Here is a 119204-nt window from a genome sequence, read left to right as displayed (position 1 = left end):
CCATCCAGGAACAGTTTGGTGACGAACAATGCCTTTTCCAGCATGATGGAGCACCTTGCCATAAGGCAAAAGTGATAACTAAGTGGCTCGGGGAACAAATTGATATTTTGGGTACATGGCCAGGAAACTCCCCAGACCTTAATCCCATTGAGAACTTGTGGTCAATCCTCAAGAAGTGGGTTGACAAACAAAAACACCCAAATTCTGACAAACTCCAAGCATTGATTATGCAAGAATGGGCTGCCATCAGTCAGGATGTGGCCCAGAAGTTAATTGACAGCATGCCAGGGCGGATTGCAGAGGTCTTGAAAAAAAGGGTCAACACTGCCAATATTGACTCTTTGCATCAACTTCATGTAATTGCCAATAAAAGCCTTTGACACTTATGAAATGCTTGTAATTATACTTCAGTATTCCATAGTAACATCTGACAAAAATATCTAAAGACACTGAAGCAGCAAACTTTGTGGAAATGAATATTTGTGTCATTCTCAAAACCTTTGGCCTATGACTGTACACTACATGACTTTCAAAATCCTAACATGGCTGAGCCTCTCATATTAAACGAGGGTCTTTTCTGTCATTTTTTTGTCTTGCCAATGAAGTGGTGCACACACTAAACGAAATGTCACAGACGGGTGTCACAAACTACAATATTCTTCACTTGGTTGTGAGGATTGTCGATACCACGGTGTCTTGCAAAAAACAATGACGCCATTAGATTTAACATAGATACAATAAGCTGTGGCTCAAAGCAGCAGTCGTGAAAAAATTACCCAATGTTCATACTTGAGTAAAAGTAAAGATATCTTAAAAGAAAATGACTCAAGTTAAAGCAAAAGTCAACAGGTAAAATACAACTTGAGTAAAAGTCTACAAGTATTTGTTTTTAAATGTACTTAAGTATAAAAATTTAAAGTATAAATAATTAAAAATGTCTTATATTTAGCAAACCAAACAACACGATTTTCTTGTTATTTATTTTTATTTACGAATAGCCAGGGTCGCAGTTGAACACTCAGACAGTACAAACGAAGCATTTGTGTTTAGTAAGTCTGCCAAATCAGAGGGATGACCAGGGATGTTCTCTTGATAAGTGCCCGAAAATAGACAATTGTCCTGTCCTGCTAAGCATTCAAAATTTACTTTCGGCTGTCAGGGAAAATATAAGGAGTAAAAAGTACATTATTTTCTTTAGGAATGTAGTGGAGTAAAAGTAAATGTAGTCAAAATATAAATAGTAAAGTACAGATACTCCAAAAACGATTTAGTACTAAAGTATTTTTACTTTAGTACTTTACACCACTGCAAAGCTGCCTCATAAACGTTTTCAGTCAGACATTCACACTTGCCATACAGAGTTTAAATGTCTAGCTAACATTTAGAATTCAGTTGAATACAATTGAATAGGAAACCGCTGTGAAATATATAACAAAAATATGGTCATTTCTGAATGTTTGAAACTGATGTACAAACCCAAAACTAAAAGACGCAAAAACGAAACGTAATAGTAAGAATAGAAATAGCGCACATAGAAACGTTTAAGAAGCGGTAGATCTGTTCTATGTGAATTTGGTCTGTTCGCCCAAAAAGTTACATATTGCCACTTTAAAGATAAGTACAGGTACTTAATAGTAATATTCATCGATCCTGCTCTAGAGTTTACACATTCTGGATGACGCGAAACAATGTCATCATCTCACTGGCTTCTTCTCTGGCGCGCTCTCCTTTGCTATGCGTGATCATTGTTGTCAAAACTAGTCATTGCACATCTTACACTACAAGAACATTGCAGATTTTGTGCCGATAAAATAAAACATGTTTGAAAATATCGGGACGTCTGGGACTGCTCAAAGACGAGATCGGTAGCCCTCAGATTGCATCTCTGACCAGCTAACCTTAATTAAACGAGCGCCAGTGACAGCCACGCGCACCGAGAAGGCAACAACATTGGGATTTTGGCTGCTCTCAAAAACTTGTCTGGGACAGCTAAATTGCGGCCAAAATCGTGTAGTGTACACCTGGTTTAAGAGTCTATTGACGCACCTATGCGTCATTCTTGTAGCATCATAAAATAATCCCCATAAACATCTGTCAATTTAAATTAGAGATATCTGCGGTGGAAGGTGGTTGAGCTACAGCGGTGTTTGTCAGACCACGAGACATCCCGAAAATTGGTATTCTCAAGAAAACTTCTGTAGCAACCGAACAAACTATAACCACCATATGGAAAGATAAGACTCACGATAGTGTTTTGCTCTATGTCTGAGGTCTGTACCGCCAATGTGCCGACCTGTTTGTAGCGTCCGAACCGTTTGGGCTACAAACTAATGCGCCACAGGACTCTTCTGTTTGAAGGTCACCTGGTACAGGTTTAGAAACTTTTATGAAATTATGGGGGTAGTTTTGTGCCCCCCCCCCCCCAAAAAAAGGGGTTAAATATATGTCAGAAAAAATACAATATTTTCTTGGCTTTCTATCTAGGAGATACAGGAAATACACATTTACATTTACAATTGAGTCATTTAGCCTGTTGGGGCTACAGGTTAGCAATGAACCCCGAGCTGGGATTGCTAACAAGGCTGGAAATTCAAAACATCAAAAATCTAATAATTTCAATTTCTCAAACAATCAACTATTTTACACAATTTAAATGATAAACATCGCCTTAATCTAACCACATTGTTCGATTTTCAAAGAGGCTTTACGGCAAAAGCATAAAGTTAGATTATGTTAGGACAGTACATAGCCACAAAAGTACAAACATCCATTTTCAATTCAAGGTCAGGCATCACCAAAAGCAGAAACCAGCTTGAATTAAGCACTAACTTTTGTCAATCTCCATCAGATGACACTCCTAGGATGTTATACAATACATGCATTTTTTGTTCCATCAAGTTCATATTTATATCCAAAAACAGCATTTTACAGTAGCGTGAAATTCAGATTTTTTTCTTCTCTGAAATGCTTCCGGTGAACATAACAAAATTACTATTCGAAAACATTGGTAAATTATAATATTGTCATTCAAAGAATAATATATTATCATCTCGTAATTGCTACCGAATGGCCAGATCTCAAAATAACTTTACTGGGAAATCACATTTTGCAATAAACGGGGTGCTATGCTAAGAACAACAGGCTATGCTATACAGTTAGCATCATCTAAAATCGATAATAACATTGTAAATATCCCCTTACCTTTGATTATCTCCATCAGAAGGCAGGCATCCCAGGTCCGGAAGGCATCCCAGGTCCGGAACAAATGTGGTTTCTTTTGACAAAGTTCATAATTTATGTCCAAATAACACCAAGTACTTAGCGTTCATTATGCTCAAACAAAACGTGGTGGGGACTGTAAAATCACGCCGAAAAGCTAAAAAAAAACGAGTAAATAATCTATTTATGTTCGTTCAAACATGTCAAATGTTGTTTAGCATTAATCTTTTGGTCCATTTTTAACGTTAAACATCAGTAATATTTTCACACAACCTATCCTTATGTCTAGATAAACAATGAAGACAAAACTCACGTTTCTCAGATTTATGCGCAGGCGCAAAAAAATGAAGTGATGACATGTCAACTTCCTTGGATTCTAATTTGCTCTCTGTTTATCATAGACGCTTCAAACAACTTTATAAAGATCGTTGACATCTAGTGGAAGCCGTAGGTGTTGCGAAATGAATCCTTTCTCACTATGGTATCTATAAAACAATGACACTAAATAGTACAGTCACAAAATTCAATTTTTTTTTCGATCTATTTTTCACAGGTTTTTGCCTGCAATATGAGTTTTGTTATACTTACAGACACCATTCAAACTGTTTTAGAAAATTCAGAGTGTTTTCTATCCGAATGTGTTAATAATATGCATATCCTAGCTTCTGAGTTGGTGTAGGAGGCAGTTAAAAATGGGCACATATTTTTTTCAAAATGTCTCAATACTGCCCCCGAGCCCCAACAGGTCATTTAGCAGACGCTCTTATCCAGAGCGACTTACAAATTGGTGCATTCACCTTATAATATCCAGTGGAACAACCACTTTACAATAGTGCATCTAAATCTTTTAAGGGGGGGGGGGGGTTAGAAGGATTACTTTATCCTATCCTAGGTATTCCTTAAAGAGGTGGGGTTTCAGGTGTCTCCGGAAGGTGGTGATTGACTCCGCTGTCCTGGCGTCGTGAGGGAGCTTGTTCCACCATTGGGGTGCCAGAGCAGCGAACAGTTTTGACTGGGCTGAACGGGAACTGTGCTTCCTCAGAGGTAGGGAGGCGAGCAGGCCAGAGGTGGATGAACGCAGTGCCCTTGTTTGAGTGTAGGGCCTGATCAGAGCCTGAAGGTACGGAGGTGCCGTTCCCCTCACAGCTCCGTAGGCAAGCACCATGGTCTTGTAGCGGATGCGAGCTTCGACTGGAGGCCAGTGGAGAGAGCGGAGGAGCGGGGTGACGTGAGAGAACTTGGGAAGGTTGAACACCAGACGGGCTGCGGCGTTCTGGATGAGTTGTAGGGGTTTAATGGCACAAGCAGGGAGCCCAGCCAACAACGAGTTGCAGTAATCCAGACGGGAGATGACAAGTGCCTGGATTAGGACCTGCGCCGCTTCCTGTGTGAGGCAGGGTCGTACTCTGCGAATGTTGTAGAGCATGAACCTACAGGATCGGGTCACCGCCTTGATGTTAGTGGAGAACGACAGGGTGTTGTCCAGGGTCACGCCGAGGCTCTTAGCACTCTGGGAGGAGGACACAAGGGAGTTGTCAACCGTGATGGCGAGATCATGGAACGGGCAGTCCTTCCCCGGGAGGAAGAGCAGCTCCGTCTTGCCGAGGTTCAGCTTGAGGTGGTGATCCGTCATCCACACTGATATGTCTGCCAGACATGCAGAGATGCGATTCGCCACCTGGTTGTCAGAAGGGGGAAAGGAGAAGATTAATTGTGTATCATCTGCATAGCAATGATATGAGAGACCATGTGAGGATATGACAGAGCCAAGTGACTTGGTGTATAGCGAGAATAGGAGTGGGCCTAGAACAGAGCCCTGGGGGACACCAGTGGTGAGAGCACGTGGTGCGGAGACAGATTCTCGCCACGCCACCTGGTAGGAGCGACCTGTCAGGTAGGACGCAATCCAAGCGTGGGCCGCGCCGGAGATGCCCAGCTCGGAGAGGGTGGAGAGGAGGATCTGATGGTTCACGGTATCAAAGGCAGCAGATAGGTGTAGAAGGATGAGAGCAGAGGAGAGAGAGTTAGCTTTAGCAGTGCGGAGAGCCTCCGTGACACAGAGAAGAGCAGTCTCAGTTGAATGCCCAGTCTTGAAACCTGACTGATTAGGATCAAAACCTGTCTGTTTTACCATTTATGAATATGCTATTGAATGCGTTTCTATGGGCTATAGTAGTAAAGGGCAAATTCAATAATGTATAAAACATTTTCTTTCTTCATACCTACAGGGGTCCTAAAACGCAAAATCAAATAGCTAAACTATCCATGTTCCATATGTTAGCTTGTATAGTTTTTTTACTGTACCTGTCTGTTTGGCCATTTATGAATGTATTATTGAATGCGATTATTTGGGCTATAGTAGTAACGGGCAAATTCAATATTTTATAAAACATTTTTTTTTTTCGTTATACCTACAGGGGTCCTAAAATTCAAAAATCAAATAGCTTAATGTTTTTTTACTGTAAAGTGTGTTGTGATTTAAAATGCGCTTGAAATATAGCTAGATTTGATACAATGCAGCAGCATCTTGTTCTAATGGCAGACAGGCAGAGAGACGTGACTTGCAGGACTCATCATTAGCTCATCTCCAGGGAGATCATGGCCCTGAAAGCCATCAGACCGAGAGGATAAAAGGGTGAGAAGAATGTAGTCTGGGCCCAAATCAGTGCGTAAAAACCATGAAATAAAAGCTCATACTATTCCTGTGAGCCACATTAGCATCCGATTCCAGAGGGAAGAGGCACCACAGGATGTTTAGGACTGATGGGGGTTCCAGATCTCAGCACTCAGCACTCAATCAATGACTTACTTACCATGGCTGGGGCAACGATAAACAGGACAGATACATACGATTGAGAGGGTTTCAGAGAAGAAAAAAACGATGATTTCGCTTCGGAAAATGTCCAACGAAAATAGAAACTGTCAGTTGTGTCATTTACAAAAAAGATTTATTGACAAAAATATTAAAACAAGAAAAAACCTTGACAATAGTACTATATATTTTTTGTTATCAATGAGATTTCCTATACAAAGGCAAAACACACCATATCTACAATTTTGGCTGGAGACTAGTAAAGACTGGAAAGCTGATTGACGCAATTGGCAACTCATTTACGTTTACAGTACATGGGTGGTCAAGAAATGTCGTTATATGTTGTTTTTACAGCTACTGTATAGAAAATCATAGAGGAATAAAGATGCATGATCATAATTTCTTGTCACATCAAAGATAGATTGTCTCAAAGTTAGCAATATGCACATCCTGTCCATTCAGACCATGCTGCATTTGAATACCGCAAGCAGTTAACATCCCACCATGAGTGACATGTGGGTCATGTTTGTTAGGTACCAAATGGAAGAAAACATACTGAAACAGGGAGTACCTGAATTTGTCCCCCCCCCCAAAAATGCTTGTTTCCAGTTTTCTGTTGCAAAACCTTTTGCTATGGTGTGCCCTATCGAATACAACCCTGGTAACTGACTGATCTGAAATGGCACCGGAGGGGAAGGCTGCCGTTTTATGGGCACCTGACCAAAATCAATTTAGCCTCAAATAAATAATGAAACATGTTCAATTTGGTTTAAATAATGCAAAAACAAAGTGATGGAGAAGAAAGTAAAAGTGCAATATGTGCCATGTAAGAAAGCTAACGTTTAAGTTCCTGGCTCAGAACATGAGAACATATGAAAGCTGGTGGTTCCTTTTAACATGAGTCTTCAATATTCCCAAGTAAGAAGTTATAGGTTGTAGTTATTATAGGAATTATAGGACTATTTCTCTCTATACGATTTGTATTTCATATACCTTTGACTATTGGATGTTCTTATAGGCACTTTAGTATTGCCAGTGTAACAGTATAGCTTCCGTCCATCTCCTCGCTCCTACCTGGGCTCGAACCAGGAACACATCGACAACAGCCACCCTCGAAGCAGCGTTACCCATGCAGAGCAAGGGGAACAACTACTCCAAGTCTGAGAGCGAGTGACGTTTAAACGCTATTAGCGTGCACCCCGCTAACTAGCTAGCCATTTCACATCGGTTACACCAGCCAAATCTCAGGAGTTGATAGGCTTGCAGTCATAAACAGCACAATGCTTGAAGCATTGCGAAGAGCTGCTGGCAAAATGCACGAAAGTGCTGTTTGAATGAATGCTTACGAGCCTGCTGGTGCCTACCACCGCTCAGTCAGACTGCTCTATCAAATATCAAATCATAGACTCAATTATAATATAATAAACACACAGAAATACGAGCCTTAGGTCAGTAATATGGTCGAATCTGGAAACTATCATCTCGAAAACAAACCGTTTATTCTTTCAGTGAAATACGGAACCGTTCTGTATGTTATCTAACGGGTGGCATCCCTAAGTCTAAATATTCCTGTTACATGGCACAACCTTCAATGTTATGTCATAATTACGTAAAATTTTGGCAAATTAGTTCGCAACGAGCAAGGCGACCCAAACTGTTGCAAATACCCTGACTCTGCGTGCAATGAACGCAAGAGAAGTGACACAATTTCACCTGGTTAATATTGCCTGCTAACCTGGATTTCTTTTAGCTAAATATGCAGGTTTAAAAATATATACTTATGTGTATTTATTTTAAGAAAGGCATTGATGTTTATGGTTAGGTACAGTCGTGCAACGATTGTGCTTTCTTCGCAAATGCGCTTTTGTTAAATCATCCCCCGTTTGGCGAAGTTGGCTGTCCTTGTTAGGAAGAAACAGTCTTCACACAGTTCGCAACGAGCCAGGCGGCCGAAACTGCTGCATATACCCTGACTGTTGCAAGAGGTGAGACATTTTCCCTAGTTAAAAGAAATTCATGTTAGCAGGCAATATTAACTAAATATGCCGGTTTAAAAATATATACTTGTGTATTGATTTTAAGAAAGACATTGATGTTTATGGTTAGGTACACGTTGGAGCAACGACAGTCCTTTTTCGCAAATGCACACCGCATTGATTATATGCAACGCAGGACAGGCTAGATAAACTAGTAATATCATCAACCATGTGTAGATAACTAGTAATTATGATTGATTGATTGTTTTTTATAAGGTAAGTTTAATGCTAGCTAGCAACTTACCATGGCTTCTTACTGCATTCGCATAACAGGCATGCTCCTCGTGGAGTGCAATGTAAAGCAGGTGGTTAGAGCGTTGGACTAGTTAACCGTAAGGTTGCAAGATTGAATCCCCGAGCTGACAAGATAAAAATCTGTCGTTCTGCCCCTGAACAAGGCAGTTAACCCACCGTTCCTAGGCCGTCATTGAAAATAAGAATGTGTTCTTAACTGACTTGCCTAGTTAAATAAAGGTGTACATTATTTATTTTTTTTATGAAAAAAATATTTGGCAAATCGGTGTCCGAAAATACAGATTACCGATTGTTGTAAAAACTTGAAATCGGCCCTAATTAATCGGCTATTCCGATTAATCGGTCAACCTCTAGTGCGTACTGCCCAGTACATCACTGGGGCCAAGCTTCCTGCCATCCAGGACCTATATACTAGGCGGTGTCAGAGGAAAGCAAAAAAATGTGTCAAAGACTCCAGTCACCCAAGTCACAGACTGTTCTCTCTGCTACCGCACGGCAAGCAGTACCGGAGTGCCAAGTCTAGGTCCAATAGGCTCCTTAACAGCTTCTACCCCCAAGCCATAAGACTGCTGAACAATTAATCAAATGGCCACCTGGACTATTTACATTGACAACCCCCCCATAATTTTTTACACTGCTGCTATTTGCTGTTTGTCTATGCATAGTTACTTTACCCCTACCTACATGTACAAATTACCTCGACTAACCTGTACCCCCGCACATTGACTCAGTACCGGTACCCCCTGATTATAGCTTCGTTGTAGTGTGCAGCAATGTTCCAGCACACTTTGATCTGCTCTGAGAAGCTCTGTGGATGGAGAAGAGTAGACTTTACAAAACCTAATAACACAATGTTTCATAACCTTTCAATTTAACATATTATGGTGGGTGGTACATTGTTTAAACACAGCTAGGAACATAATATGGGTTGGTAGCGAGCACACCTTAGTGGGGAAGGTAAGTTTGAAGTCTCCTGCACAGGTGCAGTAGAGAGGCATGTTGGCCTCCTTCACCCCTTTACACACGTCTGCAATGACACACAAGGCATGTTTTAGACTTCACACCAAGACATTGGGTTCTATTTTCGGCTGCCGTTAAGGCGGCACTATTGTCAAACGCACGTTAGTTTGCAATTTCGTCATGTAAAAACGGGCACTTTCCAGCCCTAATGCCAGATTCGGCAATTTACCTGTCTTATATCAGCTCGCTTGCACCCACCAAAAGCTGCTTATGGTATGAATTTTGATAGCAGAAACACAGCCTATCCAGCCGTGATGCACTCTGCCCAAATGCGCATGGAACAAGAGTTGCCTAATGTGCTTTTGGTGACTGTATACTTCGTATTTAGAAACATAATGTTTTTTTCAATTTCATTTTATTAGATTAAAAACCAAGCATAGCCTCCCTTCCACTCAATTAAGGCCTTTTTGTCTTCCCAATGCAATCGTTAAGTAGTCAAGATTTTGGCTCATGAGACTGCTCTGAAAATAATCTTAATCACCAAATATTTTTAAAATATCAAGTTTGAGAGGAGTAGAACAGTGAGCTAACATTCCTTTTTATCTATGCATTGTAGGCAGGCCCACATTATTTGAGCCATACAGGTCCCGTTTTGGATGTGCGTAAAACCCCCTCCATGATGTAGGCTACGTGTCCATGCCCATCATGCAACGAGAGATGAGAACCTTCAGTGAATACTGGTGAACCGCATATTTAGAAGTTATCTGTAACCTGTAAAAATAGCTTATTTTCCAGTTTCACATGTTCAAAACCCAAGCCCTCCCCTAGGCCTACCATAAGGCTGGTTCAACAGCAATGCGTGTCTTTTATCCAGGCAATTTTATGGCATCATTACATTTTACATGTATTTATTGTTGTTTAATTATATTACAACTAAACTTATTAGAATTATTTACCTCAGTAGCGACCCGTCATTCAAGGCATGCTATTTTGGCATTCATTCGTGTCACATATCAGTTTGAAAACAATGTAAATGTCACGGCTATCAGTGTAGCAGGAAGGGTCAGAGTCAAGGGCAGGAGGTCCAAAAACACAGATGTGTATTAATACTGTTTGGAAAAAATAGGCCGCCGCAATACTGGGTGCGCCTAAACACCCGACAGGAGCACAGCTCCAAAACAATAAAGAGAACAGAGCGCAGCCCGGCAATAATGATTGACAGCTCCACAGAACGCTGAACTAACAGGCAGCGTCAAAATACGAACAGCCCTTCGAAATGACACAAAACAATCCCGCACGAATACCTGAACAAAAAGGACAAACTAAATACCCCCCCCGCACTAATTACAAACAAGGAACAGGTGCAGACCTAGACAGACAAAACCAAACATCACAGAAAAATCGATCGGTGGCAGCTAGTAGGCCGGCGACGACGACCGCCGAGTGCCGCCCGACCGGGGAGGGGCGCCACCCTCTGTGGATACTTTGACAGTACCCCCCCGACGCGCGGCTCCAGCAGCGCGCCGACGCCGGCCTCGGGGACGACCCGGAGGGCTAGGCGCCGGTCGATCCGGACGGAGGCGGTGGAATTCCTGCAGCAGGGCTGGATCTAGAATGTCCCCCACCGGGACCCAGCACCTCTCCTCCGGGCCGTACCCCTCCCAGTCCACGAGGTACTGCAGGCCCCCTACCCGACGTCGGGAGTCCAGGATGGCCCGGACTGTGTACGCCGGGGCCCCCCCGATGTCCAGGGGGGGCGGAGGGACCTCCCGCACCTCAGCGTCCTGCAGCGGACCAGCTACCACCGGCCTGAGGAGAGACACATGAAACGAGGGGTTAATACGGTAACATGAAGGAAGTTGTAACCTATAACACACCTCGTTTATTCTCCTCAGGACTTTGAACGGCCCCACAAATCGTGGACCCAGCTTCCGGCAGGGCAGGCAGATGGGCAGGTTCCGGGTCGAGAGCCAGACTCTGTCCCCCGGTTTAAACACGGGGGCCTCACTGCGGCGGCGGTCAGCGCTCTCCTTGTGCCGTCCTCCCGCCCGCTTCAGACACTCCTGGACAGCACTCCAGGTCTCCTTCGAGCGCTGTACCCATTCCTCCACCGCAGGAGCCTCCGTCTGGCTCTGATGCCATGGCACCAGGACCGGCTGATACCCTAACACAACCTGGAAAGGTGACAGGTTAGTAGAGGAGTGGCGCAGAGAGTTCTGGGCCATCTCGGCCCATAGCACGAACCTCGCCCACTCCCCTGGCCGGTCCTGACAATATGACCGCAGAAACCTGCCCACATCCTGGTTAATGCGTTCTACCTGCCCATTACTCTCGGGGTGAAAACCCGAAGTCAGGCTGACCGAGACCCCCAGCCTCTCCATAAACGACTTCCACACCCTGGACGTGAACTGGTGACCCCGATCAGATACGATATCCTCGGGCACCCCGTAGTGCCGGAAGACATGTGTAAATAGGGCCTCCGCGGTCTGTAGGGCCGTAGGAAGACCGGGCAAAGGGAGCAGACGGCAGGACTTCGAGAACCGATCCACAACGACCAGTATCGTGATGTTCGCCTGAGACGGCGGGAGATCCGTGAGGTAATCTACTAAGAGGTGAGACCAAGGTCGCTGTGGAACGGGGAGGGGCTGAAGTTTCCCTCGAGGCAGGTGTCTAGGAGCCTTACACTGGGCGCACACCGAACAGGAAGAGACATAGTGTCTAACATCCTTAACCAAGGTGGGCCACCAGTACTTTCCTTTCAGGCCCCGCACTGTCCGTTCCACCCCAGGATGACCCGAGGAGGGTAGAGTGTGGGACCATCGGATCAGGCGATCGCGAACACCAAGCAGAACGTACTTCAGACCCGCGGGACATTGAGGTGGAGTGGGTTCTGACTGACCCGCCCGCTCGATGTCCGCATCCACCTCCCATACCACCGGTGCCACCAGACAGGAGGCGGGGAGTATGGGAGTAGGATCAATGGTCCGCTCCTTGGTGTCATAGAGACGCGACAGTGCGTCGGCCTTCCGGTTCCGGGAACCTGGAATGTATGAGAGGGTAAACTGAAACCTCGTAAAGAACATGGCCCACCTGGCCTGACGAGGGTTAAGTCTCCTCGCTGCCCGGATGTACTCCAGGTTACGGTGGTTGGTCCAGATGAGAAAAGGGTGCCGTGCCCCCTCAAGCCAATGTCTCCACACCGTCAAAGCCTTGACCACGGCTAACAACTCCCTGTCCCCCACATCATAGTTGCGCTCCGCCGGGCTCAGCTTCTTAGAAAAGAATGCGCAGGGGCGAAGCTTTCGAGGAGCGCCCGAACGCTGCGACAGCACTGCTCCTACCCCAGCCTCGGACGCGTCCACCTCCATTATGAATGGCAAAGAGGGGTCCGGATGCGCCAGCACCTGAGCGTCGGTAAACAGAGCCTTCAGACGACGGAAGGCTCTGTCCGCCTCTGCCGACCACCGCAGCCACACCGGACCCACCTTCATCAGTGAGGTAATGGGAGCCGCCACCTGGCCAAAACCTCTAAACCTCCGGTAATAATTAGCAAACCCCAAGAACCGCTGCACCTCCTTCACCGTGGTTGGGGGTCGGCCAATTACGCACAGCCGTAACGCGGTCACATTCCATCACCACCCCAGTGGTGGAAATGCGATATCCCAGAAAAGAGACGGCTCGTTTGGAGAACTCACATTTCTCAGCCTTGACGTATAGGTTATGCTCCAGCAGCCGCCCAAGCACTTTACGCACCAGAGCCACATGCGCGGCGTGTGTGGCGGAGTAGATCAAGATGTCATCGATGTACACCACCACACCCTGGCCAAGCATGTCTCTGAGAATCTCGTTCACAAATGATTGGAAGACAGCGGGAGCATTTTTTACCACGACCAGTGGCACTGTGACCTCCCCCACTTGGCCGGACCCTAGCGGTTGACTGTCTAGGGCGTGCAAGGGGAAGGGGTGGTCCAACTGAACCAGGGGAATCCCTAACTTCTTGGCTACCCCACGGTCCATAAAACTCCCAGCTGCGCCTGAATCGACTAGTGCCTTATACTGGAAGTGAGGGGAAAACTCTTGAAAACAAACTGAGGTGTACATGTGGTCAACAGGGGGCTCTGGGTGTGACGGGTGCTGACTCACCTGAGGGGTCGACATAGTCCTCTGTCTGCCATCCAAACTCCCGGTTGGACCTCTCCAGCACCGGTCCACAGTGTGCCCTCTACGTCCACAGTGGGTGCAGGAGAGGCCCCCCCCCCTCCTCGAAGCAGCCCCTCCTATCTCCATGGGCAGTGGAACAGGAAGGCTGGGAGGTGGAACGAGCAGACCCCGACTGGAACGTCCCCGGGCAGCCAGCAGGTTGTCCAGCCTGATGGACATGTCTATAAGCTGGTCTAGGGTGGTGGTGTTATCCCGACAAGCCAGCTCCCGGCGGACGTCGTCCCGGAGACTACATCGGTAGTGATCAATTAGGGCCCGCTCATTCCACCCCGATCCTGTGGCGAGAGTCCGGAATTCCAATGCGAAGTCTTGAGCGCTCCTCGTCTCCTGTCTCAGGTGAAATAAGCGCTCAGGTGAAATAAGCGGCGGGCGAACTCCGGGTAGTCACCCCTAGTCGGGTCTGGGCCATCCCAGACTGCGTTGGCTCATTCCAGGGCTCTACCCAGGAGACACGAGACGAAGTGCCCATCCAAGAAGGCTCAAGGTCTTTGGCCACAGATAAAATGACGTCAAATCACGTTATATCTACAGTAGCTTTGATTGAACTGATGTCAACATCATACTTTCAAAATCTTAGCTAGCAGTCATCATCATTATGAATCAAGTCAACAATCCACTGGCAAATCCTCTTTAATCCTTGTCATACGAAGATAAATTATAGATCAAACGTATCGGTGCTCATAGACCATTGGACATAAACATTACACAACAACTTGGAAATCACAAATTCAACAATGAGTGGTTTGGAAGGAATCAGTGGCTAACTGCAAGCATTGCAAAGCAATCATTAGCCTGTTATTCAGTGGAGTGGCTGTGTGGTCCCAAGTCTAAGATTAAGGGACTCTTTTCCTAGTGGTCCAAAGTCTAAGATTAAGGGTCTCTTTTCCGGTTTTAAAATTATAAACATTGGCCATGCTGTCAATGAAGCATGATTTGCACCTCGCTCAAAACAACTGTTAACTCGGAACTGCAAAATCTGACTTTAGTGAGTTCAAGACAACTGGGAACTCGGGAAAAACAAGCTACGTATGGGAAAATACGTTTTGAACTTTCATCCAACTCGGAATTGTAAATCGGGAACTCTGGCCTCTTTCTAGAGCTACGACCTGAAGATCACTGACGTCATCATGATTCAACTTTTTTTTCTTTTCTCGAGTTCTCAGTTGTCTTGAAAGCCCCGTAAATCCAGAGAATGCCAGACTTTGATGAAAAAGTTTGATGACTAAATTTGCCCACAAAGGACCGCCGCGGCACACTCCTGTTTCAAGTGAGCACAGTACAGAGTCCAAAAATGTCTTGTATGCTGCTGCATAAATGATGTAATATGCGTGGGAGATATGTATACTGTAGCTAAGAAAGTAATACTAAGTTTATGTTGTGTAATAAGCTGTTAGTAGCCCATGTGCCTCATCCTAACAATTTTGTCTATTTTCACCTCTTAATTTTGCTTACTATTCTGAATTGGTGGTGCAGATGTAGCCTATAACCTATTTTTGAGAAATGTCATCATGGAATATTGTAAGAGCTTTCACTGTTTGTTTATATGCCCCCTTTATTTATCCTACGGTTCTGACTTGGTGTACAGGGAGAACACTAAGAATGGCTTCTGTTCTGAATTCTGTCACTGTACATTTCAAAAGTGCTGAACAAATAGTTATTGACTACGTCCGTCCTAGCTCGGTCATTAATGTCTTAATCGAAATTACGGATTGCCTCTTATCCGCTTGTCGTCCTGTTATGCCATAGTTTGTACATCTCAATTGTCAGTAGAAACCACATTTGTTTAAGCAAGTCAGCCATATCAGCTATGTTTTTTTTAAAGGCTTTAAATGAGGCTGAACGAACTGTTTCGCTGCCAGACAAGGCTCCGCTGATTGCCAGGTTTAGCAGTGGTATAGTGCAGTGTTGTGTTGTGGCTTTGCTGGCATGCATCCCAAGTTTTTCTTTTTTGGTCCCACCAAGATGTACATGGTAAATTCGCCACCGATTCACCTTCCTGTTACTATGGTGACAACGTCCGTGGCGTGCTTGCAATGCAACTTCTGGAGATGTGTGAACGCTATCTGATCTGTAAGATGGTTCCGATTATGTTCATAAAACATAAGCCTATTTGGAAGCAATATAACAGTAAGTGGACATTCTCCCTTTCTATTTATATTGGATCTTTGTCCAGCTACTGTGAAAAGTTTGGATGTGCTTAAAACCATCCATAGTCTGTGTTTTAATATTATATGCCCACGGGGAGAAATTATGGTGCCTGTAAGTGTGACATAGTGTAACGTTCGACGTCGGGTGATGAGGAAGCGGACCAAAACGCAGCTGGGAGCGAACACATGTTTATTCTTTACACTGAAATAAACACGTACACAAAACCAAGAAAATGCCGATACGTTAACTGCTCAAAAACAAAGAGACAACACCCCACAAACAGCGTGGGGGAAAGAGGAACTTAAATGTGATCCCAATCAGAGACAACTAGCGACAGCTGTCTCTGATTGGGAATCGACAGAACCCAACATAGAAATAACCCACATAGAGCTAACACAAGGCTGTAACGCAAACATAGAAAGCAAACCAAGGAAAAATACCCAACATGACACACCCTGACCCAAAATACCCGAGTTCACCTGGTCAGGGCGTGACAGTACCCCCCCCCCCAACGGTGCGTACTCCCGGCGCACCAAACTTAAGTCTATTAGGGGGGGGAACCCGGGTGGGCGCCTCACCCTCGGTGGAGGCTCTGGCCCCGGGCGTGTTCTTTCCCCCGCCTCCACCTTAGCCCTACCCCTCTGGCCTGGACTGGACCACTGTGGAGCGGCATGCTCAGGCTCCGGAGCGGAGCCGTCGACCGGAACAGGATTGGGCACCGGTGGACCGGACACGGGCCGTGCCGGACTGGGAACACGCACCACTGGCTTGGTGCGGGCAGCAGGAACGGGCCGGGCCGGACTGGGAACACGCACCACTAACTTGGTGCGGGGAGCAGGGACGGGCCGGACAGGACTGTGGACACGCACCGTGGGCTTGGTGCGGGGAGCAGGGACGGGCCGGACAGGATTGTGGACACGCACCGTGGGCTTGGTGCGGGGAACAGGAACGGGCCGGACAGGACTGGGGACACGCACCACTGACCTGGTGCGGGGAGCAGGGACGGGCCGGACAGGACTGTGGACACGCACCGTGGGCTTGGTGCGGGGAGCAGGGACGGGCCGGACAGGACTGTGGACACGCAAAGTGGGCTTGGTGCGGGGAACAGGGACGGGCCGGGCAGGACTGTGGACACGCACCGTGGGCTTGGTGCGGGGAACAGGAACGGGCCGGACAGGACTGTGGACACGCACCGTGGGCTTGGTGCGGGGAACAGGGATGGGCCGGACAGGACTGGGGACACGCACCACTGACCTGGTGCAGGGAGCAGGGACGGGCCGGGCCGGACTGGGGACACGCACCACTGACTTGGTGCGGGGAGCAGGGACGGGCCAGACAGGACTGTGAACACGCACTGGTGAACTGAAGCGTGGAGCCGGTTTAGCCACTCGTCCTGGCTGGATGCCCATCCTAGCACGGCATGTGCTGGGCATGTCCACCGGACGCACCGGGCTGTGCGGGCGCACTGGCGACACAGCGCGCAACTCTGCATCCCATGGCTCCTCCTCCAGATCTTCCCTCAGCAGGTCCTCAATCAACCGCCTCATCTCCGTCTCCTCCTCCGCCGTCATCCCCCACAAGAGCAGTGGTCTGGGCTCTTCCTCTGCCCTTCCGGACCACCCCATTAGCCCCCCCAAAAAAAATTATTGGGGGTGTCTTCCGGGCCTCCTCGACCGCCGCCTGCGACTCCGTCCACCGGCTGGCATTACCTCCTCGACCTGGGAATCCTTCCGCCAGGGTCCTTTCCCCGACATGATCTCCTCCCAGGTCCAGAACTCCTTCCCCTCGCGAGCCCATCTCTCGCGCTCCTTATCCTCCCGCTGCTTGGTCCTGGTTTGGTGGGGTGTTCTGTAACGTTCGACGTCGGGTGATGAGGAAGCGGACCAAAACGCAGCTGGGAGCGAACACATGTTTATTCTTAACACTGAAATAAACACGTACACAAAACCAAGAAAATGCCGATACGTTAACTGCTCAAAAACAAAGAGACAACACCCCACAAACAGCGTGGGGGAAAAAGGAACTTAAATGTGATCACAATCAGAGACAACTAGCGACAGCTGTCTCTGATTGGGAATCGACAGAACCCAACATAGAAATAACCCACATAGAGCTAACACAAGGCTGTAACGCAAACATAGAAAGCAAACCAAGGAGAAATACCCAACATGACACACCCTGACCTAAAATACCCGAGTTCACCTGGTCAGGGCGTGACACATAGCCTTTTTAAAACAAGTTGTATCTTTTTGTTCAGAATTTGATTAGAATAATTTGTTCAATTTCTAGGCATTATCAATAATTAATTTAATATTGCTTATTGACAATGTTTGGCATGTCCATGCTCAGCCATAAATAAATTTACAGTGGACCTAGCCCCTATATCAGTGTGAATGCTATTGAAGCCATGCAATTACTGAGAACAATGGGTACTGCAAATGGGTTCATGTTAACGTATTTAGCAAAGATAGGTCTACATTTTGTTATTTCATTTCAGTAAGCCATTTAACAAACTATAATGGATTAACATTGGAATTGGAGTTGATTCCAAGGCAATACATAAAAGAGCTTAAATACACAACCTGAAGCAACCACATATTTCGCTATGGAGCACATTCTGATTGGTCAGTAAGGGGCCAAGCCTCGACACATCCACAAATTGTTTATTCATCAAAACCCAGCCCTTTCTCGCCAACGCCAGAATGGGTGCCAGTAATTGCGATAGTGAAAATATTTCTGACACACCCCTGAACCTATAACTCTAGCGCCTGCGCTTAGATTTACCATTGCGTTAGATTTGTTCAAATAGAGCCCATGGTCAGAGACCACAATATCCTGAGAACTGGTGTCACTGAGTAGCTACCAATTCAAAATAGCCTGCTGCAAGATGGCATTGGTTCAAGTGAACCTTGGTCGTGACTCGTGTTCAATTGGCGCCAAACAGAAAAAACTACCGTAATTTCCGGACTATAAGCCGCAACTTTTTTCCCACGCTTTGAACCTCGCGGCTTAAACAATGACGTGGCAAATATATGGATTTTTTCCGCTTTAACATTTAAAAAAAAAAAAAAACACATTCTGTGACGTGCTCAGTTTTTTGGCGGCATGAAGCTTTCATTAGACCAATGAAATTGCCGAACGGGTTAAGGTCAAACAACTTTTTTGTTTACTGTTTAGATTAAATCGAGCGCTCTCAAACTTCCCATCATTCTGATTACGGTAGTCATTTTGTCACCCTCATCATGGCAAAGACACGGAGAAATGCATATGATGCAGCTTTCAAGTTGAAGGCGATTGATCTGGCTGTTGGAAAAGGAAATAGAGCTGCTGCACGGGAGCTTGGTCTTAATGAGTCAATGATAAGACGTTGGAAACAGCAGCGTGAGGAATTGACTCAGTGCAAAAAGACAACTAAAGCTTACTGCTAATTTTGTATTTTTTGTTACAAGCCGTGTTTCGTTAAAGCCTATTTATTTTTGTTACAAGCCGTGTTTCGTTAAAGCCTATTTATTTTTGTTACAAGCCGTGTTTCATTAAAGCCTGTGTAAAGTTAATTTGTTTCAATGTACCGGTAGGCACCAGCGGCTTATAGACATGTGCGGCTTATTTATGTTCAAAATAATATATATTTTTTAATTCAGTGGGTGCGGCTTATATTCAGGTGCGCTCAATAGTCCGGAAATTACGGTAACTGAAAAAGGGAGGAAACACAGAACAGATTTTTTAAACATTGTATATGCAGGAGCACACCCTCGCACATGAGCCCACACCCGCACTCAGACACACACCACAGGAGGTTGGTGGCACATTAACTGGGTAGATCGGGCTCGTGGTAATGACTGGAATGGTATCAAATACATCAAACAAAACACATGGTCTCCAGGTCCATTTGTGCAGTTCCAACCATTATTATGAGCTGTTCTCCCCTCAGCAGCCTCCTGTGACACACACACACACACACACACACACACACACACACACACACACACACACACACACACACACACACACACACACACACCACACACACACACACACACACACACACACACACACACACACACACACAGCTGCTCGAGACGTAATGATGGGTGGATGCAAAATGAGCAGAGCTTGAAGGAAACTATACTTGAAAGTATATAAGTAGAAATGTGAGCTGTAGCGCTTCACTCACCTGTGCCACTGAGGGATCCTTGCAAAGGTCAACATCGCAGCAGGTTGTAGTGGTGGCAGATGACCTCGGGCAGGATGTAGGAGTTTCAGGGGTCCCGGAGCTGGCATCCTCCGAAAACTCACCCACGTCCACCAGGCTCAGCAGGTCCCTCTTTAGCTTATTCACCATGTTGGCGTCCAGGGAGAACACCTATAAGGGAGGGTTGTGCTCATTAGGTATGAAACAGAAGAAAACAGAACTGAAATGCTAAATTTCATTTTTTGTTACGGAACACTTTGAAACAGTGTGCACTAATGTATATGACCCTGGGGTGTATTGACTAGGCACATAACGGAAGCAAACGGGCCGGGACTACCTGAACTTGTCCAATAACAAACACTAATTTTCATTGCAAAACTTTGACATTACGGTGCGACCCGTGTTCCCAGTCACTGACCTGGCAGACGTATTTGATGAACTCCAGGGCTGGGTTTCTGAGTGGCAGGTGGGAGCCGGGCAGTAGAGCTCTGCTACCCGACACCGACTGGCCCCGACATTATACATCAAGTTAGGGCTGGCTAGGACCTGTTTTTTTAGGCTACGGGCAGGGCTCAGGTATCACTAAATTTATCACCAATATTTTGAAGCTGAGCCATTTGCTCTTAGTCTTGTTAACACCAGCCTCAGTGAGTCATAGCTGTGTAGTCATGTGGGTCACGCGTCAGCCATGCTAATTTGCTCATGCTCTGCTGTGCAGTACAGTCCTATCTGACTAACATCATAACATGGTGTCAGAAGTGCTTCAACCCCATCAAAAGAAAGAGACAGCGAGCTGCCTGGGTGAAGGGAGTCAGACTGACAGAGAATAGCAGCTAATGGATTTACTAACAGAGGAAGTTATTTTTGATTTCGGGCAGACCCGGGCTTTAAATTTGGCAGAAGCAATCAGGCCTGGGTAGGGTAGGGCCTGAATGTCGCAGGCATGGGTTGGGCTTAAAATGCATGCCCGTGCAGGGCTCTACCGGGCAGGACGGGGAACATCTCTGAGGGCTGGGTCACACTCCGGGTGCCTGTCACCAGTAGCGTAAAGTACTTAAGTAAAAATACTTTAAAGTACTTCTTAAGTAGTTTTTTTGGGTATCTGTAATTTACTTTACTATTATATTTTTGGCAACTTTTAATATTACTTCACTCTATTCCTAATGAAAATAATGTACTTTTTACTCCATACATTTTCCCTGACACCCAAAAGTACTCGTTATATTTTGAATGCTTAGCAGGACAGAAAATGGTCCAATTCACACACTTATCAAGAGAACAACCCTGGTCATCCCCACTGCCTCTGATTTAACGGACTCACTAAACACAAATGCTTCATTTGTAAATGATGTCCAAGTGTTGATGTGCCCCTGGCTATCCGTAAATGGAAAAGAAAAAAAAAAACATGAAAATTGTGCCGTCTGGTTTGTGTAATATAAGGAATTTGAAATTATTCATGCTTTTAGTAAATCCTTTTAGTCTTTTACTCAAGTTGAATTTTACTGGGTGACTTTCTCTTTTACTTGAGTCATTTTAAATTAAAGGTATCTTTACTTTTACTCAAGTATGACAATTAGGTACTTTTTCCACCAGTACCAGGGACCTTCTTCTGGATCTTCTGGGTGATGCTGAAGAAGTTCTGGGTCAGGATACTGGACACATACTCCTGGGAGAAGGAGATCATACCTGTGGGGGTCAGAGGAGTGTCATGGAATTATTGTAATCAAAAGGAGAGACTTTTACATTTCTTCAAAACAAGTAAACGTTATTATTTAATTACTGCAGTAATGGAGTTTGTCAACGAGCCCCCCGTAGGGGATTCACAGAGTTCAAGTAACAGACATCTCAACATCAACTGTTCAGAGGAGACTGTGTGAATCAGGCTTTCATGGTCGAATTGCTGCAAAGAAACGACTACTAAAGGACACCAATAAGAAGAAGAGACTTGCTTGGGCCAAGAAACATGAGCAATGGACATTTGACCAGTGGAAATCTATGTACTTTGTTCTGATGAGACCAAAGTTGAGATTTCTGGTTCCAACCGCAGTGTCTTTGTGAGGTGCAAAGCTGTCATCAAGGCAAAGAAAGGGTGGCTACTTTGAAGAATCTAAAATTGTAAATATATTTAGATTTGTTTAACACTATTTTGGTTACTACATGATTCCATATGTGTTATTTCATAGTTTTAATGTCAATACAATGTAGAAAATAGTAAAAATAAAGAAAAACCCTTGAATGAGTAGGTGTGTCCAAACTTTTGACTGGTACTGTACCTTGTGGCTTTGTGGTACCGCTCTCTCATTACTTACCGGGAAGAGCGCTGGAGTCTCCTGCTGCTTGCTGGGAAGCCTGCCCTGCCCCCCCACCTCTTAATGGGTGTGGTTCCTGGGGCGTTATGTCTTTTCTTCTCTTTAGGCTGAGAGGAAACAGAGGAGACATGATAAAAGGATGGATGGATTTGTGCAGGAAATCAGGGAGCTGTGCCCACGCACCCCCACCAAATTCATTATGGAACAAACAATGTACACATGATATGATAACAGACGGTCATGAGGAAGTATTTCTGACAGGAGGCAGTCTGGGCCAGACACTGCATGATGTTCCAGCTGCTCTCCATCAGCTCCTCCACCTCATCCATGTCTCCAGCGCCATCCTCCTCCTCATCGTCAGCTTCCTCCTCGTCCTCACTCCTCTCCTCCTCCTCTACACCCCCATTTCCCTTCTTCTGGGCTGTCCCGTTCTGAATGTCAATGAAGGTGGTGTCATTTTTACCCCAGGCCTTTTCATTGGTTATGATGTTTAAAAGCAGGTCCAGTGGAACTAGAATGTACCTCTCCATACAGGACACTGGAGGGCAGCTTTCCCTCCACTCTTCCATAATTTGCCAGATGCATCCACATAAGGATCTCCCAGCAGTGGGAGAAGGAGGTGGAATGGAAGATTTCCCAGGAGTGAATACTGCAAGGAAGATGATTGAGGATTGTTTTGGTCAGATAAAGTAAAAAATAAATAATTAAAACAAAACCTTGTCTACTAATTTATGGTCAGTGCTTGTTCCCTTTACCCTATGTGTTTTAGCTCTAACCCTTATTTATTCATTCAAGCATCCATTAACTTGACAGGGCTTGCCATCACTCAGCCACCATGCATCACTGATTTATAAGCAATATTTGTTTTTTAGTCAAAAATATTGTTTTCTTGTGTTCAGTAATTGGCTTTGATATTTCCATAGCCAGCATATGGATATGTTATAAAACAGCAACGTTCTAGAGGGATAGTAGTACATGGGGCGGGTAGCAACGTAACCGATGGCGTCCTCTATCCTTCTCTTCTTGGTGCACAGCAGGATGCGGTTAAAGTTCCCCTACACCGCGGTGAAGGTAGGTAGGTCGTCCAACTGAACTGACCAAACCAGACAGAGACAACAGAGAGAGAGAGAAGAAAGAGGAGAGAGAGAGAGAGAGAGAGAGACTGACAGACAGAGACTGCGAGAGATATTTGATTTTATTAGGATCTCTTTTAGTCCTCATTTGGACTAATCTTCCAAGAGTCCTTAAACATTAAAATACGATCATATTTTCAGATATAACACACTGTTACAGACATAATACACTGACATATTGACCAGATAAATACACTAACAGCCTGAAAATATAGATTGGTTCCTTCATCTACCATAGTCCTGCACAACCTTCCAATGTATTATATTTAAAAGGTTCTAAAGTTCTGTTTGAATGCATATATCGAAAGGTTTCTGGTTTGCTTAGATAAATTACTCAATGTCTTTATTGCTCTGAAGCTAAATGTTATTTTGCCTATTTTCTATTCTGTCTGGATAACACATGGATGGTGAACAATCCATTCCTAGTATTGGCTGAATATCTGGTCTCTTACCAACTGAATATTGTTGTGAATGGAGTTTGACTGTTTTAAATGGTGTACACTGTGAAATAAAATAAGCATGTTTTTTTCAATTATCTTTTTGATTGATGACCAACCAAGAGCACTGTGCATGACTACAACATAACCATATATCCACCTTAAAACAATCCTTGCTACTTTGTTCTGTGCAATCTGCTGCCTCCTAATTTCACTTGCTGAGACAGCGAGAGCGACAATGACGGAGGGAGATAGAAAGACAGCAAGAGAGAAACAGAGGTAGCGAGAACGACAAAGACAGAGAGCGAGAGAGACAGAAGAGAGTAGACAGCCTGGTCAACAGAGTAGCAGAGACGGCCTCTGAGTGGTTCCCCAACTCCCACATCACCACCGTCGTCAGAGAACCCTGTAGGATTGAGTTAGATTAAACAGCTCCTCCAATACATCTGCACTAAACAAACCACACACACACACACACACTGTACTAAAAGTTTACTTGTTCAATGAAACAGAAAGAATGTTGGCTGTTATCCTGTTTATCTCAATCTTAACAACTTAGTAGTTACTGCATTTCTGACTGTTATTCTGTATTTTTGCAATGTGAAATCACTATGTTAGCATGTGGAACATTCAGGGCCTAAACTCAAACTTAGGACTGAAGAGTTCAGCACTGGAGTTCAACAAAAATCTTAAAGATGTTGACGTCATCATTCTGCAGGAGACATGGTGTAAGGCTGACATCGTCACTCATTGTCCCACAGGTTACAGAGAGGTAATTGTGCCATCACAGAAACACAGCTCTGTCAATAGAGGCAGAGACTCTGGAGGATTGATCATTTGGTACAAATCTGAACTACAAAAATCGGTAAATTATCACATTTGGTTAAAACTGAAAAAATAACTTGCACTGACAGAAAAAGGTGTGTCCTTCGAACAATATACAACGAGAGAGAGAGAGAGAGAGAGAGAGAGAGAGACCGTTCAAATTGACAAACGCAGAACAACGCCAAATTCATGAGAAGTTGAATGGATTAGAAAAAGCTATAAAGGACAATCAAAATCCATTGGACTCCCCAATTACTGACCAGGAGCTCTATAAGAAACTTCAGGCCCTCAAATTTAAAAAAGCATGTGGACCTGATGGCATCCTAAATGAGATGCTCAAACTCACTAGTGCAAAATTTCAATTGGCTATATTAAAACTGTTTAATTTGATCCTGAGTGTAGGTTATTTCCCTGACATCTGGAATCAAGGACTCATAACCCCAATCTTTAAGAACAGAGACAATTTGACCCTAACAATTACAGAGGCATGTGTGTGAACAGTAACCTGGGGAAGGTTTTCTGTAAATGTAAGAGTTTTAAACTTCCTTAATAATGTCTTGAGTAAAAGCCAAATTGGATTTATACCGAAACGTCGCACGACTGATCATATTTACACCCTACACACCCTGATAGATAAACATGTCCACCAAAATAATACCAAAATATACGTTTGCTTTATCAACTTCCAAAAAGCATTTCAAATCAAAGTTTATTTGTCACGTGCGCTGAATACAACAGGTATTCCGGTACCTTACAGTGAAATGCTTACTTACAGGCTCTAACCAATAGTGCAAAAAAGGTATTAGGTGAACAATAGGTAGGTAAAGAAATAAAAACAATAGTAAAAAGACAGTGAAAAACAGTAGCGAGGCTATAAAAGTAGCGAAGCTACATACAGACACCGGTTAGTCAGGCTGATTGAGGTAGTATGTACATGTGTATATATGGTTAAAGTGACTATGCATATATGATGAATAGAGAGTAGCAGTAGCGTAAAGAGGGGTTGGCGGGTGGCGGGACACAATTCAGATAGCCCGGTTAGCCAATGTGCGGGAGTACTGGTTGGTTGGGCCAATTGAGGTAGTATGTACATGAATGTATAGTTAAAGTGACTGTGCATATATGATAAGCAGAGAGTAGCAGCAGCGTAAAAGAGGGGTTGGGGGGGGTGGGGGTGGCACATAATGCGAATAGTCCGGGTAGCCATTTGATTACCTGTTCAGGAGTCTTATGGCTTGGGGGTAAAAACTGTTGAGAAGCCTTTTTGTCCTAGACTTGGCACTCCGGTACCGGTATTTGATTCTATTTGGCACACAGGACTGTTCTACAAAGTTATTGAAAGTGGTGTAGGGGGTAAAACATATGACATAATTAAATCAATGTATACTGGCAATATGTGCAGCATTAAAATTGGCAAGAAAAGCACAGAATTCTTTAACCAGGGGCGGGGCCCTTCGCCAGGGTTGCAATCTGAGCCCTGTACTCTTCAATATTTACATCAACGAATTGGCCACTATTCTAGAAAAATCCTCAGCCCCTGGTGTTAGTCTCTACAATTCTGAGGTTAAATGCCTCCTCTTCGCAGATGAGCTATGCCTGCTGTCACCCACAGCACATGGCCTACAGCAGAGCCTAGACCTGCTAGAGCAGTACTGCCAAACCTGGGCCCTGGCAGTAAACCCCAAAAATACTAAAATAATGATTTTCAAGAGAATATCCAGATCGCAGGGAATTAGACCAAAGTTCTAAATTGGTACAAATTATATAGAGTACTGCACACAGTACAATTACTTTGGTTTAAAAATAAGCTCAACTGGACACCTTAATGATGCAGTGAATGAGCTGAGACAGAAAGCACGCAGGGCATTCTATACCATTAAAAAACGAATTCAAATTGAATTATCTATTAAAATTTGGGTCATTGAACCAATTGCACTTTATGGCAGCGAGGTGTGAGGTCCACTTGCAAAACAAGAATTAACCAAATGGGACAAACACGCTATTGAATCCCAGCATGCAGAGTTCTGTAAGATTCTCCTACATGTCCAGAGGAAAACTACAAACAATGCATGCAGGGCAGAATTAGGCCAATATCCACTAATAATAATAATTCAAAAAAAGAGCAATTAAGTTTTAGAAACATTGAAAATACAGTGACCCCCTCTCATATCATTACCAAGCACTGCAATGCTAAGAGCTGAGCAAAGAAAAGAGTCCCCTCATCCAGCTGGTCCTGGGGCTGAGTTCACAAACCTGTTCTACTAACACACTGAAGCCTCAGGACCAAAACATCCAAACAATCAGAATAAAACAAATTACAACACAGTCAAAACAAAACTACAATGCTTATTGGGAAACACAAGCACAAAGCAAAATGCAGTGCTATCTGGTTTAAATCGACAATACACCGTGGCTAACTACTTGACCATGGTTACTGATCAAAACCTTAGAAAAACCTTGACAAAGTACAGGCTCAGTGAGCACAGCCTTGCCATTGAGAAGGGTAGACACAGGAAAACCTGGCTCCCTGTAGAGGAAAGGCTGTGCAACCACTGCACCACAGCAGAACCTGAGACAGAGCTGCATTTCCTGACAAAACGTAAAAAATATAAAACAATTAGAGAGTATCATTTCCCCAAATGTGAAACCCTTAATCAAGGTTTCAAAGACCTCTCTGATGAGAATAGGATACCCGTCCTGTTGGGGGAAGACGCAGAGAGCTGGGGGTTGGCATCGCACTACATTGATGCCTGCCATAAGATGAGGGACAGTGTCTGACAGACCAATCAACCTGCAAGTATCCTCTACTGTATGCTTATTGTTCAATGTATGGTTATTTTGACCCTTGGTTATTGTTGTCCTGTTGATTTTTATTATTTTAAATATTGTAAATATCCAAAGTAAGCTTTGGCAATATGTACATTGTTACGTCATGCCAATACAGCAAATTGAATATTGACAGAGAGAGCGACATGTAGGATAATCTTACAGAACTCTGCATGCAGAGAGAGACAGTGAGAGAAAAACAAACAGAGAGAGACAGACAAGGACAGAGAGAGAGAGACAGAAAGACATTCATCAAGGCATTCTACTTTCTTTCAATAAACAACTGGCAGAGCAGAGAGAAAGAGATACAGAGAGAAACTGACAGACAGACACTGACAGAGACAGACACTGACAGAGAGACAGAAAGACATTCATCAAGGCATCCTCCATTCTTTCAATAAACAACCATTTCCAATACATGACCAGACCTTTTAGAATTAGATGTAGAGGGGAGGAAGAGGATTTAAAAATAAATACTTGTTTTGTGTCAAATCACATATAACGTTACGAACAATAAGAATTACCATACAATTTGAAAAAAGAAACGGCTACTGATCACTCCAATGTGCACAACAGAGGGCAGAGTAGGGTTGTGTGAGTATTGGGCCGGTCTCTCACTGGAGGAAGACCTTCTTCATCATGTTGTGTAGGGTACGGTGCATCGCTGGGTCGCAGAGCAGCGAGCTGGGCGAGTGCAGGCAGTGGTAAAAGGGAATCACCTGGTTGTCGGCGTAGAAGTTGTGGTACTGCGTGATCTCCCGTACACAGCCCCCCGCCATGCTCTTCAGGATCCTGCTCAGGGGACGTACATCCCTCCTCGCCCCCCAGGTCTGGCCGTGGGCCACAGCACAGCAGGTGGTTATGCTTCCTCAGGTGCCTGGCCAGGAGCAGGTCTGAGACAAAGATGGACACGTCCTGGGGCAGGTTCCCCAATGTCAAGTGTTAAAATCTGAGGAGGGAGGAGAAGAGAGGAGTGAGCAGTAAGTGATCATAGCCAAAATCAGAAAATGAGCATTAAAGTCACAGTGATATATACATGGAACCCCAGACTAATATGTAAATGTAAAAAAATAAAAACATGTTAGTACTCTTATTCCAGTTCTGTGGTTTAGACTGTTCTAGGTGTAGAGAACCAGCAGACAGACGGTCCACCTGAGCATGTTAAAAGCCTGGGACAGGCAGCTGTCTAGTTTGAGGTAGTGGTGGACCATGTGACGGGCATTGTGGCACTGCCAGTCCAGCATTTTGTAGCTGATCTCGTCCACCACGTGCACCGGCACCACCGGGAACTCTTGCAGCACCAGCATTCCCGCCGCTGCCGCCGCAGCTCCCAGTTGGACAGCACGATAATCAGGATGAGCCTGCGACGCTCTTCCTGGAGACAGGGAGAAGAGAAAGAAGGACAACGGTCAATACTGTTACACGGTGTGATGGTAGAAAATAAAGGAAAGCCGCACACTCTAAGAGCTCAGATGCAAAAATGTAATAACCAACGTTTCAGCTTCGCTGTCGAAACGTTGGTTATTCAATTTTTGCATCTGAGCTCTTAGAGTGTGCGGCTTTCCTTTATTTTCTAGTGTTCTACTCCGCTAGCCAGCACCTCGCCTTTATAGGTGTGCGTTTCTTTTTTCTACAAGGTGTGATGGAACATTTTATGTTGGTGCTTTCCTGTTTATCAATTTCTATGTTCTATGTTTGTGCTTTTCTATAAACCGATTTCTGAGTTCATGCATGTGACTGATTGAATGAATCCTCCCTATCAGTGTCTGCAATTTGGCAGTACGCCCAGAACCTTGTTTAGAGAAAAGGATATCTCAGTTTCAAGGTCTCAGCTTAGAGAGAAGAAGCCTTGGGAGGTGTTGGTTGGTCACATGAATGACCCAGTATTGGTCTGTCATGTGAATGAAGCAAACGTTAATGATTAAATCATTATGAATAAGCTAAATCATACAAATATGACATGTCAGTATATAAGGGAACTAACGGGACCGCCCTGTTAGAGCTCTTGACAGATGTTCAAGTTTGTTGGAACCTCTCTAGCGTGCTGATGAACAATGATTCATTTAAGATTGACTTTGAGTGCCCCTGTGTAAGAATTTCCACGACAATTGGTTGTGTTCATTAAGCACCAAACCTGCGCTGTTGTAGAACACTGCACTATCCTAACTAACATTCTGTGTTAGGCAGATATAACTACAGATATAACAATAAATTAGAACGTTTGAGAACCTTTGAGGCAGAAAGCCTAAAGCAACACATCACAGAACAAGCTACAGAGAGCGACACAGTGCCAGAACCATGCAGTTCGAGAGGGCTGCAGTGGATGGAGGTACCTTGTAGTTGAGCAGGGCGCGGTGGATAGCCTTGACGTCGTTCTCGGCCTGCACCTCAAAGTAGGGGTGGGAATTGCCAGGGATCTCACAATATGATATTATCACAATACTTGGTTGCCGATACAGGAAAAAGAGGACCGAGCACGCCCCCATTCTCATCGACGGGGCTGTAGTGGAGCAGGTTGAGAGCTTCAAGTTCCTTGGTGTCCACATCACCAACAAACTAACATGGTCCAAGCACACCAAGACAGTCGTGAAGAGGGTACAACAAAACCTATTCCCCCTCAGCAGACTGAAAAGATTTGGCATGGGTCCTCAGATCCTCAAAAGGTTCTACAGCTGCACCATCAGAGCATCCTTACTGGTTGCATCACTGCCTGGTATGGCAACTGCCCAGCCTCCGACCGCAAGGCACTACAGAGGGTAGCACGTACGGCTCAGAACATCACTGGGGCCAAGCTTCCTGCCAACCAGGACCTCTATACCAGGCGGTGTCAGAGGAAGGCCCTAAAAATTGTCAAAGACTCCAGCCACCCTAGTCATAGACTGTGCTCTCTGCTACTGCACAGCAAGCGGCACCGGAGCGCCAAGTCTAGGTCCAAGAGGCTTCTAAACAGCTTCTACCCCCAAGCCATAAGACTCCTGAACATCTAGTCAAATGGCTACCCAGACTATTTGCAGTCTGGGTAGAATAATGTAATTATGTTATTATCAATGTTATTAAAATCAGGAGAATGTTGTTAGTATGGTATTATCAGGAGAATGCTATTATCAATGTTATTATCAGGTGAATGTTGTGATCATGTTATTATCAGGTGAATGTTGTGATCATGTTATTATCAGGAGAACGTTATTATCAATGTTATTATCAGGAGAAGGTTGTTATTATGTTATTATCAGGTGAATGTTGTGATCATGTTATTATCAGGTGAATGTTGTGATCATGTTATTATCAGGAGAACGTTATTATCAATGTTATTATCAGGAGAAGGTTGTTATTATGTTATTATCAGGTGAATGTTGTGATCATGTTATTATCAGGAGAAAGTTGTTATTATGTTATTATGAGGAGAATGTTATTATCAATGTTATTATCAGGTGAATGTTGTGATCATGTTATTATCAGGTGAATGTTGTGATCATGTTATTATCAGGAGAAGGTTGTTATTATGTTATTATCAGGAGAATGTTATTATCAATGTTATTATCAGGTGAATGTTGTGATCATGTTATTATCAATGTGTTTTATCAGGTGAATGTTATGTTATTATCAATGTTTTAATCAATGCTATTATCAGTAAAATGTTATCATCAGCTAAACAAAAATAGCAATGCTGCCAACTGGCCTATATGGTAAATACAGAATTTTATATTTTCCCACATGGTCCACTAACGAGAACCGACATTTGCCAAATTCTCTCATCGCCTGAATACAGTAACGCCTGTATGTACCTTTTCTTCAGCTTCTTCCCCTCCTCCTTAGAGGCGGGAGGATCATGGCCAAGTAGGGCCCGTCGACCTAGAAGATGCTGTTCTCTGCCCGCGTCTCGTAGGTCAGTGACGTGGGGTCCACCAGATCGTGGTACTGGTCGTTCGTGAAGGCCTCCTTCACCATCATGTTAAGCATGGCTCCCGGGTAGAAGATGGTCACCTTGGGCTTATTCTCGTTTCTCTTCTTCGCCACAAAGTTCTCAGAAGGTGTTGTGCAGGACGCACCATATATCTGTGTCCATCTCCAGAGGCCTCCTGAAGTGCGCAGACAAATATGGTAACATAACATTGGTCAAATTGGCATCAAAAGCCATGGAGAATAGATAGGTGGGTGTTCTCTGTAAAGTTAGAATCACTATATAAAGATACCATACGAGACCGTACCATGTACTGCCATGGTGGTGTTCATTAAGAATGTGCATCTTTCCCTTTCAAGAAGATTTTATACTATCTATGGGCTCTCATACGATGCGTTTTAGTTTGAAACAATTCGGTGCGATTTGGTTAAAATAGAGGAACGAACCGACGCACTAACATTTGTTGTATAAACACATTACTTTTCTATTCTAAATGAAAATCCGCTGCTGATGAAGGTCAGGACCTGGGCCTCTCTGAGCTGTCTGTGTCTGAGCTGTCTGTGTCTCAGCTGTCTGTGTCTCAGCTGTCTGTGTCTCAGCTGTCTGTGTCTCAGCTGTCTGTGTCTCAGCTGTCTGTGTCTCAGCTGTCTGTGTCTCAGCTGTCTGTGTCTCAGCTGTCTGTGTCTCAGCTGTCTGTGTCTCAGCTGTCTGTGCATAAATGATGTACAGTGAGCTCCAACAGTATTGGGACAGTGACACATTGTTTTGTTTGGGCTCTGTACTCCAGCACTTTGGATTTTAAATGATATAATAATGACTGAGGTTCAAGTGCCGACTGTCATCTATAAAATCGGGTGATCCGGTTAGAAATGAAGGCACTTCTTGTACATAGTCCCACCCCCTCCAGTTTAGGGGACCAAAAGTATTGGGACAAATTTACTTACACTATACATATACACAAAAAAAGTATATATACACCCCTTCAAATTATGGATTCGGCTATTTCAGCCCCACCTGTTGCTGACAGGTGTATAAAATTGAGCACACAGTCATGCAATCTCCATAGACAAACATTGGCAGTAGAATGGCCAGTGCTGAAGAGCACAGTGACTTTCAACGTGGCACCGTTATAGGATGCCACCTTTCCAACAAGTCAGTTCGTCAAATTTCTGCCCTGCTAGAGCTGCCCCGGTCAACTGTAAGGGATGTTATTGTGAAGTGGAAACGACTAGGAGCAACAATGGTTCAACCGAAGTGGTAGGCCACACAAGCTCACAGAACGGGACCGGCGAGTGTTGAAGCACATAAAAATCGTCTGTCCTCGGTTGCAACACTCTCTACAGAGTTCCAAACTACCTCTGGAAGCAACGTCAGCACAATAACTGTTCGTCGGGAGCTTCATGAAATGGGTTTCCATGGCCGAGCAGCTGCACACAAGCCTAAGATCACAACTCACAATGCCAAGCGTCGGCTGGAGTGGTGTAAAGCTCGCAGCCATTGGACTCTGGAGCAGTGGAAAAGTTCTCAGAAGTGATGAATCACACTTCACCATCTGGGAGTCCGACGGATGAATCTGGGTTTCGCAGATGCCAGAACGCTACCTGCCCCAATGCATAGTGCCAACTGTAAACTTTGGTGGAGGAGGAGTAATGGTCTGGGGCTGTTTTTCATGGTTCAGGCTACGCCTCTTAGTTCCAGTGAAGGGAAATCTTAAAGCTACAGCATACAATGACATTCTAGATGACTCTGTGCTTCCAACTTTGTGGCAACAGTTTGGGGAAGGCCCTTTCCTGTTTCAGCATGACAATGCCCCCTGCACAAAGCGAGGTCCATAAAACTGGCCTGCACACAGTCCTGATCTCAACCCCATCGAACACCTTTGGGATTAATTGAAACGCAGACTGCAAGCCAGGCCTAATCGCCCAACCTCACTAATGCTCTTGTGGCTGAATGGAAGCAAGTCCCCACAGTAATGTTCCAACATCTAGAGGAAAGCCTTCCCAGAAGTGTGGGGGATATTATAGCAGCAAAGGGGGGACCAACTCCATATTAATACCCATGATTTTGGAATGAGATGTTTGAGGAGCAGTCATCCACATACTTTTGGCCATGTAATGTATATAACTGCAAGAGAGCTGCAACAAAAAAACAGTGCTACTCACCAGATGATGATCATTAGTAAACGAAGTTTGAAAATTAATCTTGAAAAGGTTGACGCTAACAAATTAGCAACTACATACACCTTGAAGTTGAGAACAGCTGCTGCAGCCGCCTTGCCATTGAGAACATTTCCATGCAAACGAATAATTCGGTATTAAAACAGATTATGGCAGTAGGCAGATTAAGGTGTTTACGTTACTATTGCATACTCTGTTTATCTTCATCGGCATAAGGTCAAAATCAAAGTAAGCATATGCTGATTAAAACACCTGGTTTTCTGAACAATCTTTTGAATTATTAGGACATGTAAATGCCTTAAATCGGCGTTCCACTGGTGTATTTGTTCTGCGCATGTGCTAGCAACAGCCGAGCGAGCCTCCCTCTTCAGTGCGAGTGAAGTGAGTCTGCAACAGAATGTATGTGTAGTAGTAGTTTTCACATACCAACTTTATACAGAACTAGTCAAAAGTTGGGACACACCTACTCATTATAGAATAACAGTGAAGACATCAAAACTATGAAATAACACACAGAATCATGTAGTAACCAAAAAAAGTGTTAAACAAAGCAAAATATATTTGAGATTCTTCAAAGTAGCCACCCTTTGCCTTGATGACAGCTTTGCACTCTCTTGGCATTCTCTCAAACAGCTTCATGAGGCATGTTCCCACATATGCTGAGCACTTGTTGGCTGCTTTTCCTTCACTCCGCGGTCCGACTCATCCCAAACCATCTCAATTGGGTGGAGGTCGGGTGACTGTGGAGGCCAGGTCATCTGATGCAGTACTCCATCACTCTCCTTCTTGGTCAAATAGCCCTTACACAGCCTGGAAGTGTGTTTTGGGTCACTGTCCTGTTGAAAAACAAATGATTGTGGGACTAAGCACAAACCAGATGGGATGGTGTATTGCTGCAGAATGCTGTGGTAGCCATGCTGATTAAGTGTGCCTTGAATTCTAAATAAATCATTGACAGTGTCACCAGCAAAGCACCATCACACCTCCTCCTCCATGCTTCACGGTGGGAACAACACATGCAGAGATCATCCGTTCACCTACTCTGTGTCTCACAAAGACACGGCGGTTGGAACCAAAAATCAAAAATTTGAACTTATCAGACCAAAGGACAGTTTTCCAACAGTTTAATGTCTATTGCTCGTGTTTCTTGACCCAAGTAAGTCTCTTTTTCTTATTGGTGTCCTTTAGTAGTGTTTTTTTGCAGCAGCAAGTCGACCACAAAAGCCTGATTCACGCCGTCTCCTCTGAACAATTGATGTTGAGATGTGTCTGTCACTTGAACTCTGTGAAGCATTTATTTAGACTGCAATTTCTGAGGCTGGTAACTAATTAACTTACCTCTGCTGCAGAGGTAACTTTGGGTCTTCCTTTCCTGTGGCGGTCCTCATGAGAGCCAGTTGATGGTTTTTGCGACTGCACTTGAAGAAACTTTCAAAGTTCTTGAAATCTTCTGGATTGAATTACCTTCATGTCTTAAAGTAATGAGGTACTGTCGTTTCTCTATGCTTATTTGAGTTGTTCTTGCCATAATATGGACTTGGTATTTTTACCAAATAGGGCTTTCTTCTGTATACCACCCCTACCTTGCCACAACAACTGATTGGCTCAAATGCATGAAGAAGGAAAGAAATTCCACAAATGCGATTGTGAAATTGTTCATTGAAATGCATTCCAGGTGACTACCTCATGAAGCTGGTTGAGGGAATGCCAAGAGTGTGCAAAGCTGTCAAGGCAAAGGGTGGCTACTTTGAAGAATCTCAAATATATTTTGCTTTGTTTAACACTTTTTTTGGTTACTACATGATTCTGTGTGTTATTTCATAGTTTTGATGTCATCACTATTATTCAACAATGTCTAAAATAGTCCAAATAAAGAAAAACACTTGAATGAGTAAGTGTCCAAACTTTTGACTGGTACTGTATGTCCGAATGCAGAATAAAATATGCTTCTAAAAAATAACATGTTCGCTTTGCCGATTTTCTGCATTTATCAGTGCCATCAGGTAGCCCAATTTCAGATGTGTCCAGGAATATTTGGGGTATCGTTCTTCTTGCAAAGCATGTCAATGTTTTAATCAAACTATTATATTAATCTGACTATCCACAATACATCTCATTATTGTGTGCATGTAACCGTATTCATTGTTACACTACTACAACACAAGCTAGCTAACGTTACTTGCGTTAGAGTGGGAAAACGACTGCTTGCAACACATTGGATGCAGTCCAAACACTTAAAAAAGACACACCCTCGTCCACTTACCCTCGCCTTATGCCCTTGGGGGAAAACCGTCGTTATCTTGGCGGGTGTTCCAAATGATTAGCCAAGCAAGGGAAGTTTGCAACAGGAGCCCCTCGGCCCTCGTTTTTAGTCGGCTTTGCGAGTGTACAATTGTGTTCACTCTGGGGCCTGAAACTCCCCATAATTCAACTCGCCACGATTTTACGTCAGTAAGAAAAATCTGCGAAAATTTAAAAACAACATCAATGGAGAAGTCAACATACAAGTGTAAGTAAAAACAAATGCACATAAATTAGAAATGTTACTACTACGTACAAAGTCAATGTTTTTGTTTGGCTATCTTTTGGAAATTGAAGAAATAACATTTCCCTTCTTTAGAAATTCTAGCTAGGCAGGCTAACGTTAGTTAGCTAATTAATTTGCTAGCTATCATACAGTAGGCGTATATTAATAATGATATTGTTCATATAAGTAGACATGCCCTCATAATTGAATGTAGCACATATAAAGCACCCACAAGCTACCACTGGCTTAACACTATAATTGCGGGATGAACGAGTGAAGAATTTCCGGCCAAGGGTGGTCCATTTAAAAATCGTTCCTTCCTCCCTCGCCCTGCAAGTGTATACTCGTCAGACATCATCAGAAGCGTCCACTTCATTTGAGGGCTGAGAGGATAGGGTGTGTCTTGTGTTTGGACGGTAGCCATTGTCTCTTGCACGCTCTTCTTCTTCAAGGTTTTATGGAAGATTACAACGTATATTGCCGCCACCTACTGAATTCGCTGTTTATCAGCCTACTATTCTGTATTATGAATTAATTACCTCAGTTGTGAAGGCCTAGACCCATCACAGAAATACGCCTTCATCCATTGCAAGTCAAAATCTGATTGGTTCAATCCACTGTCAGTCAAATTCTGCTATAATACAGTTGAATGGCAGAGGCATTCTGTCCAGCTTCTGACAGGCTAGCCAAAGGCTGGCTGAGCTAGCTAGGTTTTTCTACCCAGAGACCACCAAAGACACTCCTGATTGGATGTCCCTACCCAAACCTTATCTAACCATAGACATTTAAAATTACAACTTGAATAGGGTAGGAATGCCCAAAGGATCCCTTATAGCAAGAACCCTTTTAAATATAGCAACTGATGCTGCCAGCACACTGGACGCTCTGGCCGAGGAGTAGGGTTGCAACCTAGGGTATATCCTTTCGTTCTGACCTCATAACGGCAGTCTATCACCCAAACCAACGATTAAAGTTAGCTGGCTACTTGCATACACAAATGAGAGAACACCTCAGACTATTTTACTCGCCCTAGAATAGCTGGTTAGGCTATTTCCATGTTATCTAGAGCGTTAGTGACCAACTTCGCTGCTGGCAACAATTTAATTACGTTTCTTTTGCAGACGTTTACTGACACCGGCCATATTCATCGGGTGTTGAGCGTTTGTAAATCCATCAGTGATCTGCGCTCTGGCACATTCAGACGAGTGCTCTGAAAGCGGAGTAGATCGCCTGAGTGAATTTACATACGCACCCGTGGACAACTTTAGACATAATGCCCCTGGCTCGCTCATAATTAATAGCTTTTTGGACATATTGTTTTGCATAACAAGGGTTTTAATTTAGTAACTAATGACAACTTCACATCAAACCGCCACTGCTGTAGTTACTTACAAGGATGATATATTAAACGCTTTCATAGGTGGTGAGTTGCGCTTCTCAAAAGATTATTTTAACGTCAACTCAAAACTATTTTGAGCAGCACGACACCTCATACATGTTGCTTCATCAATAACAATCGCAACCCGACATTTAGATTTGATAGGCCACTCACTGGAAGAAGGATATTCTTGTCAAATACATGAATCACAGCAATATGATGTATACTCTTTTCGCTCAGAAGTCCGTGTGCAAAGATTTCCAGCAATACGATGTTTGAACTTTGTTACCCAGCTATGTTACTTGCTAGCATTCAACAAGGGCGAATTCTTTACGCCGATTCGGTTGCAAAACGTTTCTTAAACGGAACGAAACGGGGCGGGACCTACCTGAATTTGTCCAATAGAAACTCTCCTTTTAGTTGCAAAACTGTTTGGATAAATGAGTACACCCCTGTTGTTTATTTGGTGCACACGTGTGGCCACCATAGACATTGTAACCATCACCACGCGCAAGACTGTAGAGGTAAGCCTACGACTAATTAGTCAATTTAGGAGTTAACTACAGTTACGGAACTAACCTCGGTCATCGAACAATATTTAGCTCTCAAAAACGCTGTAAGAATCTAACTACCAGGCTATTCTTGCTTCCATACAGTTTCACCACTATTAGGACTAGTCCAAGCCCATTTTCACTGCCAAGTTTTCATAGTAATGTTTACTACATATTATTGCATTTGGGAGTTTAAAGTTGTTCAGGTCCAGGAATATCCATACACATTGTAGAATTGCCCCTGAAATGTTTTAGGCTAAATCCAGAGAGATTGATAGACTACTTTTATCATTGTCCGAGATAGCTAGTACTTTTGTAGACTACCCTATCAGAAATATTGATGAGCGGGTTATCTCTTTTGACCTAGTCTGTTTGGTGTTTGACAAACGTATTAGTAAATTATTTAATGGTCATACATGTTTGTGCTCACTGCTCAGCCATCTACTCAAGCATGTTAGAGGAAAGGGTTGTAGAAATGGCCCTCCACCATTCTGAGCCAGGTTCACTTTGAAGGTCAAACTTGGCAGAGAAGATTATGCCTTTTTGTGGGGACGTGAGGGTAGCAAGGATGTCTTGCTTTACAGATTTTGTATGCAGATATGGTATCATTTTGCTTCATCCTATACCAATGTTGTTTAGGCCAGCGGATCTCAAAGTGGGGTCTGCGGTCGAGGTACTGTAGGGGGTCTGCGGACAGCTCTCTCTTTATTTCTTTATATTACAGAGAAAGAAATGTATTTATATATATATATATATATATATATATATATATAATAAACCAAATTATATATATTTTTTTGGCCAGGCCTCCCGAGTGGCGTAGCGGTCTAAGGCACTGCATCGCAGTACTTGAGGCGTCATTACAGCCCCTGGTTCGATTCCAGACTGTGTCACAGTCGGCCGTGACCGGGAGACCCATGAGGCGGCGTCGTCCGGGTTAGGGGAGGGTTTGGCTGGCCACGATTTTCTTGTCCCATCGCGCTCTAGCGACTCCTTGTGGCGGGCCGGGCGCCTGCAAGCTGATCCCGGTCACCAGCTGTACAGTATTTCCTTGGTGCGGCTGTCTTCCGGGTTAAGCGAGCAGGGTGTCAAGAAGCAGTGCGGCTTGGCAGGGTCGTGTTTCGGAGGATGCATGACTTTCGACTTTCGCCTCTCCCGAGTCCGTATGGGAGTTGCAGTGATGGGACAAGTCTGTAACAACCAATTGTATATCACAAAATTGGGGATAAAAGGGGTTATAACATTTTATTAAACAAAAAATTAAACTAATTTTGGCCAAAGTGGAAGAATTTTAGAGGGTGTAATACAATACAACATATTATTATAAATCTACTATATGTTCTTAACCCTGGGCAACATGGGCCTGGCAGACTCAAAGGGATACTGGTATCCACAGTACTCCCCCCCCCAATTCATCTCCTCATGGCAAAATGTGTAGAATATTGCAGGATATTAGCTTTAAAGCTGCAACAACAACAAATCTCTCTGCCCCATGATAATGTATAGAATTGCAGGAAAATTGCTTGAAAACTGTAACATTTTCTCTCCTTTAAAATGTTTATTCCCAGAGCCCGAAGTCATAGTAAATCTCCTTGTATGCTATTTGTTATCTAACTCAAGTTGTTCTGATTATGAGGGGTCTCTGATGAATTTGCTATCACAAAAGGGGTCCTCGGCCCCAAAAAGTTTGAGAACCCCTGGTTTAGGCTATATGACTTGCCTGCCTGCCTGTCCCAGATACTAACTACCTTTAGCGCCTATTGATGAAGGTCCGGGGTACTTTTGTTAAGAGCTCCGACGCTCGATCTGTCCGTGAACACGCATCGCTTGCAGTACGGTTTTGGAAACATTAGTAACCTATCTTCCATATCAGCGAGAAATCATTAAAAAAGGTGAAATTAGAACACCTTTCATAGGGTCAGTGTTCCCACACAGCCATATCTCCATGTTACAGCACATGCTTACGGAAGACTGAGGCGGCCACCTGTGATAATTAGCTATCTAGCATTCTACGAACACCTGTGTAATGGAAGAAGGTTGCCAGAAACGTGTTTTAACTGAAAAATACTGTCAGCTGCAACTGATAAAGCCAGTTAAAACAGTGTCCAGCAAGTTTTTATATTTTGTATTTGTGAAATTATTTTGATGTGATATGAAGGCAGGGGTGAAAGTAGATTTAATTATTTACCGGTATGGGACACCCAAGCATGCACACTTTTTAAAAATGTTTATATAGCCTAGGTGTAATCATATAATTCCATATAGAATCCCTATTAATATCATATGATCTCTGTGGGCCTGGTAGCCTAGGCCTAGTAAAGATTTATATTACTTTCAACATGCATTCACTTTTTAATGTGGCATAAACACAACCAGTCATAATATTTTCATCTGATTGTTTGACAATTGCTTCAGAAAGGCACTCCTGCACACTAACCGCAAAATAATTCCAGCATTCAAACAGTGAACTGTGCACCTGCAATTTGTTGAATGTTGAGACATCTGTTACAAAACAACTACATGTATTGTAATAACATTCTGCAATTGTCATTAGGCCTACACTTGAAGCCTGAATTGATACTTCCACAGTTGTCCACCCGTCCCTAAGTCACAGCCACTCATCTTTTCTTGGCACTTTGTGTTAATTGGGATAGGCTCATGTTTTACCGGTATGGCGTACCCCCACTATTTATTTTGCCGGGATGCCATATTGGCTTACTTCCACCCCTGTATGAAAGTAAAGGGCTTTATGTTTATAGAACCGTATCTCAACTAACATTTATATGGAGTATTTGGCTGTTTTGGCTGCCAGAGCCAGTCTACCTCTGAAAATAACATAAAAGGTCCTTGGATCTTAAGGAGTAATTCTTGGGCTTGTCCCTCCCCCTTCACATTTTATTCCCTCACTGCTGACCTTTCCTCCATGTGTCACAACGACAGATGTTAGCTGTGTTTGTATGAATGAAATCCACTCGGGTCTCTCTCTCGTCAGCTGCCAGAGTAAGGTTGTCACAAAGTAGTAGTGAAGGAATAGCCTACTCACTAGCCTAGTCCCTAAAAACACTGCAAAAGTTTACGCAACTAAGAAAAACAACCCATTTGGGTTGTTCATTTACAGGCTACCTTGTGCACTGCCATAACAGGCATTTTTCTTTGCCTGCTTGTAGTTTACATTCCTGTTTGTGTCTGGGCTTTCAGAGACTGTCCTTTTGAGGTAGAAGTTGCCTCTAACCCCAGATCTGGGATCAGATTACCTTTCTGCCTGACCATAAATATTAGCGGGGGATAAAGAAGACATCTAACCCTTGAACAGTGATTGGGGTCAACCTCCACGTAGTCTGTTCTCTCAGTGTAGTGTTGGGAAAGCATTTCACCATCTCAGATTATGCTGAAATCGTTTCTGTTAGGATTAGATTAGCATTCCTGAAACATAAAAAAAAAAAAAATGTAATTAAGCTAATTGATTGCACCCAAATTGGCCATTTTAATTTAAGGGATTCATATAATCTACTATAAATATTGTACCTAACATCCGATTTGAACCATAATTCTTCCTAACATTGAGTAAGACGAGGAGTCCAATAAAATTATCAAAAGCCACCCACGGACCCCCCACGCCAATCCCACCCCAACAAAAAGTATACAGTATCAGTTCTCTATGTCTGACAAATAGTATGGAGCTGTGGCTTGGAGTAGGCCTATTGTGTTTTCATCCTTTGTAATGTATTACCTGTGCTTCTGGTGATTTTTGTTTTTCCCCCTCTGTTCAGAGAAATTAGCCATTGAAGTCACTTGCATTATTTACCATAAATGAGTGTGAAAGTACCAGATTTTTCCCACTAGACGCCACTGTTCCTGCTACTGCCACAAACCTGTATCAATTTGGCTGGACTCTTGTGTTTATTAAATGGATCAAAACATTTTCTTTGCAACTTTGGGTACAAAAGCAATAGCATTTGCTCATGATAAAATAAATGGTGTGGTCATCCTCACAATTCAAGCCAGTCCTCCATGAAAGCAATTCAGAACAGGGAAAAAAATTACATCACCAGATTCAGGAGGAATACATTACATAGAATGAAAAAGCAATACTCCAAGCCGCAGCTCCATACTACTTGTTAGACATAGGGAACTGATACTGGTATACTGGTTGTTGAGGTGGGTTTGGTGTGGGGGGGTCTGTTGTTGGCTTTCGTTGGATTCCTCATTACCATTTTATTGGATTCTTCATGTCTTACTCAATGGTAGGAAGAAGTTTGGTCCAAATCAGATGTTGGGTACTATATTTATTGAATATTATTTGAATCCAATAAATCAAAAGGGCCAATTTGGGTGCAATCAATTATCTTCATTTCTCAACAACAACAAAAAAATGTCAACAAAATGTTACAGAAACAATTTAAGAACAATTTGTGATGGTGGGTGTCATGGCTTGCTGAAATGACATTGAACGACTCTGAATAGGTTTTATACAAGGTGTTTTACTTCTATGGAAACGGTAGCTTGTGCACTTTACTGAATTCCTTATGAAGCAGTCGCATAATTCATTTGAATCCATATTTATTTTGTAATGATAAAAGTTGGTACAGTCAGGAAATTGGGATCAGTATCATACATCTATTTCTATTTTGCAGTTTCAAGAGGATGTCTGAATGCTCCCACTTCTACTCTTGGGATTACTACTGATATTGTGGCTACTCTGGATGATTAAGGTCAAGCAGATGCTGGAGAAAGGGGGGGAAATAGCGACTGGCTGTGGAACCCCTGCAGCTGCAGCACAGGAGGAGATGCAAGCGGCCGATAGACCCGCTGCGGCTGCACACACCCCTGCTCCACCCCCTGCTAAACACTCCACACCCATGGGTCTTAAAGCATCTACCTCAACAGATAGTGGGGACAACTGTCCCCTAACCCACATTGACCCCACTGTCGGTCCCATGATACCCAGGGCAGGGGGTTCCCAGGCTCCCCAGGACTTTTCAGAGGAAATGAAGCACACACAGCCGTCCCTTCCCTTTGTTGGCCCTCAGCCTCCCAGTAGAACGATCAGGCCCAAACTCATCTCAGGCCCAGAAGCTCGACGAGCGCGCCTCAAGTTCATCCTGGGGGCATCGGAGGACAATTCTTCAGATGAAGATCTGCCTTTGACCATGAAACCCCCTACAGGTTTTGGTTCCTCTCAGGCAGCAGCCACCTCCTGCCTACGACAAACCGTATCAGCAACCTCAACCACCTTCTCCCCCCCACAGCAAATTACATCAGTAACATCAACCCCTACCTCCCATGGCATGAGGTAGGCCATAGCATGTTGTGCAACTTCTTTTAAGTAAACTTCATTTTCATATTACGCTGAACAAGAATATGAACGCAACATGCAAAGTGTTGGTCCTGTGTTTCATGAGCTGAAATAAAAGATCCCAGATAAAGCTTATTTCTCCCAAATTTTGTGCACAAATTTGTTTACATCTCTGTTATTGAGCATTTCTCCTTTGCCAAGATAATCCATCCACCTGACAGGTGTGGCATATCAAGATGCTGATTAAATAGCATGATCATTACACAGGTCCACCTTGTGCTGGGGACAATAAAAGGCCACTCTAAAATGTGCAGTTTTGTCACACAATACAATACCACAAATGTCTCAAGTTGAGGGAGCATGCAATTGGCATGCTGGCTGAAGGAATGTCCACCAGAGATGTTGCTAGATAATTTAATGTTAATTTCTCTACCATAAGCCACCTCCAATGTTTTAGAACATTTGGCAGTACGTCCAACCGGCCTCATTCCTGCAGTCAGCATGCACATTGCACCTGTGTAATTATCACGCTGTTTATTCAGCTTCTTGATATGCCACACCTGTCAGGTGGATGGATTATTTTGGCAAAGGAGAAATGCTCACTAACATGAGCTCATGAAATGTGACCAACACTTTACATGTTGCGTTTATATTTTTGTTCAGTATAGAATAAACAGGTTTAGACGTCATCGTTTTCACTACTCTGATGACATTGGAATTGTATTCAGTTCAGAACGTGTTGATGGTGAATGCAAGTGCTTGCTCCATCAACCCAGTGTTAAGAGTCAATGAATCATTCAGCAGATTAGCTCGTGACTAGTGAGGTGAGGCTGCCTGTCAGTGCAGTAGTCTCTGGGTATCAGCAGAGTGCGCTGTTGTCCAAAAGGCGAGACTAATTGTTGGCCAGGCCGGAGGCAAACTTGCCAGCCACATTGTGGTATTATTGCTGCCCCATGCTGTATCCACACAACCAGCTGCCTATGATCACCTGACCACAGCATGCATGCTGACAGTAACTTGTGTTATTGTCTCATGCCTCACCTCTCTGCACTTTTAATGGAACAAGTGTCGTTGACTTTGAGAACCAGGGTCTGAGTCCCAGGAGGGCACACAACAACATATTGTATGTGTGCTTGACAAATGTTTCTACATCCCTTGGAATTTCTCTGCAAATACATTTGGCTTGCTGTATGAAGCCTTTAGGCATAGAGCACGAGGCACTATTGTTGATCTTTTTTTGGTGACATCACAATGGATATCTCAGGTAGTTGGTCAGCTGAGCATATCTAAGTCTACTTGACACCGGTTCAGTTGGCTTTGAATGCCACACTCCACTCTCAGCCGAGTTTTGAAAAGCTTGTTTGTACTCTTGAGCCACATGTGCAGGAATCACCATGGAGGTGAAACTGAAAGGGGAGAGAGGTAAGATGGCTTTCCATGTGTTTTCAGGAATTATAGTTTTTCCACATTGAGAAGTAGCATAGGCCTATGAGTAGCATTGACTGACATGATGCCACTGTGTAGGCCTACACATAACACCTACCAATTATGTTTTGACAATTTCAGTCAGTTTGACACATGGAAGGATTAGCCTCCCACGTTTTTGTTTACCATATGCTAGAAGCTTACCATAAGCTATAGTTTGGTGGTTCGTGAAGGGACAAGTTAGTTGTATTTAACTTTAATGAGAACTTGATACATCCACTCTCTGTGTGTGTGTGTGAACGTGTTTTTGTATGCGTGTGTGTAAGAGATCAGATAAGATTGTCAAACACGTCTACACACCAGATCTGTGTTCAAATACTATTAGGGTATTTCAATTACTTTCAAAGACATTTGAAAGTAAATATTTACATTTGTTTTATTTTTAGTAGTAAATTGGAATGTGTTTTGAAATACGCAAATACACTGACTCAAATACATTACTATGTATTTGAAAATAGTATTTGAAATAAGTATTAGAAAATACTTTCAAATAGTAGGCTAATTTTCACAAACTATTAGAAAATACTTCCAATGGAGGTAGTTCAATTGAGGGCATGCTTAACTGAATGAACAGCAGAGACATAATGCAAGCATTAATATTTATTAAAATAGTTTAGAGAATGGAACCAACAGACTGCCAAATAGTTAGTCCGGATATCTATTTGGCTAACTATTTAACTATCTGCATGGACAGTTTTTGCACCAACTTTTTTTGTCTCATCTCATATGCTGCTGCTACTGTTTACTATCTGGCACTTAATTCCTAGTTGTATATACATATCTACCTCAATTACCTCGTACTCCTGCACATCCACTCGGTATTGGTACCCCTTGGATATACACTACCAGTCAAAAGTTTTAGAACACCTACTCATTCAAGGGTTTTTCTTTATTTGTACTATTTTCTACATTGTATAATAATAGGGAAGACATCAAAACTATGAAATACCACATATGGAATCATGTAGTAACCACAAAAGTGTTAAAGAAATCAAAATATATTTGTGATTCTTCAAATAGCCACCCTTTGCCTTGATGACAGCTTTGCACACTCTTGGCATTCTCTCAACCAGCTTTACCTGGAATGCTTTTCCAACAGTCTTGAAGGTGTACCCACATAAGATGAGTACTTGTTGGCTGTGGTCCGACTCATCCCAAACCATCTCAATTTGGTTGAGGTCGGGATTGTGGAGGCCAGGTCATCTGATGCAGCACTCCATCGCTCTCCTTCTTGGTAAAATAGCCCGTACACAGCGTGGAGGTGTGTTGGGTCATTGTTCTGTTGAAAAACAAATGACAGTCCCACTAAGCCCAAACCAGATGGGATGGCGTATCGCTGTAGAATGCTGTGGTAACCATGCTGGTTAAGTGTGCCTTGAATTCTAAATTAATCACAGATGGTGTCACCAGCAAAGCACTCCCACACCATAACACCACCTTCTCCACGCTTCACGGTGGGAAATACACATGCAGAGATCATCCGTTCACCCACACCACATCTCACAAAGACACGGAGGTTGGAACCAAAAATCTCCAATTTGGACTCCATACCAAAGCACAGATTTCCACTGGTCTAATGTCCATTGCTCGTGTTTCTTGGCCCAAGCCTGTCTCTTTTTATTGGTGTCATTTCGTAGTGGTTTCTTTGTAGCAATTCGACCATGAAAGCCTGATTTCACGCAGTGTTTAATGAACAGTTGATGTTGAGATGTCTGTTACTTGACCTCTGTGAAGCATTTATTTAGGCTGCAATTTCTGAGGCTGGTAACTCTATTGAACTTATCCACTGCAGCAGAAGTAACTCTGGGTCTTCCAGTCCTGTGGCGGTCCTCATGAGAGCCAGTTTCATCATAGCACTTGATGGTTTTTGCGACTGCACTTGAAGAAACTTTCAATGTTCTTGAAATGTTCCATATTGACTGACATTCATGTCTTAAAGCAATGACGGACTGTCATTTCCCTTTGCTTATTTGAGTTGTTCTTGCCATAATATGGACTTGGTATTTTACCAAATAGGGCTATCTTCTGTATACCACCCTACCTTGTCACAAAACAACTGATTGGCTCAAACCATTGAGGAAAGAAATTCCACAAATGAACTTTTAACAAGGCACACCTGTTAATTGAAATGCTTTCCAGCTGGTTGAGAGTGTGCAAAGCTGTCATCAAGGCAAAGGGTGGCTACTTTGAAGAATCTCAAATATATTTTGATTTGTTTAACACTTTTTTTGGTTACTACATGATTGTATATATGTCATTTCATAGTTTTGATGTCTACACTATTATTCTACAAAGCAGAAAATAGTACAAATAAAGAAAAACCCTTGAATGAGTAGGTGTTCTAAAACTTTTCACTGGTAGTGTACCCAATATATAATGTAAAAAAAATGTTTAAAAAATATATACATAGATTGTTACTCATTGTGTATCTATTATTACTTTTATCATTGTGTTTTACTTTTCAATTATTTCTGTATTTTCTTTCTCTCTGCATTGTTGGGAAAACCTGTAAGTTAGCATTTCACTGTTAGTCCACATGTTGTTTACGAAGAACGTGGCGAATAAAAGTTTTTTGTTGTTGACATAATAGAGCAACTATATGTGATTATACAGATATATTAATCACGATCATTCACATTGTCTGCATAATTAGAATCTAACATTAATTTGCATGAGACAAAGTCCACTTGATCGAAGGTTATTGCTCTAGTATCCTATGGTGCCACTGATGCCAATGACATCTATATTGCCACCAACTGGTCTGGTGTACCATCCTAAAGTGTCAGTGACTTTATATTCACACAGCTTCTAAGGACATACATAAGCTTTACATACCAAATGTCATTGCCCCATGTCCATCTGTTCAGTTCTAGTAGCCAGTTGTTGCCCATGGTGGAATCATCTAACCCGCTGGCTCCTGAAGGCCCCATGAGCACCCGAGTCTAGAAACAGTTTAGCTAACGTCAAAAATGTGCATTTCGCTAGCTGAACTGTAAAACAAGAAAACATCTGAGATGACTCAAACACTAGCTAGCAAGCCCTCCTCTGCAACAATGTTATTGGGATGCGGGAATGTTACATTCACCTTTTAATTGTAAGTTAACTGTCATTGAACTTGGTGGTCACTACTGGTTTCCGATTCAAGGCGAGAGAATCTGTCTCATGTTTCTCACGGACTCGGAGTGACATCACGCTCCCAAGAAGCCTCAACCAATCACTAAAGGGATATTAATGACTTTGCCTCAGGGAATCCTACTAGGACTAAAATATGTATTCAACCCAGTGTTGTAGTACTTGAGACCAGGTATTGAGTGACTTGGTCTTGTCTCGGTGTCTGATACATTTGTACTTGGTCTCGGACAGTGAGAACTTGTAATTTCTTCAGGAGATCAGCGGAGTAAAAAACGAATCATCAGCTTCCATTCAGTCGATGCATAAAACAGCTTCGCGAGGCCGAATGAATGAAAATATATATATATATATATATATATATATTTTTTCTTGAATCATTATATTAACAGCCTTTTATGTATATTATGGACATGTTTGCGCAGTGGCGACCCTATTGGCCTTCAGTGTGTGACAGGTTTGTGATTCTGAAAGGACAGCAACCGTAATACCAGGGCACTCAGGAGTGCACTTTTTGTAAAACACAAAGGGTAAGTGGTGAAGTGGAGGGTATAAATCATATTTTTTTTCCCCCAGTGGGAATTGCGTATATTCACTTCTTAATCCCTACTGATGCGTATCAACGTTGTGTAGTGGAGGTATACGATGAATCAATTATGCAGTACAATAGTTAAATCATGCAAAGTAGCCTACACAATCGGAAAGCACGTGAAATAAATTCACATGTGTGTTGTGCACACAGCCTAGTTTCAGCAGAATATCACCTACAGGCAGAAAGAGGAAACGGTTTTGGCATGGAGCAGCTCACAGAAGAATGACATCGGTAGTCTGTAGAGTAGGAAAGACGTTTCAAGTTATATCTACCAGTAAATTTATAACTAAGGCAACAATGGGTATGCAAACCAGGTATGAAAAAGTTTAGTCTGAAGTGTTGGTTAGTAGGCTATTTGTGATGCGTAATTGTCATCATGTGCTGTTTGCATCAGGGTGTAGACATGGTTGGGGTGGACAGATGCCAACCCACTGCGGAGCCAGGCCCTGACAGGCCCACCCAATCAGGTAGTCATTTAAGCATTGTTGTGGACTTAGACCATCAAGTTTTCTTGTTATTGAAAAACAATCTAAAAAAACAAAGGAAAATATACGCTTTTTCACTCTGGGTGCCTTTCTGTCGCAGGGCGGGCCATTTGGCAACTTTTTGGCACAATTAGAGTAGGCACCACTACACCAGTGTAGATTTGGCCTTGTGTTTTAGATTATTGACCTGCTGAATGGTGAGTTTGTGTCCCACTGTCTGTTGGAAAGCGGACAACCAGGTTTTCCTTGTAGGATTTTGCCTGTGCTTATAGCTGTATTCCATTTATTGTTATCCTAAAAAAAAATCCCTAGTCCTTGCCATTGACAAGCATACCGATAACATGATGCAGCCACCACCATGCTTGAAAATATGAAGAGTGGTACTCAGTGATTTGTTGTGTTGGATTTGCCCCAAACATACTTTTTGTCCTGAATACAAAGTATTATGTTTTTTGCCACATTTTTTACATTATTACTTAAGTGCCTTGTTGCAACAGGATTCATGTTTTGGAATATTTTTATTCTGTACAGGCTTCCTTCCACCGTGTAGCTCAGTTGGTAGAGCATGGTGTTTGCAACACCAGGGTTGTGGGTTCGATTCCCACGGGGGACCAGTACGGCGAAAAAATTTATGAAATGTATGCATTGACTACTGTAAGTCGCTCTGGATAAGAGCGTCTGCTAAATGACTAAAATGTAAATGTTTTCATTATGTAATTTAGGCTAGGATTGTGGAGTACCTACAATGTTGTTGATCCATCCTCAGTTGTCTCATATAACAACCATTTAAACTAAATCTGTAACTGTTTTAAATTCACCGTTGGCCTCATGGTGAAATCCCTGAGCGCTTTCCTTCCTCTCCGGCAATTGAGTTAGGAAGGACGCCTGCATCTTTGTATTGATACACCATCCAAAGCCTAATTAATAACTTCACCATGCTCAAAGGTATTTTCAGTGTCTGCTTGTTTTATTTTTACACATCTACCAATAGGTGCCCTTCTTTGCTAAGCATTGAAAAACCTCCCTGGTCTTTGTGGTTGAAATTCACAACTCAATTTGAGGGAACATACAGATAATTGTTTGTGTGGGGTACAGAGATGGGGTAGTCATTAAAAAATCATGTTAACCACTATTATTGAGCACGGAATGAGTCCATGCAACTTATAATGCACATTTTTACTGCTGAACTTATTTAGGCTTGCCATAACAAAGGGTTTGAATACGTATTGACTCAAGACATTTCAGCTTAATTTATTAATTACAAAACAATAATACAAACAAAATTCCACATTGACATTATTGGGTATAGATCAATGACACAGTCTCAATTGACTCAATTTTAAATTCAGGCTGTAACGCAACAGAATGTGGAAAAAGTTAAGGGTTGTGAATACTTTCTGAAGGCACTGTAAATAAACACGTCAAATCTGATTTTCTGATTGATCAATAACTCAGCCATCTCTTAACCAATCCCTAAGCTTCCAAGATGGAGGAAAGTTTATCCAGACGGACCTTATGGGTCCTTCAGGCAAATTTGTTCATGAGGAAAAACATCTACATACAAAGTTAAGTCTCTAGGTCAAACGGGGCAGCAGATATGAAGGTTTAAATGAGACTGACTATAACAGCACCACCTATTGGCCAGTCGGTGCTGTTCTTTTTGACCAAGTTTCTCATGGCCTCTAGTTTCTGTGTGCCATGTTAGAACAAAAGTTACCAAACCTATGCTTGAGTTATTTGACCATGTCAAATGAAAAAAAAAAAGATGTATCCTAAAAATAACAATAGGTTTCACAGCTTTGTTGTGAACCCCTAATTATATTGTGCTTACTGAAGTGAGCTATCCATTCAGACCAGCCTTACTGATTGTACCTCTGTATCAATTACATTTGATTTCGGGTCATATATTAGAAAATACTAAAATACATATTTATTTCAACTCAGGTCTGTCACACACACACACAGAGAGAGACTGTAGTGTTCTGTTCCCCGTTGCATATGGTTCTGTGGTTGAAGGATGTTTTGATATGCCTGTGGGAGGGGTGAAGGGAGGGTGTGGCTCGTAGAGGAAGGGACTGGTGGAGGTTGTATTGTTTTGGTCTTAGATTTCAACTCCGCCATTCACACACCAGAGACTATCTGCCATGGAGGGTGATGGAAGTTTCAACTGCTGGTTTCAGTATCCCAGGTTAGTTTCTTCCTTTTGCTTTTTTAAGTAGCCTTCTGTTTTTCTCTGATAATTGGACTGCAGGTTTCAGACAACAGCTTATTTCAGGGTACGTGATTTCAGAACTGTATAATACTGTCCAGAGAACTGCTTTACCATGTTTTATAGTTTTGTCTGAGTTGGTAGACAGAATATGTAGTAAACAATGATGGCTGTTCTGTTGACATTGTGGCTATGGTTGAGTGTGTTATGTAACTGAGCAGTGCTGGTCTTGGCACGTATAGCCCCTATAAAGAGGAAGTCAGGGAAATGACAATTCCCTCTCACAATTTGGCCCCACTCACCAGAGGGCAAATTGAACAAAGTAGTGGTGGAGCTTGACTAATGCACTTTCAGCACAGGAATATGAAACGCAACATGCAACAATTTTTACGATTTTACTGAGTTAAAGTTGATATAAGGAAATCAGTCAATTGAAATAAATAAATTAGGCCCTAATCTATGGATTTCACATGACTGGGCAGGGTCACAGCCATGGGTGGGCCTGGGAGCGCATAGGCCAACCCACTTGGGAGCCAGGCCCACCTATGGCTGTGCCCCTGCCTAGCCAATCAGAATGAGTTTTTCACCACAACAGGGCTTTATTACATACAGAAATACACCTCACTTTCATCAGCTGTCTGGGTGGCTGGTTTCAGATGAAGCCGGATGTGGAGGTCCTGGGCTGATGTTGTTGTGAGGCCAGTTGGACGTACTGTCAAATTCTCTAAAACAACGTTGGAGGCGGCTTATGGTAGAGGTCTGGTGGACATTCCTGCAGTCAGAATGCCAATTGCACGCTCCCTCAACTTGAGACATTTGTGGCATTGTGTTGTGTGACACAACTGCACATTTTAGTGGCCTTTTTTTGTCCCCAGCAATCATGCTGTTTAATTAACTTTATGATATGCCACAGCTGTCAGGTGGATGGATTATCTTGGCAAAGATGAAATTCTCACTAACAGGGATGTAAACATTTCAGAGAAATAAGCTTTTTGTGCATATGGAACATTTCTGGGATTGTTTATTTCAGCTCATGAAACATGGGACCAACACTTTACATGTTGTGTTTACATTTTTAGTCAGTGTATATTCAGCATAACTCGCAAATAAAACTGCAATTTTAACAAATGTAGAATGGTTTGTGAGCAAACGTTCAGAAATCCCTAACATTTACTACTGTGCATTTGCTGTGCTTTTTGGATAGCCTAACTAAGTTCAGGAGTAAAAATGTCCTTAACAAGTTGCATGTTTAACATGATTTTTGAATGACTAATCTCTGTACCCCACATACAATTACCTGTAAGATCCCTCAGTTGAGCAGTGAATTTCAAACACAGATTCATTCAGAAAGACCAGGGAGGTTTTCCAATGCCTCGCAAAGAAGGCCACCTATTGGCAGATTAAATAAATAATAGCAGACATTGAATATCTCTTTTGAGCATGGTGAAGTTATTAATTACACTAATTCAGTTGCCGAGAGGAAGGAAACCACTCAGGGATTTCACCGCGAGGCCAAGGGTGACTTTAAAACAGTTACGGAGTAGAATGGCTGTGATAGGAGAAAACTGAGGATGGATTAACAACATTATAGTTACTCCACAATACTAACCTAAATGACATAGTGAAAAGAAGGGAGCCTGTACAGAATACATGCATCTTGTTTGCAATAAGGCACTACATTTAAAACTGCAAAACATTTGGCTAAGAAATGAACTTTACATCCTGAATACAAAGCCTTATGTTTGGGGCAAATCCAACACAACAGATCACGGAGTACCACTCTAAATATTTTCAAGCATGGTGGTGGCTGCATCATGTTATGGGTATGCTTGTCATCGGCAAGGACTAGGAAGTCTTTTAGGATAAAAAGAAACGGAATAGAGCTAAGCACAGGCAAAATCCTGGAGGGAAACCTGGTTCAGTCTGAATTCCAACAGACACTGGGAGACATTCACCTTTCAGCATGACAATATCCTAAAACGCAAGGCTAAATCTACACGGGAGTTGCTTACCAAGACGACATTGAATATTCCTGAGTGGCCTAGTTACAGTTTTGACTTAAATCTACTTGAAAATCTATGGCAAGACTTGAAAATGGCTGTCTAGCAATGATCAACAACCAACTTGACAGAACTTGAATACATTTTTAAAGAATGTACAAATATTGTACAATCCAGGTGTGCAAAGCTCTTAGACTTTCCTAGAAAGACTCACAGCTGAAATCGCTACCAACTGTGATTCTAAAATGTATTGACCCAGGGGGTTGAATAGTTAAGTAATCAAGATGTAGTAGTGCTTTATTTTTCATATTCTTTTTTAACAAATGTTAGAATTTTTCTTCCACTTTGACAGAGTATTTTATGTAGATCGTTGACAAAATATGACATTCATTTTAATCCCACCTTGTAACACAACAAAATGTAGAAAAAGTCAAGGGGTGGGTGTGAATACTTTCTAAAGTCACTGTAAATAGAATGTGTGTGTTTTCCACGGTGATGTTGCCCATCACCCCAATAACAGTGCCACTTCATGTGTTGCCTTCATGTCCTGGCACAATCCCTGTCTCCAAAATGGATAACTACCTGGTACTATGTATTCCACCCCACCAGACCATTACGCATAGTGGTTGTGGAAACCATTCAAAACCTGGCTATACCAAAAGCACTTCACGCATTAATCAATAATCACAGGTGTACAAGCAGTGAAAATCAGAAATTCACACTGACATGTAAGGCGCATGAAACAAGTTTTCTGGACATTTCGGTAAAGAGGGAGTGGGTGGCTTTAGCATGGACCTAGGAAGCTGACGGACAGGAATTCTCTACGCAGAGGTAACCTCCAACCCTACACCCCTGAAAAAGAACCTCCCTATCAGCCAATACTGTTGCATACATATGATCCGTAGTAGGCGCACTGTCTGGATGAACGCTTCATACAGCGGCGTTACCAGGCGTAATGGCTGCATGACATTACAAAAATATTGAGACTCGCACTCCCAAACCAGCCCCCCCTGAACAACGAGCCCAATGCCTCCTTTAATACTTCCCAAACAATTCGACCATATCATAAAAAAATCACAGGCACATCTTGATAACTGACCCACAACTGAAGATGAAAAAAGTTTAAACAACACCCACTGCTAGTCTTCAAACGCGCCCCCAACATCCGTCGCTGCCAAATGGTGGGCGCCATGTGGCACCTTCCTAGATAATTTACAGTTGCGGCCGATGTACCCAGTGTAACTTCACTAATAAATGCATTAGGCCTTCACTCTAACAAAAAAGTGTTCCAAAAGGGTTTATTGGCTGTCCCCATAGGATAACACTTTCTGGTTCCAGGTTGAACTCTTTAGGGTTCCTTGTAGAACCCTCTGTGGAATGGGTTCTAAATGGAACTCGAATGGGTTCTACCTGTAACCAAAATGTGTTCTCCTATGGGGACAGCTGAAAAACCCTTAATTTCTTGATAGCACCTTTTTTTGAAAGAGTGTATGTTCAATCACAACATCACGTGCAAGGCCATTAAGAGTATTATTAGGCCTACAGGTAAAAAAAATAAGTGGTTTACCTTATAAAGTCTATTTGTGCTCTATGCTATGTAGGAAAAATGAAACGATCCCTAAAAATAAGGATAGCAGAGTAATATGAACACTCTTGATCAGAGGAACCCTGTGGCTGCACATTAATGGAGGCTCATCACAACATTAGCTCTCTGAGATACATTGGTCTTGAACATGTGAAGGTTCCTAGGAGGTGGGGAGACATTGATAAGAGTGTTGTATTGGATACACCGTTTGACCACTAGGTCACCAAAAGGTCTTAACTAAGAGTTTCACATCAGACCTTTTCTAAGGTAAATAGCCTATGGTACATGTATATGTCAAATCATGGATACCAGCTTACCAAAGGTACACAAGTTGTTTTGAAGTAGGTCATGTGTTATTATATCTACGACCACCGCCTGCATGTGATGGTCTTGTGGGCAGGTATTCTAACAGTTTTCAACATAATAATTTTTACTGCAGCTTGGGTTGTAACTGCCCGATTTGGTATTTATGCATGTAATTATTTTGTAACACTGATTAGTGATGGCTGATTATCCAGTAAAAGTTATTTTTGTATAGCCATGTTTGAATTGTTTCCACACCTACTATGCGCCATGGGCCCTATTCCGACTTAGGAAATTATGCCTTTCTTATGCACTTCACAGTAGTTAGTATTCAGACTTCTCTTATGTCGGTGCATAACGGGCTTTGCAGGCTTGGTTCCCTTGCTCGTGCTGAATAAATGTAATTCAAACAGTGAAACCCTCCTATTTGCTGGCCAACAGATTTTCTTGTGGAGTTTTCATTCAATTGGGTTTTCAGTACATTTATCATCAGCCATCCCTTTCAATAGAATTTTGACAACAGACTAGAATACATCAAAGAACAGGTTCAGAAATAGGGATCAATGAAATAAAGCCATCTAAATATAGCCTATGCATATTGGTCTGTTTCAATACCAACTGATAAATAGTTGGATCCTAAAGATTTACAGTGGTTTGATTCATTCATAAAATTGCCACATTTAGTTCTTTAACCCATGGTATTGTTGAAGATTAGTGTACATAGAATTAAAATAGGGAGAATAGTGTACAATAGTAGGCTATATCCTCCTCTATAGCCTGCATTAACCATGGAACTGGGCCAACTGACACAGCCAAGTATTGTGCCATGTGTCGGGTTCAAACTGTTATGGCTTGGTCTGCGCGCCGCACCATAACGATTTAATTAGCTTACCTGTCTTTTTTACATACATTTTTGATATTATGAACTGTTACTATTGATCCACAGCAACAATCACATGGCCATGACAATGTTTTACAGAGGAATTAAATGAAACAATGTAATTAAATTGAATGATAATGTAGGCAATACCAACTGAAGGGAACAAAAAGTAAATATGGCAGTTGAATATGTGTTGTTATTAGGCCTTCTGAGGGTTGATCCTGATAGTGGCTAATATTTAACATGATAGAAATAGGAAACGGAGAGAGTTGGGGTAGCCTCAAATTAAGACATTCAAGAGCTCCCATCCCTGTAAATTAAAAGGCTGTAAGATTTTTCATTCTGCATAATGGCACAACATTTTATAAACTTCACTGTGGAAAAGGTGATATGTTGATATTCTTCAGTTTGCCACCATGTGACTGGTTTCACATTAATCTGCAGTGATCATATGGTCATAGATCTAAAACAATTGTCGTCTAAATTTTCAATCCCCTTATCCAAACAGATTACTCATTTACCTAGCTCTTATTAATAGCTCTTATCAAGTTGTAAAATACAGTGCATGGAGAATGTTGTTATCGGAAAAAAGAGAGATGCTTTTTGCACTTGGAACCGGCAGGTTCGCTCAACCTTAAACATGGTTTCCTCTTGCATAAAGGTGGTGGAGTTATGAGGGAATTAGGTCAAGGTCAGAATATTTCCACTACATCTTAATTTTTTCAATCTCCACCCCTGAATGAATAGTAGGTGAATAGCATGCTATTCTCATGCTTAAGTTCAGAATATGCATAGAGAAAAGTGCATGAAAAGGGAATGAAGTTCCATTTACATGTGCTTAAATGGGGTTGGAATCGGGTGTGCGTAATGGTCATGTGGGGTGGAATATGTCCTTTTTGACGTGACGATGAAGATGTGGATCGAAACATTATCAATAAAGGTGGTAATGTGGGGGCATATTCTGTGCCTTTCATGGGCCTTTTTGTTATTTTCTACAATTGATGCGACGTGGGAATCACACACACACACACACACAGGCCCCGTGGTCTCCTGATCCCAAGTTAACTATTTTCAACTGGGTGTACTCGCGTACAGTACCAGTCCAGAAATTTGGAGACACATACTCATTGAAGGGTTTCTTTATTTTTACTATTTTCAACATTGTAGAATATTAGTGAAGACATCAAAACTATGAAGTAACACAAAAAGTGTTAAACAAATCAAAATACGTTTTATTATTGAGGTTCTTCAAAGTAGCCACCCTTTGCATTGATGACAGCTTTACACACTTTTGGTATTCTCTCAACCAGCTTCATGAGGTAGTCACCTGGAATGCATTTCAATTAACAGGTGTGCCTTGTTAAATTAACTTTTAATGTGTTTTATGCATTTGAGCCAATCAGTTGTGTTGTGACAAGGTAGGGGTGGTATACAGAAGATAGCCCTAGACCAAGTCCATATTATGGCAAGAACAGCTCAAATAAGCAAAGAGAAACAACAGTCCATCATTACTTTAAGAAATGAAGGTCAGTCAATACAGAACTTTGAAAGTTTCTCCAAGTGCAGTCTCAAAAACCATAAAGTGCTATGATGAAACTGGCTCTCATGAGGACCACCACAGGAATGGAAGACCCAGAGTTACTTCTGCTGCAGAGGACAAGTTCATTAGAGTTACCAGCCTAAATAAATGCTTCAGAGTTCAAGTAACAGACACATCTCAACATCAACTGTTCAGAGGAGACTGCATGAATCAGGCCTTCATGGTCAAATTGCTGCAACGAAACCACTACTAAAGGACACCAATAATAAGAGACTTGCTTGGGCCAAGAAACATGAGCAATGGACATTAGACTGGTGAAAATATGTCCTTTTGGTCTGATGAGTACAAATTTTAGATTTTTGGTTCCAACCGCTGTGTCTTTGTGAGAAGCAGAGTAGGTGAGCGGATTATCTCCGCATGTGTGGTTCCCACAGTGAAGCATGGAGGAGGTGTGGGGGTGCTTTGCTGGTGACACTGTCAGTGATTTATTTAGAATTCAAGGCACACTTAACCAGCATGGCTACCACAGCATTCTGCAGCAATACGCCATCCCATCTGGTTTGCACATAGTCCCACAATCATTTGTTTTTCAACAAGACAATGACCCAACAAACACCTCCAAGCTGTGTAAGGGCTATTTGGCCAAGAAGGAGAGTGATGGAGTGCTGCATCAGATGACCTGGCCTCTACAATCACCCGACATCAACCCAATTGAGATGGTTTGGGATGAGTTGGACCGCGGAGTGAAGGAAAAGTAGCCAACAAGTGCTCAGCATATGTGGGAACTCCTTCAAGACTGTTGGAAAAGCATTCCAGGTGAAGCTGGTTGAGAGAATGCCAAGAGTGCGCAAAGGTGTCAAGGCCAGCTGGCTACTTTGAAGAATCTCAAATATAAAATATATAAATAGTAAAAAAAAATAAAGAAAAACCCTTGAATGAGTCGGTGTCCAAACTTTTGACTGGTACTGTACGACAGTTATTAGAAGGATAGTTGCCTTTATAAATACTGTTAGTAAAGCACATCCGATAAGGTCATCATAGGCTTAGCCTACCATTAGGCACAGATTTGCTCCTCCCGATTCTGAACGTTCCTTTCCTCATAATAGCCTAGGCATAGCTGTTAGACTCGCTAGGCTATGAAAGCGTTCTCCTATGCAGCAGAACAAATTTTGAGAGCAGACTTAACCCCAGGTCTCTTCGTAGTCAGTGACAGTGCCAAGAGTTTCTTAATTTGGCTGTGTTGCTCGTAACGTACCATGGCCGTTAGTTTAGCATAACGTTGCCAGGGGCGAAATTGGTGCGTGTATGGTACCGTCCACTTGAACCACATATACTATACAGTGCATTCAGGAAATATTCAGACTTCTTTACTTTTTCCACATTTTGTTCCGTAACAGCCTTACTCTAAAATGGATTTTAAAAACTCAATCTACACGCACTACCCCATAATGACAAAGCAAAAACAGGTTTTTAGACATTTTTGGAAATGAATTACAAATAAAAAACGATACCTTATTTACATAAGTATTCAGACCCTTTTTCTATGAGACAAAAAATTGATCTCAGGTGCATCGGGTTTCCATTGATCATCCTTGAGATGTTTCTACAACCTTGATTACCGTCATGTGGAACTGGAATAGTACGAACTACTTATTTTCCTTGTTTGGGAAACGTGTGGTTGAGACAGAAATACACTGCTCAAAAAAATAAAGGGAACACTTAAACAACACAATGTAACTCCAAGTCAATCACACTTCTGTGAAATCAAACTGTCCACTTAGGAAGCAACACTGATTGACAATACATTTCACATGCTGTTGTGCAAATAAATAGACAACAGGTGGAAATTATAGGCAATTAGCAAGACACCCCCAATAAAGGAGTGGTTCTGTAGGTGGGGACCACAGACCACTTCTCAGTTCCTATGCTTCCTGGCTGATGTTTTGGTCACTTTTGAATGCTGGTGGTGCTTTCACTCTAGTGGTAGCATGAGACGGAGTCTACAACCCACACAAGTGGCACAGGTAGTGCAGCTCATCCAGGATGGCACATCAATGCGAGCTGTGGCAAGAAGGTTTGCTGTGTCTGTCAGCGTAGTGTCTAGAGCATGGAGGCGCTACCAGGAGACAGGCCAGTACATCAGGAGACGTGGAGGAGGCCGTAGGAGGGCAACAACCCAGCAGCAGGACCGCTACCTCCGCCTTTGTGCAAGGAGGAGCAGGAGAAGCACTGCCAGAGCCCTGCAAAATGACCTCCAGCAGGCCACAAATGTGCATGTGTCTGCTGAAACGGTCAGAAACAGACTCCATGAGGGTGGTATGAGGGCCCGACGTCCACAGGTGGGGGTTGTGCTTACAGCCCAACACCGTGCAGGACGTTTGGCATTTGCCAGAGAACACCAAGATTGGCAAATTCGCCACTGGCGCCCTGTGCTCTTCACAGATGAAAGCAGGTTCACACTGAACACGTGACAGACGTGACAGAGTCTGGAGACACCGTGGAGAACGTTCTGCTGCCTGTAACATCCTCCAGAATGACCGGTTTGGCGGTGGGTCAGTCATGGTGTGGGGTGGCATTTCTTTGGGGGGCCGCACAGCCCTCCATGTGCTCGCCAGAGGTAGCCTGACTGCCATTAGGTACCGAGATGAGATCCTCAGACCCCTTGTGAGACCATATGCTGGTGCGGTTGGCCCTAGGTTCCTCCTAATGCAAGACAATGCTAGACCTCATGTGGCTGGAGTGTGTCAGCAGTTCCTGCAAGAGGAAGGCATTGATGCTATGGACTGGCCTGCCCGTTCCCCAGACCTGAATCCAATTGAGCACATCTGGGACATCATGTCTCGCTCCATCCACCAACGCCACGTTGCACCACAGACTGTCCAGGAGTTGGCGGATGCTTTAGTCCAGGTCTGGGAGGAGATCCCTCAGGAGACCATCCGCCACCTCATCAGGAGCATGCTCAGGCGTTGTTGGGAGGTCATACAGGCACGTGGAGGCCACACACACTACTGAGCCTCATTTTGACTTGTTTTAAGGACATTACATCAAAGTTGGATCAGCCTGTAGTGTGGTTTTCCACTTTAATTTTGAGTGTGACTCCAAATCCAGACCTCCATGGGTTGATAAATTGGATTTCCATTGATTCTTTTTGTGTGATTTTGTTGTCAGCACATTCAACTATGTAAAGAAAAAAGTATTTAATAAGATTATTTCATTCATTCAGATCTACGATGTGTTATTTTAGTGTTCCCTTTATTTTTTTGAGCAGTATATAATGATAAAAAGCTCCTAAAAACCAACTTCTCATTTGGAAAACAGCCTACGTGGCATCGATATGAGTCAAAAACATTTATTCTGTCAAAATTGACTACAAAGTGTAAATAATTATGGTCATAAAGTCAGTCTGGTCCAAAGCAGAGTTTTGTACATGAGTATGTCACAATGTAAATTAAGATTGGGTTCATTTCAATCCTGTTTACAGCTGTCAGCACATAAGTAATCATAAATTCGGAGCGCAGCTGCACGCAAGCCAATTGTAATGCCTGCGGTAATTAGGGACCATGAGACAATACTGTATGTTACAATTATATTGGCTCCAAATTTCTATGACTTAACCTCAAACCAACTAAATTGTAGATATTCATATACAAATATTGAAAGCATTTAATGAGAACTAAAAGGTGTCCAACATGAAAATATTGTCTAATTTACATTGTGTAATTCATTTACTGATGGTCCCTAACTAGCCCCAGAGATATGCTATCAAAAGTCAAACCAAGTTTGCTACGGTCGCACAACAGCCAGCTGAAGCTAATTGGCGAAAGAATTTGGCTAACTCTTCCCACATGCAAACACCCTCACACACATGAGACATCTGCATCGAACCACACCCCGAAATCAACTCAAGCTGTAAAATAGTGGTCTGATCCAGAAACGAACCCTAGAGTGTAATACAGCCATCTGCCCACAGATCTTTGCTTAGCACGATAGCCTCTTTCAACAAACCTTTCTTTTCCACATTTCTGGTGACTTTAGGTGTCGACTCATGGCCACTGCAAAAGTAGTGCCATCAACAAGAACTTCTCACTGTCTCTTTTCAGTGTTACACAGGATCGATAATATGTTTGTTAAAGGACACATTATGATACAGGTTTATAGGTTGTGAACTTAGTCGCTGTAACATTTTTGATATCACTGACAACTTCAACAGGGAAGCTGTATTTACACTGAAAAGAGTGGTGGGGGGGGGGCATGTAATCAATAACGGCACACTAGCTGTAGTGTTTTTTTGTTTTCTCTGTAATAGTAGTCAATAGAACAATGATCAGTTCAATGCCCTCTTGTCCAGCTATTTTAGACCTCAGGAAGCAATTTGTGAGTTTGTTTACTTGACTGCAGTGCTGCTAAAGGCACTTGAAGGCTGAGTGTGGCATTCCAGTTGGTCTTGGTTAGCTAGCTACAGAGCCTTCACAAAGTATTTACACCCCTTGACTTTTTCCACATTTTGTTGTTTTACAGCCTGAATTTAAGGTGGATTAAATAGAGATGTTGTGTTACTGGCCTACACACAATACCCCATAATGTCAAAGTGGAATTATGTTTTTAAAAATGTATAAAAAAATGAAAAGCTGAAATGTCTTGAGTCATTCAAACCCTTTTGTTATTACAATCCTAAATAAGTCCTAAATACAAAGTGTTATTTTGGGGGCAAATCAAACAACGCATCACTGTGTACCACTCTTCATATTTTCAAGTATGGTGGTGGCTCCATCATGTTATGGGTATGCTTGTAATCGGCAAGGACTAGTGAGTTTTTTGGGGGGGATAAAAAGAAATGGAATAGAATTAAGCACAGACGAAAACCTGGTTCAGTCTGCATTCCAACAGACACTGGGAGACAAATTCACCTTTCAGCAGGATAATGAACTAAAACAAGGCCAATCATACACTGGAGTTGCTTACCAAGACAACATTGAATGTTCTTGAGTGGTCTAGTTACAGTTTTGTCTTATATCTGCTTGAAAATCTATGGCAAGACTTGAAAATGGTTGTCTAGCAATGATCAACACCCAACTTGACACAGCTTGAATCATTTTTAAAAGAATAATTTGCAAATATTGTACAATCTAGGTGTGCAAAGCTCTTAGAGACTTTCCCACAAAGACTCGCAGCTGTAATTGATGCCAAAGGTGATTCTAACATTTATTGACTCAGGGAATTGAATACTTATCTAATCAAGATATGTTAGTGTTATACAAGTTCCCTGTGGCTCAGTTGGTAGAGCATGGTGTTTGCAACGCCAGCATGGTGTGTGCAACGCCAGGGTTGTGGATTCGATTCCCACGGGGGGCCAGTACAAATAAAATGCATGAAATGAAATGTATGCATTCACTACTGTAAGTCGCTCTGGATAAGAGTGTCTGCTAAAAGACTAAAATGTAAAAATGTAAATATATTTCATATACAGTACCAGTCAAAAGTTCGGACACACCTACTCATTCAAGGGTTTTTCTTTATTTGTACTATTTTCTACTTTGTAGAATAATAGTGAAGACATCAAAAGTATGAAATAACACATGGAATCATGTAGTAACCAAAAAAGTGTTAAACAAATCAAAATATATTTGAGGTTCTTCAAAGTAGCCACCCTTTTTGTATTGATGTCAGCTTTGCACACTCTTGGTATTCTCTCAACCAGCTTCATGAGGTAGTCACCTGGAACGCATTTCAATTAACAGGTGTGCCTTGATAAAAGTTAATTTGTGGAATTCCTTTCCTTCTTAATTCGTTTGAGCCAATCAGTTGTTGTGACACAACTGATTGGGGTGATGGTAGGGGTGATGTTCAGAATATATCCCTATTTGGTAAAAGACCAAGTCCATATTATGGCAAGAACAGCTCAAATAAGCAAAGAGAAGCGACAGTCCATCATTACTTTAAGACATGAAGGTCAGTCAATCCGGAATATTTCTAGAACTTTGAAAGTTTATTAAAGTACAGTCGCAAAAACCATCAAGCGCTATGATGAAACTGGCTCTCATGAGGACCTCCACAGGAAAGGAAGACCCAGACTTGCAAGCCAGCCTACATTGAGCAGAAAATGGACAGCTGAATTTCTAACGTTTTTAGTCAGATAATGTTACAATTTACTACTTCCACACCTTTCGGGAAAGATTGTATTGTCCTGCAAACAATTCACAGATTTAAAAAGATGATTTGCAGCATTTCCCATCAGCTGGCTAGCAGATCACCAATTAAATTGGTACATTAAATAGTACCTGCAAGACACCAGTCTCAACGTCAACAGTGAAGAGGCAACTCTGGGATGCTGGCCTTCTAGGCGGAGTTGCAAAGAAAAAGCCATATCTCAGACTGGCCAATAAAAAGAAAAGCTTAAGATGGACAAAAGAACACACACACTGGACAGAGGAACTCTGCCTAGAAGGCCAGCATCCCGGAGTCCCCTCTTCACTGTTGACCTTGAGACTGACATTTTGCGGGTACTATTTAATGAAGCTGCCAGTTGAGGACTTGTGAGGCGTCTGTTTCTCAAACTAGATACTCTAATGTACTTGTCCTCTTGCTCAGTTGTGCACCGGGGCCTCCCACTTCTTTCTATTCTGCTTAGAGTCAGTTTGCGTTGTTCTGTGAAGGGAGAAGTACACAGCGTTGTACGAGATCTTCAGTTTCTTGGCAATTTCTTGCATGGAATAGCCTTCATTTCTCAGAACGAATAGACTGACGAGTTTCAGAAGAAAGTTCTTTGTTTCTGGCCATTTTGAGCCTGTAATCGAACCCACAAATGCTGATGCTCCAGATACTCAACTAGTCTAAGGAAGGCCAGTTTTATTGCTTATTTAATCAACACAACAGTTTCAGCTGTGCTAACATAATTGCAAAAAGGGTTTTCTAATGATCAATTAGCCTTTTAAAATTATAAACTTGGATTAGCTAACACAACGTGCCATTGGAACACAGGAGTGATGGTTGCTGATAATGGGCCTCTGTACGCTTGTGTAGATATTCCATAAAAAATCTGCCGTTTCCAGCTACAATAGTAATTTACAACATTAACAATGTCTACACTGTATTTCTGATCAATTTGATGTTATTTTAATGGACAATTTTTTTGTTGTTGCTTTTCTTTCAAAAACAAGGACATTTCTAAGTGACCCTAAACTTTTGAACGGTAGTGTATGTCATAGCTGACACCCCATTCTTTTTGCAGACTTTTTAAAATCTTAATTCGGAGGAGATACAGTATTTAAGAGTTTTTGGACCACATGTTAGCATAAAAACCTGAGGAAGATTTTATCGTAACTCCATTACCAAAGTTTGCATTGGCACAGTTCTTCCACTAAATTAGTTTTAGCACGTTTTTCTTTTCAAATTGTTAAAAGTAGTCCTTTTGCATAGAATTGTATGGTTTGTTCAACTTTGAAATCATAGTTTTTTTTGTTTGGTATGAGTCAAAGCATAATTCCATTACCTTGGAATTACCCCTGTATTGTTTAGTGTTTGATCATTCTCGGTAGTGAACTTTATATTGTTTTATTTTGCCCTCTCATGTCACTTTTCAATAATATAGGCAGATATTCTGAGAGTCTGGCTTCTAATTTATTCATCATGTGATCAGTTTGAACTGAAAATGATAACCTATATCCAGGTTACTTTTAACTGACTGCAGTTCAAAATTAAAAATGTCACTGGCACATCTGAGCTATCCTGTTGCAGGTACATGGTAACAAAGAGATAACTTTAAAGAAAAGCGAAACCTGCACACTGCTCTTGTTAGTATCAGTTATTTTATTGAAGCTTACGTGTCAGCCTAACTGAGTGCTGTTAGCATTGTTTCCATTATCATATATTTTTCATATGAACTTGGTCCATGTAAACATTTTGGTGGTTGGGCACAATGGAGAGATGGTAAAATGCTCTGCCACCGCTGATAGGATTAAGGGCTTGAGTAACTAGGGTATGTATTTTTGCTGATAACACATTAACCTTTGATTGTCTCTGTGGTCTGGGAGCATTGTTTATACGTGCATTACCAGGCATGTCTGAGGCACCTCTGTAGGTAACTGAGAGGATTAGCATGTATGTTGTATTGCAGGCTGTTAGATTGTCACCGAGTTAAAACATTTGTCTGTCACAGTAGACTGAACACCTTGCGTAGGATATGGCTGACAAAATGTTTGGCTTACAGAGAAGGTAAGACATGCACTTGTGACCTGAGCAGTGACAGCACAACCATTACCCTCTGTAGAGACTGAACTTTGGCTGATTGCTGTGAAGGTCCAATGCTGCTGTTTCCTCCTTGTTCTGGGTTTGGCCTGTGAGTCCGATGTTGGTGAACTTGCTTGCTGGACGGGAATGTTCTTCTAGAAGTCCTACTTCCTAATTTACCGGGACCTACTTTACATGATGCAGAGATTTGTCCCAACACAGAAATGACTGATTGCCAGTTGCTTGACGTTTTACTTTAGTTGTACGTATGAAATATTTATAAAAAGCGTGAGGCATTTGTGCTTTTGGACAACCACTTGTATGTTTTCTCTTTCCAGGCCTAGCATGTCTCACCCACATCTGGTGAAGAAGGGTCGCGAGCACCGAAAAATTGAGCTGCAAAGAGACTTCACCGTGGCCTCACCGGCTGAGTTTGTCACCCGCTTCGGTGGAAACCGTGTGATAGATAAGGTAAGATATCCCTCCCTGTCTGTCTGTGGCTTTTTTGGATGTGTGTCACTAAATGTGTGTCTCTCTTGACTAAACTCCTCAACTACTCCTCCTACGAGCAACAGACAAGAAAATAGTGTCAAAAGTTGAGTTGAGTACTGTTTACTTTCTGCTCTTTTTTTTCTTTCCCTCTCTTTCTCTCTCGCTTTTTCTCTTTCTCTCTCGCTTTTTCTCTTTCTCTCTCTTTTTTTCTTTCTCTCTCTCACACTTTTTATCTTTCACAAGGTGCTGATAGCTAATAATGGCATAGCGGCGGTCAAATGTATGCGTTCCATCCGCCGTTGGTCCTATGAGATGTTCCGGAATGAGAGGACCATCCGTTTTGTGGTGATGGTCACCCCCGAGGACCTGAAAGCGAACGCAGGTCAGTGAGACATGTTTTAGCAGGTCATCATCGTCAGCTCCAGATGGTTGTTCCTCATTGTGTCTCTTGGCACATCTGTAGATAAAGTCGACAGCGAGTCACTCAATTACTCCAAAGAAATGCTTTCCGTGTGAACTTCTCACGAATAACTAATGTGACTGTATGTGTGTGACTCTTCTATAGAGTATATCAAAATGGCGGACCACTATGTACCCGTACCCGGCGGCGCCAACAACAACAACTATGCCAACGTAGAGTTGATAGTGGACATCGCCAAGAGGATCCCTGTACAGGTCAGACGGTGCTCCTCCATCTCCACTCTCACCCACAGGAGAATTCGTTTTTGCTTATGTAACAGTGCAGGTTCCGTCCCTCTCTTCGCCTCAACCCGGGCTCGAACCAGGGACCCTTGCACACATCAACAACTGACACCCACGAAGTATCGTTACCCATCGCGGCTTTTGTGGCGCGATGGGTAACGATGCTTCGGTGGGTGTCAGTTGTTGATGTGTGCAAGGGTCCCTGGTTCGAGCCCAGGTTGGGGCGAAGAGAGGGACGGAACCTACACTGTTACATTGATGCTGTTGACCCGGATCGTTGGTTGCTGCGGAAAAGGAGGAGGTCAAAGGGGGGGTGAGTGTAACCGATGTGAAATGGCTAGTTAGTTAGCGGTGGTGCGCGCTAATAGCGTTTCAATCGGTGACGTCATTCGCTCTGAGACCTGAAGTAGTAGTTCCCCTTGTGCGACAAGGGCCGCGGCTTTTGTGGCGCGATGGGTAACGATGCTTTGGTGGGTGTCAGTTGTTGATGTGTGCAAGGGTCCCTGGTTCGAGCCCGGGTTGGGGCGAAGAGAGGGACAGAACCTACACGGTTACACTTAGAAGGGACATTACCAATCCCAAATCAAGTCACAATGTTCTATGATGGGTGGACCGGCGGCCATATTGAGTGCACCGATGAATGTTGCTGTCAAATTGGTCTGAGAGGCTTTGCCCCTTCTAGTAATTATATTTTCATGACTCCGACTCTGATCTCGGTTTTCTTATTGTTCACAGGCGGTCTGGGTTGGATGGGGTCACGCCTCTGAGAACCCCAAACTGCCTGAGCTCTTGGACAAGAACGGAATCTCCTTCTTAGGTACAGCCCGGCATGAAGCCGTTTGTGGATTATTGAAGGGTTAACTCGCGTTACAACACAAGCACCATTCATTGTGTTGATGTAGATATGTTTTGTTTTTTTTGCCTGTGTCTCAGGGCCATCCAGTAAGGCCATGTGGGCCCTGGGTGATAAGGTGGCCTCCTCCATCGTGGCCCAGAGCGCAGACATCCCCACCCTGCCCTGGAGTGGATCAGGTGATATACCCCCTGCCTGCACACTTACCCCCAGACCCCCCCCCCCCCCCATCCTTGCATCTTAACCCCTTCTCTGGTATTACAAAAGACTTACAGACAGTATTAGGACTCTGACTGGGTGACTGACTGTTGTGTTTTAACACTAGTGGTTTTGAAGATGATTCTGTACTATTCTATACTCTGTCATAACAGTGTATTTGTCCTGAGTTAGGTCTCATGTTATTGTCTGTTGCGTGTGCTGTAGGTCTGAGAGTAGACTGGACAGAGGAGGATCAGAGGCTCGGCCACGTGATCAGCGTGCCTCCAGAGGTCTACGTGCACGGCTGCGTGCGTGATGTTGACGATGGACTGGCGGTAAGCATCTCCACGCCATCGCCAATGCTGAAACCATAGAGACATCCTTTGCAGCATATGACAAATAGTCACTGGAGAGGTATTTAATTCACTCTGTTTGAAATTATGTCCTTTAAGATGTCTGAAACGGTGGATTTCAATGTATTTTTTCCCGAGCAATGGAAATGCTGTCCCTAACTCGCTTTTAAACCAAGGTTCATGAACAGTGGAGCAAACTGAAGATGAAACGCGTTGGTTTTAACAATAAAATATTGGATTTCAAGTTTAGGGTTGCTGAATATCCTTTCGTCTTCAATGTGCTTTCTCCTGAAAGGGAGCAGACAGAATTGGCTACCCGGTGGTGATAAAAGCGTCAGAAGGAGGAGGGGGCAAGGGCATCCGGAAGGTGGACAACGCTGAGGACTTTGCCAGCTTCTTTAGACAGGTTTGTGTCGTCGCATTTCACATGCGCGCACACACACACACACATTTTACATACATACTTTATTTGAATCCACATCCACACAGCTAGGCTACCCATAATAGCTGAAAAACACACACACACACCACACACACACACACACACACACACACACACACACACACACACACACACACACACACTGCATGGGGATGTCATGTCCATAATTAGCACAACTTTGTTTTACCCTCATCTAATACAAATTGATGGATCCATCCATCTTCAGGTGCAGGCGGAGGTGCCCGGCTCGCCCATCTTCGTCATGCAGTTGGCCCAGCATGCCCGTCACCTGGAGGTCCAGATCCTTGCCGACCAGTACGGCAACGCCATCTCCCTGTTTGGCCGAGACTGCTCCATCCAGCGGAGACACCAGAAGATCATTGAGGAGGCCCCGGCCACCATAGCATCTTCCACCACCTTTGAGCACATGGAGCAGGTGAGACATAGAGGGCCTTTCCTTGTCATTGTGTTCTCCATTGTAATGACGATTCTCCACTTTGACATTTAGATACCCTTTTTTTGGCCATTTCACTGTTCATTAGGGCACAAAAGGGAAAATGTAATCCCTCCCTGTTTTAGTCAGTTATCTTCCGCTTGGTGCCTAATGAACACAAGCCCCCTCCCCCATGTCAGTATGCAGTGCGGATGGCTAAGATGGTGGGCTACGTGAGCGCAGGCACCGTGGAGTACCTCTTCTCTGAAGACGGGAGCTTCCATTTCTTAGAGCTCAACCCCCGTCTGCAGGTGGAACACCCCTGCACAGAGATGATTGGGGATGTCAACCTGCCCGCCGCCCAGCTACAGGTACGCAGCAGCCAGAGATCAGGGTTTAATCTCTTCCTTTGACTTAGTTAATGGTCGCATTCCATTTTTTTTCTCGCAATCTCAGTAAAATGTCATATTAATGTGGTTGTTGAGATGTTCTGAAAGCTTTAGGAACTGTGAATAGTTCCTTGGGAATAGACAATGTTAACTTGGTCGTTCTCCTTTGTTGTAGATAGCCATGGGGATCCCCCTCCACAGGATCAAAGACATCCGCATGCTTTATGGAGAGACCCCTTGGGGGGACACCACCATCAACTTTGAGGCCCCCGACTGTGTACCCAGACCCCGGGGACACGTCATCGCGGCCCGCATCACCAGCGAGAACCCAGACGAGGTGTGCATTCTACAGGGCTGACCGGCCATATTCTTAACAGGAGATGGCATGGGTTCTGCAGGCTCTGACCTGTCCTCCTTCCTTGTCACTCGCAGGGCTTCAAGCCCAGCTCGGGCACAGTGCAGGAGCTCAACTTCTGCAGCAGTAAGAACGTGTGGGGCTACTTCAGTGTCGGGGCTACCGGGGGGTTGCACGAGTTTGCTGACTCCCAGTTCGGCCACTGCTTCTCCTGGGGGGAGAACCGAGAGGAGGCCATTTCGTGAGTCCTTCCTTGCCTTGTGTTGTAGACTAGACTATCAGTTATTCTGATGAAGTCCCTATTGACCGCTAGCCCCTACTCCCTAACCACTCCTGTAGACCTGAGAGAATACGATAGGTGGAAGCAATATGGTGACATTTTCACCTGGCCAATCAGAAGGCAAGATGAAGCTATTATCAAAGTGCTCTCAGATGTACAGGAGTGATTTGGGTGTATGGGCTCGGCTCAGATCCATTTGGAATTCTGCATGAGTTGGTGGTTTGTGTGTTGGTGTCTTACCGTACCTGAGGGGTGATAGTAGTGGTGGTTACTGTGTGGTGGTACAGGAACATGGTGGTGGCCATGAAGGAGCTGTGTATCCGTGGGGACTTCAGGACCACGGTGGAGTACCTCATCAAGCTGCTGGAGACAGAGAGCTTCAGGAACAACGACATCGACACCGGCTGGTTGGATAATCTCATCGCGGATAAAGTTCAGGTAGAGGACCCTTGTGGAATATGAACGTAAATCTTAAAGTCAATCCTGTAAGACTACAGTTGATTAAAAACAAATCTCCAACGTCTCAGTGTGTGAAAACATCTCCAACGTGTGTGTTTTCTCCCTGAAGGCGGAGAGGCCAGACACCATGCTGGGCATTGTCTGCGGGTCGTTACACGTGGCGGACGCCAGTTTCAGGAAGAGCATGTCTGACTTCCTGCACTCACTGGAAAGGTGGCCTTCTATAGCCCAATCCACATTCTCACCCCCCCCTTCTCCCTGAAGTGTGCAATTGTTACTTCACCCTCAAGGCTGAAAGAGTTTAGGATTGGCATAGAGTTAGATGGAGTGTTTTTGTCCCATATTTGTTACAACCAATCCAATGCTTATAAATCCTTTAGGGGGAGTGAACAAGTAGATACCTGGGGAGAAGGAAGAGAATCCGAATATCACCTTTGTCGGTCCAATGTGTTATTGCTGTGATGTTGTACACCTGTCTAAATCCAGTATGTGAAATGTCCTTCTGTAGGGGCCAGGTGCTGCCTGCAGCCAGTTTGCTCAATACTGTCGAGGTGGACCTGGTCTATGAGGGGATCAAATACTGCCTCAAGGTACGAAGACCTCTCATTACACCTTTCTCATTCTCTGTCATGACTTGATCTTATCCTCTCAGGGATAAGTGCTTCTACGTCTGCATTGCTTGCTGTTTGGAGTTTTAGGCTGGATTTCTGTACAGCACTTTGTGACATCTGCTGATGTTAAAAGGGCTTTATAAATACATTTGATTGATCAGGGGCGAATGGTAATTTCAGTCAAATTTTCACTTAGTCTCTTATTGACATCAATGCATGACTAAGTAAAAATTCATTTCAAGTGGAAGTTAGGATTCGCCCCTCAGAGTTATCAACCAATAAGACTTCAACATTGTTTGTGACTGACAGGTGGCTCGCCAGTCCCCCACCACGTACGTTGTCATCATGAATGGCTCGGACATTGAGATCGATGTCCACCGGCTGAGCGACGGTGGCCTCTTGCTCTCCTACAACGGCAGCAGCTACACCACCTACATGAAAGAGGAAGTGGACAGGTGGGACTTTCTGTCGGGTGGATGGATGGGCCATTAAGACAATTATTTTGCCATCATGAACATATGTATTTGTAACCCTCTAGCTACCGGATCACTGTTGGCAACAAGACGTGTGTGTTTGAGAAGGAGAAAGACCCTACAGTGCTGAGGTCGTCCTCTGCTGGTAAGCTCCTGCTGTACCTGGTGGAGGACGGAGGCCATATCTGTGCAGGGAACTCGTATGCAGAGATCGAGGTGAGCGAGGATTCCATAAGAACTTACTGTATGTCTACAGGTTTGGTTTTCATAATTAGATAGTTACATGGGTAATCAGTCCTGTTTGTGCGTGCGCGTACGTGCGCCGACTGACTTCTGCGCTGCGTCTGCAGGTCATGAAGATGGTGATGACACTGACAGTGGTGGAGTCTGGCTGTGTCCACTATGTGAAGAGGCATGGGGCGGTGCTGGAGCCCGGCTGTGTGGTGGCGCGCATGGACCTGGACAACCCCAGCAGCATCCATCCAGCAAGTCACCCCCTCACCTACTGCAATACAACTATATGGCTGCATCTGAACTGGCCCACTATCCCATATATATACTGTACTATATAGGGAATAGGGTGCCATTTCGGACACAGCCTGTAACACAGCTATTATAGTAGGCATTCTTATCACATAATACAGTACAAATCACATAGCAGTGCAATAGGTTTAAAACATACACCACCGTTCAAGAAAGCTTGGGGTCACTTAGAAATGTCCTTGTTTTCCATAAAAACATACATGAAATGAGTTGCAAAATGAATAGGAAATGTAGTCAAGATGTTGACAAGGTTATAAATAATGATTTTTAATTGAAATAATAACTGTGTCCTTCGAACTTTGCTTTTCTCAAAGAATCCTCCATTTGCAGCCTTGCAGACCTTCGGCATTCTAGTTGTCAATTTGTTGAGGTAATCTGAAGAGATTTCACCCCATGCTTCCTGAAGCACCTCCCACAGTCAAGCTGCTCCAACAACAGCTCAATAGGGTTGAGATCCGGTGACTGGGCTGGCCACTCCATTATAGACAGAATACCAGCTGACTGCTTCTTCCCTAAATAGTTCTTGCATAGTTTGGAGCTGTGCTTTGGGTCATTGTCCTGTTGTCGGAGGAAATTGGCTCCAATTAAGCGCCGTCCACAGGGTATGGCATGGCGTTGAAAAATGGAGTGATTGCCTTCCTTCTTCAAGATCCCTTTTACCCTGTACAAATCTCCCACTTTACCACCACCAAAGCACCCCCAGACCATCACATTGCCTCCACCATGCTTGACAGATGGCGTCAAGCACTCCTCCAGCATCTGTTCTTTTTTTCTGCGTCTCACGAATGTTCTTCTTTGTGAGCCGAACCTCAAACTTAGATTCGTCTGTCCATAGCACTTTTTTCCAATCTTCCTCTGTCCAGTGTCTGTGTTCTTTTGCCCATCTTAATCTTTTCTTTTTATTGGCCAGTCTGAGATATGGCTTTTTCTTTGCAACTCTGCCTAGAAGACCAGCATCCCGGAGTCGCCTCTTCACTGTTGAGACTGGTGTTTTGCGAGTACTATTTAATGAAGCTGCCAGTTGAGGACTTGTGAAGCGTCTGTTTCTCAAACTAGACACTCTAATGTACTTGTCCTCTTGCTCAGTTGTGCACTGGGGCCTCCCACTTCTCTTTCTATTGTGGTTAGAGCCAGTTTGCGCTGTTCTGTGAAGGGAGAAGTACACAGCATTGTACGAAATCTTCGGTTTCTTGGCAATTTCTCGCATGGAATAGCCTTCATTTCTCAGAACAAAATAGACTGGCAAGTTTCAGAAGAAAGTTCTTTGTTTCTGGCCATTTTGAGCCTGTAATCGAACCCACAAATGCTGATGCTCCAGATACTCAACTAGTCTAAAGAAGACCAGTTTTATTGCTTCTTTAATTAGCCCAACAGTTTTCAGCTGTGCTAACATAATTGCAAATGATCAATTAGCCTTTTAAAATGATCAACTTGGATTAGCTAACACAAAGTGCCATTGGAACACAGGATTGATGGTTGCTGATAATGGGCCTCTGTTTGCCTATGTAGATATTCTATGAAAAATCTGCCGTTTCCAGCAACAATAGTCATTTACAACATTAACAATGTCTACACTGTATTACTGATAAATATTTTGTTATTTTAATGGACAAAAAATGTGCTTTTCTTTCAGAAACAAGGACATTTCTAAATGACCCCAAACATTTGAACGGTAGTGTACATCATGTAAATCACACGCCTTCACATAGGCATGGACAACAACCCACCTACACAACAGTCCCATCAGTCAGCATGTCAATTACAGGGATGACGCAGTGGTCGTTACACATTTTGAAGGCTGGTTTATATCTTAATCTCTGTCTTCCTGTGGATCTCTTAGGTGGAGCTGAACACGGCCCCTCTCCCAGCCCAGCAGCCGCTGCCCATTGTGGGGGAGAAGATCCACCAGGTCTTCCACATGGTCCTGGAAAACCTGGTCAAGGTCATGGACGGCTACTGCCTCACCGAGCCCTACTTCAGCAACAAGGTGGGGGCCTCCACCTACTGCAGCGCTGCACATACCAATAGAGTGGCCGCAAGGTTCCAGGTCAACATTATTATTGTAGTCGAGCAGATTATCAGATCGCATAATGCCCCAAAGAAGTGTTTTATCTTCTCCGGAACCACGTAAATCTTATAAGATTGCTATAAAGACAAGTTGGAATGCGGGCAATTGCATCCCTTGTGCACACTGTAGAATGGGAATGTTGATTGAGCTGTGGGACAAGGGTGTGATATGAGGGTGAGATGACAGTATGTTCCCCCCACCCCTTCAGGTGAAGCTCTGGGTGGGCACCCTGATGAAGACCCTGCGGGACCCCTCGCTGCCCCTGCTGGAGCTGCAGGAGATCATGACCAGCGTGTCCAGCCGTATCCCGCCCGGTGTGGAGAAGGCCATCCGCAAGGTCATGGCCCAGTATGCCAGCAACATCACCTCAGTGCTCTGCCAGTTCCCCAGCCAAAGGGTGAGTGACTTAGCCTGGAATCCTAACTGGTATGCTCCGTTTGACCATTCTCACTTCGCCAAAGTGAGTGGCCTCGGAGTACCTTAGTAGCAGGTTGGTCCCCAGATCTGTTTGTGCTGTCTTGCCAACTCTTACAGTCATTGTCAGGCACCATACAATCGCCACCACATGATCAGACTTGGGACTGGAAATTTAATAAATGCATAGTGAACTGCATCCACCTCTCAGCTAATGAAGTGAATCCTTCTACAGTACGCCTGCTGAATTTGTTCCCCCTCCATTTCAGATTGCCTGTATCCTGGACAGCCATGCGGCCACCCTACAGAGGAAGGCTGACCGGGAAGTGTTCTTCATGAACACTCAGAGTATCGTCCAGCTGGTGCAGAGGTCCCACTTCTCTTATTTCACATCTGAATCATCACTCCATAACAGACATGACTTCAGATATATGATGTTTTAGTGGATTGTGATATGAATGTGTCACAGGTACCGCAGTGGAATCCGGGGTTACATGAAGTCTGTGGTGCTTGATCTGCTCAACCGTTACCTACAGGTTGAGATGCAGTTCCAGCAAGGTGATTGGTGTTTCACTGTGGATATAATCAAGACATAGACTGTATCCTGCTGTTGTATGAGTTATTTTGTATTGTGGTGATACATGGTATGCCAATATTTTTCCTTTTTGTGAACAGCTCACTACGACAAGTGTGTGATCAACCTGAGGGAGCAGTACAAGCCTGACATGACCCCTGTGCTGGAGAGCATCTTTTCTCACGCCCAAGTCTCCAAAAAGAACATCCTGGTCACTATGCTTATTGTAAGGCTACTTTCTCAACTTAACACCCACAGCTCTGCCTCCACTTGATGAAAAACAAGTGAAGCTTAAACATCAATTCAGCCTCAATCTTTATAAAGGAAAATGCATTGCGCAAATGTTTATGCGGAGGGGTCAACCAACACAACCTGCAAGCTGTTCCTCTGCTTGACTTTGTCATTGGTAATTGAAACCCAGCCTGGTCTCATAGACTAGACGTAGCATAGTAAATGTAAATCCGGGACACTGAAATTATACTGAATAAAAATAAAATGAACAAAAATATAAACGCAACATGCAACAATTTCAAAGATTTTACTTAGTTCATTTAAGGAAATCAGTCAATTGAAATGAATTCATTAGGCCCTAATCTATTGATTTCACATGACTGGGAATACAGATATGCATCTGTTGGTCACAGATGCCTTAAAAAAAAGTAGGGGTGTGGATAAGAAAACCAGTCAGTATCTGGTGTGACCACCATTTGCCTCATGCAGAGCGACATATCTCCTTAGCATACATTTGATCAGGCTGTTGATTGTGGCCTGTGGAATGTTGTCCCACTCCTGTTCAATGACTGTGCGACGTTGCTGTCATACACGTTGATCCAGAGCATTCCAAACATGCTCAATGGGTGACCTGTCTGGTGAGTATGCAGGCCATGGATGCAGGCCATGGAAGAACTGGGACATTTTCAGCTTCCAGGAATTGTGTACAGATTCTTGCGTCATGTGGCCGTGCATTATCATGCTGAAACATGAAGTAATAGCGGCGGATGAATGGCACGACAATGGGCCTCAGGTATCTCTGTGCATTCAAATTGCCGTCGATAAAAGGCAATTGTGTTTGTTGTCTGTAGTTTATGCCGTCCAAAACCATAACCCCACCGCCACCATGGGGCGCTCTGTTCACAATGTTGACATCAGCAAACCGCTCAACCACACAACGCCATAAACGGGGTCTGCGGTTGTGAGGCCAGTTGGATGTACTGCCACATTTTTTAAAACAATGTTGGAGGCAGCTAATTGTAGATAAATTCATATTACATTTTCTGGCAACAGCTCTGGTGGACATTCCTGCAGTCAGCATGCCAATTGCAGGCTCCCTCAAAACTTGAGACATCTGTGGCATTGTGACAAAACTGCTCATTTTTAGTGGCCTTTTATTGTCCCCAGCACAAACCTGTGTAATGATCATGCTTTTTAGTCAGCTTCTTGATATGCCACACCTGTCAGGTGGATGGATGGATTATCTTGGCAAAGGAGAAATTCTCACTGACAGCGATGCAAACAAATTTGTGCACAGAATTTAAGCGAAATAAGCTTTTTGTCCGTATGGAAGATTTCTGGGATATTTTATTTCAGCTCATGAAACATGGGACCAACACTTTACATGTTGCGTTTATATTTTTGTTCAGTGTAGTATGACATGTTACGTTTGGTATGGTTACATAAGACCGATGGTTACTTATGGCAAAAACGAAAGTCGGGTGGTTGGGCGGGGTGAGCTTATAACTGGGGGGGTGGGCATATAGCGCAAATGTCTAGCAACCTTTCGAATCTCATCACGGAAAACTTTAGTATTTTAGCTAATTAGCAACTTTTTAACTACTTTGCAACTACTTAGCATGTTAGTTAACCCTTCCCCTAACCTTAACCCTTTAACCTAACTCCTAAACTTAACCCTAACCCCTAGCCTAGCTAACAGTAGCCAGCTAGCTAATATTAGCCACCTAGCTAGAATTTGTAACATATCACACGTTTTGCAAATTCGTAAAATATTATACATTTTACAAATTCAAACCTATAGGTTTTGCAAATTTGTAACTTATTGTACATTTTGCAAATTCTTACCATATAATACGAATTGTAATTCGTAATATATCAAATGAAATGGGTGATGGACATCCACAAATGAATACATACCATACAGAATAATACGAAATGCTCTGAGACCAGGTTCTGAAACCACACCTGTCTTTATAATACATTGTAAGAATTTTCAGTGAACCCGCAATGCAGTTTTCCTACATATGTAGTTTGTTGTATTGGGGCCATGTTTTACATCTCTCTAATGCTAATAGGGAGTGGGTTGTGTATCCCTGCTGATGTTTAGGATCAGCTGTGTGGCCGGGACCCCACCATAACAGACGAGCTGATGGCCATCCTGAACGAGCTCACACAGCTCAACAAGATGGAGAACTCAAAGGTGGCTCTGCGTGCCAGACAGGTACGTTTCACAACTGTTTGTACTGAATGACGTTTTCCCACAATGGAGTGTACCGTTCTTCAACATTCTAAGACTTCAGTCAGACTGGTAAAACCTTAGTCAGATAAGATGATAGATAGGCAGTTTAGTAGCTACAAAGCAACAGATATTCATGGACAAGTGTGTATTTTGCAGGTTTTGATAGCTTCCCATCTGCCCTCTTACGAACTGAGGCACAACCAGGTGGAGTCCATCTTTCTGTCTGCCATTGACATATATGGGCACCAGTTCTGCCCAGAGAACCTGAAGGTGAGCATCATATTTTCTGCGCTGTATGCAAAACAGCATTTTTTTGTTTGTTGACTTACACAACATCTAAAGGATAATATTGCTTTTCCCCTCGGCAGAAACTCATCCTGTCTGAGACCACCATCTTCGATGTTTTGCCTAATTTCTTCTACCACTCTAACCGGGTGGTGTGCATGGCTGCCTTGGAGGTGAGCATAGTGAACAGCAGATAAACCGGATTTGGCTTCATCCTGATGGAGATCATTTCGCAAAAATTCTCCCTTATGTTCTCTTCCCGCTGTCCCCTCCCTATAGGTGTACGTACGCAGGGGCTACATTGCTTACGAGCTGAACAGCCTCCAACATCGCCAGTTGCAGGACGGGACGTGTGCTGTAGACTTCCAGTTCATGTTGCCGTCGTCCCACCCCAACAGGTACCCAGCCAATGGCAGACACCAGTTCTCTGCCAGCGTCATAAATCGGCTCTACACCAAACTCACTACCCTATCTCCCAGCTATGGAATTCAGATCATTGTGACCGTTGCAACATACAATACAAGGCTGCCAGGTACAAGTGTTGCATAGCTGCCAGGTACAAGTGTTCCATAGCTACCAGATCTCCCCTTGTGCCAAAAAGTGACCAGTAAGAAGTCTGTGAGTTGAGATAAACTGGGGGATTCGAAAACAGACATAGAAATGACAGTTACTTTACAACACAAAGTTACAACTCCGCCATTATGATAACTGTGTCAAAAGAAAAGTTGTTTGTAGTTAATTCACTATTCACCACGTAAGGCTTTAATTATGTTAAGCAATGTGAATGGAAATCTATTGTATCTGGGGTTTTTTTTGGGGGGGGGGGGGGGGGGGGGGTGTGTGTGTGTGTATCTTTGTTAGCGAATGAGCCAATTGACGTTCAGTCCCTATACTGAGAGCACTAATAAAGCCTGTAACCCCTGGTCATGGTACAGTCTGTCTGCTGCTTCCATTTGGGCAGAGCAGTACACCCTCTCTGTCCTTCCTCTTCCTTTTTTTTTACCCTTATTTTACTAGGTAAGTTGGCTGAGAACACATTCTCATTTACAGCAACGACCTGGGGAATAGTTACAGGGGAGAGGAGGGGGATGAATGAGCCAATTGTAAGCTGGGGATGATTACCGTAAATTCCGGACTATAAGCCGCAACTTTTTTCCCAGGCTTTGAACCTCGCGGCTTAAACAATGACGCGGCTAATATATGGATTTTTCCCGCTTTAAATTTTTTTTTCTTAAAAAAAAACACATTCTGTGACGTGCTCAGTTTTTTGGCGGCATGAAGCTTTCATTAGACCAATGAAATTGCCGAACGGGTTAAGGTCAAACAACTTTTTTGTTTACTGTTTAGATTATATCGAGCGCTCTCAAACTTCCCATCATTCTGATTACGGTGGTCATTTTGTCACCCTCATCATGGCAAAGACACGGAGAAATGCATATGATGCAGCTTTCAAGTTGAAGGCGATTGATCTGGCTGTTGGAAAAGGAAATAGAGCTGCTGCACGGGAGCTTGGTCTTAATGAGTCGATGATAAGACGTTGGAAACAGCAGCGTGAGGAATTGACTCAGTGCAAAAAGACAACTACCGAAGGTGACCGTGATGGTATGATGGCCAGATTGGGAATTTAGCCAGGACACCGGGGTTAACACCCCTACTCTTACAATAAGTGCCATGGACTCTTTAGTGACCACAGAGAGTCAGAACACCCATTTTACATCCCATCTGAAAGACGGCACCCTACACAGGGCAATGTCCCCAATCACTGCCCTTTTTAGACCAGATGAAAGGGTGCTTCCTACTGGCCCTCCAACACCACTTCCAGCAGCATCTGGTCTCCCATCCAGGGATCGACTAGGACCAACCCTGCTTAGCTTCAGAAGCAAGCCAGCAGTGAGATGCAGGGTGGTATGCCCTTTGGAACAAACCTTCAGTATTGTTGTTTTCCCACCGCCACTTTGGGGCAAATAGTCAGACCGAGGTAAACTATTGGGATGAACTGCTGTTATATCAGATTGCTTTCAAGGTGGCAACACTCTGATTCCACAAACCAGGAAAAGGACTTCAGTCATTGTTATTGTTTAAAACATTCTTTTTTTTCTTACGGATTGTTTTTGAAAAAAATATTTTCTAAGTGGCACAAATTCTATTTCACTGAAAGTTGGGCCTGATTGCAGAGGCTTAACTTTTCCCTCTGCTCTCTTATTTTGTTTTTAGTCAGGTTTCATGAATGCAACCTGAAAGATCACAATGGATCTCAATCACACACAGTACAGAAATACAATTACCCATAAGCTGCTTTTAACTTGTTTTTTTCATGGTGATTATTAATGTGTGCAAAGCTAGAGTATGTCATAAAGTGCTTTGAAACTAATAATAATGCAAGAGGTAAAGGAAGAGCTTTCAGGTGGATCATCCACTGCTAACATTCACCTGCCAATTGTCTGATTTCAGAGGGAGCAGCCCTACTCTGAACAGGTAGATTACAGCTCCTCTTTCCAGGCATCCTGCCACACGGTGTCTGGCTCTGTCTGTGTATGTCTCCTAGCAATGCATGGCTTTCCCCCCTCTCTTTTTGAAACTGTAAACCTCTGCCGAAGGACTTTCTAATGTTGTGTATTGTTTGTCTTAACTTTCATAGAGATAATTAGCTTTTGGGAGGCACATTTAATTTGTCTGACCTACAGTATGCATTGTGCCTTTTAAAACCTTGTGTGATTCCTTTGTGACAAAAAGGGGATTCTGTATTTTACCAGAGGCTGATTTGACCCTCGTAGGCCACTGGAGTAATCTGCCCCACCACTTTCAATCAAACACAATCAGTCAATCAGTTCATATTATGAAACATATTATCAAAGAAAAAAAGTGTCTAGTGAACAGAGATATTGCTGTCTTATGCTTTGTGGAAAGACAACAGGTACAGTATGCTGTTGGCGTCATGATGTAAACTTGCTGTCAGTTGATCACCAGTGCCTACACTCATTTGTGTCGATGGTTGTTCACCATGCCTAGTGCTGAAGAAAAGCAACCCCCAACCTTAACTGAACATTGCTCTCTGTGCCCACCCCAAACCTACCCAGGAGTCACCAGTGTATCCTCCCTCCCCTCAGGGTGGCGATGCCGGTGAACAGCACAGGGCAGTTTGAGATGAGGCGGCAGGGTAGCGAGCTCTTCCTAGAAGGGGCACTCTCTCCCCCCTGTCAGCGCATGGGGGCCATGGTGGCCTTCCAATGTTTTGAAGACTTTAAAAGGTGAAATAACACAGAGAACAACTCTTGGGTGTCAGGTTTGCATGGTAGAAATATGTATGCTGGGTAATATAGGGTAATAATACGCCTTGTCCTGACCTGACCAGTGTGTCCATCCGCTGGCTGTGTGTGCAGGAACTTTGACGAGGTCATCTCCAGCTTTGCTGACCCGCTCCTGGAGAGCCCGCTGTTCTCTGAGGCCTGCCCCAGCCTCTACGAGGAGGACAACTGCAAGGTGACCATGTGATGGGATCGTGTTACACAGGCTTTACAGACCTTTTGACTCTGGTGGTGTTTGCGAGCCGCCCCCAAGGGATCCCCTAAATGGACCAAAATATATATTTGCCAAATACTAAAGATTTGTATGTTTATAATATAAGACATTGATATTATTTTGTTATCATCTATGTTAATTAACTGTATATCTCATAGAGTATCTTTAAGAGGATCATTTGGTATATGAGGGGGAAGGCTGAGATTTCTCACTAAGCTGTGATTGATTATTTTCCCTGCGCACCTGCAGAACATGAGGCAGAACCCTATCCATATCATCAATGTGTCCATCAAGTCGGCGGACACAGAGAATGACGATGCCTTGGTCACAGCCTTCGCTGCCTTCGCCCAGTCTAAGGTCAGCAGCACTGTTCATCCCCCCCCAAACTCTCACAGTAACATGATGGATTTCTCTCATAGGGGGGAATCTTATTATTATCCCAGTGTCCTATGATTTCTGCACTAGGATTATACTTGATTTGATCATTTCTTATTCCAGAAAGTTTTACTCTTTGAGCACGGCATCCGAAGGATCACGTTTTTAGTCGCACAGAGGGTAAGATGTTTCTACAAGACCATTTGAAATAGCCTCGTATGATCATCCTGATCTCCCAAGCTTCCATTTTGTTGCATGGAATCCATGTAGTGAAACAGAATGTAAGCTTGCGAGATCAGAATGGTCATACGAGGCTACATTTGACATTCCCTTTGTTGTTGTTGAATAAAATGGTGAGTAGTACTCCGTTATCTCTTACTATTAATAAGTGTGGCTTGCAGCCACACTTTAAATATTGTACCACTCATTTCTGACTTCTAGTTATTCTTTACAATGCTGCTCCTCTTACACCGTTTAAGCTAGAAACGCAATTCAAACTTCAAAACAAGCAGACTGGTCTTGAATAGTGTGATTTTATACAATTTCCTATACTAATTTTACTTATAAAACTTATTGAACTTTATCCACTTTCACTATTTTTCTTCAACATTCTGAAGCTTCCATCATGACTTCCAACATTCCATTCACTGTGAATGCAACTTTTGACACAAATCAGCTCCTTTGACCACTTCCCCAACAAGTTAGACAAAAGGTTAGAGGGTATGACATCTTGGTCAACTTCCCTGCTATTCAAATCAGAACAGAATGATCTGGTACCGATCAAACGTTACAGCTGTTTAAGTAACCACATCAACAACATTTTCTTTAACTTTTTATAAACAACTGACATTTTGACAACTTTCCCAACAAGTGAGACAAAAGGTTAGAGGGTATGACATCTTGGTCAACTTCCCTGCTATTCAAGTCTGAAATCGTAACAAAAATATCTGCTACCAATCAAAAGCTGATTGTCGGAGTTTAGAGTGACGACAAGTAGCTATGTAATGTCAGCTAATAGCTCTCTCGTGTCCCCTCATTGAGCAGCTCAAACAGAGCCGTTGTCATGAATACCAATGCATTGTAATGGGAAAAAAGAGCCATAGGCTAGAATGGTAAAAATAATTCTAGACCTATGTCCTCTTTCACCGTCTAAGCTATCAACTCCAAACCAACGTTGAGATGTTCACACTGACTGTACTTGGATTGCTTGTCAAAAGACCTTGGATGGTGCCTCCATTGATCGTGTTCCTGCATACAAATATCTGGGCATCTGGATAGACAATAAGCTGTCTCTTAAAAAGCATGTCGATGAGTTAGTTAAGAAGCTGGGAATACAAAGGGGTTTCTTCTATAGAAATAGGTCTTGCTTCTCGCTAAACAGTAGAAAGCCGATCATTTAATCAACGTTCCTACCAGTCATAGGCTATGGTGACATTATCTATATCAGGGATGGGAAACTCATGGACCCCCTTTCTAGGTCCGCGGACCAATTTCAATTGTTTGTTTTTTAAGATAATTTTTTTTAGGAACTCAGTCGGGGGTCTCAACTGTTGAGAGTTAGAATAATAGAATACACAAGTTGCAATTTCAGAAATGTGGTTGTGCATCAGCCGTCACTCATTTAGCCCATGTCAGATATGAGTTTTTTTATTGTTAAGTTAGTCTAGCGGCCAGCTATCTAAACTTGTTGTAAGCCTGGTCGAATTACCAACCGGGTTGGGGCCCATTGATCATCAGTTATCATATTAAAGACTGCAAACATTTGACTCCACCCTATGGCAAATGTGTAGAATTGCAGGAAATGTGCTCTATAACTGCTCATTTTGTCTCCACCCCATGGCAAAATTTGTAGAATTGCATGAAGTTAGTTATAAAATTGCAAACAAGTGTAATATTGGGATGCAAACTCAAAATGTAATACATTTCAACTCTATATCTGACATGGAACAGGTGTCTTCTTTTTTAAGCCCATAACCATGTGTGAGAGGTGTATACTTTTGTTTAAAAGTAGATTTTTTTAAGACTACCAAGAGACACTCTGTGTGATTTAGCCCACTGCCGTTAAAGGTTTTAAAGCCATTAGATGCAGTTAGACATAGCGCTCTTCGTTTTATTACAAGGCGACATGTTCTGTTCACTGCATTCTTTACTGTTGGAAAGTCAAATAGGTTGAGTCATTGCTCTCTTTTTATTTATAAAGCTATTTTACAAAAACTCCCGCCGTACCTAACATCAATAATAACCTTCAGATGTACGAGTTACCATGCCCGGTCTCTGGTATGGCTAACTCTGGTAGTCTCCTCAGAATAAATCAGCTTTTAGTTCCTTACAATCTACAGATTTCCCCAACTGTATTTTGTAAATTATGTGCATGTTGGTATCAATGGGACTGCGTGACTAAAATAAAGGTTACAAAAATTGTTCAGTAACTTATGATTCATGTACAATTAACTTAACATTAACTTACATTAAACTATGGCTAATAAAAGCAGTGTCATATTTAAAGATTTTTGTAATGGAAAATGAAAACAATCCTTTCTTATTCGACAATAATAGTCTCTACCTGTTTCTGACCCTTTTCTTCTGTTTGGTGCCCTAATGAATACGACCAAAATGGATCACATTTTTCTCTCTGATTTTTACCAGAGGGAATTTCCCAAGTTCTTCACTTTCAGAGCCAGAGACGGGGTAAAAAACAACATTTACACAAAATAGTTCTCACAATAACTGGACATTTGTTATACATGAACAACCTTAAAACACTAGTAAACTATCTCTCTCTCAACACCCACCCTCCCTCTCTCTCCCTCAACCCCCCCTTCCTCACTCTCTCCCAGTTCCAGGAGGACCGTATCTACAGGAACCTGGAGCCTGCTCTGGCCTTCCAGCTGGAGCTGAACCGCATGCGTAACTTTGACCTGACAGCTGTGCCCTGTGCCAACCACAAGATGCACCTGTACCTGGGCGCCGCCCGTGTGCAGGAGGGTGCCGAGGTCACCGACTACCGCTTCTTCATCCGAGCCATCATCCGCCACTCTGACCTCATCACAAAGGTACAGGGGGGTGGAGTCAACGTCACACAAAGTTAAAGGGATACTTTGGGATTCTGGGAATGAGGCCCTTTATCTACTTCCCCAGAGTCAGATGAACTCCTGGATAACATTTGTATCTCTGTGGCCAGTATGATTGTAAATAAGAATTTGTTCTTAACTGACTTGCCTAGTTAAATAAAATACAAATCCCTTTAAAAATACATGTATTGTTTTTGCTCCCTTATATTTGAGATAAATTGTTTCTGTCTTGCTAAGAATAATAATTGTATTTCATAACTCTTGCACCCCTCTCTCTCTCCTCCAGGAAGCATCCTTTGAGTACCTGCAGAATGAGGGTGAGCGTCTTCTCTTGGAGGCCATGGATGAGCTGGAGGTAGCCTTCAGCAACAATAATGTGCGCACTGACTGCAACCACATCTTCCTCAACTTTGTCCCCACCGTCATCATGGACCCCTCCAAGGTCAGTGTGCCTCCTATCTGCGCTGCCAGCTCCTCCATAACGTGCTTAGCTAAGTGATTGACGACAATACTTTTCATAATATTCCATCTTTAAAGGGGCTATGCGAAACCTTTACCTCTCGGGGTGCTCCAGGGCCAAAACAGGTCACTTAAATTAATACAAATATTGCCTAGAAATGACCTCATTGGACAGAAAACAGCACACCTCTCCAGGCCCATGAGCAAAAACATACAACTAAGGATTGTGTGGTTTCATGAATTAAGCGAATAATCTTACATGACGGTGGCCTTAGTTAAAGTGGTAAATGATCTTAGAGCCAACACAGATGCCAAACAGCTCTCTGTCCTTGTACTCTTGGATTTAAGTGCTGCATTTGACACTGTTCACCATGATATCCTTCTGGACAGAATTGAGATTTTAGGACCTACACCATATATACAGAAGTATGTGGACACCCCTTCAAATTAGTGGAAATCAGCTATTTCAGCCATACCCGTTGCTGACATGTGTATAACAATGAGCACAAAGCCATGCAATCTTCATAGATAAACATTGGTATTAGAATGGCCTTACCGAAGAGCTCAGTGACTTTCAACGTGGCACCGTCATAGGCTGCCACCTTTCTAACAAGTTAGTTTGTAAAATTTCTGCCCTGCTAGAGCTGCCCCGGTCAACTGTAAGTGCTGTTATTGTGAAGTGGAAACATCTAGGAGCAACAACGGCTCAGTTGCGAAGTGGAACGGGACCACCAAGTGCTGTAAAAATCATCTGCCCTCGTTGCAACACTCACTACCGAGTTCCAAACTACCTCTGGCAATTTCAGCATAATAACTATTTGTTGGGAGCGTCATGAAATGGGTTTCCATGGCTGAGCAGCCGCACACAAGCCAAAGATCACCATGCACAATGCCACGCATCGGCTGGAGTAGTGTAAAGCTCGCCGCCATTGGACTCTGGAGCAGTGGAAATGCGTTCTCTGGAGTGATGAGTCACGCTTCACCATCTGGCAGTTCGACGGACGAATCTGGGTTTGGCCAATGCCAGGAGAACTCTACCTACCCCAATGCATAGTGCCAACTGTAAAGTTTGGTGAAGGAGGAATAATGAATGGTCTGGGGCTGTTTTTCATGGTTCAAGCTAGGCCCCTTAGTTACAGTGAAGGGAAATCTTAACGCTACAGCATACAATGACATTCTAGACGATTCTGTGCTTCCAACTTTGTGGCAACAGTTTGGGGAAGGCCCTTTCCTGTTTCAGCATGAAAATGCCCCCGTGCACAAAGCGAGGTCCATACAGAAATGGTTTGTTGAGATTGGTGTGGATGAACTTGACTGGCCTGCACAGAGCCCTGACCTCAACCTCATTGTAGACCTTTGGGATGAATTGGAACGCCGACTGCGAGCCCGGCCTAATCGTCCAACATTAGTGCCTGACCTCACTAATGCTCATGTGGCTGAATGGAAGCAATTCCCTGTAGCAATGTTCCAACATCTAGTGGAAAGCCTTCCCAGAAGAGTGGAGGCTGTTATAGCAGCGAAGGGGGGGACCAACTCCATATTAATGCCCATGATTTTGGATTAAGATGTTTGACGAGCAGCTGTCCACATACTTCTGATCATGTAGTGTATTTAGGTCAAGAGTTTTTTTTCCCTCACCCTTTTGGAGTTCCACAAGGTCGATTTTTGCATACTGTTCAGTTTATATATGTTACCCCTTGGCATCGTAATCAGAAAGCACGGGATTGATTTTAACTGCTACGCAGACGATACACAACTTTATTTCTGTGCCACCAGAGGATTTTAGCTCCACAGTTAAATTATTAGACTGTATTAATTATTTAAATACTTGGATGGCTCACAACTTCCTCCAGCTAAAGCAAGACAAGACTGATGTACTTATTATTGGAGCCAAAGCACAGAGAGCGAATCTGGCCTCATGTTTTAATTCACAGGCAATAAAGATCAAACATAAGGTCCAAAACCTAGGTGTCATTTTAGATTCTGAACTCAATTTCGAATCACACATTAGGAATGTGACAAATTGCTTTTTACCACCTGAGGAACATTGCCAAGGTGCAGCCGTTTCTCTCTCAGGCTGATACAGAGAGACTCATCCATGCTCTCACTACTGTAATGCTCTCCTGTCTGGTCTTCTCAAGAAAGCCGTTGTTCAACTGCAAAACATACAGACTGCTGCAGCAGACTGAGAGCACACATTACATTGGTTTTAAAGTCTCTGCACTGGCTGCCTGTGAGTTTTAGAATACATTTTAAGATTCTTCTATTGGTTTTTAAAGCGATCCACGATCGTGCACCCCAATACATATTAGACATGCTTTTTAGTTATGTACCCAGTAGGTCCCTCAGGTCCTCTGGCATTGGCCTTTTAACTATCCCAAAGCCTAGGACCAAGAGGCATGGAGAGGCAGCCTTTAGTCATTATGCCCCCAGTCTCTGGAATAGCCTGCCAGAGAACCTGATGGGAGCCAAAACTGTGGAAATATTTAAAAGAGATCTTGAAACACTTTTTTTAGCTTTGTTTTTCCTCAGGGTGCTTTTTAGTCTTTCAGTTTTTATTGTTATTCTTTTGTTTTTATCCTCTTATGTTTGTTGTGTAGTAAATATTTCAGTTTTTCTGTATTGTTTTTTACTGTGAAGCGTATTGCGTTGGATTCATGTCTGAAATGTGCTATATAAATAAAGCTTGATTTGATTTGACATGTGTATATGAACTATACTGTATGTGTTGCCTCTCTGTGTCCTCTCTTGCCCCCTTCCCCTTGTAGATTGAGGAGTCAGTGCGCTCCATGGTGATGCGTTACGGCAGTAGGCTGTGGAAGCTCCGGGTGCTCCAGGCAGAGTTGAAGATCAACATTCGGCTGACGCCCACCGGGACCGCCATCCCCATCCACCTGTTCCTCACCAACGAGTCGGGCTACAACCTGGACATCAGCCTATATAAGGAAGTCACAGACCCCTCAACAGGACAGGTATGTAGATCAGGAAGAGCACTATAAACAGGATCAGCTCACTTGCTTACCAATGCCACAGGAAATTGCCACTCACATTCAGTGTGCACAGATTGGTACACACTGCACAGCCAGAGAAATGGTGTTGAATAAGCAGTGCAGGAGTACAGATTCTACAATTAATAAAGGTTTCATAGGGCATTCATGAAGACTAGATGCTTCACAAATCGTTGATAAGAACTTTGTATTTAAGTTTCTCTATCAATTCAGTGCTATAAGCTGCTGCTGACCTCCATCTCTGTTCTCTAGATCATGTTCCAGTCATACGAGGACAAGCAGGGCCCTCTGCACGGCATGCTCATCAACCATCCCTATGTCACCAAGGACCTGCTGCAGTACAAGCGCTTCCAGGCTCAGACCCTGGGCACCACCTACGTCTACGACTTCCCTGAGATGTTCCGACAGGTGGGGTCTCTCTTTCTCTCTCTACCTCTCACTGTAAAAGTGTTTTTACCCTTGATCCTTCCTCTGTTTAAACTGTGCGGACTGTATTTCTTTTAAACCCATGTGTCTCATAGGCCCTCTTTAAGCTGTGGGGTCCGGGTGACAGTTGCCCTAAAGACGTGCTGATGTGCACTGAGCTGGTGCTGGACCCGCAGGACCGACTGGTGCAAATGAACCGCCTGCCTGGAGACAACCAGGTAGAACACATGGCATTCTCACGTGGATTGGTAGGAACTGAAACGGAGATAAGCAGGACCCTATTTCTTTTAAATCCCCTATGTTGTCCCAAAACCACATGGCAATCGCCTATACACTTCTTCACTCCCTCTTCCTCCCAGGTGGGAATGGTAGTCTTCCGGATGCGGATGAAGACGCCTGAGTATCCCGAGGGCCGCGACATCATCGTCATCTGCAACGACATCACCTATAGGATTGGCTCGTTCGGGCCCCAGGAGGACCAGCTGTTCCTGCGGGCGTCGGAGCTGGCCCGGGACGAGGGCATTCCACGTATCTACATCTCAGCCAACAGCGGGGCGCGCATCGGCCTGGCCGAGGAGATACGACACATGTTCCAGGTGGCCTGGATCGACCCCCAGGATCCTTACAAGGTGGCTTATCACCGGGCACTACTTACCAGTACACTCTATGCCAGACCATTTAACTATTGACGCGCTCAACTCAATAATCATTCTAAAAAAGTATTTGGGTGCAGGGTTGAAACTTGTAAGGGGGGGAAACACACTCGCTGGAAATACTTATTCAACGTGTAAATAATTTGCTGCAGCAGAGGTCATGGCAATCAAACATGTTCCTTTTCTGACTTACCAGTATTCCTTCCCTCCGCATGTGCTGGTGGCATGGTCTACTAGGTTGGACAAACAGAATTGTGATCAGAACAGTGGTGGGTGGGGCATAATGGCAAGGTGTAATCACTATCAGCCTTTTCACAGTCATGCCCTGTTTCTGTCACTGTGTGAGTCCTCTTCCTTGGGACTGATGACTGTTAGTTTTATTGTGCCCACCTGTAGGGTTTCAAGTATCTGTACCTGACGCCCCAGGACTACACCCGCATCAGCTCCACCAACGCTGTCCACTGCCACCATGTGGAGGAGGGCGGGGAGTCCAGGTAGGACACACCCCCTTCACCTGGGGCTAGTCACCCCTTTATCAAATAGCACAGCTTACGAACACAGTTTGTTATCCCAGAGATTCGCTGACTCAATCTCTCTCACTCTCCCATCCAATTGGCTGGGCTCCAGGTACGTTATCACTGATATCATAGGGACCGAGGAGGGACTCGGGGTGGAGAACCTGAGGGGATCAGGCACCATCGCCGGGGAGACATCCCAGGCCTACGATGAGATCATCACCATCAGCATGGTCAGGAGGAGACGTCACATCACCACAATAGACACACACGCACGCAGACCGCACACACACACGTCTCTTCGTCTGGGGTTAGATACCCCAGGTGGTTAGGCCTACCATGCCTCATAGCTTATGTTAAAGCCATGTTATGTCCTGGTTACTGCAGGTGACGTGCCGTGCCATTGGCATCGGTGCCTATCTGGTGCGTCTGGGGCAGAGGGTCATCCAGGTGGAGAACTCCCACATCATCCTGACTGGGGCTGGAGCCCTCAACAAGGTATGCCTCTGTCCTGTCTGTTTGGATTCATCATGCTTTTGACACCTTGTAAGACTTTTCCAAGAAGTGAACACAGGTCCACTATTAGGATAACACAATGGTATAATGGTAATTTGAGACCATATCAGCAGTGGACAGACGAGGAATATATCAAAATATGTTTTTTAGCTAAAATACCCCTTAAAGGCATCTCGTATTTCATAAATAGTGAAACAATTTTTTTTTTAGACTATTTTAAATGACCATTAATGTCTTCTGCTTTTCAACCACTTGGACGGCAGGTAGCCTAGTGGTTAGAGTGTTGGGCCAGTAGCCCCACTGTTCCCCGGGCCGCAAAGAAGTGGATGTTGATTATGGCAGCCCCCCGCACCTCTCTGATTCAGAGGGGTTCGGTTAAATGCGGAAGACACATTTCAGTTGAATGCATTCAGTTGTACAACTGACTAGGTATCCCCCTTTCCCTATCCTTTCCCTTTCCCTGTTGCGCAGCATCCGAATTGGATGAATGTAATCCACTGGATATGTGGTGTATTTTCAGTGTCGTTGACAGTGGAGCTGTTTTCATTGCAGGTCCTGGGCCGAGAGGTGTACACCTCCAACAACCAGCTGGGAGGCGTCCAGATCATGCACAACAATGGCGTGACACACAGCACAGTGCCTGACGACTTCGAGGGCGTTTTCACCATCCTGCAGTGGCTCTCCTTTATGCCAAAGGTACATTTGAAGAAGAGAAAGAACATCCTAGCCTGGTCTCAGATCTGAGCCCATATTCATAAAGCTTCTCAGAGTAGTAGTGCTGATCTAGGATCAGGTCCCCCCTGTTCATATAATCATATTCATTATGATCTAACAGACAAAACTAATCCTAGATCAGCAGTTCTACTCTGAGACGCCAAGTTGGCAAGACCGCACAAACAGATCTGGGACCAGGCTAAATATGTCCCGTAAGAGGTCGAACTCAGCCGACCAACCCCCAGATAGAAGATCTCAGAACATTGTTCTACTCTGGTTTCAGAACAAGCACTCTCCGGTGCCGGTGATCCCGCCCAAGGACCCAGTGGAGAGGGAGATTGAGTTCACCCCCACCAAGGCTCCCTATGACCCCCGCTGGCTACTGGCCGGGAGGCCCCACCCCAGTGAGAGACACTCTGCAGCATACATAACCCTCTTAACTCTGCCCAGATTCTGTTTCCCCATGGATATATCACTATCGTTTTGATTCCACGGTGTAGTGTACTGTATTTTGAATCGAACCAAAACCACAACTATTTAAAGTGCATAAAAAAAATGCAATACACTTTACATATTAATGTGGACGACTAAATCAACTCTGTTTGTGTGTTGTGTTTAGCTGTGAAAGGAGCCTGGCAGAGTGGATTCTGTGACCATGGCTCCTTCATGGAGGTACTGGGATCTTGGGCCCAGACAGTAGTGGTAGGCAGAGCCAGGTACGCACAATAGCAACTTGTAATCCTAGAATTCTGTGATAGAAATGCTTACAGAAGACATACGGGTAAAACTTAAAGTCTGCAGGTACAATGCATTATGATGAAATTCAAATGCATTTTAATCCTTACTAAATACCAGCCATTTTGAGTCAGTAGAAAACGTTTGATACATAGAGAGAGACATTTGAAGTGTTATTATATGGCATTATAAAGGTCCATACATGTTGACAATATGTAAAGCATCATACCTACAGGATATGGAACCCCTGAGATGTTAGTGCTCGGAACGTAAATTAACAACTAACTTGTAACAAAAAACACCACAGGTTAGGAGGGATTCCTATTGGTGTCATCGCAGTGGAAACACGCACCGTTGAGGTGGCTATCCCGGCCGATCCAGCCAACTTGGACTCTGAGGCCAGAGTGAGTGGCTTAGTGTCCACATTGTACACTGAGTGTACAGAACATTAGGAACACCTGCTCTTTCCATGACAGACTGACCAGCTGACTCCAGGTGAAAGCTATCATTCCTTATTGATGTCACTTGTTAAATCCACTTCAATCAGTGTGTAGATGAAGGGGAGAAGACAGGTTAAAGAAGGGTTTTGTATGGTAGTAGGTGCCAGGCACACCGGTTTGAGTTTGTCAAGAACTGCACAGCTGCTGGGTTTTTAATGCTCAACAGTTTCCCATGTGTATCAAGAAGGGTCCACCACTCAAAGGACACCCTGCCAACACGACACAACTGTGGGAAGCATTGGAGTCAACATGGGTCAGCATCCCTGTGTAACGCTTTCGACACATTGTAGTCCATACCCAGAAGAATTGAGGCTGTTCTGAGGGCAAAAGGGGGTGCAACTCAAAATTAGGAAGGTTTTCGAGTTTTAATGTCACATGCACAAGTACAGTGAAATGCAAAGATTTAATTAAAAGGTCAATAAAGATACATTTTTATCAGTTGTATTGCTTGGTGATAGAAGCTGTTCAAGAGACTGTTGGTGTCAGACTTGATAGACCGGTACCGCTTGTCGTGTGGCAGCAGAGAAAATAGTCTATGGCTTGGGGGGTTGGTGTCTTTGACGATTTTCCGGGCCTTCTTTTCAAACCGCCTGATATAGAGGTCCTGGATGGCAGGGAGCTCGGCTCCAGTGATGTACTGTCCGCACAACCCTCTGTTTTGTACACTCAGTGTATGTTGTGTCCTTTAATGATTACGTAATGGACCTGCTTGTGTCATAAGCCAAGGTGACCTGTTAGTAAGCCGTCATCAAAAGTTTCGATGTCTTTGATCATTTAGAAAAGAAAAACATGATCTGACAAGGTAACACAAACTGAAATGACAGCTACACCAGAGTGTAATATCCCTGTGTGTGTTTCTCTCAGCTGGTGCAACAGGCCGGCCAGGTGTGGTTCCCGGACTCAGCCTTTAAGACGGCCCAGGCCATCCGTGACTTCAACCGCGAGCGGCTGCCTCTGATGGTGTTCGCCAACTGGAGAGGCTTCTCCGGGGGAATGAAGGGTACAGACTGGCCGACCTGGGTTCAAATACAACATCAAATCATTTCAAATACTGTATCTGTGCCTGATTGAGCTTGCCTGTTTTAAGGGAACCAATAGAAAAGTCTAGAAAAGTGCAAAGAATGCCCATCTGGCAGATTAAAGTAAAGCTCAAAATATTTCTAACATTTCAAATAGTATTTAAACCCAGGTCTGGTACTGACTGGAACAATAACTGCCACTAAAACACCCCAGCATTTAAAGAATAAAATAAAACCGTAGCTGCACGTCCGTTTCTCTCAGCATTTATAGAATAAAATAAAACCAGAAGTGCAAGTCCGTTTCTCTCTCTCTCAGACATGTACGACCAGGTGTTGAAGTTTGGTGCCTACATCGTGGATGGCCTGCGTGAGTTTCGCCAGCCTGTGTTGATCTACATCCCACCGCACGCCGAGCTGAGAGGGGGATCCTGGGTGGTGATCGACCCCACCATCAACCCTCTGTGCATGGAGCTCTACGCAGACAAGGAGAGCAGGTGGGCCTTTTTACATTTACACAGGAGAGAAGCTTCCCTGCAATGTGAATGAGTTGCTCGTTTACTCTCCCTCTTTCTCTCACTTCCTCTCTTCATCTTTACCCTCCCATTATCTTCTCTCTCCTCTCCTCTCCTCTCCTCTCCTCTCCTCTCCTCTCCTCTCCTCTCCTCTCCTCTCCTCTCCTCTCCTCTCCTCTCCTCTCCTCTCCTCTCCTCTCCTCTCCTCTCCACTCACTCACTCACTCACTCACTCACTCACTCACTCACTCACTCACTCACTCACTCACTCACTCACTCACTCACTCACTCACTCACTCACTGTCTCTCTCTCTGTCTCACTCTCTGTCTCTCTCTCTCTCTGTCTCTCTCTCTCTCTGTCTCTCTCTCTCTGTCTCTCTCTCTCTGTCTCTCTCTCTCTGTCTCTCTCTCTCTGTCTCGCTCTCTGTCTCTCTCTCTCTGTCTCTCTCTCTCTCTGTCTCTCTCTCTCTCTGTCTCTGTCTCTCTCGCTCTGTCTCTGTCTCTCTGTCTCTCTGTCTCTCTCTCTCTCTCTCTCTCGTCTCTCTCTCTCTCTCTCTGTCTCTCTCTCTCTGTCCTCTCTCGCTCTCTCTGTCTCTCTCTCTCTGTCTCTGTCTCTCTCTCTCTCTCTCTCTCTGTCTCTCTCTCTCTCTGTCTCTCTGTCTCTCTCTCTCTCTGTCTCTCTCTCTCTATCTCTCTCTCTCTCTGTCTCTGTGTGTCTATCTCTCTCTGTCTCTCACTCTCTCTCTGTCCAGGGGTGGTGTGCTCGAGGCAGAGGGCACTGTTGAGATCAAGTATCGCAGGAAAGACCTGTTGAAGACCATGCGCCGAATCGACTCAATCTACGCCGTTCTGGCTGAACAACTTGGTAAACTCTTACAACAGTACCTGTACTTCCACCTATATGTACAATAGGCATCGTGTTTTCTTTTCATTAGCATTATAACAATTGTTGAAGTTTTGGCATGTTTAGAGTAAAAGGGGTTTGTCAACTATTAAAAAAAACATCTGGGTCATTAGGCACCAAACAAAATAATCAGACTGAAACAGGATAAGACTGCCTGGACTTGTCCAATAAGAAACACACATTTTCTGCTTTCCATTGGGGACACTGGCTGATAAATCCTCTTGACTGGCCAGGTACACCCGAGCTGACGGACAAACAGCGGCGGGACCTGGAGGTCAAGCTGAGGGCCAGAGAGGAGTTCCTACTGCCCATTTACCACCAGGTGGCAGTACAGTTTGTGGACCTCCACGACACTCCTGGTAGGATGCAGGAGAAGGGCGCCATCACGGTAAGAATCAACTTTCCTCTCTGTATTTTGCAACACTCTCTGTGTTATGATAGTCAATCAAACAAGAGAAGGTGCCAGAGCCAACACTGCAAAGCAAAATACAGTTGAAGGAAAATACAAAGGGAGCACAGGAGATGCATGTGGCTGGCAGGAGATGCATGTGTCGTGCCCAGTCCTATTCTCTGTACCTGCAATGGGACAGGGGCATTAGTGTCCCTCCCTCTCACTCTATTGTCTGTGTAACCCGGGGGTGGTCTGTGTAACCCGGGGGTGGTCTGTGTAACCCGGTGGTCACATGCAGGACATCCTGGACTGGAAGAACGTGCGGAGCTTCTTCTACTGGCGTCTGCGGCGCCTCTTGCTGGAGGGCATGGTGAAGTGTGAGGTCCTGCAGGCCAACCCAGAGCTGAGTGACGGACACATCCAGTCCATGCTGCGCCGCTGGTTTGTGGAGACTGAGGGCACAGTCCAGGTATCGACGTCACAACTTAATGTCTCCGTTCATGTCATACAAGTGGTGCTATTATAGTGTAGCAGCCCTGTCTGAAACATGTAATCCTAATTGTCACCCTCTGAACATAAGGAGTTATTTTTGGTCCAATGTTTAAGATGTTGGGTTACTGTGTGGGAGACACAATCTATTTCACTCCAATCCATTGTGTGTAGAAGTGTTTTAGAGTGAGATTATGTGCCTCATTTCCAGGCGTACCTTTGGGACGACAACAAAGCGGTGGTGGAGTGGCTGGAGAAACATTTGACCAAAGAGGACGGCACACAATCAGCCATCAGAGAGAACATCAAGTACCTGAAGAGGGACCACGCCTTAAAACACATCCGCAGGTACACACACGTGTGTGTGTGTGTGTGTGTGTGTGTGTGTGTGTGTGTGTGTGTGTGTGTGTGGTGTGTGTGTGTGTGTGTGTGTGTGTGTGTGTGTGGTGTGTGTGTATATATATCACACACGCATGCACTTGAATGTACTGTGTGTATATGCTGGCCACTACCAGTAATCCTATTGTGTATACTGTGTCTGTTATTCTAGCCTGGTGCAGGCCAATCCTGAGTTGACCATGGACTGCATCATCCACATGAGCCAGACCATCACTCCGTCCCAGAGGGCCAAGATCTCCCACCTGCTGGCCACGATGGACGGCACGGCCCCCAGTTAAACTCCAGGTCTGAGCTGAGCTGCCTGATGCCTTACACAAGACATCCGTGTAGTTGTACATACGAGAGAGACTAGAGAAGTAGACATGTGGAGTGTGGACCCTAGGGCCAGCATTTTCTCCAGTGCATCCTACTTTCTGTTGTAATCAGGTGAGCCAATAAAGCTAAGAAGACTGAAGCTTGTCTTATTCTCAGGGTTAGGGCTAGTTAGTGCTACTCACACAGTAACCAGGCACAGCAGAGATTCACCCTGCCACTATATACTGCACATGTACTACATGCTGTGATTGGACATGTTTAGGATGTTCCAAGCAGGCCTGGGTTCAAATACTATCTCAGATCATTTCAAATACTGTATTTGAGTTTGCCTGTTCCAATGGAACCAATAGAAAATGATCAAAGGTACAAACCCCACCCACCTGACACTACAAGCAGGCAAAAACAACGGTCTGGTTCCATGTAGCGGTTGACATTGCTGTGATCAGAGGGAACCACCACTACTCGCTGGCATTTCAAATTCACATTAGCAATAGGATGGGATAACCCATATGTTTCCAAAATGTAACATCTAAAAACATTCATTGAATGGATTGAACCATGGGCCTTTTTGTCAGTATTCTAATAAAGATTCTCATTGCTATCCTCTGACTGTACGGCATACTGTACGAAGGGGAATTTTCAGTTTTCTTTCCCTAATTAAACCAAAGGTTAGTTTTTATGTCAGTGTAGTCTTTAAAAGCCTAACCGTGTGCAATTTGAAAGTCAGGTAAAAGCTTTTTTTGTACTTAACATTACCACCCGTGTTTATTCTTGTGCCCTTGAATTTCTTTCTTTGTATTATTGATGTTTGACTGAATTAGAAATACACCTGTGTTTTTCCTGAGTCATTTGTATTTTTGTTGTTGTCAATTGCTAGGTTTCCATCCAATTGGCCACAGATGTTCATGTCAATATTCTAAAATCAGCATAAAAACAATATGTGCATTTTCCCACCAGAGATGTGTTTCCATCAAATTGACTTGTTGCGGAAAATAGGCTGTGCGTGATGAGGTATGCACAAAAAATGACTTTTGCTGTTAAATTCCCATTTACCAAATTAAAAAAATACAAGTTAAATGGGTTTCCGTCGGATTTTCAACTTCACTGATGGTTTTCGCACTTAAAAAAAAAAAAAAAAAAATTATATAGCCAATGTGCTCATTCAGGTCGAATAATCTGCGTGCCAACAACGCAATACAGTGCGAGTAGGCTACCTACATGATGAGATTATTATAGACAAAATGAGTGAGATCATTTTGATTTGTCAAACAGCAGCCAAGCATTGATCATCATGTCACCAGAATAAGACCCTCAATATTTATTGGAAAGCAGTATCAAGCTCATCACCGTGCACTTTCACCACCCTGTGAAGTTCATCATTAATTTCATCTGTAGCCTAATAAACTGCATGTTTTCCCAACGAGTCTAGTGGGAGGACCACACATGTCATCGCGTGACTCCAACTTTACTTTGATATGATGGTTATTATTGCAATATGTACGCATAAAGGCATCTTCACCGCCATTTCTCGCATAATACATTTACAGACACAAAAAAATCCCACCTTATAATAACCCCGTATTTTGTTTTGTCGACATTTGTGAAGTTTACCTACAAATTTGCATCAGGCCTTTTGTCACCTTTTTTATCCAACATGTACTTTACTCGCATAAAAAGGTTGGATGGAAACCTGGTTATTGATGGTGTATACATGGTGTATACATGGTGTGTAGTCTGGCTGAACAATCTAAATGCCAGTAGATAAATTCACACCCATAGTATTTGTATGGTGCTCATTTGGAACAAATGGACACCTAAAGAAGATCATGATTTATGCTATCTTTTTGTATGTGATATGAATACGTGTACATGTTTTCATTGTGTTTAATATAATTCTGATTGTTGCTTATACTCAGGTGAACAGGGGCAGACAACGGTACAATTGATAAATTACAAAATTGTAACCGAGAGACCCCAAGCTGTTCTCCTGCTGTTGCCTTCAACAAAATATCAGATATCCATTTGAAATTGTATCAATAATATATATAAAATATCTGCTATTTTGTGTACGTTACCCTAATAAGAGGTAAAGTAAATAAATGTAATGAATCTATTTTCAGCACAAAACTGAAACTGATTTACCCATTGTGATTTTATTGTTTTTGCGTAATTTTAAAGTACATGTAGCCTGACAGCCTTCAGTCATAAAAAATCATGTGAATACTTCAATGATGAATTCAGAATTTGACTAATTTTAGCATATTTTCCAATGCTGACCTGTTTTGGAATGTATGGGTAAATACTGTTTAAGAAACTAAAGCTTTTCCGTGGAGATAGAAGGGATTTGAAACATACAAATATATATAGTAAACCGTGTTTGATAAATTCCTCCCTTTCTCCAATATAAATAAAACATCACAGTAATACTTCCTAAGATGATACAGACAACAGATAAAGAACAGGGAACTTAACAGTATCATGGTAAGGCTTACAAACACAGGAATGCCAATGGTACAGTAACTAGCAGATGGTAAGTTAGTAGTTGGTGTACTACAGGGTAGCACAGCTCTTGAGTCTTTGCTTGGCAAAGTTCCACCAGAGATGTCCGTATATTTTTGTCAATTTGCTCCTAATTTGAGTTTCCCTCTTAGCCGCCATTGGTTACTCCTCTTGCTTACAGTACCTTTGGAAAGTATTCCGACCCCTTGACTTTTTCTACATTTTGTTACGTTACATCCTTATTCTAAAATGTATTAAATATATATTTTTTTCAGCAGTCTACACTCAATACCCCATAATGACAAAGCGAAAACGGGTTTAAGATTTTTTCGCAAATGTATAAAAAAACAAAAACATACCTTATTTACATAAGTATTAAGACCTTTTGCTATGAGACTTGAAATTGCGCTCAGGTGCATCCTGTTTCCATTAATCATCCTTGAGATTTTTCTACAACTTGATTGGAGTCCACCTGTGGTAAATTCAATTGATTGGACATGATTTGGAAAGGCACACACCTGTCTATATAAGGTCTCACAGTTGACAGTGCATGTCAGAGCAAAAAACAAGCCATGAGGTCGAAGGAATTGTCCGTAGAGCTCCGAGACAGGATTTTGTCAAGGCACAGAACTGGGGAAGGGTACCAAAAAATGTCTGCAGCATTGAAGATCCCCAAGAACACAGTGGCCTCCATCATTCTTAAATGGAAGAAGTTTGGAACCACCAAGATTATTCCTACAGCTGGCCGCCCGGCTAAACCGAGCAATCCGGGGAGAAGGACCTTGGTCAGGGAGGTGACCAAGAACCCAATGGTCACTCTGACAGAGTTCCTCTGTGGAGATGGGAGAACCTTCCAGAAGTACAACCATCTATGCAGCACTCCACCAATCAGGCCTTTATGGTAGAGTGGCCAGACGGAAGCCACTTCTCAGTGAAATGGCACATGACAGCCCGCTTGGAGTTTACCAAAAGGCACCTAAAAACTCTCAACAAGATTGTCTGGTATACCGTTAAAAAAAAATGGTCTGATGAAACCAAGATTGGCCTCAATGCCAAGCGTCACGTCTGGAGGAAACCTGGCACCATCCCTACGGTGAAGCATGGTAGTGGCAGCATGCTGTGGGGATATTTATCAGTGGCAGGGACTGGGAGACTTGTCAGGATCTAGGGAATGATGAATGGAGCAAAGAACAGAGCGATCCTTGATGAAAACCTGCTCCAGAGCACTCAGGACCTCTCAGACTGGGGTGAAGGTTCACCTTCCAACATGACAATGACCCTAAGCACACAGCCAAGACAACGCAGGAGTGGCTTCGGGACAAGTCTCTGAATGTCCTTGAGTGGGCCAGCCAGAGCCCGGACTTGAACCCGATCTAACCTCTCTGGAGAGACCTGAAAATAGCTCTGCAGCGACGCTCCCCATCCAACCTGACAGCGCTTGAGAGGATCTGCAGAGAAGAATGGGAGAAACTCCCCAAATACAGGTGTGCCAAGCTTGTAGCGTCATACCCAAGAAGACTCAAGGCTGTAATCACTGCCAAAGGTGCTTCAACAAAGTACTGTGTAAAGGGTCTGAATACTTATGTAAATGTGATACTTCCATTTATTTATTATTTTAATTAGCTAAATTTTGCCAAAACCTGTTTTGTTTTGTCATTATGGGGTATTGTGTGTAGACTGATTTTAATCAATTTTAGAATAAGGCTGTAATGTAATGAATTGTGAAAAAAGTGAAGGGGTCTGAATACTTTCCGAAGACCCTGTATGTGTGTGGTTTTTAAATTATTTTGATCAAATCAGTCTCCAAATGGACCTCTTTCTCCCATCTGAAGTAGTGGCTTGGGGACGGCAACACAAGTTGCACTGTCATTGTGGACAGAGAAAACCAATGAGGGTTCACGCTTTTCAGTCAAAGAAGATGAGGGGGGTTTTTTGGTGCCAGGAGTGGGATCGACAAGTAGAGCCACTGTGCAAAACAAAATAAGTTATTTTGATTCTGTTGGTGATGCATCAGTACAGCTCTATCTTTGACTTCCACTCTGTGGTGGGGATGTTTTCATTAAAGCAGGGCGGTGATGGGCTTGCTGTTGCCTGGCGTGCCCACGTACTGGGAGGAGAGTGCGTCCAGGGCGGCGTATGAGGTGAACAGGCCCGTCGCCTGTAGGTCTGAGAAGGGCATGCTGCCTCCACTGGAGACAGGAGGGAGGCTGCCGGTCATGGCGCCCAGGTCACAGTCAGACAAACGCAGAGGAGAGTTACTGAAGGTGCCCAACGCTTCCAGGTTAAAGCTGTCGTCTTTCATCTCCTCCCACAGGTTACCTGAGGACAGAAGGAACTCATTTTGTCACGTCAATGGTCATCACTGCTTCTAAGAGACAAGAAAATGGCCAACTCCAGTGCAAAGTAACATTGGTTTGAGGATTGTTCAATTAGTATATCATGTTGTGACTAGGTGCTATAGCTACCCACCTTGTAGAGCGAAGTCCATGATGCTGGGGTCCAGTGCGTCCACCTCTGCGTTGACGTCACCGTGGAGACTGTAGAAGTCATGAGCCTGCTTGCCGGGATGCTCGGTGGCGAGAGGGCTGTGGGAGAGGTCAGGAACGGTGTGGAGGGGGGGTGTCTGGGCGGGGGATACCGAGGCCAGCCTGGCCTGGGCATTGGCCTGGAGCTGGGCATGAAGCTGGTGGTGCTGGTGCATGGGCAGGCACTGCAGGGACAGGGTGACCACGGGCTGGGGCTGCATCTGGCATGGGACAGGCAGGGTTAGGCCGGACGGACAGCTGGGGAGACGGGTCATCCCAGGGTCCATGGGCTTTCGTCTGCAGCTCTCTGGCCGGTCTGTGATCAGCTTGTCCAACTCATCTGACAGAGAGAGAAAAATAGGGCAGTTTAGCAGCTGATGACAGACTGATGACTTAGCAGATTCTTTCTCTGTGATGCTGCTTATCGCAGCCCACAGAAATGTAGCATATTACTGTCAATTGGAACATGGCCAACTGTACTGTAGCTGTGACAGTTGCCATATAGACATATAAAACTGAGGGGGAATAATCATCTTCGTTGGTGGAGGGTCGTGTTCTTCATTGATGGGCCGTGTTCAATAGAGCACACAGAATTTTTCAAAAACATTTTGCAAAGGAAAACAAAAATGAGTTCAGGTTGTTCCTCCCGGTTTCAGTCCCTTTTCCTCTATTTTGTGCCTATTGAACAGGATCCAGGTTGAGTGTGAATAGGCCTCAGTCAGCACTGTGGTCTCACCTGGGTTGGCCATGCTGCGACGGATGGCTGGCAGGTCCTTGCGCTTCCACTTCTGCATCTCCTCCTCCATCTTGTCGATCTTGGCCGGGTTCAGGGCCCAGAGGCAGCCCTTACGCGAGGAGCCGCTCATCTTGTTCTCCACCTTCTCAAAGCATTTGTTTAGAGACAGGTTGTGTCGGACTGAGTTCTTCCATCCGTCTGGTGCTGTCTACAGGGAAAACAACCCCAAGGAGAGGAAGGAGACATTTAAACGACTTACTAAACACAATGCTTACTTCCATGCAACATATCTGCTTCCCCAATCCCTATTGAATATTAGGCCAGTTTTCTGGACCCGGTCCTGGACTAAAAAGCATGTTCAATGGTGATTCTTCATTGAGCATGCTTTTTATTCCAGGGTTAGGCTTAAACTGGGTCTGAGAAACCAGCCCTTAGAGGATCTGCTCAAGTCTTACCTTAAAGTAGGGGAAATGCTCCTTCATAAAGCTGTAGATCTCGCTGACAGGGAGACTGCCCGTCTTGCTGTTCTTCAGAGCCATAGCAATCAAACAGCTGAGGATGGATCAAAGTAGAAAGACAATATTACCATTTAGTTATATATCTAGGAAGTAAATACATTACATATGGTTGATAATTAGACCAAGGTCTTGTTCATTAGGCACCAAAGGGAAGAAAATGGACTTAAACGGGGAACTACCTGAACTTGTCATTTTCCTTTGTGTGCCCTGGTGAACATGACCCGGGCAATACAATACTACTGTAATGCCCCTTGGCCCAGGGGAGGCTTACCTGTAGGAGTAGATGGGCTTGGGGAAAGACTTGGGCTGTAGGTCCTGGTTTTGTGGAGCCAGGCGCGGCTGTGTGAACAGGTTTTGGTTGTTGAAGGAGACATTGCTATAGAACCCAGCAGGAGAACACTGAGAGAAAATGAAAGAACAATCTAGAATATTTGATGTATATTATTTATTTTAAATAAAAATGGTTTTAATTAATGCCATATAAACATCAAACCCTTAATCAGCAGTAGGCCGTAAACGAATAGAATAATCTCTAACACTACATTAAGTTGCTCTTATACCCATGTAGTAACACTGTAATTACACTAACAATACTGTATTAATAGGTTGTTACATTGTCATTTACTAAATACTCTTAACAATGCTATGTAATTATATGTAACAATTCATGTCTAATTCACAAACTGTATCCACAGCCCAGTTGTAGGGATGACGTAGTTACCTGCTGGCTAGCCTGGGTCAGAGTGAAAACTTGTTGGGCTGTAGGTTGGTAGGCAGAGGCAGGGCATTGGTACCCCGGGGAGGGCTGCCCATTCATGGAGAATGGAGACATCTGTGGAATAGACCCAGGGCAACTTTAGTATATTTACTATATGATTTAATTTAGCTAGAGAATAAACACTGATTAATAAAACAGTTTGGATAAATTATATATGTATTTTTTAATGTCAGGATGCATAACTTACATTTCCGCTGTGGGCGGTGATGACGTTAATTCCCAGGGGGCTGTGCTGCATGTTGCTCTGTAGGTGGATCATGGCTCCCTGTCCCCCTGCCATGGTCATGTTGTTCAGCTGAGCTGTGAGGAAGGAAGCAATACAAAATCCAGGCCAGTCTTCAATCTCCACACATCGGCCCTGTTCCAATACTTTAGAAATGCATCCTTCCTCGAGGTAAGCACAAGTGATTGGATAGGGCTGAGCAAGGCTACCACCCTATTACTTTCACCAATTTAAGTATTCGGATACATGATTGTGCTTCAAGGAAGATAAGAAGGAAGGATGCATTTGTAAAGCATTAAGACAGGGTCCATGGCCCTATCAAGTATCAGCATAGGCCCAGGTCTATATCGCCTTATACTGTACTTTAATCATTCTATTGGTCTTGCCAGTCTCATTAGCCAGGTTGGCAGTTATGTTTCCAACTGTAATCATTTTGATCAATTTGTCCTCTTCAGCATCAGAGCCCAGAAGCACTCCTGAACTATCCAATCAGAGTGTGTGTGTGGATTTGAAATGGTGCAGGCTCCCCCAATTGGTGTGTGTGTGTGTGTTTGTGTCTCACCTGTCTGCTGCTCAAGCAGGCTGCCCCCCTGCCCCTGGGAAGGCCTGTTGAAGTCTCCTCCACCACCACCGCGACCATCGGCCATCTGCTGCAGCCGGGGAACGTCTACAGATGTGAGCCATGACAGAGACTGCAGTTCCCCAGGGAGATCCTCTTGAAGCTGGGAGGGGTCTGTGGTCAGAAGTCTGCAGGGACGGGACACAAGCAACACAATCACTCAGATACACAACCTAGCATACAACTGTAGGATATATCCAGACCTGGGTTCAAATACTAGTTGAAATCATTGTTGCCATGGAAGCAAAAAATAATAATCCCAAAAGTACAAACCCCAAAACAAATTTGTAAGTACCTGCTTTATAAATAGTATTCATACTATTCAGGTCTAGTTATATCTAGGGCAAATATACAGGACACTGACTGAACAGACATGTATTCCATTAAACCTAAAGTAATGCATCCAACATTGGAGTGGGAGAAGTGAAAATGAATCATAAGCCAGGAGTATAATCTTATCTGGGATTTACCACAAGTATATTATAGAGTGCTATTTGATTAGCTAATTACTGTAATAGTAACATTATGGATAAAAAGCCAACATTCTCGTTGTTATTATTAATCCCTCTTCAGTAACTTGCTTATGACCTTCCTCATCAACAATTTTAATGTTCTCATCTACTTCCTGAGTTTTGGGAAATACAAATAAAAATAAGTGATCACTAGATTTGCAACATAACCACCACCTAATGATGATTAAGTTGTGTCAACAATTAATTCCCATACCTGCGTACAATATTGGTTAAGATTTACTGCTTAACTTCTGCTTAATCGGGGCATGGGGTGCCAATCAGCTTTTGCTCATTATTTCTTTTAAGACAGGAGGGCTCTGCAGGGAGAAAAGAGAAGAATCCTCTCCAGTCGTCTCTCCACACACTTACTGTAGAATAGTTCAGTAATTGGGGTCGCTATGACGACACTCACTATTCAGTTACTTTGTGGGTCTGGAGACTGTAGGATCCCCCGCTCCCCACCCCAACTGCAAACAAAATCACCCCTACATCAGGTGACTACAATCTCCATCTACCCATTGGCTGAATCATAAGTAAACAGCGCATGAGATCATTTGAAAATATGGGAGAGCGGCACATGTCGCTCTGCAACAGTTGGCCTTGTCTATTGAAAAATTATCACCTATTGTGTCCCAAACGACAAATCTGTCCAGTGGCACGTGGCTCTATTGTTTCCACCCAGACCCTTCCTTGATTGTCTCTGCCGGTTTTTTTTTTGGTTTTTTTACCAGCCCTTGCATTAATCTGTTGGAATGACAGCCCTCACACAAGAGGGACAAATAGGATGCCATCTGCTTCCCTGTCCCTTTCCACCCTCTCCCCTCACACTGTCCCCCCTCCCTCCACCCAGAAGGGCAGTAGACGGGGCCCTAGGGGACTGAGGGAGGAGGGTGGGGTTGATGGAGGTCAGGCTACACTGCTCACTCAGCCTGTCACCTGAATAAATGACATTTCATCCAGAGCTTGGTCTTGGCACAAGGCTTTGGACACCTTGACTGCATGTGCTAGTAAAGGCTTGTGAATAACCGGCTCTTTCCAAGCAGAGTGACAGACGCTCCTGTGAAACTGTACACCACAGGCACCACCACAGACACCTATTTCTACTTGAGATTTGTAGTATGAGCTCCCTCTACCCCCAAAAAAGCCACATGCACACATGCCTACATACATGCGCACACACACACACACACACACACACACACACACACACACACACACACACACACACACACACACACACACACACACACACGCGTATTCTCTCTTAAAAAAAACGACAAATATATGCCTCACCAGCTGTAACCCTGAGTTAAGGCTTAATCCAAATAGGTAAAACACATTTTAGAGAGCACTAGTTCCAATGGAAGCATATACCAACAAGATTACTATTTTGGTCTTAGGTCGTATTGAGTTCAACATCCCTTAACATGATTTGCCACTTACCTTGGCTGTAGTCGGATTCCCAAGACAGTTTTTTGGATATGTATTTTGTTTCTTTTACTTAGGTATTTGATAGTCATTGTGTTTTGTCAGTATTAACATAGGGTCCCTTTCATTCTGAAATATGTCTAAAACACCTTACAAACAGACTAATCCAACTCATATTACAGCAGTATCCTTTCCGGAAGGACATGTCTGAACTTTATTGGGGTTCAATCCACTTTTGAATATTGTCATTGAGTTGCATCAAAGCAAAATCTGAAAGTGGATTAGGCCTATTACATGATAACGTGACTTTTCAAAAATCTAATGTAGACACGACCTTCAGAAAGGGTACATTTGTAATATAGGATTTGGGTGTTTGTATGGTGTTTTGGCCAAATTTTCTAAATGAATGAGGAATTGACTCCAGCCAAGGTACAAAAATCATGTTGGGTTGTATTTGAGAACATGAATATCCCTTCAACGATTAGTGGGATTTAATCAAAACATTTAAACTTGATTGGAAACAGTCATAGCCTATATAACACATTTTATATGTAAAACACATTCTTAATGCTTTTTAATTTTTTCCTGAAAATCTCACAAGCATCTCTAGGCCTAGGCCAATCACCCTAAATATTTTTACAGCAATTAGGATGCCTCTCCCCTATACACCCCCCACTTAACCCACAATAAAGAGCATGTTCAATGAGGCACGGCATGCTGGTCTATAGTGTCCCCCGTCTAGCACAAGCCGCACAAGCTTTCCCAGAGGTTCAATACTACACAGACCCCACTCCCACCTCCTCCTAATTGAGAGCCACTTCTCCTCGCTAGTGACCCGGAGAGCCCCAACTCCCCCTTGGAGCCGGCGGGCCAAGAGGCTCAGTCTCACTGTGTGCCGGCAGCGGGAGTGTAAACAGAGCTGATGGTTTCTCACAGATCCATTCAGACAAAATCATTTATTCTTAGGTTGTGTTTTATTCTTCCCCTTTTTCATACACTACCTCCCTTCACTGAAAGAGCTGTCCATCTACCGTTGGATTAAAAATACAGTATAGGGAGATTTTGGAAAATATATATTGGAGTTATCTTTATACCTAAACCTTTTGAATCATATTTGCATTTTTTTTGTTAAGTGGAGCCAACTTTACAAAGATACAACTTTGATGAAAAAGCTTATCATTGCAATTCACAAATCCAGTCTTACCTGTAATCTTGTGGAGAGGGATGATGACCTGAATTTTCTAGAACTCCTGACATCCTGGATGTAATTCCACTTTCTATCATTTCCTGGGATATTTGATAATGCTGCAACAAGGAAAAAGTGCCTCTGCATAAGACATCTAGGCTTCAATACTTGATGTCATTTAGGTCTAGACCTATTTCTTTTTTTAAACTGACCTAACAATTTGAATTTTGTTTCCTTGTTTTGTCTACTCATTACGTAGGCTATTATAATGACCTTTAGATAAATAAAATATTAGCACATCAAACAGACTACTTATGGAGGAAAATAAGTATTTATAATATGTATTATATAGTATTATGTACTATATTAATCATATAGGCTACAATGAATGCGCTATTAAAAAAATCTGAATCTGATTATGACCAGTTAATAACAATAATGATATAAGCTAATGACAATCATATCAGCTATCATGGAAAAAACATAACAATTGCAAATTAAAATAGACAACAAACAATACTTTAGATGTTTTTATACACACGTTACAGGGGTATCAGTTCACATATGTAGGCCTTTGCTTCAAATTAATATAACATTGACGTTTTACAATACAGAAAACAAATGGATTGCTTTTTTAATAAGCATTGCAATTGACAAGGCTATTTATTAACCTTTTTTTACTGATAAAAAAAACTACTTTTTGTGCAATCCCAAATATAGCAGCGTTTCCCACCCTTTCTGAAATAACAACAATGACACAAAAATGAAAAGTCCTCTCATTTAAATAATCCCCTCTCACTCAAAGTATCATAACTATTTGCTGACATTCATCCTTGTCATGCCGAAAAAAGTTCAATCTTACCTGTTCAGGATAATCTGCAGAAAATATTAGTTGTTGACGAGTCCGTGTGGTCTACTGTGCTTTCACTGTGCTGCACTTGTTTCCGAAAAACCGTTTTTAAATTTCCCTCTCTGGAGCTGTCCCGCACACTGTCATGCGCAATAGGCCTACCTGCCTTAACTGAGCCTGTTGTTGCTCTTGTTGCTCAAGGGGAAGGATCCTAAGGGTTTGACAGCTGCTGCCAATGTAACAACTTGTAACAGACTCCGGTGGAAGACAGCACCCCATCCGAATGGACAAAAAAATATGCACACCATCCGAATGGACAAAAAAATATGCAGTCTGATCTCACTGTTTGTATTTGGACCTAGGCTAGTACTCCCTTACTTACTGTGATTGTGGAGTTTCTGGATCAACAGTAGGCTATCCATGGACAATGACGAATTTGAGAAAGGATGGTTTCAAAACAATAAACCACTCTATAGCTGTAGCCACCCAGTCTCTATCCAATATAGTTGACAATTGTCATTGTACGGCGACATATGGTAGCATGTGATACTTTTTGTTAGCCAGCTAAAATAAATTGTTTGGTCAAGATCGAGGCGCAGGTGCGCTTTAGATGCGTCGCTATAGCCCACAATACACAACATTAATACATCACTTTGCCCAGTCTTAATTTGAAATCAGCGCTACAAATTAAAACAAATTAATTTAAATAAAAAATAAATGTGAAAAAAGAGGAATAACTGCTTAAGAAAGATGTAGTCCTATAGCGTATTTGTACCCTATACAATTTCCCTTCGATATAATGTCCAGTCCTCCCAAGTTCCAGTTTTCAAGTATTCCAACATAGTAATGATTAGAGACCTTCGACTCTGATGGTGTCTATCGCAGCTTGTTAGCGTCTGAAACGGAATGAATGTGAATTAAAAGGCGAGTGCTTGTAGACAATTTGTTTCCCCGCCGCTGCACCCGCGTCTTTCTCCGCACTACAGCGGGAAAAATAGTCTGGAAGGCGCGCAGGGGAGGTAAAGGGTACATGAGCCAAGGAAACAACGGTGCTGCAAAGTTGTCACTTGTCAGAAGAGATTTGAGCTGGTGATGTCAACCTGTGTCATGGGACACAGTATTTCGACTTCAATCTTAGCCTACTTTAGGTGACAATATAAATTGGAAGCAATAGGCTCTTATGGGCTAAACTGCTAAAGACAACTGCTTAGGAAAGGTGGAAAAGTTGTCTACTTCACTGTTATTTTTGTGGGTGTACCAACTTTAAAATCTGTTGTCCACGTTCACATAAACAACTAGAATTTGAGAAACATCTAAGAAAAATTCACAACCGGAAATGAACACATGTCTGTAAGTCTGTGGGGATAGAGCCAATGAAAGCAGTGTCAACCCATGGGACACCACAGATGGTAAATCATGCTGCCGCAATGGACACAATCGATGATTACATGCATGAACGTAACTGACAAAATAAGACCTTCCCCAAAGATCCATAAAATCTCAGTCCTAGAGCCCGTGGGGTTACACTGTATTATTCACACGGCTCTACTTAGATCATTTGCCGAGGGACCACAACTCCCTTCACCGCATCATAAAGATTTAGTAAAAAAAAAAAAAAGTCTGACCATCCTATTGTCTTCCTATGGCTCTTGCATAAATATGAAACAAGGTTAACCTTATTATGTTAACTGCATATTATTATGTTAAGAGAGAGGAAAAAATATGTGGAGAGAAATTATGTTAGAAATAATTTAGAGAAAATGGAGAAAAAAAAGAGCTATGTACTGTAGTGTCACAGTGGTAAATGTAACAAAACATTTAGAGCTATGCTTGTGTGTTTACAGGCTGATGTCATTTTGACTGTGACAGGGCTCTCTCAACAGATTTCAGAAGTGGTTACATTAGTTACATTATACTGATAAAGGATTAGAGTGTGTGACATAAAGTACAGCCAAGGCAATCAACCTCCTTCCAGTTCTCTGCTGCCAATGACTGGAACGAACTGCAAAAATCACTAAAGCTGGAGACTCATATCTCCCTCACTAGCTTTAAGCACCAGCTGTCAGAACAGCTCACAGATGCACCTGTACATAGCCCATCTGTAAATAGCCCATCCAATCTACCTCATCCCAATACTGTATTTATTTATCTTGCTCCTTTGCACCCCAGTATCTCTACTTGCACATTCATCTTCTGCACATTCTACCATTCCAGTGTTTAATTGCTATATTATAATTACTTCACCACCCTGGCCTATTTATTGCCTTACATCTCTTATCCTACCTCATTTGCACATGCTGTATATAGATTTTGCTACTGTATTATTGATTGTATGTTTGTTTATTCCATGTGTAACTCTGTGTTGTTGTATGTGTCGAACTGCTTTGCTTTATCTTGGCCAGGTCGCAGTTGCAAATGAGAACTTGTTCTCAACTAACCTACCTGGTTAAATAAAGGTGAAATAAATAAAATAAAAACCAGGGCCCATATTCATAAAGTGTCTCAGAGCAGGAGTGCATAGACAGGGGGGACTTTATCCTAGATCAGCACTCCTAGTCTGAGATGCTTTAATAATATGGATCCAGATCACTAGTTCCCCCTACACAAGTAAAGTCACCACTGTCTGCATCAGAAAAGGATGTCTCAGTAAACAACTCCCTGTTCAGAGAACACAGTGATGACATTCCCTCTTGTGCCTTTGTCCAGAAATAATGGGGAAACAGTGGGATTTGACCGTTGAACCACGGTTCCATCAACACATATTGATGTTTACACATTTGTTGGAATGGAGATGTTTGTGGAGTATCTACAAATCCGGGACACTCCAGTAGGTAGACATCAGTTTCTGCTCTGACCATTGAAGATGAAAAAAGAGGTGGGTGACCGGACATCTCTAGACTCTATCAGTACACCCAATTAGACATTACAAGATGCTATCATGACATTATTGTCATATTCATACTCAATTATGAAAAAGACAAAACACCAAAAAGAGTTCTAAAAAGTGACAGCCACTAGTCCATCCATTCTACTGTTCTAAAATGGTCCAGAGAGAGCAAATATGGATTAGTTCAGGACTGGCAATGAAGTTGTAACAGTTTAGGGTAAGGAGGACACTAAACAAGCGCTATTATGTATTGACTTTGAACCAGTCAGCTCTCAAGATGCTCCAACACAGGCAGCTAGCTGTTAGCATCAGACAGAGAGGGAGCAGTGAAAGAGGTTGAACTGCAGGGGCGATTCTCAGACAGGCTTGATCTAAATTCTCTCCTGCCGATTCAATCCCTCTTCTATTTCACATAGCAGATGATGACAGTTCTCTGAGAGACTGCTGCATGGACCTAACATCTGAAAGTTGCTTCAGTTCCTCTGTCACAGTGCTATTGTATTGGGAGATCACACACCCTCCATCTTTCAGGTTTAGAGAAATCAATGGGGTTGACCTTTGTGTGACCCAGGTCAAGACCAATTGGGTGTGTTCTTTGGGGAGGATGGCCCTTTTCATAAGCTCAGAGCAGTGTTTCTTCATCCTGGTCCTGGGGACCCAAAGGGTTCCACATTGTAGTTTTTGCCATGATTTGAATTAGGTGTGTAGTGTTCGGGGCAAAAACATACATGTGCACTCCTTTGGGTCCCCAGAACCTGGATTAACCTCAGGGACCCCCAAGACGTTTCACAATTTTGTTGTAGCCATGAACTAGCTAGATTGAACTAGATTAGTTGACATGTTGAATCAGGTGTGCTAGCTCTGGACTAGATCAAATACATGGAACAGTTGGGGTCCCTGAGGAGAGGTTTGAAAACAACTGGCTTAGAGGGTAAGATGGAGAAAAAGTCTCCATCTCATTCACCAGTGATGCAACGCCAGAGTTGTGGGTTCGATTCCCACGGGGTCCAGTACAAAAATGTATGCACTCACGACTGTCAGTCGCTCTTTAAAAGAGCATCTGCTAAATAGCCTCCCGAGTGGCGCAGCGGTCTAAGGCACTGCATCGCAGTGCTAGCTGTGTCACTACAGATCCTGGTTCGATTCCAGGCTGTGTCGCAGGCCAGCAGAAAATAGGAGCATTGTACTGTGATTGGCTCAGCATTTCACCGTGATTGGCCAAGTGTTCTGTCACCGCCTTTAGAAGGGTAACATCAAGAATGTGAGCTCTTTGGGTCCTGCCATAGACTTACATTAGAAGTGCCCTTCCAAGAAGGCTCAAGGTCATTGGCCACAGATAAAATGACGCCGAATCACGTTATATCTACAGTAGCTTTGATTGGACTGATCATGTCAACATCTTACTTTCAAAATCTTAGCTAACAGTCGTCATCATCAGTAAAGTTGACAATCTACTGGCAAATCCTTTTTAATCCTTGTCATATAAAGATAAATAATGAAGATAAATTAGAGATAAAACGTATCGTTGCTCATCGGCCATTGGACATACACATTACACAACAACTTGTAAATCGCAAATTCAACAATGAGTTGTTTGGAAATAATCGGTGACAGTGGCCAACTGCAAGCATTGCAATGTTGGAATAAACGCGCTCAGACTGGGAAAATACGTTTTGAATGGTCATCCAACTCGAAATTGTAAGTCTTTCTCTTTCTTTGATGGCAAAATTTGCCAACGAAGGACCGCCATGCACAACTAGGTGAGTCTAAAAATGTCTTATATTCTGCTGCAGAAATGATGTAATATGCCAGGGAGATATGGTCAGCCATATCAGCTATGTTTTTAAAAAAAGATAGTAAACAATGCCGAATGAATTGTTTCGCTGCCAGACAAGGCTCCGCTGATAGCCAGGTGTAGCAGTGGTAAGGATTCACTCCATTGTGTAGGCCCTAACAGTTTGTGGGCACCGCTCGTCGCCGTTGGAGTGGAATAAATGTATTGTTTAGTGTTGTGTTGTAGTGGCTTTGCTGCTGGCATGCATCTAAAAAAATGGAGTGAGTTTGCCCCACCAAGTTGTACGTGCTAAAATCACCACTGATTGTGTCAGAAGCAGTGCGGGTGGGGCTTGGTGGGGTCGTGTTTCGGAAGACACATGGCTCTTGACCTTCGCCTCTCCAGAGTCCGTACAGGTGTTGCAGCGATGGGACAAGACTGTAACTCCTAAATGCATATCACAAACAATGGTGGTGAAAAAGGGGTAAAAAAAAGAAAATAAATGAATAATACACAAAATAAAATTCAAATAAATAAAAAAAGAGCATCTGCTAAATTACTGAAATGTATTTTGGACCAGGGCCCATAGGGCATAAGGGCATAGTGCAATGGCCATAGTGCAAGGTCGACCAAGTTGGAGATGACTTTTGGTCTGTTTTTCACACTTATCCTTTGTGCATTCCTGTTTCTCTGCACTGTGGATCTTTAAGTGGTGTAAAGGATATCGTCACAGCTGAGCTGAATTCTGTATAATCAGTGCTGTATAATCAGGTTGTTCATACTAGCAACTCGCATGACCCTGTATTTTTCAGCCATCTATCTCCTGTGTTTGATGGGTGAAAAATCCACTTGTCAAGTGACGTGTATTCATAGATGCCAAGGAAAACCAGACTTACCCAAAAAATTGATCAATCATTTTTTTTGTTTTACATACAATATTTTATCTTTCATCTGTCTGTGTTTCATAATTTTCCTTTAATTCACAAGAGGCGGACTGTATCTCACAGGAGAAAGCATCCGAGCGAGTGAAACAGCGCCCCTCTCTCTCTCTATGTGTAGGATATCTATCTGATGCTGTCTGGTCCAAACGAGTATGACGTTGTTGCCGCACATAGCATTGCAGACAAGAGAAGCCAGCGAGCACCTGGCATCTCTTGACAAAAAAATTATGAAAAATGTGCCAATCAGCGTTGACCTAAAACGAGCGAGCTCAACTGTGAATGGTCCTGGTGCACCAAAAAACAGTGTCAAGGGAAGCCAGCTTGGATTTGGTGTCACTCCTATCAAATCCCATTGAGAACATATAGTCATTGACAGAAAACCATGAATTGTTGCATCTGTTTGTGTTGTTGTCCTCCGGTGGCTAGCTAGCCAGCTAGCAAAAATTGTCCCTTTCCTAAATTAGTCATGGATGGAGATAGGGATTTGGACTTGTGGTTTAACTTAATTCTCCGTACCTGACAATGATTATAATAATGATTCTGATCCAACCATTAATTCATACACTGTTGTGCCCCTGGCCTGAGAGGATGGAAGCTCAATATGTAGCTAGATGTAGAAGTCTATCGTTAACTAGCTAATGTTGCCCATGAATGGAAGTTAGGCTAGCGAGCAATCATTTTAGCCAGGTAGCCTAGGACAACAAAAAATATGTGTGTACTGTTTGACAGAGTGATAAACCGTTTATCAACATGAAAGAGAGGAGGATGGCATTGGCGTTTCTCTACAAGTAGGGTGAGCCAACATGTTTTTCTACTTTCATGCGCACACACACACACACACACACACACACACACACACACACACACACACACACACACACAGAAATCAGAACATTGGACAGCCACATCATATTTAGCTTACGTTGGTTGGACCACATTTTTTTGGTATCTTTTAGTTGCCACTGTATTAGACTAAGCAGAGGTGATTTGATGATGTTGAAATATTGAAGTTGAAATGGTGCTGGAATAGTGGAGGCAGCTCCTGTTTTCTTTGCAACTTGCGGTAACTCTCTGTGGTTCTAAATCAATAGTTGTTTAGTGGTCTAAGACCGTAGGAAACATTAACTGGCTTGACCATGCTGTAGGTCATGTAGCTGTCTGTTACTGTACATGGAATATGCTTTGTGAACTTCACTGGACAGAGGTTGCTATGCGGTTTTGTGATAAAAACAAAGGTGTGGTTGAATTTATTCTGCTACTGTGTCTTCTTATTGTCTCGGCCTTTAGGCCTATATATCAAGGTGGCACTCGCAAGGCATATGCGTTAACAGATTATAGAGGGGGGCGGGGAGTATTGGCTTCCCCAGTGATTTTACCCACGCATCACTACTGCTTGTCACTTAAATTTCGCTGGGTTGATTTTCATTTTACTCCTGCGACTCTTTCCTACCCTTGCTTCTGCCAGTCTTTTCCCCCCCATGAACGTCATGCCTGCGGAAGCATATGTAAGGTCCTATCAAACACACCCCAGTAATGGCGATAATGGGCTCATGGAATGCATTATTTTCATTGAATAAGAACAGTAAAGCTTCGTCTGGGATTTAAGACATCATCTCGACCCTTACATCACAAGAAAGAGAAGAATAAGACCGTTATTTTGATGGGTGTAAATTTTCTGTGGAATTGAAAAAAGTTATAATTTAATAGTTGTGTTTACAAATTAGATTGCCTGAAATGAAAGCAACTTCTGAAAATGAACACTCGGATTATAGTGATATTATGTCTGATCTTGCAAACTATGTAAAGTATATATATATATATATATATATATATATATATATATATATATATATACAGTTGAAGTCGGAAGTTTACATACACCTTAGCCAAATATATTTAAACTCAGTTTGTCACAATTCCTGACATTCAATCCTCGTAAAATTTCCCTGTCTTAGGTCAGTTAGGATCACCACTTTATTTTAAGAATGTGAAATGTCAGAATAATAGTAGAGAATGATTTATTTCAGCTTTTATGTCTTTCATCACATTCCCAGTGGGTCAGAAGTTTACATACACTCAATTAGTATTTGCTAGCACTGCCTTTAAATTGTTTAACTTGGGTCAAACATTTCAGGTAGCCTTCCACAAGCTTCCCACAATAAGTTGGGTGAATTTTGGCCCATTCCTCCTGACAGAGCTGATGTAAGTGAGTCAGGTTTGTAGGCCTCCTTGCTTGCACACGCTTTTTCAGTTCTGCCCACAAATTGTCTATAGGATTGAGGTCAGGGCTTTGTGATGGCCACTCCAATACCTTGACTTTGTTGTCCTTAAGCCCTTTTGCCACAACTTTGGAAGTATGCTTGGAGTCATTGTCCATTTGGAAGACCCATTTGCGACCAAGCTTTAACTTCCTGACTGATGTCTTGAGATGTTGCTTCAATATATCCACATCATTTTACACCTCATGATGCCATCTATTTTGTGAAGTGCACCAGTCCCTCCTGCAGCAAAGCACCCCCACAACATGATGCTGCCACCCCCGTGCTTCACAGTTCGGATGGTGTTCTTCGGCTTGCAAGCCTCCCCATTTTTCCTCCAACATAACGATGGTCATTATGGCCAAACAGTTCTATTTTTGTTTCATCAGACCAGAGGACATTTCTCCAAAAAGTACGATCTTTGTCCCCATGTGCAGTTGCAAACCGTAGTCTGGCTTTTTAATGGCGGTTTTGGAGCAGTGGCTTCTTCCTTGCTGAGTGGCCTTTCAGTTTATGTCGACATAGGACTCGTTTTACTGTGAATACTGATACTTTTGTACCTGTTTCCTCCAGCATCTTCACAAGGTCCTTTGCTGTTGTTCTGGGATTGATTTGCACTTTTCGCACCAAAGTACGTTCATCTCTAGGAGACAGAATCCGTCTCCTTCTTGAGCGGTATGACAGCTGTGTGGTCCCATGGTGTTTATACTTGCGTACTATTGTTTGTATAGATGAACGTTGTACCTTCAGGCATTTGGAAATTGCTCCCAAGGATGAACCAGACTTGTGGAGGTCTACAATTTTTTTTTTTTAAGGTCTTGGCTGATTTCTTTTGATTTTCCCATGATGTCAAGCAAAGAAGCACTGAGTTTGAAGGTTGGCCTTGAAATACATCCACAGGTACACCTCCAGCCTATCAGAAGCTTCTAAAGCCATGACATAATTTTCTGGAATTTTCCAGACTGTTTAAAGGCACAGTCAATTTAGTGTATGTAAACTTCTGACCCACTGGAATTGTGATACAGTGAATTATAAGTGAAATAATCTGTCTGTAAACAGTTGGAAAAATTACTTGTGTCATGCACAAAGTAGATGTCCTAACCAACTTGCCAAAACTATAGTTTGTTAACAAGAAATTTGTGGAGTGGTTGAAAAACGAGTTTTAATTACTCCAGCATAAGTGTATGTAAACTTCCGACTTCAACTGTAGATAGATGTAATCTACAGCCAATCATGTTGATGTTTTATGCGAGGGTGTCCTGCTGTTGGCACACTTATTGAATTATTCACCAGAACGTGACAACAACAGTAATTCATGAGGCAGTCTCTTGACAGTGCAGGTGAGTGCAAGTAGTCCCAGCCAAGACAGAACAAGTTTTTGGTGATTGCAGCCATGTTCCACCCCTTTATTTTAATCTATTCATATATGTATCACGTTTCAGGTAAGACCCAGATGCAGACAGCGTCGAATTAACAACAGTTTATTAATCCAACAGGGGCAGGCAAAAGACAGGTCAAGGGCAGGCAGAGGTCAGAGCAGGCAGAAAAGATAAAAACCAGGAAAACTAGAAAACATGAACAATCAAGAGACAGGAATAGAGGGAAAACTGCTGGTAAGCTTGACGAAACAAAAGAAACTGGCAACAGACAGATCACAGGTATAAATACACTGGGGATAATGGGGAAGATGGGTGACACCTGGAGGGGGGTGGAGACAATCACAAAGACAGGTGAAACAGATCAGGGTGTGAATATATGAAAATACACCCAGTGTATTTATGCAAATGAGGCACATACAATTTTCTTAATTTTAACACAAAATATTTTTTAAATACCTGATACCATTAGAAAATGTATACAGTGCTTTCAGAAAGTATTCACACCTCTTTACTTTTCCAGATTTTGTTGTGTTACAACCTGAATTTAAAATGGATCAAATTTAGTTTTTTTTGCACTGGCCTACACACAATACCCTATAATGTCAAAGTGGAATTATGTTTTTCAAAGTGTTTACTAATTAATAAAAATAAAAACTGAAATGTCTTGAGTCAACCCCTTTGTTATGGCAAGCCTAAATAAGTTCAGGAGTAGAAATATGCTTAACAAGTCACATAATAAATTGTATGGACTCACTCTGTGTGCAATAATAGTGTTAATAATAGTGTTTAACATGACTACCTCATCTCTGTACCCCACACCGACAAATAAGGTCCCTCAGTCGAGCAGGTCATTTCAAACACAGATTCAATCACAAAGAAGGGCACCTATTGGTAGATGGGAGAGAACAAATATAGCAGACACTGAATATCCCTTTGAGCATGGTGAAGTTATTAATTACACTTTGGATGGTGTAACAGTCACTACAAAGATACAGGCATCCTTCCTAATTAATTTGCCAGAGAGGAAGGAATGGTGGCCAATGCTGACTTTAAAGCAGTTACAGAGTTTATTGGCTGTGATAGGAGAAAACGGAGGATGGATCAACAACATTGGAGTTATTCCACAATACTAACTTAATTGAGATTGAAAGGAAGGAAGCCTGCACAGAATACAAATATTACAAAACATGCATCCTGTTTGCAACAAGGCACTAAAGTAATAATGCAAAAAATGTGGCAAAGCAATTAACTTTTTGTCCTGAAGTGTTATGTGTGGGGCAAATCCAATCCAATACAGTGCCACTCTCCATATTTTCAAGCATAGTGGTGGCTGCAACATGTTATGGGTATGGTTGTAATCATTAAGGACTGGGGAGTTTTTCAGGATAAAAAAGAAATGAAATAGAGTTAAGCACAGGCAAAATCCAAGTGGAAAATCTGGTTCAGCTTGCATTCCACCATACACTGGGAGATGAAGTCACCTTTCAGCAGGACAATAAACTAAAATACAAGGCCAAATCTGCACTGCAGTTGCTTTCCA

General features: G+C 43.2%; 2 protein-coding genes and 1 long non-coding RNA gene across 18 annotated transcripts; 1 reads left to right on the top strand and 2 right to left on the bottom strand.

Moving 5' to 3' along the window:
- Positions 1 to 21331: 21331 nt before the first annotated feature.
- On the bottom strand, positions 21332 to 37714 carry LOC123730364 (uncharacterized). 5 transcript variants are annotated; one of them, XR_014382551.1, is made up of 4 exons: positions 35715 to 35913; positions 28462 to 34287; positions 22153 to 28322; positions 21333 to 21529 (listed from the first exon to the last, which is right to left on the bottom strand). It is a non-coding gene; the product is annotated as an uncharacterized LOC123730364 (long non-coding RNA). The 5 variants fall into 5 exon arrangements; XR_014382554.1 differs by having other exon boundaries at positions 21334 to 21529; positions 22153 to 28748; positions 31159 to 34287; XR_014382550.1 differs by having other exon boundaries at positions 21332 to 21529; positions 22153 to 34287.
- Positions 35827 to 98684, top strand: LOC106585658 (acetyl-CoA carboxylase 2-like). Of its 11 annotated transcripts, none has more exons than XM_045706871.2 (54): positions 35827 to 35960; positions 42542 to 43200; positions 65976 to 66108; positions 66373 to 66511; positions 66695 to 66804; positions 67567 to 67648; positions 67765 to 67863; positions 68108 to 68217; positions 68531 to 68641; positions 68904 to 69113; positions 69311 to 69481; positions 69675 to 69836; positions 69932 to 70095; positions 70422 to 70572; positions 70703 to 70806; positions 71102 to 71183; positions 71514 to 71659; positions 71743 to 71893; positions 72028 to 72162; positions 74061 to 74207; positions 74497 to 74685; positions 74972 to 75072; positions 75172 to 75260; positions 75378 to 75502; positions 77615 to 77728; positions 77903 to 78016; positions 78115 to 78204; positions 78311 to 78429; positions 80483 to 80506; positions 81109 to 81279; positions 81412 to 81511; positions 81800 to 81907; positions 82049 to 82105; positions 84572 to 84613; positions 84763 to 84978; positions 85283 to 85438; positions 88224 to 88427; positions 88716 to 88871; positions 88985 to 89107; positions 89249 to 89518; positions 89939 to 90036; positions 90170 to 90290; positions 90445 to 90555; positions 91126 to 91269; positions 91571 to 91691; positions 91907 to 92003; positions 92330 to 92426; positions 93387 to 93522; positions 93858 to 94035; positions 94806 to 94918; positions 95191 to 95345; positions 95647 to 95817; positions 96049 to 96185; positions 96388 to 98684. In XM_045706871.2, the coding sequence occupies exons 2-54, from the start codon at positions 42560 to 42562 to the stop codon at positions 96512 to 96514; spliced, it is 7422 nt and encodes a 2473-aa protein (XP_045562827.1). In that variant the 5' UTR covers positions 35827 to 35960; positions 42542 to 42559; the 3' UTR covers positions 96515 to 98684. The 11 variants fall into 11 exon arrangements, 10 of the variants coding, with proteins under 10 accessions (XP_045562827.1, XP_014027568.1, XP_045562828.1 ...); XM_014172093.3 differs by lacking the exon at positions 35827 to 35960 and adding an exon at positions 37791 to 37880 and having other exon boundaries at positions 81139 to 81279; XM_045706872.2 differs by lacking the exon at positions 35827 to 35960 and adding an exon at positions 37791 to 37880 and having other exon boundaries at positions 84587 to 84613.
- A 4-nt stretch (positions 98685 to 98688) lies between these two features.
- Positions 98689 to 109367, bottom strand: foxn4 (forkhead box N4). Of its 2 annotated transcripts, none has more exons than XM_014172108.3 (10): positions 108438 to 109367; positions 107594 to 107694; positions 104393 to 104577; positions 103795 to 103907; positions 103551 to 103661; positions 103101 to 103168; positions 102767 to 102863; positions 102312 to 102519; positions 101520 to 101915; positions 98689 to 101369 (listed from the first exon to the last, which is right to left on the bottom strand). In XM_014172108.3, the coding sequence occupies exons 2-10, from the start codon at positions 107671 to 107673 to the stop codon at positions 101110 to 101112; spliced, it is 1518 nt and encodes a 505-aa protein (XP_014027583.1). In that variant the 5' UTR covers positions 107674 to 107694; positions 108438 to 109367; the 3' UTR covers positions 98689 to 101109. The 2 variants fall into 2 exon arrangements, with proteins under 2 accessions (XP_014027583.1, XP_014027582.1); XM_014172107.3 differs by having other exon boundaries at positions 103101 to 103228; positions 108438 to 109364.
- Between the last annotated feature and the right edge of the window lie 9837 nt (positions 109368 to 119204).

This window comes from Salmo salar, chromosome 24 (assembly GCF_965601325.2).
Source record: "Salmo salar chromosome 24, fSalSal1, whole genome shotgun sequence".
NCBI classification, from domain to species: Eukaryota; Metazoa; Chordata; class Actinopteri; order Salmoniformes; family Salmonidae; genus Salmo; species Salmo salar.
The sequence above is the reverse complement of the archived record's forward strand: the minus strand, read 5'-3'. Positions and strand labels throughout refer to the sequence as shown.

What these genes read in the sequence shown, in the direction of transcription:
- LOC106585658 (XM_045706871.2), top strand. Translation starts at nt 42,560, where the DNA reads ATGCTCCCACTTCTACTCTTGGGATTACTACTGATATTGTGGCTACTC. An exon ending in CCAAGAGGATCCCTGTACAG is followed by an intron (nt 66,805 to 67,566) that starts GTCAGACGGTGC and finishes TATTGTTCACAG; the next exon opens with GCGGTCTGGGTTGGATGGGG. An exon ending in ACCCCAGCAGCATCCATCCA is followed by an intron (nt 72,163 to 74,060) that starts GCAAGTCACCCC and finishes TGGATCTCTTAG; the next exon opens with GTGGAGCTGAACACGGCCCC.
- foxn4 (XM_014172107.3), bottom strand. Translation starts at nt 107,673, where the DNA reads ATGATAGAAAGTGGAATTACATCCAGGATGTCAGGAGTTCTAGAAAAT. An exon ending in CCCTCTCCACAAGATTACAG is followed by an intron (nt 104,578 to 107,593) that starts GTAAGACTGGAT and finishes CCGTCCCTGCAG; the next exon opens with ACTTCTGACCACAGACCCCT. An exon ending in TCGCAGCATGGCCAACCCAG is followed by an intron (nt 101,916 to 102,311) that starts GTGAGACCACAG and finishes TCTCTCTGTCAG; the next exon opens with ATGAGTTGGACAAGCTGATC.